General features: G+C 38.6%; 4 protein-coding genes, 1 non-coding gene and 1 pseudogene across 12 annotated transcripts in view; 4 read left to right on the top strand and 2 right to left on the bottom strand.

Moving 5' to 3' along the window:
• The first annotated feature begins 25,670 nt into the window (after nucleotides 1-25,670).
• USP8 (ubiquitin specific peptidase 8) lies at nucleotides 25,671-101,581 on the top strand. 2 transcript variants are annotated; one of them, XM_077764414.1, is made up of 20 exons: nucleotides 25,671-25,781; nucleotides 47,291-47,458; nucleotides 50,377-50,521; nucleotides 57,270-57,355; nucleotides 58,654-58,816; nucleotides 62,475-62,517; nucleotides 65,580-65,724; nucleotides 70,299-70,461; nucleotides 74,275-74,419; nucleotides 74,722-74,945; nucleotides 87,291-87,875; nucleotides 90,357-90,443; nucleotides 92,286-92,363; nucleotides 92,774-93,036; nucleotides 94,448-94,660; nucleotides 95,169-95,379; nucleotides 96,993-97,229; nucleotides 98,409-98,551; nucleotides 100,457-100,589; nucleotides 100,752-101,581. In XM_077764414.1, exons 2-20 carry the CDS (start codon nucleotides 47,355-47,357, stop codon nucleotides 100,935-100,937), a joined length of 3,354 nt encoding a protein of 1,117 aa, XP_077620540.1. In that variant the 5' UTR covers nucleotides 25,671-25,781; nucleotides 47,291-47,354; the 3' UTR covers nucleotides 100,938-101,581. The 2 variants fall into 2 exon arrangements, with proteins under 2 accessions (XP_077620540.1, XP_077620541.1); XM_077764415.1 differs by lacking the exon at nucleotides 90,357-90,443.
• LOC144232005 (U6 spliceosomal RNA) lies at nucleotides 94,789-94,883 on the top strand (annotated as a pseudogene).
• Nucleotides 101,582-102,440: 859 nt separating the features above from the next.
• USP50 (ubiquitin specific peptidase 50) lies at nucleotides 102,441-133,384 on the bottom strand. Of its 3 annotated transcripts, XR_013335208.1 has the most exons (8): nucleotides 133,169-133,384; nucleotides 131,448-131,642; nucleotides 131,006-131,201; nucleotides 129,215-129,421; nucleotides 127,943-128,085; nucleotides 116,523-116,655; nucleotides 107,848-108,013; nucleotides 102,678-102,734 (listed from the first exon to the last, which is right to left on the bottom strand). XR_013335208.1 is itself a non-coding variant. In XM_077764420.1 (7 exons), exons 1-7 carry the CDS (start codon nucleotides 133,219-133,221, stop codon nucleotides 102,549-102,551), a joined length of 1,113 nt encoding a protein of 370 aa, XP_077620546.1. In that variant the 5' UTR covers nucleotides 133,222-133,384; the 3' UTR covers nucleotides 102,441-102,548. The 3 variants fall into 3 exon arrangements, 2 of the variants coding, with proteins under 2 accessions (XP_077620546.1, XP_077620547.1); XM_077764420.1 differs by lacking the exon at nucleotides 107,848-108,013 and having other exon boundaries at nucleotides 102,441-102,734; XM_077764421.1 differs by lacking the exon at nucleotides 107,848-108,013 and having other exon boundaries at nucleotides 102,441-102,734; nucleotides 131,448-131,855; nucleotides 133,169-133,232.
• On the top strand, nucleotides 106,648-106,757 carry LOC144232007 (U6 spliceosomal RNA). Its single transcript, XR_013335285.1, has one exon. It is a non-coding gene; the product is annotated as a U6 spliceosomal RNA (small nuclear RNA).
• On the top strand, nucleotides 117,436-124,705 carry LOC144231844 (syncytin-1-like). Of its 4 annotated transcripts, none has more exons than XM_077764418.1 (3): nucleotides 117,436-117,541; nucleotides 119,315-119,503; nucleotides 122,192-124,705. In XM_077764418.1, the coding sequence occupies exon 3, from the start codon at nucleotides 122,647-122,649 to the stop codon at nucleotides 124,369-124,371; it is 1,725 nt and encodes a 574-aa protein (XP_077620544.1). In that variant the 5' UTR covers nucleotides 117,436-117,541; nucleotides 119,315-119,503; nucleotides 122,192-122,646; the 3' UTR covers nucleotides 124,372-124,705. The 4 variants fall into 4 exon arrangements, with proteins under 4 accessions (XP_077620544.1, XP_077620542.1, XP_077620543.1 ...); XM_077764417.1 differs by lacking the exon at nucleotides 117,436-117,541 and adding an exon at nucleotides 118,573-118,816; XM_077764416.1 differs by lacking the exon at nucleotides 119,315-119,503.
• A 7,797-nt stretch (nucleotides 133,385-141,181) lies between the features above and the next one.
• The window catches only part of TRPM7 (transient receptor potential cation channel subfamily M member 7), a 125,834-nt gene continuing 122,836 nt past the window's right edge, over nucleotides 141,182-144,179 (bottom strand). For both annotated transcript variants that reach the window (XM_077764410.1, XM_077764411.1), the window contains one exon: nucleotides 141,182-142,666. In XM_077764410.1, coding sequence (XP_077620536.1) covers nucleotides 142,536-142,666 — 131 coding nt within the window. In that variant the 3' untranslated portion in view covers nucleotides 141,182-142,535. The remainder of the gene's footprint in view (nucleotides 142,667-144,179) is intronic.

The raw sequence follows: 144,179 nt of genomic DNA, 5'->3' as shown, positions 1-144,179 counted from the left end.
GAATGAGCTGGAGGCCAAAGTAAAGCACACGTCACATTTTTTGGAGTTGTCGACAGTCAGCAAGAGTGAACTTCTTGGTCCTGCCGTCTGGACCCAAGCACTCCGTGGCATCCCCAATATTCATTCCCTCCCCCACCGAGCCAAAGATCACGTTTGCCATGCAACCACTTAATCTCAGCAGTGTACATGAAAATCTGGGCACTGTTTGTGTTGGGTCCAGTATTTGCCGTGGACAAGATGCCAGAACCCATATGCTTCAGGATGAAACTCATCAAATTTTTCCCAGGTGAACTTGCCACCAGGGCCACTATGGTGTATGAAGTCACCACCCTGGCACATAAGCCCCAGGGTAGTTCTGTAAAATCAGGAAACTTTATAACCAAATCCTTTGTCTTCAGTGCTCAGAGCATGAAAGTTTTATGCTGTCTTTGAAACTCTGTCTGCAAACAGCTCAATGGAGATCTGGCCCAAGTGCTCAGCATAGACAGCAATGTCAAAGAACACAGTGGAGTTGACTGTGTCTGGGCTGCACTGGCGTCTGCAAAGCCATACTTGAATTCTTCAGTCAAACTTGTTTGTCCTCCCTGGAAAGAAATCTCCTTTGTATTTATACATTTATCTCCACAGGCAAGGACTTCACCGTAAGTAAGACTTTGTCCCTTTTTTTTCCGATTACTGAGTCTTGCCGCCCTCTGAATATAACTTTTCCTTTCCGCTCCCAGATTATTCTGTCTCACTACCGCTGCGATTGTCCTCCAACACTGCTTTCGTCTTGATACTCTGAACATTACCCTACAGAGTATCTGGGTGGGCCTCTAGGCTCATCCTTGATCTGACCCCATCCAGCCCTAGGTTTAGGCAGCTCTGCAGTCAAGTATGATAGAATGTGAAAAATACCGCATTGTTCCTGACACGTAGCAGGCTTCTATTCCCTCCTCTTAACCAAGTTAGTCTCTTTACTGCCCCAAAAACTACCAATCATCGTATCTGCCTCGTATATTATTCTTCCTTTCTGTGTATTCACTCTAATTTTCTGCCTCTCCGAATCTAGCAAACATGAACAAATTCAAAGTCTGCCTTCAAATTTTAACACAATCTTCTAGGTCACAGTAGTAGTAACAAATAGAAACCATACTTGGTTCTTGGCTAAGAAATTCAACATCACAAGAGTATTGTTTCTGTATTTAACATGTCAAAATACGAATAAGGCTTTTTGAGGAGCAAAGGAAATGAGAGAAGGGGAGCCAGCCAAGCTGATTATAAAGCTCATATGGGAAAAATATACATGCAAAAATATCCAGAAAACCCTGGCAAAGAAGAGTGGTAAGGAGACTGACATCTGCTAGATATTAGAAGGTAAAGCCTCAATAAGGGCACTAATATGTCCTCATCACTTAAACACCTCTCAGAGGACCCTTCTCCAAATGCCTACAATTTGGGGATTAGGTTTCAATGTGAATTCTGGGGAAATACATTCAGTGTATAGTCCACCTACAGTGGGAAAAAAAGTACATTTTGTACATCTCCAGCTCAATACAAATTAATATATCATTAAGTTTAAAAAGGAAAGTGCAGGGGTGCTTGGGTGGCTCGGTCGGTTGAGTGTCTGACTTTGGCTCAGGTCATGATCTCACGGTTCATGGGTTCGAGCTCCGCGTTGGGCTCTGTGCTGACAGCTAGCTCAGAGCCTGGAGTCTGCTTCAAATTCTGTATCTCCCTCTCTCTCTGACCCTCCCTTGTTCACGCTGTCTCTCTGTCTCTCTGTCTCTCTGTCTCTCTCTCTCTCTCTCTCTCAAAAAAATTTTTTAGGGGCGCCTGGGTGGCTTAGTCGGTTAAGCGTCCGACTTTCGCTTAGGTCATGATCTCGCGGTTCGTGGGTTCTAGCCCCACGTCGGGCTCTGTGCTGACAGCTAGCTCAGAGCCTGGAGACTGCTTCAGAGTCTGTGTCTCCCTCTCTCTCTGACCCTTCCCTGCTCACACTGTCTCTCTCTCTCTCTCTCTCCTAGAAATAAATAAAAATATTTTTTAAAAAATTTTTAATAAATAAAAATAAAAAGGAAAGTGCTGACAGTGTGTATACCATGCTACCTTTTAATAGAGGGAGAAGATATAAGTAAGTATTTGTTTATATTTGTATTTTGAAAACCCTAAGGACCTCTGAGATTATAATAAAAGTGGTTACCCATAAAGGTTAGCCCATTGGACAGTGATGGGAGCAGAACTTTTCAGTGTACCGATTGATAATTGGTTTTTTTTTAACCACATGAATTAAATGTATTTCCTTTAAAAAGGAGGGGGATCCACATCTATAAATAGAAACATAAAAATTAACAGTTTGGAAGGCCTTCAGAGATCATGGAAAAGTTTCCTCATTGTAAAAGTGAGAAAACGAAGGAATACAAGGGAGAAATGTTCTATATAAAGTGACACAGCCAGTTTATGAGAGACCTAGAGTACAAGGCTTCTTAATGAACACTTTTCCTTCTCTCCCTCTCTCTCTCCATTTCTGTCTCTTCAATCTCTTGATAGGTGCTGTCTGCTCTAGCCTTTACTAATCTCCCTTTTTTCTAACTCACAGATGTCTTAGCTTGTTTGCTGATTATACATGAATATTTCTTCTCATAATTGTTTATATCTTCAAAGTGTATCTGTATTTTTTTCTACATTTTTATGTTTTATTTATTTCTGAGAGAGAGAGACAGCATGAGCAGGGGAGGGTCAGAGAGACCGGGAGACACAGACTCTGAAACAGGCTCCAGGCTCTGAGCTGGCAGTCAGCACAGAGCCCGACGCGGGGCTCGAACCCACGAACCGTGAGATCATGATCTGAGCCAAAGTCCGAGCCACTCAGGCACGCCAGTATATCTGTATTTTTGATAGCACTTCACACAGTGGCCCATAACTGCTTTGTTCATTTGTTCAACAATGTATTGAGCACTCACTAAGTGCCAGGCCCATCGCTAGGTTTCATGAATGCATAGCTGTCAATTGGAATACTGGAAGTGGAAGTAGAAGTTTTAATCCTTGTTCTAAGCATCAAACATAAAGGCAATAAGGCCTCTAATTCATTCACCTAAAGCCATATTTATATTTACTTTGTTAATTATTTTTCTTCGGGTAGGGCCTAAGCAGGGGGCAACATATATCCTGTGGCTCGTATATAGATGCTCGGTGGACCAGACTACTGATCATCAAGCCCATTTTTAGGTAAATTGAGAGAAACTTTGGCCTGCCAGCTCTTAATAACCCATAGATTACCCTTCTGGGCCACTTTTGGGGATGGAATCACTATGGGTTTTCAGAATCCTTCTAGAAAAGACGCTCCCCAGCACCCTGTGTCATATTTCTATCAACAGACTGCCCCATGCCAGAGTCTTGAAGGCAAGAACCATTTGTTCCATTGTATTCCTAGCACTTGTTACAGTACCCGGCACATTTAATGCAATTGAACTGAACCAAACATGTCTAGGGCCACGCACACACTATACTTAAGATCCAAATGTGTCCCCTCCAATGTGTTTCCCACTAAAGTGAGTTTCACCTGATTTCCAATCTTCTAATGTTTCCCGTTCCTAAGTATCAATCCTGTAGCCTCCATTTTCTTTTCCCACAACCATAACTACCATCTGGCCTCTGTCCCTTCTGGGAATGTTTCTGTTCCCTAATCCTAAACCTACTGGGAAGCAGGTATTTCTCTGGTTCTCCAGATAAAATTTGATAAGTTTATTTGTGTTGCTTAGGATTTCCTCAATACAAGGTTTCGTACAAGCCTGATCTTTGGTTCTGACAGACTGTACTCCCCCTTGGTTCAAGGGTTTCTCCAGTTGTTTCTCCGGAAGCCTGAGTACATGGCATGAGAAAGAGGAAAAGAGCTTACACTTGAGTGTCTCACATGCTGCTTTCAAATCCTAGTTCTGTCACTCACCAGCTCCATGATATTGAATTAAGTCGCTAAAACACTTTGAATCTTGTTTTCCTTATTTGTAAATTTAGAATAATAGTGCTCATCTCATAATGTCGCTATAGTGATTTGGAGATAAGTATGTGAAAATCCCTGGCATATAGTTACTGTTCTAGACACATCCCCCTTCTATTCCACGAAGTGGCTTACAAATTAATGAAAAAACAAACGAATGGTTCTCCCAAGCAGCAATACTTACTTATTTATAGAAACCTGCACTACCTGTTCCTGAAGACAGGGATGAATCCAGTCTCTTAGCCGCTTGCCTTGGCCTGTCTCTAACATTGTGCCCTTCAGGTGTGTCATAGTATGTCCTGATCAAAAGCTGAGTCTGGCTGTGCCAATGATGTAGGTATGTAATGGTTCCTCTTACTAGGCTCCATGAGGCCCTTGATATGACAAGGCAAAATCTCTGGCCTTTTGGTGATACCCATCTATCAGGGAATATAAGCTATCTATATAGATAATAATTACACATGGTAGAAAGTGATGATATGACATGAGATATATATATAAATGCTATGTCAGTTTAATAAGCAAAAATTACAGCTACAGATCAAAAATGGTTTCAGGGCTCCTGGGTGGCTCAGTCAGTTAAGCGTCTGACTCTTCATGTCAGCTCAGGTCATGATCTCGTGATTCATAGGTTCAAGCTTGAGATTCTCTCTCTGCCCCCCCCTCCTTTGCCCCTCCCCTGCTCGAGCACTCTCTCTCTCTCTCTCTCTCTCAACCAAAATAAAAAAAATAAACTTTTAAAAAGGTGTTTTCACTCATTCAGTCAATAGAGATTTATGATAGATGTCTCTGTGCAAGGTATTAGGCAGACACTGAAGATGCAGAGATAGATTATATTTGCTTTTGAGGAGCTCAATAGTTTAATGAGAAAATCATTGCAGTACTATGTGGTAGAGACTTTTGTTTTTATAATGGTATGTTCAATATGCTTTGGAAACAGAGATCAAGAGTGATTAACTCAATTATACAGATAGTATAAAGAAGAAATTACGTTTGAGTGGTGTCTTCAAGTATAAAGAAGAGTTTACCATATAGAGAAGATGGGAAAGGATATTCATTAAGGAGTTGGTTTTTTACCTTGAAAAAGGGAAGAATTTTGACATTTAGAAGTGAGAGGAATCCAGAACTACATCAACAAAAGTAACAAAATAGAAGACATGAAGTGCAATAGTTCTTACTGTAGTGTGGGAGAATAAGAATTAATGAATTTGAACCAGTTTGTGGTGGGATTTAATACAATGGAAAAAAAAGTTTTAAAGATCTTCAAACTAGGACATGACATGGTTAGAAACTTAGGAAGATTAATCCCAGTTTTGTACAAGATAGATTGGATAAGGGCACATTAGGAACAAAGGGCACAGTCAGACCATTAAAATAGCTAGGTAAGAGGAAAGGAGACCATGCAGAAGATGGCAAGAGGAATGGAAGGGAGAGGTCAAATGGGAGAAGAGTTGTAGACATGGGTGTAAGTTATTGGCAACCTGAGTGTCTGAGAGGATGGTGTACTATTAACAGAAATAAGAAACATAAAAGATAAGGCTTGGGGGAAGTGAAAAAAATCAGCTTGGACACACTAATTTTGAGAATCTTCAAGAGAGCAGTTTCCACCAGTTGGTAGAAACAATAGACAAAGTGATACAAATTGTTAAGGAGAAATGGGAAGTGAAAAAATAGGGGCAGAAAATGTGACTGCTTTTTTGTGAAGTTTGGCAATGAAGGAGAAGCCTGAATGAGGAGAGGGTTGCCAGTTTCCAGTGCCTGATGAACTAGGGAGACTGAGTTTGTAGAGTAAAAGGGAAAATAAGAGCAGACCAGAAACTGAAGGAGAAAGAGAAGGGGATAAGTGAGCGAGCAAGGTCATAGTATTAGAGGTATTTTTTTTTAACTTTTATTTATTTCTAGCGTGAGCAGGGGAGGGTCAGAGAGAGAGGGAGATACAGACTCTGAAATTGGCTCCAGGCTCTGAGCTGGCAGTCAGCACAGAGCCCGACACGGGGCCCAAACCCACGAACCGCGAGATCATGACCTAAGCGAAAGTCGGACGCATAGTATTAGAGGTATTAGTGAAGGGAAAGATATGAATACTTCTGTGACAAGAATTTCCAGGCATCAGAGATAATGAATCTCAGATTCTACTTCAGATGATCTCAAACGTTTTTTTTTTTTCCCATGTGGAAAATTCTCACCCTGTTTTTTTTCCCAGTCCCTTTGCAATTAAACTAATTTCTGACTAGCTTGCAGCATGGCCTAGTTAGTAAGAGACACTTTGCTGAAGTAGAGTGGGAGTTGTGTAATTGCTTTCCCAAGCATTCCTGCTGCAGAGAGCTGCTTGTTCAACTGCTTCAGATTTGATATCACAATACTCTGTGACTGGTTCTTCAAAAATAGCTCTTCAGTTTGGATAGATGTTGATTTAAACAACTTTCCCAACTCAGGCATTTTAAAAGTCAGGAGTTGAAGCACCTGAGTGGTTCAGTTAGTTAAGCATCTGACTCTTGATTTCAGCTCAGGTCATGATCTCATGGTTTGTGGGACTGAGCCCCGCATTGGGTTTCACACTGTGAGCACAGAGCCTGCTTGGGATTCTTTCTCTCCCACTCCCTCTGCCCCTCCTGCACTTACACTCATGCACTCTCTCTCTCAGAATAAAATAAACACCAAAAGGAATAAATAAATAAAAGTCAGGAGTAGAACAATAAAAAAATTTTCTAGAAGAAAATACAAGAGAATAACTTCTTGACCAAAGATTTCTTAAATAGGACATAAAAATACTAACCATAAAAAAAGACGATCTCTTTAACAAATGGTGCTGGGAGAACTGGACAGCAACATGCAGAAGAATGAAACTAGACCACTTTCTTACACCACACACAAAAATAAACTCAAAATGGATGAAAGACCCAAATGTGAGACAGGAAACCATCAAAACCCTAGAGGAGAAAGCAGGCAACAACCTCTTTGACCTCAGCCGCAGCAATTTCTTACTCGACACATCCCCAAAGGCAAGGGAATCAAAAGCAAAAATGAACTATTGGGACCTCATCAAGATTAAAAGCTTCTGCCCTGCAAAGGAAACAATCAATAATCCTAAAAGGCAACTGATTGAATGGGAAAAGATATTTGCAAATGATATATCGGATAAAGGACTAGTATCCAAAATCTATAAAGAACTTACCAAACTCCACACCTGAAAAACAAATAATCCAGTGAAGAAATAGACAGAACACATGAATAGACAGTTTTCCAAAGAAGGCATCCAGATGGCCAACAGACACATGAAGCACTGCTCAACATCACTCATCATCAGGGAAATACAAAAACACACTGAGATCNTTGGGACCTCATCAAGATTAAAAGCTTCTGCCCTGCAAAGGAAACAATCAATAATCCTAAAAGGCAACTGATTGAATGGGAAAAGATATTTGCAAATGATATATCGGATAAAGGACTAGTATCCAAAATCTATAAAGAACTTACCAAACTCCACACCTGAAAAACAAATAATCCAGTGAAGAAATAGACAGAACACATGAATAGACAGTTTTCCAAAGAAGGCATCCAGATGGCCAACAGACACATGAAGCACTGCTCAACATCACTCATCATCAGGGAAATACAAAAACACACTGAGATCACACCTCACGCTGGTCAGAGTGGCTAAAATGAACAAATCAGGAGACTATAGAAGCTGGAGAGGATATGGAGAAACAGATACTCTCTTGCACTGTTGATGGGAATGCAAACTGGTGCAGCCGCTCTGGAAAACAGTGTGGGGTTCCTCAAAAAATAGAACTTCCCTATGACCCAGCAATAGCACTGCTAGAAATTTACCTAGGGATTCAGGAGTGCTGATGCACAGGGACCCATGTACCCCATGTTTATAGCAGCACTTTTTTTTTTCTAATAGTTTATTGTCAAATTAGTTTCCACATAACACTCAGTGCTCATCCCCACAAGTGTCCTCCTCCATGCCCATCCCCCCCTCCCCCCACATCCATCAGTCCTCAGTTTTTGTCAGCATTCAAGAGTCTCTCATGGTTTGCTTCTCTCCCTTTCCCCCACCATTTCCGCCCTTCTTCTCCCCCTTGTTCCTCCGTCAAGTTCCTCCTAATCCTCCTATACGTGCAAACATATGGTATTTGTCCTTCTCTGCCTGACTTATTTCGCTCAGCATAACACCCTCAAGGTCCATCCATGTTGCTACACATGGCCAGATTTCATTGTTTCTCATTGCCATGTAGTATTCCATGGTATAGATAAACCACATCTTCTTGATCCATTCATCTGTTGATGGACACTTAGGCTCTTTCCATGTTTTAGCTATTGTTGAGAGTGCTGCTATGAACATTGGGGTACATGTTATAGCAGCACTTTCAATAATAGCCAAATTATGGAAAAAGCCTAAATGTCCATCAAGGGACAAATGGATAAAGAAGATGTGGTTTATATATACAATGGAATACTACTTGGCAGTGAGAAAGAATGAAATCTGCCCATCTGCAGCAATGTGGATGGAACTGGAGGGTGTTAATGCTAAATGAAATAGTCAGAGAAAGGCAGATACCATATGTTTTCACTCATATGTGGATCTTGAGAAACTTAACAGAAGACCATGGGGGAGGGGGGGAAGGGAAAAAAAAGTTACAAACAGGGAAGGATAGAGACAAACCATAAGAGACTCTTTAATACAGAGAACAAACTGAGGGTTGATGGGGGGTGGAGGAGAGAGGAAAGTGGGTGATGGGCATTGAGGAAGGCACTTGTTGGGATGAGCACTGGGTGTTGTATGGAAGCCAATTTGACAATAAATTATATTTTAAAAATACTAGTCATAAAGAGGGATGGGGACTGTGATAAATTGGGGCTATTAAACAATTATAAATTTTTCATCAAAAGACACCAATAAGACAAAAAAAAAGCTGAGACAGAGGGAAGAAAGAATATGTTTTCAATATGTAAATAAAAGACTCATAGCCAAATTACATAAGAATTCCTGCAATAAGGAAAAGATAGTTCCATCATAAAATGTGCAAAGAATTAAAATAGGCATTTCATAAAAGAGACTATACTATCCAAAGGACCAATAAACATCTTAAAAGGTACTCAACTTCTTTAGTCACCAAAGAAATGTTTATTAAAACCACAACAAGATATTTTAGCCATCAAAATGACTAAAATGGAAAGAGCAGAAAATATCAGGTGTTGGCAAGTATTTGGAGCAAATAAACTCTGATACATGGCTGGTGAAATTATAAACTGCTACAACCACCTTGGAAAATTGGTTGTATCTACTAAAGCTGAACAAATGCACTCTGTTACACAGCAATTCAATCCTAGGTATATACCCAGAAGAAACAATTAGATTCCATCCAGATGTCCTACAGTAGAATAAACAAACAATTGTAGTATATTATTATACTGTTATATTACTCTACAATGAGAATTAATGAACTACAACTACATACAACAGTATGGATGAATTACACAACATGATGAGCAAAAGAAGCTGGTGACAAAATAATTCTTACTGTAGAATCCATTTGTATGAGTTCAAAAATAAGCAAAGATGATCTACTCTGTTTAGAAAAGAGGATAGTGGTTTCCTGGGTATATGTATGAGGAGGGAGCAATGTAGTAACTAGACAGGGGAGCAAGAGAGTTATCGGGGGGTATAAGTAACATCATCTTTCTTGATCTGACAGTCATTACGCAGGTGCATCCAGTTTGTGAAAACTCATTGAGATATACATTCATGCACTTTTCTGTATGCATGTTATACTGCAAAAAAATTTTTTTTAAGTCAGAGGTCTAAAGTCTGTCAACCTTGTTTTCATAATAGGTTTAAATCAAGACAAGACCCAGATTGTAAGTTACCAGCTTCTCTCTGACTTATCTGTCTATAAAACTGTCCATGCTTCTCATTAGTTTCTACCTTCCAAATATCTCACTGCCCAGTTCTAAACATTTTGGAACTCTTTAATGATTTCCACACAAGAGAATATTATACCAGGTTCTATACTTTGTAGTCTTTGCTTCTGTGTCATAGAGCACAAGGTATCTCCCTTAAAATCCACAACACAAATGAAATTGCTCAAATAACTAGATAGATAATAACATCCATTTAGTTTGGAGTTCACAACTGTAAAGTCCAGCACTACTCTAATTATGGACATCTACATTTGGTCAGTACATTGCTGCATTATAGTCTTCCAGCATTCTTGAGGACATTTGGATAGTATCATCAAGTTCAAGAAGACGTAATGATAATGAAAGGAGGATTGAAGTTAAGAATTCCTTGCTCTGGGCAGCATCCTTATGAATAAATTATTCACCATTCAGGAGCAATAATTATACAAAAATACCTTCAATATGGGCATCTGAGTACTAGAGAAAACAAGATATAAGAAAAAAAATTAAATGAGAACTAAGTTTTTAAGAGTAAAAATTAGCTTAACATCTTGGAGTTTTTGTTTTTTTAGAAAGTACGTTGCTGGTTCGGAAGGTTTGCAAATTTTTATTGGTTTTGCATTTTACACAAAATGTGATTTGGAGAGAATTGACATTTTAAATAATGTTCCATTCTTTAATCCAGGAACATGATGTGTCTTTTCATTTATTCTCCTATTCTTTTGTGTAAAGTTTTAAACATTTCTCATTCAGACCCAGCCCATTTCTTATTAGGTTAATTAATTTCCAAGTAAATGTAAGTGAAGACTTTTAAATTCCTGAGGCTCTGTTCCCAAAGGAGCCCAGGTGGGCAGAGAGTGCATCTCCTAGTACAATTCAGGGAGGAACAAACTCTTCATATAACCTCAGATAAATCTGTATTTGTATTTCGATGGGGCAAAACAAGGAAGGAACAAGTGGTCATGTTTTACCATTTTTGTGGTTGGGGTGAAAATGCTAATACTAATACCTCTAATCTACTGATTTTCTCATTATTATTGCTACCATTAGGTCCAGGGAACAGGGGTCTTTGTTTGTCCTCCATCCTGCAGAGGGCTCCATATTATCATAACCACAAAAAATAAATTATTAAAGTGCCTCTGACACTCAGGATCAGATGAAACCCTCAACAGCCAGTCCCATAATTTATCGCATTTAGTTTGCAGGGAAGTATTTCTCATCTGTCTCTGAAACAAAGGCGCTTTGTTCAAATGCCACAAAGTAGACGTTCTCAAGACCCTTCACACTTTAAAATTGAGGGCCCTAAGGAGCTTTTGTTTATGTCGGGTTTATCTATTGACATTCACTGAAATCTAAATTCAAACGAAAAAGTAAGTCATTTAGAAATAATAAACCAATTACAAGCTAATATAAACTATATATTTTTATGAAAAATAATCACATTTTCCCAAACCAAAAAAATAATAATAATAATAATGAGTGACATCGTTTTACATTTGGTTGCAAATCTCCTCAATGTCTGGCTTAACAGAAGACAGATGGATTCTCATCTGCTTCTACATTCAATTTGTTAGAATTTCACACACTATGAAGCCTCTGGAAAACTCCACAATACATTTGTAAGAAAATGAAAGTGAAAGCACAATTGATGTCTTAGCACTATTGTGAAAGTAGTTTTGACCTTGTTGTCCCCCAAAACAGAATTGGGAAGTTCCTGGGATTCCAAACCACAATTGGAGAACCACTGCTATGTAGGGTTGGCAATTTCACATAGTTCAATCTAATATCCACTCTTCCCTCAAAATATTCATTGCCAGGGTGCCTGGGTCACTCAGCCGGTTGGGTGTCCCACTTCAGCTCAGGTCATGATCTCACAGTTGGGTTTGTGCGTTTGAGCCCATGTCTGGTTCTGTGCTGACAACTCAAAGCCTGGAGCCTGCTTCGGACTCCATGTCTCCCTCTCTCTCTGCCCCTTCCCTACCTCATGCTAGCTCTCTCTCTCAAAAATAAACAAACATGTAAAACAGATATTCATTGCCAATAAATCAAATAAATACATCTCTTTAAATATCGTATGATTGCATCTTAAAAATTGCCTTTTTATACTTTCACTAATGTCTGAGTAGCACGACACATATCTTCAACTTTTATCCAAAAAGATTTAGCAAGTCAGAAAAATATAGCAATATAGAGTGCTAAAGGATAAATGATACATGTGGGAAGTTCAGGAAGAATGACTAATATACATATAAAAACATTTTTCACTTTGCTACTCAAAGAAACCCAAATAAAGCAACATTGGGTACTATTTATCAATACTCAGCGTGATAAAGTGTTGGGGGTTTTCATTTAAAAACTATGAATTCATATCTTTCATTATCACATTTAATATTACCAAGTTTTTGGGAGAATGAACAAAAGTCTAATGGGGTATGAGCCAGTTCAATCTCACCAAAGGCAGTTTGGTAACAGATATGAAAAAAGCTTGGGATTTGCCATGCCATTTGTGGCAGGAATTTTGCTTCTGAAAATTTATTCCAAGAAGTTTAATCATGGATGTGTACTAATAGTTATATGACAAATACATAAGGGTATGTATAAGGGCTTTTCATAATATATAATATGCATAGGGCTGCATACAGCCAAAGAAAGGAGAACCTTCTTCTGAATTGTTCAAAAGCATCAATTAGACTACTGGGAGCCTTGTTGGAAGGGCTGAGATTGTGACCAGTATATATTTTCTTCTGCCTAATCTGTATTTTCTATATTTTCACCAATAAATATTACTTTTGCAAAAGAAAAAACAATCATTTTAAAAATACACCTTTTTAAGAGCAATTGATGGTAGTTGAAGCTAGATGATGGATATATGGGTACTGATTGTACTACTCTACTTTTTTGTGTTTGAGATTTTCTATAGTAAAAATATCTCTTCTGACACCTGTATGGACACAGTATTTTATATAGCTTGCTCTTTATTGAAATATGAATCCATATCTTTTTTCACATGTGTGCTTATTCAGCTTTATTGAGCTATCATTGACAAATGAAATTATAACATATTTAAAGTATATAAAGTGATTTGATATAGGCATACATGGTAAAAGGATTCCCACATTTGACTTGATTTTTTTCTTTTTTTAAAATATATTGTCAAATTAACTTCCATAAACACCCAGTGCTCATCCCAACAAGTACCCTCCTCAATGCCCATCACCATTTTCCCTCTCCATCACCCCCTGTCCACCCTGAGTGTGTTCTCTGTTATAAGACTCTCTTGTGGTTTGCCTCCCTCTCTGTAACTATTTTTTCCCCTTTCCTTCCCCCATGGTGTTCTGTTAAGTTCCTCAAGATCCACATATGAGCGAAAGCATATGATATCTGTCCTCTGACAGACTTATTTCACTCAGCATAATACTTCCAGTTCTATCCACATTGCTGCAAATGGCAGGATTTCATTCTTTGAATCCATATCTTTCATCATAATTGGAGCTTTGTTCTCAAAATCTCTAAAAGACTTAGTCCAATGCTGGAAGAGTCTCTGAAAGATTGACTTCAAAGTTATACAGTAAATACCAGCCTCTGCTAATTTGGCCTGGAATGTTTAATAAGCAAGATTAATAGAGACCTTTCAGACCCCAGAATCTTACCTCAAGTACCCACTTAAAATCTAAGGCTATGAGAGTTCTCAATTTGCAAAAGATTAGCAGTTCTTGGTTGATAAATTCTGACTTGCAGCAGAAAACTTGTTTCAAAACTAAACACAGAAACTCTCCATTTTGCTCTTTTTTCCTTTCTTCAAGTAAATAAAATATTCCTCAAACTGATCTGTTTATCTGACAATTATCAAAGGCTAACTTGCTGCTTTCTGAAATGCCTGCTTGAGATTCAGCCTTTCTAAGCTAACTACCCCTCCTGCTTCAATGAATATCCATGGGAAAGTTTTCCCCCTCTTCCCAAATGTATTTATTTGCTGATCACTGTTTGATCACTAACTAACTGAAGTTGTCTACTTTAACTTGAATGAGAACTTACTTTTCCACCTTGATTCTGTTCGTTTAAGAGAGACATCTGGCCATGTGTAGCAACATGGATGGACCTTGAGGGTGTTATGCTGAGTGAAATAAGTCAGGCAGAGAAGGACAGATATCATATGTTTGCACGTATAGGAGGATTAGGAGGAACTTGACGGAGGAACAAGGGGGAGAAGAAGGGCAGAAATGGTGGGGGTAAGGGAGAGAGGCAAACCATGAGAGACTCTTGAATGCTGACAAAAACTGAGGACTGATGGATGTGGGGGGAAGTGGGGGATGGGCATGGAGGAGGGCACTTGTGGGGATGAGCACTGAGTGTTATGCGGAAACTAATTTGACAATAAACTATTTGTAAAAATAAAATAAAATAAAATAAAAAATAAAAAAAAATAAGAGAGACCACGTCAAATTATATCTCTAAGCCCTGGACCCATATATTCAATTTCTCTAAATATCTAACTCCATTTGAAGGGCTGCTAGCCACTTCAAATCTGCATGTTCAGTAATGAGTCCTCCCCTTTTCTCCCCCTGAACCTGACCCTTTCCTAATGTCTCTATCTTAATGAACGGCTCCATCATCCACCCCATGGCACAAGATAGAGTCTTCAATACTGTGTCTTTCTTCTCCTTCTTGGCATCCCCACATTTCCCCTCACTTGCCTCCCAACTATTCTGTCTCATACCAGCAGGTTTTATCTTTATAAAAGCAAATTTAAAAATAAAATAAAAATAAATAAAAGCAAATAGGATTATGTCATTCCCTTGTTTAAAATCCCCAAGAGGCTTTTCATGCCTTTTAGAGTAAAAACTGTATCTTCAATCCAATATCTACCAGGCCCTGAATGATCTGGCACTGCCCATCTCTCTAGCCACTCTCTGCTCCTATTGGTTCCCCCAAATACCTAGCAACTCCTTTCTGCCTCAGAGATGGCACATACGATGCTTCCTCTATCCAGAAAGCTCTCCCCACACTCCACTCCACTGCACTCCTAATTAATTCCCATTAGTCACCTAGAATTAAGCAGCAGCCAACAGTAGCTAATATTTGGGGGGAGCAATTAAGTGTTAAGTACTTCTTTGTTAATGAATAATTTAATCCTCACAGCTACCCTCAGAAGTGGATACTATTATTATCATTTCCCTTTGACAGATGACAAAACTGAAGTGCAGAGAAGTGAAATAAGTTGGTCCAGGTCACATAACTACTAACTGGCAGAGCCAGGAGTCAAAAACAGGCATCTGGTTACAGAACCTGTGCTCTTAAATATTACCCTGTTCTGCTCTGCCTCTTGATCCTGGAAATCTTTGCTGTAGACCTCACAATATACTTGTTGAATCAATGGCAGGAAAAAGGGAGGGAGGAAAGAGGGAAAAAGAACGGGGGAGTGAAAGAGCTTCTCTGCCTATGCATGTCACGTTGCAGACTCTAGCTGATTTCTGTCTTCTAAGTTTGACATTTTCTCTTATGATTGGCCAAAGATTTAACTTCTTCAGTTTGACACCATTTGCACCTGAAAGAAATTTCCTGGAAGGCCTAAGAAAAGGGCATAAGAAGAAACATTGACTGCAGAAGATACCATTGTGACAAGAAGTAGTTGGCAGGGACAATATAATTTGAAGGCATTTTTAGTAAATGTTATGAAACTCTTGTAGACTATCCAGACCACTTTTGTGTCCCAGTGGGGGAACATGCACTTGTGGTAAAATGTGGACATTATAAACAGAAGAGTCTGATTCAAAGGCAATGTTTTCGAACCTTTTCAGAGGATCATTCATTTATAGTTTATAAAGGTCATTAGATCATCTGGCTGATAGGCTGGGGCACAGAGACTCACTTTAAGGGAGTATGGATTCTCAAAGGTCCAAGAAAAGAAGAGGCCTTGGGGATGGAAAGTAAAAAGGTAAGCTGGGTCAGCTGTGAATGACACTCAGGGTGGCAGCATGAATGCAGGAAATGCCTATGGGAGAAAGGAGCTGCCGGAGAGGTGTGTGGTCAGAAGGGACAAGGAACGATTTCAGTCCCTTCATTGCTCCCCCCATGTCAAATTTAAAACCAAAATCTTTCAAAGACATCCTGTGGTTTTTTAATCTTTCTATATATGTTTACTTAGATTACAGTAGAGAATTACTTCTGAAATGCTTACACTTGCCAAGCCTTGCTAGATGGCTGCAAGATAATCAACATTTTTGGAAAACAGCATTTGCTGAGTATTTTTCTTATTTTATTTTATCTTGTTTTGTTTTGTTTTACTTTATGTTTTTTTTTTTTTAGAGAGAGAGAGAGTGAGCTGGGGAGGGGCAGAGAGAGAGAGGAAGAGAGAGAATCTCAAGCAGGATCCACACCCAGCACAAAGCCCAACATAAGGCTCAATCTCACAAGGGTGAGATTATGATCTGAGCCAAAATCGAGTGTCTGATGCTTAAACCACCAAGCCACCCAGACATGCCCTACCTCCTTCACTCCACCCCCCCCGGTAAGTATTTCTTAAGGCAAATATCTCATCTTCAAAGAAATGGCCTACAAAGCAAGACTTCAGCAAACTATATAGTAAGGGAACTGTCTTCAGCAGAACCCTTCCATTTTGCTTTCTCTCTTCTATTCTTGGGACCTCCACACCCCTTAACTCAATTCAAATTCAACACAGAGGCAGCACTGGGGTTATATTAGTTCTCAAGAAGCTGCACAATAGAAGGGAGAGATAAACTGTGATTTATATTCTGTAGTTGATAGACAAAGAAGCAAGTCATACATTAAGTAGGATAAGTACACAGTGCTAAGGGCAACAGAGAAAAAAGTAAGGCAGGGATGAGATTAGAGTTCACAGGAGAGAGAAAACTTGAGATGAAGATTAAAAGGCCAATGGAAATTGCCAAATGGTGGGGGGGGGGAGTGTGTTTCCGGTGAACAGTGGGTACAGAAGTAAATGCAAGGAAGGTAAGCTTGTTGTAAGAACTGCAACTAGTTTCGGGCACCTGGGTGGCTCAGTCGGTTGAGAGTGCAACTTCGGCTCAGGTCATAATCTCATAGCTCATGAGTTCTATCTCTGCTGACAGCTCGGAGCCTGGAGCCTGCTTCGGATTCTGTGCCTTTGTCTCTCTCTTTCTCTGCCCCTCTGCTGCTTATGTGTTCTCTCTCTCTCTCTCTCTCTCTCTCTCTCTCTTTCCATCTCTCTCCAAAAAATAAATAAACATTTAAAAAATTTTTTTTTAAAAAATTGCCACTAGTTCAGCATGACTAGAAATTCAGGTGCTGTGGAGGCCTGCTAGGAGATGAGACTGGAGAGGGAAACAGGAGAACCCCGTATACCACATTGAGGAGATTTTTATCTTGAAAGTGATGGGCAGCTATTTACTATGTTAATAGTAAGCAGAGAGGCTTTACTTGTCAATTAATCAAATTTTTCTTGATTGCCAGTTGTCTACCATGCACCAGATAATATACTAGATGCTAGATGCTTGCTAAAAACAAGATTTTTCAAAGAAGGGTGAAAAAAAGATGTGTAAGGAATAATTCCATAAATATGATTCATGGTTAAAGGAAGCATGTGTGTGTAAGGTGCAATAATGTCATAGAAGAAGCTGTTTGTTCTCCCTGCCTCCTTCACAGAGCCTAGGGTGAAGCTTGAGCTGTGTTCTGAAGGATGAAAAATGTTATAGGTAATACATGTAATGCAAAGGCAAGGGTACAAAAGAGTAGCAAACTCTCTTGGAATGACCAAGGAGTCAGTATGAAAGGAAGGGAGGATAGACATATAAAAAAGGCAGGTGAGGCTAGATAAATTGATGACAGCCAGTTCATGAAGATCCTTGTGAGTGTGCTAAGGGGTCTGGACATGATGTGTAGATGACAGGTGTATTTGTCAGGGTCTTCCAGAAAAACAGAACCAATAAGAGATGGATAGATAGGTAGATAGATAGATAGATTTTAATGAACTGGGTCATGCAGTTGTGGGGGCTAGCAATCCAAAAGCCATAAGACAAGATGGCAGCCTGGAGATTCAGGCATGATTTGATATGATAGTATTGAGTCTGAAGGCTGGAAACTCCAGCAGAAGTTCTGTGCTACAGTCTGGAAGCAGAATTCCTTTGAGATTCTTTCGGAAGCCTCAATCCTTTGCATTTAAGGCCTTCAAATGATTGAATAAAGCCTACTCACATTATAGAGTATAATCTGTTTTACTTAAAGTCAACTTGTTGTAAATGTTAATCACATCTGGACAAATACTGCAGGATACCACTTTTATAAAGAATCCAAAATAGTCAAGCTCATAGAAGCAAAGAGCAGAATGAGGGTTGCCAGCGGCTTGGGAAGGGAGGAAGCAAAGGGGTACAGGATACTTTGTACTTCTTTAGTCAAAGGGTACAAGTCTCAGTTATGAAACATGAACAGGTCCTGGAGATCTACTGCACAGCATAGAACGTGTAGTTAACAATATTGTATCATATGCTTAAAGTGTTGCTATGAGAGTAAATCTTATTAATGTTATCACATACTCACAAAAAAATAATTAGTAAAGAGGGAAAGAAACTTTCTAATGTGATGAGCATGTTTATGGCATAGATTGTGGTGATAGCTTCATAGGCATATGCTTGTCTCCAAACTCATCAAGTTGTACACATTAAAGATGTATGGCTTTTTACATGCCAATCATACTTCAATAAAGTTCAAAAAATAAAAATAAAAAAGTATTTATTACATCTAAAAAACCCCCATAATTTAGGCAAGGTAATAAACAAAATGAAACATCACAATGGATAAAGAAGTGTGGTATATATGCACAATGGACTATTACTCAGCCATAGAAAAGAATGAAATCCAGCCATCCGCAACAACATGAGTGGACCTAGAGAGCATAATGCCAAGGGAAAGAGAAAGACAAATATCATATGATTTTCTCATATGAGGAATTTAAGGAAAAAAACATAAATGGCCAAAGAAAAACAGAGACCATGAAAACCAAGCTCATAAATATTGAGAACAAACAGGCGGTTACCAGAGGGGAGGCATCAGGAGGACCGGGGAAGTAGGTGAAGGGGATTAGGAATATACTTATCATGATGAGCACTGAGTAGTGTGTGCATTTGTTGAATCATTACATTGTACGCCTGAAACGAATATAACTGTATGTTATTATAATATTATATTATATTGAATTATATTTAAATATAATTAACATAAGACCTGGAAGTAGGAGTGAGCTGAATAACTTGAGAGCCAAGTGAATAAGTGGTCATTGAGGTTCTGAGATAAATGAAATACCCTCTAAAGAACAATAGTGTGAGACAGGGAGAGCGCTGGGGGTGGATGGTGTATGACATCAACATCTTTGGGATGGGGTGGATGAGGAAAGTGACCTCTTTGAAGGAGACCAAGAAGAAACTGCCCATGAAGCTGAAGAGGTACCAAGGGAGGAAAGAACTGCAACTGATGCTAGACAAAGACCAAGGGAGATAAGGACTGAAATGCCTCCACTGGGTCTTGCACTTAGGAGATCCCTGGCGTGCTCAGCAAGAAGAGCTACCCCTGAGAGAGAGGTGAGAAAAAAGAAAATGCCCAAATTTCGGCATTCTCTAAGAAATTCATTCTTCTAAGAAAGTTGGCTGTGAACAGAAGGAGGGTGAGACAGTGATGGTAAAGGGAGACATAGGATGGAAGAGTTTGGGTTTTGTGTTGTGTGTATGTATGTGGGTTGGGGGGACTTAAGGTAGAAGAACATGTTCATGTTTAGAGAGTAAAGGGAAGTAAGAGAGACAGAGATACAAGTTACAGTATGTGGCTCAGTCGGTTGGGCATCCAACTGCAGCCCAGGTTATGATCTCGCAGTGTGAGTTCGAGCCCCACGTCAAGCTCTGTGCTGACAGCTCAAAGCCTGAAGCCTCCTTTCAGTTGTGTGTCTCATTCTCTCTGCCCCTACCCAACTTGTGCTCCGTCTTTCAAAAATAAGTAAATGTAAAAAATTTTTTTTTAAAAAACAAGTTACAGTGGGAAAAGGGGAACTGACAAAGCAGAGCCCCTGAAAAGGCAGGACGGTTTGAGATCCAGAACACAAGTAGCCTAGGGGCGCCTCGTGGCTCAGTTGGTTAAGCATCTGACTTCAGCTCAGGTCATGATCTCACAGTTCGTGGGTCTGAGCCCCGCATTGGGTTCTGCACTGTTAGTGCACGGTTAGTGCAGAGCCCACCTGGGATTCTCTCTCCCTGTCTCTCTGCCCCTCGCACTCTCGCTCTCTCCCTCTCAAACATAAATAAATAAACTTAAAAAAAAAAGAACACAAGTATCCTAGGACTACAAGACAGAGATGTATTGATAAATAACAATTCTCAGAGCAGGTTAGAATAATAAGTAGTAGTATAATAAGTTGAAATGGACTTTAGAATGTCCTTAGTTTTAGTAAGGTAGTGCGTTCATGTCTCCACTTGATAAATAAGATGGCCATGGCCCAGGGAAATTCATAGTTTGCCGATTCATGGGACATTACCTTCAGAGCCATATTTTAAACCTTTGGTTAATAAGATTTCCATCTTATGCCTTCCAAAAAGAACATTACTACCTAACAGAAATCTGTGATAATAACAGGTTATGCCTTATTTTGCTATTTTTCTGATTCCCTGTGAGAGAACCCACTCTATAAGTACTGCTTATAGGTACTACTGACTCTTTGGTTATAATTAAAATAAAAGGCTAGTAAAGAGTTTTTCCTCTTTACTGGGTGTCATATGGAAGAGATAAATCACTGAGTTCCACTCCTGACTCCAAGACTACACGGTATGTTAACTAACTTGAGAATAAACAAACAAACAAATAAATAAATAGTTTTTACTCTTACATTAGACATGAATATGTTCACTTTTTGTTATTGTTATGATTACTTGCTAAAAATACTATCTTTTTAATATTTATTTTTGAGAGAGAAAGAGATAGAGAATGAGTAAGGGAGGAGCAGAGAGAGGAGACACACGCTCCAGGCTCCGAGCTGTCAGCATGGAGCCTGACTCAGGGCTCAAACCCACAAGCCGTTAGATCATGACCTGAGCTGAAGTCAGATGCTTAACTGACTGAGCCACCCAGATGCCCCTAAAAATGTTATTGTAATCATGTAATCAGAAATAATAAACCCTTTAAAACATTTTATAGAACCATGGCTATAACCAAACTTTCTATTTTGCCTAAAAGTTAAATGTCCTTAAGTCTATTCCTGACAGATAAATTCAGAAAGGTGACAAATGAAACTCAAGATGTCCTTCAAAATTAAAACTGTAATATTATGTGTGGACTTTCTATATCCTAACAAGCCTTTCTTCCCTTTAAAATGCTGTAAGTGGTGTGACTCCCCTTCCAATACAGCATTTTTATGGGGGTTAGAAAAGTTTTGAGCTAGACCATGACCATCTCATACTTATAAACAAATAGTTTTACCCAGCAAATTGCAGATTATCAGCTGTAAACCCTAACATGTCCCTAATGATTGTGTAAGCAACAATTATACAGCCTTTAAGCGAGACCATCTGTGAACTGATTATTATCCTGCCCAGCCTTCATGGACTATAGTTTTTTGGAGTTTGTTTCCAATTCTTACCCACATTCCACTTTCTAAATCTGTCTTCTAAATTATGCTTTCACTTAGGCATTGCCCAGGGGTGGATGACTTCACAGAGACTAGCCAACCAAAGACACATTCTTTCTTTGATGTCATAGACTTTTCTGCACAAGGTGCTGCTTTGGAAAAACTGTTGTCATCTGAGAGACTTTTGTTGTGTCCGAGAGACTTTGAACATCAGAGTATGTGGCTTAAGGATAGGAGTTCAGGTAGGAATAAAAACAAGCAAGGAGACACTGAGAAACACAGAGGTTCTATCTCTCTATGGTCCATTGCTCCTAGAATATTATACAATTCTTATTCACATGCTAGTATGTGACTTATAAAACAACAACAGCTGAGGTCCACCAGGCCATGGGCTCCGTTTCTTTAATATCTGTCTACCTAACGTCACTGAAATGATGTGATTTTGATGACACACCTTGCAGTATGTCCAGCTGTGAGAGGAAAGCAACTGTCTGTACTGGGACATTAGCTTACCCTTGTTGTAGGGTCTCTGGCCAGATCTGACTCTGGAACCTGGTGCTCTCTCCTTGGCCTCGATGCCCAGTCCCCATGTACCCCACTGGCTCCTGTATTAACCCAGGAATACTTCACGTGTATCTTTGCATTTAGCTGGAAACTTGCCCATGATAAACTGAATAAATTGGTTTTAAGCAAAAACAAACAAAACGCAAACAAACTGGAAGAGCTTTAGCACGGGTCCTTTCCCCCATGCACCTGTGCTGTCCTTTGGTAGGAAGGAGCTTATATATTCAAATCCCTTCATGCTGCCTCTCAGGGTTTTCTCAGGGATATTACATTTTCATATGAAGAAATGAATCTTTAATGATGGCATTTCAGATACCATGATAAGTCAAAGGAAGAGATTTGGAGATATAGGGATTAAAAATGACCCTCTCTGCCTCTCTGCCTGGTCTTGCTACTGAACAGAAGAACAAATTAATTGGAGGAAAACAAATAAATTACAGAAAGAAAGCAAGATTATTTCAAAGGCAACACATGCCAGTGAGTCAGAGAGCCAATGGCCATTCCATAGTTTGTGTATAGAAATGGCTCATTGCAGGGCACCTGGGTGGCTCAGTTGGTTAAGTGACCGACTTTGGCTCAGGTCATTATCTCATAGTTCGTGGGCTCAGGCCCCCGCATTGGATTCTGTGCTGACAGCTCGGAGACTGGACCCTGCTTCAGATTCTGTGTCTCCCTCTCTCTCTCTGCTCCTAACCCCACTTGCATTCTCTCTCTCTCACAAAAATGAATAAATATTAAAAAAAAAAAAAAAGAAATGGCTTGTTGGAATGCAGGCTTGTAGTTGCTTTCACACAGCACTTCACAAAAAATTGATTAAAATGCTAACTGACCCCATTAAAGAATGGGGAGGGGGAGGTTGCTGTTATTGGCAAGACTTGCCACCCCTTGTCTGGAGATGCAAACCCTAGAGATAAAATGTGTGATGGCCCATGCAACCAGCCAATGTGGTAATCATTCTGATTTTAGAACACAAAAACCAGAGGAATAGAAAAAAATAAGTGACTAGTAAAAGAACTACAGGATACTTTTGCTTTGGCTAAAAAAACTATTGTAGTGAATGTTTGTACATAATTTGTAAACTATATCACCCATATGAAAGCTAATTTTTCAAAGAACATTGCCATGTGACTCACTTCTTACATTACTGTGGGATAAACATGTTTGATAGACCTATAAATTCTATGCAGTCTGTGCATCATTCCCTCCGCACCCCTCTGTCCTCTTTGCTTTTCCTCCAACACACTCATCTTTTCCTGCCTCACTACCTTTACCTGTGCTTCTCCCATTGCCTAGGATGCTCTTTTTCTACACACACATATCCATGGTTTGCAACCTCTCCTCACCAAAGTTTCTGTGGAAATGTCACTTTCTCAGAGAGCTCTCCCCTGACTATCCTATCACAATTACCACTGTTTGCTGGCTCTTTACCTTGTTTTGTTTTGTTTTCTTAGCATTTAACAACACCTGACATAGTATACATGTATTTGTTTATTACATGTCTCCCCCAATAGAATGTAAGTCAGCTCTTTGGTAAGGAGGGACTTTCTATCCCAAGTCCAAAACAATTCCTGGCATAGAACATGCATTCAGTAAATACTTGTTGAATGGATGGAGGATGAACCAGGTTCAGTAAATTTTGGACTACTGCTTATTCTGGATAACAAAGGTATTAAAACTATGGCCAAATACAGGGCATGCCTCTTAGACACCTAGTGCCCCATTACTTAGATGCTGGGTACCATAGATACTGTTGCTTAGTTTGTTACAACACAAATTTGGAAAAGAGCTAGGGTTTATAATTCAATTCAATAAACATAGTTTCATTAAGGTAACCCTGCTCTTTAAGCATGCTTATTCCACTAATACTGAAAAATCACAGATGTCTGTGAATTTCCTAGGAATGTTCTGGGTTTTTCCTGCTTTCACCACCTTAGTTCAGTTTGGGAATCATCTCATCATCTTGTGCCTGGTTTCCCTTCTGCACCTGTTGACTCACATGCGGTTCTACTCCTTAGTTTAAAAAAAAAAAAAAAAAAAAAACAACTCAAGCAGATGACTTGTGTGTGAGCAAACTTGACTGACACTTTAAGGAAGTGGGGGAAATTCTAATTATGGGGGGAATTGGAATAGTTATATCAGAGCAACAGAAGTAAGTTTAGGTGAATGTTAAAGAGTCCTATTTACTAAAACCTTTTTGCCACCCCACCATAAGGGACTCTTTGCATTGGTTAATTCATTATCATTTCTCTTTTTCTCTATTACCTCACGTTTCTGGTATCCTCTCTCTGAGATGGTTTTCAGAGAATTTCTCATTCTTCTCCCTGTCTTTGGTTCCTACTCCCAACCCCAGTTCTGTTTTTTGTTTGTTTATTTTGCTGCTGCTGTTGTTGTTTTATTTATTTGTTTTGAGAGAGAGGGAGAACCTAAAGCAGGCTCTGCGCTTTCAGCACAGAGTCCTATGTGGGGCTCGAACCCATTAATCCCTATGAGATCATGACCTGACCCAAAATCAAGAGTCAAACCTTTAATCAATTGAGCCCCCCAGGCGACCCTGCTTTTGTTTTTTTCATACTGACATTCATTAAGGTGCTCAGCAAAAAAAAAAACAAAACACAAAAAAACAAACTCCAGCTACCAGCTTCCTAAGATTCATCTTCAAAACAGATGCAACTGTTTCCTTAGTTATGAAAAATTTGCTAAGGCTTCCTAGTTAGTAGTTCCAGGGCAGCACTGTATTTATATCATATCAGTCTTAAACCTTTTGGGAAAGCTGTATATAGCTTAAGTATAAAAGAGTTACCATATTTTTGCAAGGATTTTATTGTAACAAAGGAAATTAACATTTATTGAAAGACTATTTACTATATGTGAAGCACTATGTGTATTTAGTACAAATTTATTGAAAACCTTTCTGGCAGACACTTTCACTGAAGGCACTTACTAGACCTCTCCCTCCAGCTTTCCCACCCAGGAGACATCTGGATTATGCCTGGGGACTTAGTGACCACGGCCAGCAACTCCATCCACAAACTTGACCATCCAGGCAACTTTAGCTGGTAAGTGGAGCATCCAATCACCTTTCTCTATGAGAGTACAAAGAACCTCACAAGCAAGTTCAGACCTGTTACTTTGCTTTTGTTAACACTGGGCCTTTAACTTTTGTTAAGTGTGTATATGTAAGTGTTTTAGGATTATGTTCCTTCTTTGACGAGAGGCTTGGCTTCAGAGAATGTTAAACTTTCAGCCAGAGTTTGAGGGGATTCAAACTCCTTTTCTATTCGAAATCTCCAATCAGAAGAGTAAAATATGTAGGTAAGAGGCACAGCAGTCCTCTGCTTCCTCCGCGGCAAAGCCCACGATGCGTGTAACACCAGGTTGACTGAACTAGGCCCGAAAAACGCAAGGCACAGGGAACAGGCCTGCTAAGCTCACGGAAACTTAGTCTAGCCTGGGCCCTGCCCTTACTGCCTAACCCAAACTTCCCCCAGTAGGCCTCCCTCGGCCCTGGTAAGGGCAGGACTGCGGAAGAGGAAGCGGTCACGGGCGCGCGCGCGCACAGCCCCTCCCCTCCGTGACGTCCAAGACGCGACGCGTCGCAACGCGGTGCAAACTGGGAGAAGGGGATGAGCTGGGCTAGTTTCCGTCGGGCCAGCGAAGGCTAATTCTTCCTCGAGTTGGTGGAAGATGGGCCTTTGGCGAGGAGGCCGGCGTTAGTCAAGCGTCCCCGGCGCCACGGTGAGTGTGGGTCTGGGTCCTGGCCTTTGTTCCCCGGGAAGCTGTCTGCATTGAACAGCCTTTCCTTTCACCAGCTGCTGGTCACCTGGGGGACAGGTCCTGTCCGCGGAGAGGGGTGGAACAACCCGGAACATAGAATTGGCTTTTAGAGGAAGGGCCCAACCTCGAGTCTTTCCCGTCGCCTTCCTAGGGTTACCCAGGCAGTTTCGTGTAGTTTTCTTCAGGTTTTCCGATCTTAGAGGTGGCCTTGACCATTCCTTGTTCTTCTTCGACAGTTAGACCCGACTTTGACCTCCTTCCTCTGGCCTCCGTCTTCTGATTTTCTGCTGTCGAGCTACAATTATAGGCCTTTAATACAAGCTCTCAGAGTGTTTCCCAATTCCTCCTCTGTCCCAATCAAATTTGGTTTTACTGAAGTCCAAGTGTGAGTTTAAAGAACCTATAAGCTCATCAGAGTTAAAATATGACTTTTCCAAATAAAAGCTTTTCTTTGCTAAAATGTGGCCTCTCTCCTGGGGTTGTGGGACAAGTTAATTTCACCTCCACTCCACCTTGAAAATTTCAGAACCCTGAATCGCACTTACGTTCATTTATACATAAAGCTGCAGACCACACTTCTGGGGTTAATTCTTTTCTCCAGTTCGTTCTGTGACCTTGAAGCAAGTCATTTAATCACAAAAATATATTTACCTGAAGGAATTTAATATTCGTTAAGCACCTTGAGGGGTTTCAGATGAAAGGGATGGCCCCAACAGAAGATACACAGAACTAAGACTGCTTGCGATATTATTTAAGGAACGGTACCTGTTCTTGGCTTGCTCTGAGGCTTTGCTATGTAAGCAGATTTTTGCATTTCAACAGATTCTGTTTAAGGCTCATTGTCGAATGTCTTTCTTGATGGATTTAGGTAGTTTCTCGTGACTCCACAGTACTGGACCAGTTTGTCTGAAAAGGTGATGTAGGTTGTGCTTTGCCTTTATCATATTGCTCTGGCTTCCTTGAAATGTGTATCCTTTTTTTTTTTTTTTTTGTGGCACATTAGGTGCATCTTTAAAATTAGATAGTAAGATTCCTATAATAGTAAAACAACTTGTTATTAAAGACATAAATATGCATTAATTGCACGTAAGCATATAGGTATGTATTCTTTAAGAAAACAATGCATGCGAAAAACAATTAAAGATGTCTTTCTAGCATTTTACTGTATATATTACTTAACCTTTATTAATCATTAAGGTCATTGTTTAGTAATATGAACATGCTGGGAAAGATCCAAAATGGCTTTCGTAAAGTTTGAAAATCCAGCATATTAGATTTCCCCCCCTTAAAATATCTAGCATTGTATTTTCATTATGAACTTTTCTACATGAAGTTGCAATTATTTTTGTAGAGATTAAGGGGGAAATGTCCCCATTAAATATGACTTGTGAACCAAATTAAATATAATTAAGGAAGTATTTTTTAAAAAACTCTTGGTTAAAGTCCCAATTACCAATTGCTGTATAACAAACAAAGTAGCTACTCCAAACAAAGTAGCTTCGAACTACAGTGTTTTGTCTGTTATATTTCTTTGGGCTGCTGAGGTCAGCTGGTTGGTTCTCACTTAAGAGTTTCATGCATTTGTAGTCAGATAAGTAGCTAAGGTTGGAGTCAACTGAAAGCTTAACTGAGCCAGATATCCAAGATGGCTCATTTGTATGGATGGCAGTTGATGTTGGCTGGGAGTTCAGCTGGGTATGTTATCTGGTGTGCCTGAACATGGCCTCTTCATGTAGGTTGGACCTCTCACAGCATGGAGTTTGAGTTTCAAGAGCAAGTATTGAAGAGACAGAAGTGGAAGCTGTCTCTTAAAGCTTGGACCCAGAAATTGGCATAGCATTGCTTCCAACACTCTCTATTAGAGCAGTCAGAGCCGTCCTGCAACCAGATGATAGATCCCTACCTTTTTTTGGAGGAAAGAATATCAAAGAATTTGTGGACATCTTTAACCTACCATAAATTTATTGATAAAGTTGTATTAAACTAATGTTTGGAGTTAATAATAGATGCAGAATAAGGTACACTTCTGGTTTCTTTAACCATAATGCTTTGTATCCTCACAGTACGATATAATTTTCAAAGCATTTCTCTGTAGGGACCTTTTCATTTGATACCTATGAGAACTCTGTAGAAGCAGGTGAATCGTTCCCATTTTGTAGACAGTAAACTGAGGAGTGGCAGTGGTGGTGTTGGGATGATTTAAGGAATTTGCTCAAAGTCATGTGATAATAATTGGAAAATGTAATCAAGACCTGCAATGCTTCCATAACTTAAAACTTAATATAGTAAATGATGAAACATTATATTAAGCTTATTTAGAATTCCATATTTATTGCCATACTGATTCAAGTAAAACAGTACTCATGTGCAGTGAAAAAAGTCACTGTCCTGTAACACATTACAGTTTCGTTTTTCTTAATTTTGAATTCTCTGAAACATACCAGTAATGATAAGAACCTGCATGTCTTTCTAATAAATGAAATTGCTACATGTTATAATACCAATTTCAAAAAAAAATTAGTCCAGAAAAAGTTATGAGTATAGGAATCCTCAAGATTTTATTTTAATTATTCTCCTCTTAGTTACATAATTTTAAAAATGAAAATAATTTCTGAGGGCACCTGGGTGGGTCAGTCAGTTAAGCATCTGACGTCTACTCAGGTTGTGATCTCAACTGTTCGTGAGTTCGGGGCCCATGTTTGGCTCCGTGCTGACAGTGCAGAGCCTTCTTGAGATTCTCTCTCTCTCTCTCTCTCTCTCTCTGTTTCATAAATAACTTTAAAAAAAGAGAAAATGAAAATGATTTCTTGTAATTTTGATAGATTGAGACTCATATGGCTTAAAATGTTGATATCAACTAGAACCTAATTGTCAACTTCATACTGTTTCACTGCTTTCAGTAACATACTTATATCCATTTTTTATGTCCGTGGATCTGTCTTGACCACATGTTAGAATTTACCTGAGGAGCTTTTAAAAAATACCTGTGTGCAAGTCCCATACTCTAAGATTCTGATATTATCATTAGAAGTGGGTTCTGGGCATCAATATTTTTTTAAATTCTGTAGGTGATTCTAACAGCTAAGATTGAGAAGCATGTCTGCTTTTGCTGGTAGTGGTTTTTGGTACATACTATTATACATATTATCTGATTCCCTACTCATCTATTCTTGCATAAGCTAAAAAAATTAAGGAGATAAAGAGGGAGAAGATGTATGAAATGAATTAAGCTTATAAATGTAAGTAGACAGACACCTGTTACAGAAAACAGTTACCCTTCTGGTTTTTTCTAGGACTAGTCTTAATCAAAGTTACAGGTTTTGGCATGGTTTGTTAGTACCTGTGTGATGGTGTATTAACGTTGTGTACTTATCTTTCATCTTAAAAGCTAGAAGCTTTGTTTGGAGGTATAGACTATATATTTCTTATAACTCCTGACATGGCACCTTGAGTAGATGTAGGTACTCTAAATGTTTCCCAAATAGAAAACAATTTATACAGTCAGGCTTCAGAACTAAGACTAATTTTTTTACCTTTTTTTAAAAATTTTTTTAATATTTTTATTTATTTCTAGGAGAGAGAGAGACAGTGTGAGTAGGGGAGGGTCAGAGAGAGAGGGAGACACAGACTCTGAAACAGGCTCCAGGCTCTGAGCTGGCAGTCAGCACAGAGCCCGACGCGGGGCTCGAACCCACGAACCGCGAGATCATGACCTAAGCGAAAGTCAGACGCTTAACCGACTAAGCCACCCAGGCGCCCCACCTTTTTTTTTCTTCTTAAGCATTGTAAGAACTAAAAGTTCTTTTAAGTTTTTTTTTTCCTCTGGTTTGCATGATATTGCACTTACCTGGTTTTTCTTCAGGCTGTTTTCTTTCCTCTTTTAGGAATATTGCCTTTCATACCCCTCCCAAGCAGGTTCTCAGCCCTTCCAGTACATTGTCAGTTATAGAGAAATAAGATCTTTTTTCCATGTTTGATTCATTCTCCTAATTTGTTACTAGTATAAATGATGTCTGTGTTTTAAAAACTGTTTTAGAAGTTTTAAAGTATACATAAAAGTGAAGGAAATCAGATTATTTTATTTAAAAACATTTTTTAATGTTTATTTATTTGTGTATGTGTGAGAGAGAGAGAGTGTGAGCAGGGGAGGGGCAGAGAGAGACACACAGAATCAGAAACAGGCTCCAGGTTGTCAGCACAGAGCCTAACGCAGGGCTGGAACTCACAAACTGAGATCATGACCTGAGCTGAAGTTGGACACCTAACCAACTGAGCCACCCAGGCATCCCATAAAAATCAGATTATTTTAGAACATATCCTAGATAATGTATCATTTAAGTGTCAATACTTTGTTATTTCCCAAAACAATAGGGATTATCAAAATTAACATTAATGCCTTAATAGTTGATTTAATATTGTCTGGTCTCTCTGTGGACTGAATCTCTAATTACATATTTATATCTCTATCAAGGCTTCTTTAGATGTTGTTCCTTTTGCATACATGTTCAAAATTTCCTGTAAATCAGTAGTTCTCATTTGGGAGTAATTTTGCCCCCCAGAGGTCATTCAGCAGTATCTGGAGACATTTTTGGTTGTCACAACAGGATGGGGATGAATACTACTACTGGCATCTAGTGGGTAGAGGCCAGGAATGACCCTAAATATCCTACAATGCATAGAGCCGCCTCCCACAACAAACTTTTATCTGGTCCAAGATAGGAGTAGTGCCCAGGTTAAGAAATGTTGCGGTAAACTGATGTTAAGCCTACAGTATTCATTTTGTTGTTATTGTTAATAGCACTATCATTCTTTGCATTGTGTTGTGTATACACAAGAGACCATTTTCTGTTTCAGGTTGTTACAAAAGCATGTTTCTGCCTTTTTTGTGTTCTCTTTTGCAATGGCCTGCTAGTTATTCTCATCCAAAGTATTATTCTCTTGTTTTTTGCCCTTCAAATCCATCTTGTATATTCCCACTTTGACCCGCCCTGAGATAACATTTTTCCCTTCAAGAACTTGTTTAGGGTTGCCTGTGGGGGGGCTCACCTGGTTAAGAGTCCTGCTCTTGATTGTGGCTCAGGTCATGATCTCACAGTCATGAGATTGAGCCCCATACTGGGGCCTAAGATTCTCTCTCTCCCTCTCCCTCTCCCTCTGCCCCTCCTCTGCTTGCTCTTCCCTCTCCCATTCCCTCTCCCTCTTTCTCAAAAAAACAAAAATAAGAACAACAACAAAAAAAAACCTGGTTTATTGCCTGCTGAATAAAATATAAACAATTCTTGATGGCTTCAGAAGTTCTCCATAATATGACTCCATCTCCTTACCTAATATAATTTATTGTTAGCCAGCAGTTATTAAGTGTTGACTGTAAGGACTGAGGTAGGTGCTAGGTATCTAGCATGTCAGAGTAGTGACATGAAAAGAAGACATGTGCATGTAAATCCATTGATCTGATAATTTCCCAGTACTGATGGTCCCCAATTTACGATGGTTTGATTTAGGATTTTTCAACTTTTTGATGGTGCAGAGGTGATACACATTCATAGAAACCATACTGCAGATTTTGAATTTTGATCTTTTCCCAGGCAACAATATGTGGTATATTTTCTTGTGATGCTGGGCAGTGGCACCGAGCCCAAGCACCCATTCAGCCATGTGATGGTGAGGGTGAACAAGTGACACACTCCAGCTATTCTATTTTTCACTTTCAGTAGAGTATTCAATAAATTACATGAGATATTTAACACTTTATTATAAAATAGGTTTTGTAATAGATGGCTCTGACCAACTATTGGCTAATGTAAGTGATCTGAGCATATTTAAGGTAGGCTAGGCTAAGCTATGATGTTTGTTAGATTAGGTAGATTATGTGTATTTTTGACTTAATGATATTTTCAATTTATGATGAATTTATTGGGACATAACCCCATCATAAATTGAGAAGAATTTGTAATTCCTAGTATTTATTTTTTTCATTGCCTTCCCATACTAATTCCTCATTTTGTGTCTTTGTTCATGTTGTTTTTCTCTTCTGGGAATGCGCTCTTTTCTCTCTCTTTATAGCTAATCTTATCCATAGGGCCGGTTTCTGTCTCTGCTTCATCACATCATCATGAATACTGCATGTTTTTGAGGTATGAGGGTCTTAAAACCTAGTCATAACTGTCATTTGGCCCAAATACCGAGCTAAGGCAAAGACAGTGAATAGATTACACATACTGTAGAACTGAGATCAAGAAATGAACTACCAAGAACTGGGGCCATCAGGGATGGAAGAAGTAGAACTTAGGTTGGTCCTTGGAGGCAGAGGGACCAGCACAAAAGAGAAAAGAGTGTACTTTACACTGGAAGAAGCTACACTCCATTTTCTCCTTTTGACTTTCCAGTTACTGGAGTCACATATTAATGTACAGTGTAGCAATTAATTGTTGGCTTATCATTTAGTAAGTATTAGTTTGGTCTTGGTAACTAAACGAGATTTGGATCAGAAGCCCTCTGGTGACTCTATCCTCTCTAGAGCAGTGTTACTCAGAGGTAGCCATAATGTGTGATAGGCTTGAAGCTTGTACTAGAAGATGAATCAGTGGCTGCTTTCTTCACAGAGGAAGTTCAGTGTGCTTTTTTATATTATATAAATATTATATAAATTGTATTATATAAATATATTATAAAACTATTATAAAAAGTTCAGTGTGCTTAATTGATTCACATTCTTTCATAAAATTCTTATTCTATCACAGACAGGTAACAAACAATTCCCCAACCATGACTGGTCTGTGGGCCACACTTGGAGTAGCATTACTATGCAGAACTTGTATGCTTTTTCATTTGTAACCTATAGTGAGGAATGCTGTGTTTTACGTTTCAACCCAGTGTCCTGTATATGCTTACACACATAAACAAAATTGAAGTTTGATGAAACAATACATAACCTTACTGTATGTGACATGCTCTCATATTTTCTCTTTAATTTTCTTTTTTAAATGCTGATTGTGACTTTCTAAATTTCTAAAAAAACTTTTTTGATCATTTATTTTGAGAGAGAGAGAGAGACTGTATGTGCATGCAAGCAACGGGAGGAACAGAGGGTGAGGAAGAGATAGAATCCTAAGTAGGCTCCATGCTGTCAGCACAGAGCCCAACATGGGGCTTAATCCATGACGGTGAGACCACAACCTGAGCTGATAGTTGAGAGTCAGACCCTCAACGAACTGAGCCACCCAGGTGTAAATGGATTTGTAAAGCACTGCTCTCACACAGCACAGTGCTAGACACATAGTAGATACTTAGAAAATACTGTAAGTTTTAGTAGTATTTTCTGCTAAATCCTAGTTCTTGAAGGGGTTGAGCCTTTTAATACTTTAGGATTACTTTACCTTTTTTTAAGTTGTTTTTTTTTTTGAGAGAACGTGAGCAGGGAAGCAACAGAAAGAGAGAGGGAGATAGAGAACCCAAGCAGGCTCTACGCAGTCAGACAGCAGAGCTTGATTCGGGGCTCAGTCCTATGAACCATGAGATCATGACCTGAACTGAAATCAAGAGTTGAACACTTAAATGACTGAGCCACCGAGGTGTCCCAACTTTAGGAATACTTTAAAACATTTCATGAGGGGTGCCTGTGTGGCTCGGTTGGTTAAGCGTCCAACTTTAGCTCAGGTCATCATTTCACAGTTCGTGAGTTCAAGCCACACATCGAACTCTGTGCTGACAGCTTGGAGCGTGGAGCCTGCTTCAGATTCTGTGTCTCCCTGTCTCTCTCTGCCCCCCTCCCGCACCCCCAGCTCATGCTCTGACTCCATCTCTCTCTCAAAAATAAATAAACATTTAAAAAAATTTTAAACATTTCATGAATACTTACTTGTCTGTGGCATTTAAACTAGAATGAGTATAGAATGAATTATATGACATTGAAGGCAGTCAGAAGACCTAATGAGTGCTATTGCTGTCTGAAGGGCAGAAATGGGGTGAGATGTGGGATGCCTGACAGAGATAAACTTTGCTTTCCTTTCAGCATTGCCAAGAACCTAGTCAGTGGCTCATGTGAAGCCCTAGTTCAGATATCAAGACCTGTTTGAATGACCACAAACCTCAGTCTTCACTTTTTTACTTTTTAGTCTTCACTCTGTGCTTCGGGTCATCTCATTTCTATTCTCTCTCTTTGGAAGAATCAGAAGGATGTCATAAACAGACAGGTGGATAGGATATGTCTGCCTTCCCTTTGCTTCCCCCATTGTTAACTCTTGGAGCACTGTCTGGATTTCACTTTTGGAGATTGCTGTTTGACTAAAGCTGAAATAGTTCATCTTTTTTTGTTTTTAAGTTTATTTATTTATTTTGAGAGAGAGATGGTAAGCAGGGGAGAGGCAGAAAGAGAAGAGCGAGAATCCCAAGCGGGCTCTACCCTGTTAGTGCAGAGCTTTATGTGGGGCTCAAACTCACAAACTGACATCATGACCTGAGCTAAAATCAAGAGTCAGATGCTTAACTGACTGAGCCACCCAGGTGCCCCTGAAATATTTCATCTTTATCAGATTTATACATCTTAAGAAAATTAATTTTTTAGAACTTTATCCTTTTTTATTTATGTTTTTAACTTTACAATCCTTTCTGAACCATAAAACAGTTTTAAAGGGTAATGTGTTATATTTAGTTCTAGATCTAAACAAGTAGACTGAATAAATTATTTGAGTTCTATACATAATAAACATTCTTTTATAAGGATCAGTAGGATTGCTGTAACAACAAACTGCTGCTGCTTTTTTTCTTGTTTTTACTGTTACAGCCCAAGTAAATTGTGAATTCACCCAATCATACTGGCGTTAATTTATTTTATGCCAGTTTATTTTGGAATCTCTTGAAAGGCAAAATGTAGCAGAATGACTTATCAAGAATTTAACACATTAAATTTCACATAGATTTAAGTTCCACATGTATCCTTCTTTGCTGTCTTATTTGATTAGGGAAAGAAAATACCCTTTACCTTGTACTTTGACTTTTGCAGAAATGAGTGCTTGTAGAGATTGAAACAGCAATTAAGGTAATACTGTTAAGTATTTGTAGTACCAGGCATCTGATTTGACAGCATAATTTATATAATCTTGTGAATGAAAATGTAAACAACTGTGGTCCTTTGATGACATTAGAGAAAATTTTTTATTTCAGCTATTCTCGAAAATCAAATGCCAGGGGTGCCTGGCTGGCTCAGTCAGTAGAGCATGCTACTCTTGATCTCGGCGTTGTAAGTTTGAGCCTCACATTGGGTGTAGAGATTACTTAAAAATAAAATCTTTTTAAAAAATTGAATAAGAGCACAGAAGTTCACTTTAAAAAATAGTCTTTCTACCAGAAACCCTCAGAAAAAACTTTGTCACCATAATTTTTTAACTGTACTTTCCCTCCATGTATCTAATTGTTAGCCAATCCCTGTCATTCTATCGTTGCAGTGTCTATTATATATGCCTCCTCCATTCCATCTCTCTTGCCCTAGTTCTAACCTTCATCATCTTTCCTTACGATCATTATCATAGGTTACTAGTGTCGTCTTTATCTCCAGTCTTTTAAAACCTAACTTGTAGTGTTGTCAGTTTGGATCATGTAACTCTCTCAGAACCTTATGGTTCTCTATTACCTTTAGAAAACAAAGTAAATGCTTTAATGTGACATTCAAGGCCTTCCAAATTCTTTTCCCAGATTATTTTTTCAGGCTTTCCTGTCTAGCAGTAGGTCTTTGTTTGTTCCCTATATCAGCTAATTCCTAAAGATGTTCTTTACTTTCTTGATTTTTTTCCTCATATAGTACCTCTTTGTCAAAAGCCTTCTTGTACCAAGATTCACATAAATGTTGTCTCTTCCAAGATCCCTCTTCTCATGCTTAATCTTTTTAATTTTTCTTATTGTACATTGTTTATAATTCTTTATAGTTGGATATCTTACTGTGTTGTATTATTACTGCTTACAGCTTTCCTGTTCACATTTTTTATAAACTTGATGAGGAAAGGGATGACAGCTAATCTTTGAGTTCTTGTTGGCACGTCTTTTATACAGATACAGCAGGATACCTGTGAATGTTTGAATTGAATTTAAACTTGAGATAGCTAAGGTTTACTATTTTTTAAGTTATCTAGGTAGCATATGTAGTTTTTATATTCTTTGTCTTTCAAAGATCCAAACTTTAAAGGTAATCATAAAAAACAGATGCAACTGAGGATATTTTCTAGATCTTAATTTTAGAAAGTACAAATCAATACCCTTCTTTTCCCAGCCAAGAAACCTAATTGTCATGAATCAACAAAATAGACTTTATCTGACTTTTTGAACATATATTCTGTGTTTAGACCACCAGATAGAGGATAGATTGGAAAAACAGGTACTGTAAGACTGGTACTTGGTTACTCTGCCTAACTCTGGCTTTAGTCCCTGTCTTAGTACACTTACTAGTATCACCAACAAAAAATGATTGAGGTGGCTTGTATCAGCGGAGTAGATGTTTGTTTTCTGTGGGTTAAGTAAGCCTAAGATCTTAGCTGAGCTACTTGAGGGCAGAAAAGTCAGCAACAGCTCTTGTTACCATTATCTAACTGTCTTCTGGCCTCATTAATAGTCCCAGCTCCAGTGTCCCCTGCCCTCTGCCATAAGTTTCCTTCAACACCCTCCTGAAGAGTTAGTTTCTTGACCCAACTGAGTTTTCCTTTAGTCAAATGTATTTCTCCTCAACTGTTGCTTCTTATATTTCAGTAGAAATCATGTTCCTGGAGCATGGAACATAGAGTTCCGTCCCACTCTATCCCAACATTCTTTTTTTATTGTCAGTTTTTTATTTTTTAAGTTATCTACAGTGTGTTTCCATTTTTTTATTCCTTAGTGCTCATGCTTTTGCTTCTATTCACATCACTGAATGGAAGCTATACTCTAAAAGATTTATATATCGGGCTCTTCCAATATTCCAAATATATATTTTTTTAATCAATATTTTCAAACATACACATTTTGTGTTTGTTTCACCCATACTTCCTTTCACATGTGTCTAGGTGTTTTCATATTTGTATACAATTGCACATTTTAATTCATGTTTACATTGTTATACTCATAGTTAATTGTTTTCCGTAAAATTTTTTATGAAATATATATTAGGTACATTACTTACATTCTTTTATATGTTATAAAGCATGACAATAAAATGATTCAAATATGGCACCCAACCTGAGGAATAAAACCTTATTGATACCTTGTATGTGCCTCCTGATTACATCCTCTGTCAGCCTCCCCAGATATGGAATTTTATGTTTATCATTTCCTGTCTGTCTTTATAGGATTACCTCATTTGTATCCTTAAGCAGTACACTGTTAAATATAATTTGTTTTAAAACTTTATACACGTGCTGGCTTTGGCAGCACATATACTAAAACTTTGTACAAATGGTGTCATATGTATTCCTGCTTTTTCGCTCAGAGTTGGGGGGGGATAGGCAGGAGGTGAGTTAAACTGTTTATCCTGGGACAACAAAGACCATGTTTTATATACCTTTTATATCTTTAACATGCAACAGTGTTTTTTGCAAGTTAAGATACTCAGACAATGCCGTAATCTCTGTAATGGTAAGGAAATCCAAGGGATCCCTTTCATACTCTTTGCTCATAAGTGCTCTTAGCTGTTTTTGTGATGAATTGTTGATGAGTTAGATAACTAACTAGAAGGATATTTAACGATTTTTAATCCATTTGAGAGTGATGGTGTGGTCCAGAGATTTTTTTTTCCTCCCCTACCATTATAGCCTTAGAACACAGGGTGGAGAGAAAAGTGTAGAAAGTGCTTCCTATATGAGATTTGTTCCTAAATGTAGTGATCTGAAACTACTAAGTAAAGTGTTTGGTTAAATATGTGGGGGTTTGTATATATATAGAGCAAGTATAAGATGGTAAAACATGAACATGATAAAACTAACTTTTAGAAAAAAATAGCTAGGTTTGGTGACTAAGGCATAGGGTTAATTATACAGGGTTAGAAGGGGTACGTTTTTTTAAAAGTCACAAAATATTTAATATAAAACATGACTAGAATCAAAGCAAATCAGGGTGCCTTTGAAGTTTCACAAAAGTGAACAGATGCCTTTTTTCCCTAAGTTGTACCTTACTCAGCTTTTCAGGATTAGATGTTCATTGATGACCACTCATCTAATAAAAGTAAAATGATAAAAAAGAGCATTGAGATAGTGAAAGGAAAAGAAATAATAGGGGAAAAAAGTTACAGTCTCTGAAAAGCATTACTGTAGCTACAGGCATACCTTGGAGCCATTGCAAGTTCAGTTCCAGACTACTGCAATAAAGCAAATATTGTAATAATAAGAACCAAATGAATTTTTTTGTTTCCCAATACATATGAAAGTTATGTTTACACTGTACTATAGTCTATTTAGTGTGCAGTGGGACAGGTCTAAAAAACTACATTCCTTAATTTAAAAAGTACTTTATTGCTGGCTGGGAAGATGGTGGAGTAGGAGAATCCTAAGCTCACCTTGTCCCATGGATACTACTGTATAGCACTCACATCAGTGCAGACACCCAGAAAATGATTTGGAGACTGGCAGAACAAACTCCACAGCTAAAGGTAGAGAAGAGGCCCCATCAGAGAAGGTAGGGAGGGCAAAGATGCAGTTTGGAAGCAAAATGGACTGCAGCTGTCTGTGGTGGGGAGGGGACTGATGGTGAGAAAAAGGGCAAAAAACAGACTTCACCCCAGGGATCCCACACAGGGGACACAATTTCCTGTAGCATTTGCTTTGCAAGTGAGAGGAGCTTCATTTTGTGAGTTCTTAACAACCAGTGGGACTTAAAGCCGGGATTTTAAAAATCAGCAGGCTCGGGCCCTTAGAGAGCCAGGAGGGTGTTAGGACGTGGAGTCCCCAACCTTAAAGAGATAGCACAAGAAACAGCCCATGAAGATACAGCCAGGAAGCAGCAGTTTGAAAAACATTGGAGGCAGATGGGAAAGAGAGTGATTTACTCAGAGTGTGGCCTAGAGAGGCAGGGATCACAGAGAGACCCCAACAGGAACAAAGGAGCTGACACACACCTTTTCCCTCCCCTGCCACCCAGTATAAAGAGAGTGCCATCTACAGGAACCAGCATAGCGTCAACACTCACTACCTAACTTGCTTACACCGAACCTGATCCTTGTACTTTGGCAGACATGCCCTTCCCAGTCACATTTGGCTCAGTCTGGACACTGCAGGCCCCCTCCCCCACCGACACTTTGTCTCCTGACCCATTCATTTTGTGGTACCTCAGTTCCACGGGCAGCAGTGACACATCTCATTTTGCAAGCAGACCACCACACACCTTGTTAAAATGTGCCCCACCTAGTCTGGGGATCAAACACTGCCCATAACAGGATTGAAGGAAAAAGGCCAGGTTCTCAACAGCAGAGCACACGCAACACACATGGGAGACACCTGAAGCACCAGGCCCTGGGGAATAGAGGACCTCGAACACAGGACACTACAGGACCTCTTCTTCATAAGGCCATTAATGTGAAGAGCAAGAGATATAGCTTACCTTCTTATCAAAGAGAAACAGACAAAGACAAAAGGAAGAGACAGAAATATGTCCCAAATGAAACAACAAGACCATACCACAACAAATGACCTAAGTAAAATGGATATAATATGACTGCTATAGAATTTAAGGTAATGATCACTTAGAGAACTCACTGGACTTGAGAAAAGGGTAGATTACATCAGCAAATGAGACACTTAACAAAGAAAATGGCACCAGATATCAAGGGCACAATAAATGAGGGGTGCCTGGGTAGCTCAGTTGGTTAAGTGTCCGTCCCACTTTGACTAAGGTCATGATCTCGGGGTTCATAAGTTTGAGCCCCACATCAGGCTCTGTGCTGACAGCTCAAAGCCTGGAGCCTTCTTTGAATTCTGTGTCTCCCTCTTTCTCTGTCCCTCCCCTGCTCATGCTCTGTCTCTTTCAAAAATAAACATTAAAAAAAAAAAGAACCCAATAAATGAAATTAAAAATACACTTGATGGAATAAATAGCAGACTAGATGAAGCAGAGGAACAAATTAATGACCTGGAAGAGTAATGGAAAGTAACCAACCTGAGCAAAGGAGAGGAAAGAAAATTAGGTAAATTGAGAATAGTCCTAGGGAACTCTGACTCCATCAAATGTAATAACATCTGCATTATAGGGATCTCAGAAGAAGAAAAGAAAAGGCAGTAGAAAATTTATGTGAAGAAATAATAATAGCTGAAAACTTCCTTAACTAGGGAAGGACACAGATATCCAAGTCCAGGAGGCACAGAGCTCTTTCCAAAAAATCAGTGCAAGGAGGTCCATACCATGAAACATGGTTAAAAGGGTAAAAAGTACTAATAAAAACTTCTTAAAGCAGCAAGAGAAAAGACAGTTACATACAAGTGAAACCCCATAAGCCTGTCAGCAGACTTTGAGGCAGAAACTTTGCAGGCCAGAAGGGAGTGGCATAACATAAAGTGCTGAAAGGGAAAAATCTGCAACCAAGAATAGTCTCTACAGGACGAGAGAAAAAGTTTCTCAGACAAAACTAAAGCAGTTCATGAGCACTAAACCAGTCCTACAAGAAATATTAAGGGAACTCATTGAATGGAAAGGAAAGACCATGAGAGTATGAAAAGTAAAAAACACAAGAGCAGTAAAAATTAGTATTTCTATAAAAATTAGTTAAGGGATTCATAAAATAAAAGAATATAAAATATGACAACTGTATACCTAAAGCATGGGGCAGGAGAGGAGCACAGAGTGGATTCAAACTTAAGCAATCTTCAACTTAATATAGATTGTAGTATATATAAGATGTCGTATATAAACCTAATAGTAACCACAAATACAAAGCCAGTAATAGGTATGCAAAAATAAAGAGAAAGGAATCCCAGTATATCCTTATACCATGAAAGAGAGCAAGAGAAGAAGGAATCAGAGAAAATCTGTAGAATAACCACAAAACAAGTAACAAAATGGCAATTAATACATATCTATCAACAATTTCTTTGAATGGCAACTGAATGCTACAATCAGAAGACATAAGATGACAGAGTNGTGGCTCAGTGTGTTGGGCAGCCAAACTTTGCTCAGGTCATGATCTCACAGCTTGTGGGTTCGAGCCCTGCGTCAAGCTATGTGCTGACAGCTTGGAGCCTGGAGCCAGCTTCACAGTCTGCGTGTCCCTCTTTCTCTGTACCTCCCCTGCTCACACACTATTTCTCTCTCTCTCAAAAAATAAACACTAAAAAAAAAAACAAAAAAAAACAAGACTCATCAATATACTGCCTCCAAGAGACTTATTTCAGACCAGAAGACACCTGCAGATTAAAAGTGAGAGGATGGAGAAACATTTATTGTGTAAATGGATGGCAAAAGAAAGCCAGGGTAGCAATAGTTGGCAAGATAGACATTAAGACAAGGCTGTAACAGAGACAAACAAGGACACTATATAATCATAAAGGGGACAATCCAAAAGAAGATATAATAATTGTAAATATTTAGCGTACCCAGCAAGGAAGCTCCCAAATACATTAAACAGTTAATAGCGAGCATAAAGGAAATCATCAATAGTAATAACAGAAAAGGACTATTACCCCATTTACATCAATGGACAGATCATCCAAACAAAATCAACAAGAAAACAGTATCATCATTTTTTAATTATATGTTTATTTAAGTAATCTCTATACCCATCGTGGGGTTCTAACAACCCCTAGATCAAGAGTCACATACCCTTCCCACTGAACCAACCAAGCACACTGAAAACAGTAGCTTTAAATGACCATTGGGCCAGAGGGATTTACTGGATATATTCACAATATTCCATCATAAAACATCAGAATACACACTCTTTTCAAATACACATGGAACACTGTCCACAAAGATCACATATTAGGCCACAAAACAAGTCAACAAATTCAAGGAGATCAGTCATACCATACAATTTTTCTAACCACAACACTATGAAACTAGAAATCAGCCACAAGAAAATATCTGGAAGGAGCACAACTACATGGAGGTTAAATAACATGCTACTACACAATGAATGGGTCAGCCACGAAATCAAAGAAGAAATCATAAATTACGTGGAGACAAATGAAAACATAACAGTCTAAAATCTTCAAGATGCAGCAAAAGTGATTCTAAGAAGAAAGTGTATAGTAATACAGAGCTACTTTAAGAAGCAAGAAAAATTTCAAACAACCTAAACTTACACTAAAGTTTTTTCTAGCTAGAAAAAGAACAAACATACCTAAACCTAACAGACAGAAGGAAATAAGGAAATAATAAGATTGGAGCAGAAATAAATGGCATAGAAAGAACACCAAAAAAATTGAGCAGATCAATGAGATCAGGAGCTGGTTCTTTAAAAAGATCAACAGAATTAATAAACCTCAGGCCAGACTCCTCAAAAAAAAAAAATTGAGTAAACAATCACAAAACAGAAATAAGAACCAGCATCACAGAAATACAATTACAAGAGAATATTATGAAAAATTATATGCCAACAAATTGGACAACCTAGAAGAAATGGATAAATTCCTAGAAGTATGTAGTCTACCAAAACTAAAGCAGGAAGAAATAGAAATTTTGAACAGACTGATTACCAGCAAGGCAATTGAATGAGTCATCAGAAACTCCCAACAGAATTCTGTCAGGACCAGTCGGCTTCACAGGCAAATTCTACCAAACATTTAAAGAGTTAATACCCATTGTTCTCAAACTATTCCAAAAAATAGAAGAGGAAGAAAAATTTTCAGAATTCATTCTGTGAAGCTAGTATCACCCTGATACCAAAACATGATGAAGACTCTACAGAAAAAGAGAAATACAGGCCAATATATCCATACTAGCAAACTGATTCCAACAATATATTTAAAAAAAACAACAACCATACATCATGATCAAGTGGGTTTATTCCTGGTATGCCAGGGTGGTTCAGTATTCACAAATCAATCACTGTGATAGGTCACATCAGTAAGTAAAGGATGGAAACCATCTGATCATTTTAATAGATGCAGAAAAAGCAGTTGACAAATAACATCTATTCATGACAAAAACCCTCAACAAAATGGGTTTAGAGGAAACATATGTCAACATAATAAAGGCCATCTATGAAAATCCACAGTTATCATCATACTCAATGGTGAAAAACTGAAAGGCTTTTCCCTGAGATCAGGAACAAGACAAGGATATCCATTTTCACCACTTTTATTCAACACAGTATTGGAAGTCCTAGCCATGGCAGTCAGACAACAAATAGAAATGCATACAAATTGGTAAGGAAGAAGTAAAGCTTTCATTCTTTACAGATGACATGGTACTGTATATAGAATACCCTAAAGTCTAAAGCAAAAAAGTACTAGAACTGATAAAATAATTGGTAACATCGCAGGATACAAAATCAGTGTTGAGAAATCTTTTGCATTCCTGTACACTTATAATGAAGCAGCAGAAAGTGAAATTAAGAAAAGAATTCCATTTACATTTGTACCAAACACAATAAAATATCTAGGAATAAAATTAACCAAGGAAGTGAAAGGCCTGTATTCTGAAAACTATAAAACACTGATGAAAGAAATTGAGGATACAAAGCAATGGAAAGACTATGCACATAGGTTGAAAGAACAAATATTGTTAAAATATCTATACTACCCAAAGCAATCTACAGATTTAATGCAATCCCTGTCAAAATAGCAACTAGAATTAGAATAGTCCTAAAATTTGTATGGAATCACAAAAGATCCCAGGTAACCAAAACAGTCTTGAAAAAGAAAAAACAAAACTGGAGGTATCACAATTCCAGACTTCATTATACTACAAAGCTGTAGTAATCAAAACTGTATGATATTGGCATAAAAATAGACAATAGATTAGTGGAATAGAATAGAAAACCTAGAAACAAACCCACAATTATATAGTCAGTTAATCTTTAGCCAAGGAGGCAAGAATATACAATGGGAAAAAGACCGTCTCTTCACCAAATCGTATGCTACATGCAAAGGAATGAAACTGGACCACTTACTTTATACACAAAAATTAACTTGAAATGGATTAAAGACCTTCATGTGAGAACTGAAACCATAAAAATCCTAAGAGATTACAGGCAGAATTTCTTTAACATCAGCCCTAGCAACATTTTTCTATATAAATCTCATGAATCAAGAGGGGGAAAAAATTAAAAATAAGCTCATGGGGCTACATCAAAATAAAAAGCTTCTGCACAGTGAAGGAAACAAAGACAACCCACTGAATGGCAGAAGATATTTGCATATCACATATCCAATAAAAGGGTAGTATCCAAAATATATAAAGAACTTAACAACCCCATAACCCCAAAACAATAATCTAGTTTAAAAATGGGCAGAAGACACAAACAAACATTTCTTCAAAGGAGACCTAGAGGCGCCTGGGTGTCATAGTCAGTTAGGTCATAATCTTATGGTTTATGAGTTGGAGCCCTGCATCAGGCTCTGCACTGACAGCACAGAGCCTGCTTCAAATCCTCTGCCTCCCTCTTTCTGCCCCTTCCCTGCTCGTTCTCTTGCTTTCTCTCAAAAAATAAATAAACATTAAAAAAGACCTATAGAGGGCCAACAAACACATATAAAGATATTCAGTGTCACTCATCATCATCATGGAACTGCAAATCAAAAACTACAATGAGGTATCATCTTACTCCTGTCAGAATGGCTAAAATCAAAGACACAAGAAATAAGTATTTTCAAGGATGTGAAGACAACCCTTATGCACTGTTGGTGGGCATGCAAACTGGGCAGCCACTGTGGAAAACAGTGTGAAGTTTCCTTAAAAGTTAAAAATAGAACTACTCTATGAGGCAGTAATCACTACTGGGTATTTACCCCCAAAATAGGAAAACATTAATTCAAAGAGATACATGCACCCCTTTGTTTGTTTCAGCATTATTTATAATAGCCAAGGTATGGAAGCAAACAAAGTATTCTTTGGTAGATGAATGGATAAAAGAAGTGGTATATATTATGTATATACCATATATATATATGGCATATATATAAAACCTACTTTATATGTTACATATTTTTATATGGTGTATATAACATTTTATATACATAATAAAATATTTAGCCACATAAAAGGATGAAATCTTGCCATTTGCAACAACATGAATAGAGCTAGAGAATATTGGGGTGCCTGGGTGGCTCAGTTGGTTAAGCATCTGACTTCAGCTCAGGTATTGATCTCATGGTTCATGGGTTCGAGCCCCGGGTCGGGCTCTGTGCTGATGGCTAGCTCGGAACCTGGAGCCTGTTTTGGATTCTGTGTCTCCCTCTTTCTCTGACCCTCCCCTGCTCACGCTGTCTCTCTCAATCTCTCTCCCTCCCTTCCTCCCTCTCTCTCTCTCTCTCTCTCAGAAAAGAAAAAAGAAAAAATTTAAAAAAAAGAACTAGAGAATATAAGTGAAATTTTTAGAGAAAGAAAAATCCCATATTATTGACTCATGTGGAATTTAAGAAAACAAGCAAAGGGGGGTAAAAGGCAAACCAAGAAACAGGTTCTTAAAAAAATTTTTTTAATGTTTTTTTTAATGTTTTTTTAATGTTTTATTTATTTCTAGGAGAGAGAGAGAGAGACAGCGTGAGCAGGGGAGGGTCAGAGAGAGAGGGAGTCACAGACTCTGAAACAGGCTTCAGGCTCTGAGCTGGCAGTCAGCACAGAGCCCGACGCGGGGCTTGAACCCACGAACCGCGAGATCATGACCTAAGCGAAAGTCGGACGCTCAACCGACTAAGCCACCCAGGCGCCCCTATGTTTGTTTATTTTTGAGAAAGAGGCAGAGCATGAGCAGGGGAGGGGCACAGAGACAGAGGGAGACGGAATCTGAAGCAGGCTCCAGGCTCTGAGCTGTCAGCACAGAGCCCCATGCAGGGCTTAAACCCATGGACCACGAGATCATGACCTGAACTGAAGTTGGACACTTAACTGAGGCACCCAGATGCCCCCCAAGAAACGAACTCTTAATTATAACAAACAAGGGTGTCTGGGTGGCTCAGTTGGTTGTGTGTCCGACTTCAGTTCAAGTTGTGATCTCATGGTTCATGGGTTCGAGCCCCGGGTCGGGCTATGTGATAAAGGCTAGCTTGGAACCTGGAGCCTGATTCAGATTCTGTGTCTCCCTCTCTCTCTGACCCTCCCCTGCTCACGCTCTCTCTCTCTTTCTCTCTCTCAGAAATAAATAAAACATTTTTTAAAAACTTAAAAAACAAAACAAAACTGGTAGCTACCAGAGGGGGGGTTGGCAATGGGTCAGATATGTAATTTATCATGAAGAACACTGAGTAATGTGTAGAATTGTTGAATCACTATGTTATACACTTGAAGTTAATATAACACTATGTTAACTGTAATGGCAATCAAAGTGAAAAGCTTAATAAAAAATGGCTTATTGCTAAAAAATGCTAACCATGATCTGAGCTTTTTCAGCAAGTTGTAATCAGTAGTCACAGATCACTGTAAAAAATATAATAATGAAAAAGTTTGAAATATTGTGATCATTACCAAAGTGTGACACAGACATGAAGTAAGCAGATGTTGGAAAAATGACACCAGTAGGTTTGCTTGATGCACTGTCACCACAAACCTTCAGTTTGTAAAAAACACAGAAGCACAATAAAATGGAGTACGGTGAAACAAGGTATGCCTGTATTTATTTGAATTTTAATTCTTCTTCACAGCAGAAGACATTGTATAAATTTAATTGGATTTCTCTGAAGTTTTCATGTGGTGATACTTATGATCTTGCCGAGACTCCTCATTTGGCGTGCTCTCCTGATCTGCCCTACCTATGTGCATTCCTGCACACATACACACACAATTGATAACATACCCAGCTTTTCTTCCTCTTATCTTCATTTTGTTTACTACTGGCTCCATCTTCCTAATCAGAATTTAGCAGAGTGTATGGGGAACAAAGAATATAATGAAGCATCAAAGACCTTTTTAGAATAAACCAAAGTACTTGGATGTATTCTGTTCATATATCCCTAGCTCCACATAAAGTGACCCTGCCTACTCCCCACCCCTAACCTGTTTCCTTTTATAAACTGCTATTATCAGTGAGAGAGGGAACTATTTCTAAGTGAAACTTCTTTCTACTTGTCATCTATGCATTAATGCAGATTTAATGCTAGAAGAATATAGAAATTCTTTTTCTGTTAATTCCTTTGACAGGAAAGATTCTTAATAATTAAGGCAAAGTGATAAATAGTAATTCATTTAGTTAATGAATATTTGAAAAAAATTGTTTACTGATACCCTTTATATCTTGAATTCCCAAAATAGATACTCAAGATAATTTGAAATTAACTCTTTTAACAAAAGATATAGTTTAGGACTTTTATGTCTTTTAACTTTAACTTTTCACTTGTTAATTGGAATTATTTGCATTTGTGTTGTTTCAGAAAGAAATACTTTTAATGAAGTACACCATCCGTTGTGAAAGTGGGAAAATAAAGATAACTCATCATGCCTGCTGTGGCTTCAGTTCCTAAAGAACTCTACCTCAGTTCTTCACTAAAAGACCTCAATAAGAAGACAGAAGTTAAACCAGAGAAAATAAGCACGAAGAAGTATGTATTCTTTGTTAGTTTCACTGAATCATACATTAATTTTTAGTTCATTTCCATGTTATTAAATGAATTAGAGGAGTAGTCAGTTTGAAATTTATTTGAAAAATGGCACTATCACATGAATAAGACCTCTTTAGAGAAGTTCTTTATCTTGGCAGAATGTAGGTACATTCTGCTAAAATGCATATTTTCTATTCTCTAGACAGTATATCCGATTATAAGTTAAGAGGTAAAGACTACAAGGTTTCTATAAAACTCATTCAGTAACGGTTAATGTCTTTTCATAAAACAATGCAGAAGTAACTTCTTAATTAAAGATCATTTTTATCTTTGTGTATTTCACATGTAACATATGGTCCTAGCATAGTCTTTGATTAAAAGAGGAAAAGCATGTATTTTTTTTTGTCTGGTACTCAGCATAGTATTGATTTGTGCCAATTTGACATGACCTTTCAACCTAATGATTTATTTTATATATATTTTTTATTTTTGAAGACATGGAATCTATCTACCTGCTGAGGTAGAGGTTAGAGATGATACTTTACTGATAATGATTACAATATCCATCCTGAGATAAAATATTTTCATGAGGGAGAGGTCCAGGTATTTTGATATCAACTGGAAGTAATTTTGCTAAAAATAGGCTATCAGTAAAATTGTTAACTTCTTAAAGTTTTATCTCTGTTAAGAGACAAGAGGCAATAGCAAACTTTTCCTCTGAATTAATTTTGGCTGACAAAGGAGATTTGGAGATTAATGAAGTAACTACATTATTATAGAGTTAGAAATAAGAGTTTCAGAAAGAAAGATGGATTTAGCCAGCCAAATACTCCGGACTTGGAGCACGCAGACTTTAGAAATCAGGGAGAAAAGAGGTATTCTGTGGGTCCTCCATAAATGAGAGGCTCTAAAAAAAATGATATGTATGATCCCAAATGAACCTATGGAGACATCTAGAGAAACCTATGAATGCACAGCGACATCTTTATGAATCATTTTCTGAAGGAAATCGACAAAAAACGGGAAGAAAAGACATCAAGGATGAAGAGGAAAGAATAGTAGGAACTTTAAAGAAGGTCAAGAAAGAAAATCCCAGGGGTGCCTGGGTGGCTTAGTCGGTTGAGCATCCGACTTGCGCTTAGGTCATGATCTCGCGGTTCGTGGGTTCGAGCCCCGCGTCGGGCTCTGTGCTGACTGCCAGCTCAGAGCCTGGAGCCTGTTTCAGTCTGTGACTCCCTCTCTCTCTCTGACCCTCCCCTGCTCACGCTGTCTCTCTCTCTCTCTCCTAGAAATAAATAAAACATTAAAAAATTTAAAAAAAAAAAAAGAAAGAAAATCCCAAACGAACTGGTATTTCTAAGCATCATAATTACAGACAAAATGGGCTTTTTGAAAAGAGACCTTTTCAGGAGCTGGGAGAATAAGGGGGTTGCTCCACTTCTTGAGCTAAGTTGGTAATCTTGATGCAGTGACAGAGCATCAAGCACGATTTAACTTCTGTTGAATGAGTTTCACATAGGAAACAGTGGGAAATATAAAGCCACCTTGAAGCTTTCTCAGAGATCTTTACCTAATATTAAGACAGATCAATTTCATTCTGGCAGTGTCTGGGTTAGCTCTGGGACCACCCTGGTCCCGTAGGAAGCTGTGTGTCAGAAGGGCTCTGTAAATATATCGCCACAAACTCACATTCTTGCTATGTCACAGCACTGTTCTAAAGAATGCTAGAATTCTTTTAGGACTTTTGGTTGTGTCACTGGACTCAGAATGGCACTGTAGCCACCTCAGCTTGATCTGCTACATAAAAGCCGATGAAATGTACATGCATCAGAGTGAAAGTTTAAAGCAAACCCAAGGACTATTACACACACTCCTGAGCTCTTCTGGAAAATCTCGTTTCTAGCTTTGGTTTGATTTACCTCTGTCCTAGGACTGTGATGCCATGCTAGGCAGGGCATACACACTGACTAAAATGGTCCTTCCTTGTATAGAACGGTCTTTGGTTCTAAATATCACTTTGGCCCTGTTCCTTTGTGTGGTGTTTTTGGCCTGACCAATTTCATCATTAATCCATGTTTGCAGTCATGGAGTAGTTTGAAAAATATAGAAAACAAGAAGCACTGCTTTCTGTAAATAAATTACCAATAAAGGACACTGTATATAAACATTGGCACTATAATTTGGTTGCTAGAACTTTAGTCCTAAGTGATTGGATTTCTCTTGCAGAAATGCCTATTAATTTGCTTTCTAAAGACTGCTCACTAGACAAATGGGCTTAGAGTGAAGGCCACAGAATCCTCAAATATTTTACTGAAGTAGAATTTTAAGATGACTTATTTTTATACTTTAAATCTCTTTTCATTCCAGGACCAATGAATTAGAGTGCAAATTGGTCATTTTGTAGAAAACTAGCTAAAAAGATTGAATCACATCCCCTTCCCTGTCCCTTTTGTTTCTTAGATTTTTAGGTGGGGAGATTTTTTACAACATAGTTAGGGTGAGGAGAACTGAAAAGCTTTTTTTAACATTAAGATAATAAAGATTTTAACTTTCCTATTGCAGTAAAAATGGTACGGAGTTTTGTTCTTTAATCAGAGTATGACTATTATATGGCTGCCCAAGGAACACTTGCCTCAGGATTATCTATTATAGCAAATCTTTAAAAACTAGACTTAATGCATTTTGAATAGTTTGATGGTATATAAACAACTCTTAGGAAATGGAAGTATTTATTTGTAAGATAGGGGAATTTTCAGGTTGCATCCAGACATATATCTAATTTTGTACCAGTTATGAAGTAGTGCAATCTAAATTATAAAGTTCATGTTATCAAGATACTCAGTAGACCCTAAACATGACTTGCCCCGCCCTCTGCCAACGTGTCAATTGTTTTAATTATTTTTTTTCTCTAATTGAAGTTATGTACAGAGTGCCCTGAAGATCTTCAAGACAGCAGAAGAAAGCAGATTAGATCGTGATGAGGAAAGAGCCTACGTACTATATATGAAATATGTAACTGTTTATAATCTCATCAAAAAAAGGCCTGATTTCAAGCAACAGCAGGTACCTTTTATCTCTGCATTTTTATTTGCTGTTATTTTTGCACAGTAGAGCTATCGATTTCCTCTAAGAATTTTAACTAATACTGAAATTTAGATCACATTATGCAGCATCATGTTCAAACTCCTTTGCAAGTAGAAAAAGCAAACTAAAGATTTATTTTACTTATTTGCAAATTTATATGTGTATATATGTGGATATACTCACACTGTGTGCACGTACCTAATTTGCCTTGGATTAATGTAAGTTTTTTTTTAGTGTTTATTTTTGAGAGAGAGAGAGAATGAGCGGGAGAGGGTCACAGAGCTAGGGAGACAAAGAATGATACAGGCCCCAGGCTCTTAGCTGTTAGCTGTTAGCACAGAGCCCTATGCGAGGCTCAAACTGACCATGAGATCACACTCTGAGCTGAAGTCATATGCTTAACTGACTGAGCCACATAGGTGCCTGGATTAATACAAGTTTATAGCAACATACAGACACATAATCAGTTTTCTGTTCCACTAAGTGATCGTCAAGTCAAGTGGAAGGATTCAGTTTACTCATGCATTAAATAAGAAAAATGTGCGGCACCTGGGTGGCTCAGTTGGTTAAGAGTCCAGTTTTGGCTCAGGTCATGATTTGTAGCTCATGAGTTTGAGCCCTGTGTTACGCTTTGTGCTGACAGCTCAGAACCTGGAGCCTGCTTCAGATTCTGGGACTCTCTCTCTCTCTGCCACTCCCCACTCACACTGTATCTCTCTTTTCTCTCATTCTCTCTCCCTCTCAAAAATAAACATTTTTTAAAAATAAGAAAAATGTGATTGCAGCTATAGTTTCTCAGGGTTTGAGGTTTAGTCACTTATTTTTTGTGTGTGTTGTTGTTTTTTTTTACTTTTTTATTTGAGTGTAGTTGACCACACAGTGTCACATTAGTTTCAGTGTACAACATAGTAATTCAGCAACTTACTCACCACAAGTATAGCTGCCATCCCTCACCATACAAAACTATTGCAATATCATTGACTACATTCCCTATGCTGTGCCTTTTATTCCCATAACTTATCCACTTCATAACCGGAAGCCTGCCTCCCACTCCCCTTCACCCATTTTCCCTATCCTCCTATCCCCCTTCCCTCTGGCAACCATCACTTTGTTCTCTGTGTTTACAGGTATGATTCTACTTTTTGTTTGTTTATTCATTTGTGGTTTTTTAGATTGCACATTTGAGAGAAATAGTATGTATTTGTCTTTCTCAGTCTATTTCATTTAGCATAATACCCTTTAGGTCCATCCGTATTGTCACACATTACAGCCATCCTTTTTATGGCTGTATAGTACTCCAGTGTGTGTGTGTGTGTGTGTCTGTGTGTGTGTGTACACACGTATACACCACATCTTCCTATTTCATTCAGGAAGTGATTAGTCAGTTACTTGTTTTTATGTGATAGCATTTTATATATGAATGATGTAGTCATGTTAGAGTTCAGTTTATACTGATTGCTTCCATTTGTATGAGTTATTATCAATGTTGTTATTATTACTTTCCCTTCTAATCCTTTGAGCAGGTAACTTTCTTCCACTTTGCTGAAGCTATGGGGTGGAAGGGAAGGAGTAGAGGAGAGGTGTAAATGAGTAAAGAGAATTAATGACTAGGCAATCTTGGGCATAGCTATCTGCTGGTACAGTGGCCTGCCCAAATTCGAACATGTTTCTGCATGCTCTTTGATGGTTTTTATGGTATCTATTAAAGTGGAATTGCTTTATTTTTTAAAATGTTTTTTGAAGTTTATTTTGAGAGAGAGACAGAGCATGAGCAGGGCATGGGCTGAGAGCGAGAGGGAGACACAGAATCTGAAGCAGGCCCTAGGCTCTGAGCTGTCAGCACAGAGCCCAACGCAGGGCTTGAACTCATGAACTATGAAATCATTACCTGAGCCAAAGTCAGACACTCAACCGACTGAACCACCCAGGCACCCCAGAAGTGGAATTGATTTAAAAAGAAGTGTAGAAATGTTTATTAGTAAAGTAAATACTTTGAAAGAGGTGTAGTTTTGGACAACTTGGTAGTTTTGGTGCCTACCATTTTGTCTGTTGTAGTAGGGCCAGTTTTTGATGTTTACTTTTTGCTGTAATTTTCAAGTTAGTAGTTACTTTTTTCATTTGAGAAGATTGGGGGTGTTTTTGTTGCCACTACTTTTTAACTTGAGAAGGTTAGGAGTAAGTGCAGTTTAATCGATAAGAAATTTTTTCCATTTCCACAGAGTATCTGTTGCATTTCCAAAGGGAGTAGTTGAAAGTGGCAGTTGTTGTTCAGCTTAGGAAGTTCCCTGCAAAGGCTCAGGTAACCCTGGCTGTTATCTCATAAACTGCAGTTTTTCATTTGCTCTGTCCAGGGTACACACCTGTTTCTGCCTTAGAACTGTTTTTTCATTTTATTTAGCCCAGCATCTCCAGTGCTTATTTAGCCCAGCATCTCCAGTGCCTGTCAAGTATGTGAAATGTTAAATGTACTAATTACATGGGGCGCATGGGTGGCTCAGTCAGTTGAGTGTCTGACTTCGGCTCAGATCATGATCTCACAGTTCGTAAGTTCAAACCCTGCTTCTGGCTCTGTGCTGACAGCTCAGAGCCTGAAGCCTACTTCAGATTCTGTGTCTCCTTGTCTCTATGCCCCACCCCCACTTGTACTCTGACTGTCTCTCTCTCTCTCTCTCTCTCTCTTTCAGAAATAAATTAAAAAAAATTTTTTTTAATTTACTAACTAGATATTTTCTGTGTTTTACCCTTTAAATCAGGCAGTGGCCTGATGTCACGAGTCTTCTTCAGAAATTTGTATCTTTCACTCTTGTATATGAGGAAATATTTTAGATTTAGATAAGACATTAATTTAGCAAGGTCACTAGCAGATGACACATTATATTTGTTACTCATTGAAAACAGTTTATGAACAATTTTTTTCAGGGTTATCTGAAAAGAGTGGAAGGCAAATAATATTGAAAATATTAGTGTAGCAAAGTCTAGATAAAATTAGAATTATATTTTTAAATCTGCATGGCATTCTTCATGATTATTCCTAAATATTATTGGTAAACTTTTTTGTTTGGGAAATTGTGAGATTCGTTTTTTTGGGTTATTTTGGTTTGGTTTGGTTTTTGAGAGAGAGCACAAGGCAGGGGTTGGGGGAGAGAGGGAGAGAGAGAGAATATCTTAAGTAGTCTACACTCTCAGCACAGAGACTCATGTAGGGTTCGATCCCATGATCCTGGGATCATGACCTTAGCCAAAATCAAGAGTCAACTGATTGACGCTCAACTGATTGAGCCACGCTTAACTGATTGAGCCACCCAGGTACTCCAATTAGTTTGCATTTTAAAATTTTTTTAATTTTTTTAAAGTTTATTTATTTTTGAGAGAGAGAGAGACCGAGCACAGGTGGGGGAGGGACAGAGAGAGATGGAGACACAGAATCTGAAGCAGGCTCCAGGCTCTGAGCTGTCAGTACAGAGCCCAGTGTGGGGCTTGAATTCCCAAACTGTGAGATCATGACCTGAGCTGAAGTCAGATGCTTAACCAACTGAGCCACGCAGATGCCCCTCGAGTTGTTTGATTTTTTATGTTCAGGAGTAAGAAAGGTTTCTTTGGGTTAACTTGAGAAGCAGACAGTTTTAGTTGTGTAAGAATTGGATGTTATTTTTTTTTTGCCAATTGTCAGTACTCTTGAAAACTTGAAACTATTCATACTTTAACTGTACTCCTTTAAGAGCACAGAGAAAGAAAATTATTGACAAGAAACCTTACTAATATTAGGGGACGGTCGGGGCACCTGGGTGGCTTAGTCGGTTAAGTGTCCGATTTTCGCTTAGGTCATGATCTCGCAGTTCGTGGGTTCAAGCCCCGCGTCGGGCTCTGTGCTGACTGCCAGCTCAGAACCTGGAGCCTGTTTCAGAGTCTGTGACTCCCTCTCTCTCTGACCCTCCCCTGCTCACGCTGTCTCTCTCTCTCTCTCTCTCTCCTAGAAATAAATAAATCATTAAAAAAATTTTTTTTAATATTAGGGGAGGGTCTTCTGGAGGTTTGTAATGGGTATGCCTATACACAAACAATTTTTTCAGCATTAGGCTAGGCTTACTCTGGCTTTTTAATGAAAATATGTCAAAAACTTAATAAACAAGTCATGGGTTTTTTTGTCTTTTATTTTACTTTTATGAGAGAAACCTTACAGTAATAATTAAATTATGGTTTCTGTTAAGAGAATATTGCGTCAAAAGTCTGGACATTGTGGCACAAAAGTAATTACAGTTTCCACTGTAATTTTCAATAGATATAATATTGAAAAACCATAAACTTCTATTGAAATTAAAGTGAAGGATCCTTTTAATTTATCTAGTCTTTATTTAGAAGAATAAGCCTAACCAAAACATTACCTACTTTTACTTAAGTAATCTGTACACCCAACATGGGGCTCACATTCATGACCCTGACCTTGAGAAGAGTTTCATGCTCTATCGACTGAACCAGCCAGGTACCCCCAAACATGATCTGCTTTTAGGCTAGATAGATAGACATATGATAGCTATAGTTTTTAAGTTTGCCTATTTATTTTTGAGAGAGAGAAAGTGGGGGAGGGGCAGGGAGAGAGTATCCCAAGCAAGCTCTGCACTGTCAGCGCAGAGTCCGATGCAGGGCTTGACTCATGAACTAGATTGATGAGATGGTGACCTGAGCCGAAATCAAGAGTTGGAAGTTTAACCAAATGAGCCACCCAGTGCCCTGACATATGATAGCTATTATCAAAAGATTTACTCCACCAGCTCCTGGTGACTACCTCTCAAAGAGCCAAAGATGAATATCTCTGGTGTCTTGGTCTTCTTTTTTCTTTTTTCTTTTTTAAGTTAGTTAGAGAGCACACATGTGCGTGTTCAAGCCAGCAGGGGGCAGAGAGAGAGAGAGAAAGAGAGAATCCCAAGCGGGCTCCATGCTGTCAGAGCAGAGCCTGACGCAGGGTTCAACTCATGATGAGATCATGACCTGAGCCAAAATCAAGAGTCGGAACGCTTAATTGACTAAGCCACCCAGGCACCCCCTTGGATCTTTTTTATTTATTTATTTATTTTGTTTTTTTGGTTGTTTTGGTTTGGTTTTTGAGAGAGAGCGCAAAGCAGGGGGTAGGGGGAGGAGGAGAGGGAGAGAGAGAGAATATCTTAAGCAGTCTACACTCTCAGCACAGAGCCTCATGTAGGGCTCGATCGCACGACCCTGGGATCATGACCTTAGCCAAAATCAAGAGCCGGACACTCAACCATCTGAGCCACCTAGGTGCCCTGGATCTTTCTTTTTATAAATGTTTTTTACTATATCATTTGTGATGAACTGTGCTACTAGGCTCTATTTGCAGAGTCACACTGAGAGGGTGTCACCAGTTAGATCCAAAAATCAGTTAGCTGAGTCTCACTATGCTACTGTCATGTCAAACCAACCTTGATTTGAAAATATCTCTCACTGCAGGACCTAATGAGTGCTTTCTTAGAGAAGTGATTTTGTAGCAGGATTCTCACACAGAGAGTCGTGACACCGAGGCTTTTCATTTTAGGAAGCAACTTTATTCGGGCCGGCTCTGGCTCAGTTGGATTCATACCCAAAGAACTGAGCTCTGAACACCACATGATGTAGTTTTTTATATATTTTCTATTTCTTTGCCCCCATATATGGTAACACACAAACATGCAGTCTAATTAAGTGGTCTCATGTTACAGGATCATGAGGAATGTCACGTATGTTTATAGTCAGGTTGCCTTGAGGGGTTTTTGTCTTTACGTTCCTTAGGGAGGGGACTCTACCACAATTTTTCTTAACTTTATTTTGCTCGTTAGTAAGTTATGTGCTTACTAACTAGTGGTTGTTTTTTGGATTTTTTTTGTCTTTTGTTTTTTTCTTTTTTAAAGAAGAGTATATTGGGGTGCCTGGGTGGCTCAGTCAGTTAAGCGTCCGACTTCTGAGCCAGCTCAGGTCATGATCTCACAGTTCGTGGGTTCGAGCCCCACATCAGGCTCTGTGCTGACAGCTAGCTCAGAGCCTGGAGCCTGCTTCTGTTTTTGTGTCTCCCTGTCTCTCTGACCCTCCCTGTTCATGCTGTCTCTTTAAATAAAACATTTAAAAATTTTTAAAAAAGTAAGGAAGAGTGTATTATTAATGAGTTATTTTTACCATTTGATTTTCACTCAAGGTTTCCTCAGGTGTGAAACTTGTTTTATATCAACTGTTTGACTTCAGTTGAGAGGTGGGTCACTATTACAAAATAAAAGTGGAAGCACCAGAACATCTTAGTATAAAACAAGTAAAACAAATTAAATCCCATGCTGTGTAGGTCAATACACAATTTACTGCTTCTGAGACTAGAGGAAAAAAAACTAACATATTTACAAAAGGAAATATATATTTTGCTCCTGAAAAGCTTTGTTTTTTGACAGTTATTCATAAATAGTAAGAATAGTGGTTATACTTCTTAAAGGTGTCTCCCAAATAAAATTATTACCTAGTAGCTTTTTTTTTTTTTAGCATACTAGTGGTATGAAGAAATACTTTGAAACATTTAGAAAATAAGTTGTATGTTTATGTAGGTTAAAAGTTTAAAAAAATACTTCATTTAGTCATAACAATGTTTTTATCCAGTCTTTCTTTTATATAACACCATGATTTTAATGTTTTTAGCATTAGTGCCCTGTACAGTGGCCAGTACTAAAATTATGGAATGGTTTTCTTATAATTTTAGGACTATTTTCATTCAATTCTTGGACTTGCAAACATCAAAAAAGCTATTGAAGAAGCTGAAAGACTCTCTGAAAGCCTTAAACTCAGGTACAAACATTACTATAAAATCTTTAAAAGAATATATATTTAGAAGATAAAAATAATATTTAGAACTTGTCCATTTATATCTGACCATGCATATGAGTCCCAATTCCTAGCAATAAATCTTATGTTAACTGGAACAAAAAAATCAGAATCTTTTGCCATATTACCTTTATTATTTTCCAGTGTTACCTTTCATATTTTTTACTGAAAATCTAAAAATGTTTAGAATAATAGATTGTTAAGGTAAGCATTGGTAAAGTAGATCAGAGCTTAGGTCCAATTTTTTCTAACTTGCTGGCAGGATTCTTTAGAAAAATATAATTCCTCATATTCCCCGGGTGCTACTGGACACTGGTCTTATGAGAATGAAGTATTTGCTGTTAGTTTTGAACTGCGTAGTTTGCAAAAGTTATGTATGTTTAAAAACACATCTAATTCTAATATTTGCATGAGTGGCTTACCAGACTTATAAAGTAATTAGAAATTAAAAACAGTATGTTTGGATTTTTAGTTATTAATAATTCCTTATTTTTAAATTTTTATTTATTTTGGTTAGCCTTTGAATAATAAAATAAAAGGGGAACTATTTTTCTTAATGGTTTTTCACACTTGGGTCAATTAACTATTGTAGTAATATACATCATAGTCTACTTAGAAATTATCTTTTTGAATTAATGTATTCCCTTCATCCTTTCCAGAAATTAGTAATCTTGGGGCTGGAATATGCTAAGATGGTTGATAAAAGTTAGAATCACTCTTCTCTTCTTCCTTTAGCCAGTTAATCAACCAATTGACTGTTTCTCTTGGATTTACCAAGTCGTTCCCTATTTGTACTATTACCAACAGTAATATTTTTTATTCTTTTATCTTTTGGGCATTAAGGTCATTTTTTCACTTTTTTTGGTCTCTATTTTTTTTATATTTTGAACCACTTTATAAATAAATGAGTCTTTAGAGTTTATTTTAGGATTTTAAGTTCTTTGTAAAAGAAATTGCAGCAGATGTGAAATATGGAAAGGTTGAAATTAGTACAGGGAACAAAAAAACATTAAACAACTTTAACTTGAGAGCATAGTGTTTCTTTTCAGGAATTTTGGGCAATTTGAAATAATTCTACAGAGGGCAAATTTATGATTTGTGATTTGTAACAGAGCACTGGCAGAATCAAATTTCAGTTGAAGGGAGAAAATAATGCTGCCATAAAATACCGCAAGGTAGGGTACCAATTTTATGCAACTGGAATTCCTTTACATTTCATGATCATGCCAATAAAAGACATTTTGACTTCTTTTCTCAACTAGATATGAAGAAGCTGAAGTTCGGAAAAAACTTGAAGAAAAGGACAGACAAGAGGAGGAGCAGCTACAGAAACAGAAAAGGCAAGAAGCAGGAAGAGAGGATGGTGGCACATCAAATAAAAGTTCCTTGGAAAATGTAATGGATTCCAGAGACAAAACCCAAAAGGTGTTTCAGATTTATTCTATGATGTTACAAAAGACTGGTTCCTTTTTTTTCAGATGATTTGTTGCAGGGGAGTTGAAATACTGCAACAATGTACATTTACGCAACAAGGGTAAAATTGAATGTTTTTTATTAGAAATTGAATTAAATATTCTAGCTTCATTTGATCCCAGGTTTCTCTTGGAGCTTCTACAGAACTGTGTTCTGTGCATTAATTAGTTTTTGCAGTCACTGAAAACTTGATTAGAGCAGTAGAAAGAGCATTTGATCTGTGATTCAGTACATCTGAGTTCCCGTCCCATGTCAGGTCTTGCTTAACCATTCTGGGGACTTCATTTCCTCACTGCCAAGTGAAGATCTTGAAATAGATGATTTTTAAGGTCTCTTCTTTTTAATAAATGTAACTTACATTGAAAAGGAATTGGTATACTAAGTTGATGCCTAACCTTTTATCCATTTCTATAGTCTCATACTCTCCCCTTTGCTTTTTCTTCCTTTCTGCCCATTTCTCTTTCCCTTCTGTTTCATTTTATTCAGCAGCTACTTGAAATCNTTCTATAGTCTCATACTCTCCCCTTTGCTTTTTCTTCCTTTCTGCCCATTTCTCTTTCCTCTTCTGTTTCATTTTATTCAGCAGCTACTTGAAATCTGGCTACATCATTTGTTTGCCAAGAACTGTGAGTGACTCATTCTGTACCTACCAGCTACCACTGTCCTATCTCCTTCCCTTTCCCTTCACCTTCTCAGGAACAATTCTTCCTAAAATATAATTTTTCTTTCTTTTTTTTTTTTTTTTTTTTTGGACCCAACCAACATTTACTGAGAAGTTACTCTATTCCAGGCTCTTTCACATACATTATCTATAGTTAACTCTTGGAAAAAATTTTTTTCAACTATTTATTGTTTAATTTACATCCAAGTTAGCATATAGTGCACCAGTGATTTCAGGAATAAATTCTTTAATGCCCCTTACACATTTAGCCCTTCCCCCCTCCTACAACCCCTCCAGCAACCCTATGTTCTCTATATTTGAGAGTCTCTTATGTTTTGTGCCCCTCCCTGGTTTTATATTATTTTTGCTTCCCTTCCCTTATGTTCATCTGTTTAGTATCTTAAATTCCTCCTGTGAGTGAAGTCATATGATATTTGTCTTTCTCTGACTAATTTTGCTTAGCATAATACTCGGTAGTTCCATCCACGTAATTGCAAATGGCAAGATTTCATTCTTCTTGATTGCTGAGTAATACTCCATTGTATATATATACCAAATCTTCTTTATCCATTTGTCCATCGATGGATATTTGGGCTCTTTCCATACTTGGCTATTGTCGATAGCACTGCTGTAAACATTGGAGTACATGTGCTCCTTCAAAACAGTTCATCTGTATCTGTTAGATGAATACCTAGTAGTGCGATTACTGGGTCATAGGATAGTTGTATTTTTAATTTTTTGAGAAACCTCCACACTGTTTTCCAGAGTGGCTGCGTTAGTTTGCATCCCCACCAGCAGTGCAAAAGAGATCCTCTTTCTCCGCATCCTCACCAACGTTTGTTGTTGCCTGAGTTGTTAATGTTAACCATTCTGACAGGTATGAGATGGTATCTCACTGTGGTTTTGATTTGTATTTCCCTGATGATGAGTGATGTTGAGCATTTTTTCATGTGTCAGTTGGCCATCTGGATGTCTTCTTTGGAGAAGTGTCTATTCATGTCTTTTGCCCATTTCTTCACTGGATTATTTGTTTTTTGGATGTTAAGTTTGAAAAGTTCTTTATAGATTTTGGATACTAACCCTTTATCTGATATGTCATTTACAAATATCTTCTCCCCTAAAATATAATTTCTTAAGCTCTGTTGAAATTCAGGGAATGATTTCTGCTTTATTTTTTCTTAAGCATTTTGTAGCTTTCAGCTCTCATTTGTATGTGGATCATCATCGGTTTCATTAGAAGTATATGTTGAGGGCTCTTGGGTGGTTCAGTTGGTTAATTTTCTGACTCTTGATTTCGGCTCAGGTCATAATCTCTTGATTTGTGGGATTAAGCCCTGCATTGGGCTCATCCATGCTGACAGTGTGGAGCCTACTTGGGATTCTCTCTATCCCTCTCTCTCTCTCTGCCCCTCCCCTACTTGTACTCCATCTCTTTCAAAATAAATAATAATAGTTAAGTAATAATAGACATTAAAAACATTTTAAAAACATTAAAAATAGTTGTTGAATTACCTGTGACACTGTACTAGGCATTGTAAAAAGAAATGAATTATGGTTTGTTGATTTTAGGAACTCATTATGTAAACTAAGTAACACTGCCTTAGGGAGATATAGGTTAAATGGCTGATACAGATAAATACAGTACTTCAAAGAACTATATGAAATTATTTTTTTAATCTCTTCATTTTGTTGCCTTTCTAACAGAAGGGCCAACTACTTTTTTCTTACCTTTATTTTTGTTTAGCCTTTTTATTTTGAAAAAAGAACACAATTAAACACTGTTACCCAGCTTCAGTCGTCCACTAACATTTGTCATATTTTGTATCTGTACCTCTCCCATTTTCTTTTGCTGTATTGTTTCAAAGCAAGTTCCAGATAACATACCATTTTACCCCTAAGTATTTCAGTATGCATTGCAAAGAAAGAGATACTTTCTTAATAATGACAATGCTATTTTTCCACCTCACAAGATTAACATAATAATAATACCCATAATCTAATACCCAGTCTATATTCACATTTAATCACTGTCTCATAGTGATATTTTAGAGTTCATTTGTTTGACTTAGGATCCAAATGAGGCCTGCTTACAGTCTTTTTTGGTTATTATGTCTCTTAAATTAAGTCCCTGTAATACTCTCTGCTTGAGTCCCCCTTTAATGTTTTTTAAATTTCATGTATTTGACTTTTTAAGACTGGATCAGTTCTGTGAAACGAACCAACCACATTCTGGATTTATCTTATTTTTTCCTCCTTGTATCATTTAATTTGTACTTCTACCATATTTCATGTAGGCTAAAGTTCAGCCTAGAGGCTTAATAGGATTCAGGTTCAGTTTTTGTTTTTGGCAAGAATATTTGGTAGGTGATACTGTGTACTTCATAGTGTGTAATACTAGGAAACACATAACATACATTTCTTTTTTAATCTTAGTGATGCTAATATAGATCAATAGGCTCAAGTGGGTCATTGGTTTTTCCATTTATAAAATAAGTTAGTATCTGGCAGAATTGTCCTATGTTGTCTTGGTTAGAAAATACAAATTTGTAAAACTTTATATTAGTTCATCTTCCTTTAATTATATGGTAGAGAACTCTGAAAGGAATAGCCAGAATTTTTATTCATTGTAAGAAATACTCTCTCATTAAACTAAATATTAAATTTCTATATCAGTGTGTGCTTTTACATTATATTTAGTCATTAACTGAAGAAAATTTTCAAGAAAGTGTAAATGATTCTGATGTGCTGCTGGTTATTTTAGCTGTTATCTATTGCCACATAACCTGGTGAAGCCATTACTGTTCATCTGTATTTTGATAAAATACCAGTACTCCATATGCTTCATTTTCCAGGCTTTCAGTTTCAGTGATGTAATAGAGTTGAACTTTATTTTTCTATGAAAAGTTTTACTTCTATTAAAGTTGAAACTTTTTTTTTTCTACGAAATAGATAAATGGTGAAAAGAGTGACAAAAATGAGGCCACAGAGAGAGGTAAGTGTTACAGAAGGAGGGAGTCCTTTTAGGTTATTGTTGAAATCTTTTAATCAGAATAAGCTTCGGATTTACACAATGAAATCTTACCATTGTGTCTAATTTGTAAGTAAGCTTTATCATTTTTCTAGCCTTTGCAATTATATTGAAAATGTGTTTATATTCCGTATATATCATGGGGAATGTTTATGGTAATATGTAATTAAGAACATAGCCACAGTTTATACTTTTCATTTGTTTTTTTCAAGATGTAGTTTAGCGTAGGGGTTAAGAGCATGGACTCTCCGAAGTCACCGTCCTGGATTTTGCTGACCCCTCCTCTGAATTTCCATGTGATCTTCATCATGTTATTTAACCTCTCTGCTTTAATTTCCCCATCTGTAAAGTGAGGATAATAGTAGTACCTATTTTACAGATTTACTGTGAGGATTGAATGAGTTAATATATTTGAAATTCTTAGTAACTTTATGTAAGTAAACTTTATATGAGGATACATGTATTAGCTATTATGACTTATGATTCTAGTTTGTAGACTAGTTATTCAAAAGTCTTCACTCGCTCGGGGTGCCTGGGTGGCTCAGTCAGTTAAGCATCTGACTTTGGCTCAAGTCATGATCTCACAGTCTGTGGGTTCGAGCCCTGCTTCGGGCTCTGTGCTGACTGCTCAGAGCCTGGAGCCTGCTTCAGATTCTGTGTTTCCCTCTCTCTTTGCCCCTTCCCCACTTGCTCTCTGTCTCTGTCTCTCAAAATAAAATAAAAGGCATAAAATTTTTTAAAAAACAAGAAATAAAAGTCTTCACTCGCTCAAAAATATCTACACCAGGGGTGCCTGGGTGGCTCAGTCGGTTGAGCGTCTGACTTTGGCTCAGGTCATGATCTCACTGCTTGTGCGTTTGAGCCCCACATCGGGTACAGCTNTTCAGATTCTGTGTTTCCCTCTCTCTTTGCCCCTTCCCCACTTGCTCTCTGTCTCTGTCTCTCAAAATAAAATAAAAGGCATAAAATTTTTTAAAAAACAAGAAATAAAAGTCTTCACTCGCTCAAAAATATCTACACCAGGGGTGCCTGGGTGGCTCAGTCGGTTGAGCGTCTGACTTTGGCTCAGGTCATGATCTCACTGCTTGTGCATTTGAGCCCCACATCGGGTACAGCTCAGAGCCTGGAACCTGCTTTAGATTCTGTGTCTCCTCCTCTTTCTGCCCCTCCCATGCTCATGCTCTGTCTCTCTCTGTCTCTCAATAATAAATGTTAAAAAAAAATTTTTTTTATTAAAAAAAACCTATACCAGTAATTTGGATGTTACCCATAGGTGGTGTTGATGTTCCAATCACACATATGTGACCTAAACTAGACTCAGACAGTTACCTAAGTTTTCCTGTCTCAGAAAAGATTTAAATATTAATTATATGTAACACTAAAATAAAATCTCTATTTAAAGTATTACCATACAACAATTTAAGAAATAGTGTAATAAGATACCTTCCTGGAAGCTGTTCTTAATTCATTCCAGGATTTGTTTTTACCTATGTTTTTTGTATCTCATTCTGCTAGGTATTACTTTCCTTTTTTTTTTTTTTTTTTTAATGTTTTTTATTTATTTCTAGGGGAGAGAGAGAGAGAGAGACAGCGTGAGCAGGGGAGGGTCAGAGAGAGAGGGAGTCACAGACTCTGAAACAGGCTCCAGGCTCTGAGCTGGCAGTCAGCACAGAGCCTGACGCGGGGCTCGAACCCACGAACCGTGAGATCATGACCCAAGCAAAAGTCAGACGCTTAACCAACTAAGCCACCCAGGCGCCCCTAGGTATTACTTTCCTAAGTGGTTTGTTCTCAACTTGTTTAGATGATTTTGTTGTGAAAATGATCTTGATGGTTAGAGACGGAAGTAGGGTGGTTATTTTCAGTCGGGTGTTTTAGCTTAGGAGATCATGTGACTACATTCCTCTCACATCTCACTGCCAAAATAGTTCTTTACATTTTAAAGCTCCCTTATAGTAGTAGCCTTTTATCTTTTTAATATTTTATTTACTTATTTACTTTTAAAGTTTTTATTATTGAGGTCTAGTTGACCTTGTTTTGCTTTTTAATCTTTCATTTCAGGTGGTAGAAGCTGGAAGAGGAAAATAGCAACATAACAAATATTTATTTTGGTTAAATATTAAAGGGCTAGAAAGGAAACATTTCAGGCTTGGGAGGGGGGCCGCTGGGGTTCTTGCTGTCACAGCAGGAAAGCAGCAGCCATTGACAATATGTAAACACATTTGTATAGCTGTGTCTCAGTAAAAACAGGTGGCCATATTTTATCAACCCCTGATGCAGAACACAGAAAACAAGCTTTTGGCTTATAACTCAAGGAATACCTGAAAATCTAAATGTTTTTCAAATAGCCCTCATAAGATCTCATCAGAAGCTTTTTAAATTCTTTTTGTTTATTTCAGAGAAAGAGAGAAAGCATGAGCAGGGGAGGGTCAGATAGAGAGGGAGACACAGAATCTGAAACAGGCTCCAGGCTCTGAGCTAGCTGTCAGCACAGAGCCCAATGCAGGGCTCGAACCCACAAACCCTGAGATTATGACCTGAGCTGAAGTTGGACACTTAACCGACTGAGCCACCCAGGCGCCCCTCATCAGAAACGTTTTAAAAAGAATTTAGAACCTGTCAAGAATTTTTGAACTATAAATGTTTTTTCTGGTTCATATTTTTCAAATGGTTCAATTATTAAATAGAGAATATCTTCTTGAGATACATATATTAATTTCCTTTATTTTGTACCAGCAATAGAGTTAGCACCTCTATTGTACCTAATTGTAACCTCACAAGCAAGCTTTGGTATTTAAGCCTTCAGAAACAGAACATTGAACTAGTTTCTTGATGAATGTCAAAAACACAAATTATATTTAATGTTAGTTTAAAAAGTAATAAGTGGTATGATGGGATAGCAGGTATATGACACCTAGTATACTTCATTGTTCTAGAAGAAGCAATGATTGTCCTGTGTTTAGTGATAAGACAGCATATAGAACTAGGTGCTTCTTGTTGCTTATACTGTCTCTCTTGATTCCAAGGAGCAATAACAGCAAAGGAACTATACACTATGATGATGGATGAAAACATCAGCTTGATTATAATGGATGCTCGAAGAATGCAGGATTATCAGGATTCCCATATTTCAAATTCTCTCAGTGTTCCTGAAGAAGCCATCACTCCAGGGTGGGTCATTGTGTATTTAGGTAAAATGGTTAACTGTGGACAGTAGTAAATGTTACTACTTACTATCCAAGCTAAATATGATAAAGTAGGCTTTTCTTCTCCTGTTACTCCATAAAGGCACGCTTTACTCTTTCTCTGAAGGGGGTTTAAGGAACATTTTGGTTTGGGTGTTTTCTCCTATTTGTGACATCTGTAGTCTTACTGGAAGAGAAATGAAGCTGCCTTTGTGTGCCCTCTCTCCCGAGGTTTTTTTTGACTAATTTTTCCTATTATTTTTCATGGATGAGCTTGTGAAGTATATGCACCAAATTGACTAAAATCATAGACGGATTGAATTGGTTTTTTATTTAGAAATACCCCATACTGGGGCACCTGGGTGACTTAGTTGGTTAAGCATCCAGGTCTTCATTTTGGCTCAGGTCATGATCTCACAGTTTGTGGGATCGAGAGCCACATCAGGTTCTGCACTGTTAGCATGGAGCTTGCTTGGGATTCTCTCCCTCTCTGCCCCTCCCCAGCTTGTGCGCTCTCTCTCTCTCTCAAAAATAAATGAATAAACATTAAAAAAAATTTTAAAAACAAAGAAATACTCCTCCATGTTATGTGTGGTAAAAGTGTACACAAACACTTTTGGGTGTGAGGGGCAAGGCAGTATCACCAAGTGATTAAGTAAACAGACTCTAAAGTCAGACTGTATTTAGACTGAAACTGTCTCTTCTCATCTACATTACTTCTAGCCAGTGATCTAACCTCTCTATGCCCATGTTTCCATGTATAAAATAGGGATAGTAATATTACATATCTCAGGGGTTTTGAGAAGTTTAAGTGTGAAATTTTATACACGCACACTTATCACAGTGGCTGACACTAGTAAGGACTCACTAAAAAAATTTTTCCTTTTTGATACGGATATTAATCTATAAAATAATATAAAGTTACTTGCATCAATATATTATGTGTTAAAAACTATAATATTAGTGACAGATCTAAAACTCCATATCCAGGGCTATTTTTACTATTTCAGGTGGTAAATAAGTTATGTAACCTCTCTGGATCTTAGTTTTTGGAATTGGATTAATTAAAATCTATGACCCACATTAAGACTAACTTAAACAACATTGAAAAGACGTACTTTTTAAGTTAGGTAGTAAAAAAAAAAAGGTGCACCTGGGTGGCTTAGTCAGTTAAGTGTCCAACTTCAGCTCAGGTTGTGATCATGTGGTTCATGAATTTGAGCCCCACATCAGGCTCTGTGCTCACAGCTCAGAGTCTGGAGCCTGCTTCATATTCTGTATCTCCTTCTGTCTCTGCCCCTCTCCAGCTTGTTCTCTCTCTCTCTGAAAAAATAAATGAACATTAAAAAAATTTTTAATAAATCAGGAAATAAAATTTGGATAGCTTTTGGCACATTTTTTGATGCTTGATAAATGTTTGACCTGAAGAATAGGGTGCTTTGTAAATATGCTATTGAAAGGGAATACTAGAGCACTTAGTCTAATCAAGTGGGTATCACTATATACCTAGGATTTGAAAAAACAAAATTGTAATCTTTGTATGGTCTAATCTGTACTAACAAAAAGCTGGGGTTTTTATTGAGTTTAAGTGTCTCCCAAAATGTGAGAGATTTGACTACTATGAAATTCATGAGTTTAGATTGAAGATTAAAGAATAATGAACTGCATGCCAAAAAAATTACTCCCCTTTAATTTTTGCTTTGATCTTTCTGAAGTCATTAAAAGAAGTCTGTTTGGTGCTAGCACTCGTTTTTAATAGTTGGCTATCTTTCTTACCAGAGAGCAGGCCTTAGAGTTTTCTGGAGGCAGCAGTATCTACAACTAGCTGATGGTGATTACTATATTTTTTCATTGTCTTTTTTTTTTAACATTTTAGTACCGTGTAGTATACATACAAAAACACTCCTAACTATTTAGCTAAGTGAATTTTCAAAAACTGAATACACCTGTTTAGCATACCCATTTATCTGGACCTGAAATAGAATATTAACATCACTCCAGAATCCCTTCATATGCCCACTGTTAGTTACTACCCATATTGCCACCCACCAAAGCAAACCACCGACTTCTAACAGAATAGATTTATTTTTGTCTGTTTTTGTATTTTATGTAAAAGGAAATATGTATAATCTTTTATATCTGGCTACTTGTACTCCTTGTTTGTGAGAGTGGTTTATATTATTGGTGTAGTTGTGGTTCATTCTTATTGTAGTATGGTAATCTGTTATGTGAAGATAGCATAATTTTACTGATTATCCTTTATTCATTAGATATGATGCTATTGTTTCCATGTATATAGGAATATACATTTTCCTGTTAAATTTAAGTAATAGACAAGGTAGGGCAAAATCGCAGCAACCTGTAAAGATGTTACGTGAAAGACTGAAGTTTGGGAAATACTAGTGATAGAATTATTTCCTTAAGTGTTTTTTATGGAATACTGTCTTGAGTTTTTAGACTGAGAGGCAACTATATCCCTAGAGTCAGGGATAGCCCTTAATATCACATTTCAGGGGCGCCTGGGTGGCTCAGTTAGTTAAGCATCTGATCTTGATAGCAGCTCAGGTCATGATCTCATGGTTTGTGAGCTCAAGCCCTGATTTGGGCTCTGTGCTTACAGTGCAGAGCCTGTTGGGATTCTCTCTCGCTTTCTCTCTGCCCCTCCTCTGCATGCTCTCTCTCTCTCAAAAATATAAATAAGTAAACATTTAAAATAAAAAATCATATTTCAATTTTTTTTCATTCTTCGTTGTCCAAACATCTTTCTCATCACTATATGTCAGGTGAGAATACTATCAGACAATATTTTATATTTCTAATCTTTTTCTTCATTTCATACAAGATAGAGTAGCCAATATTATTATATAGGAAGAAGGTTTTTTTTTCTTTTTAAATAATCTAACCCGTTTTTGCTTTACTTATGAATAAAAGTGTACCAGTCCTGCCCAGCTTGCCAGTATTATCAATTAAGTATTAAAATGCTTTTAGGTGCTTTGCCCGGAATAGTACAGAGTTTTTTTACCTGATGGAACAAGTCTGTATTATTCATTCAGTCATTCAGCACAAGTATACTGAGCACTAGTTTTCTATGGACTGGATTCCCATGGTTCTAAGTACTGGGGCTTAGCTATTGGACAAAAATTTTGCTTCATGGAACTTACATTTTAACAAGGAGGTGGGATAGTGAAACAGACAATAAAGCTTAAAATGTATGTCTCCTATTTAATAAGTGCAATGGAGATGGGTGTGTCAAGTTTCTATATTGGGCTAGGTATTAAAATTTTAATCTAGGAAGGCTTCACGGAGATGTTATTACTGAGCAAATTTTGAGGGGATAAGGGAAATGAGTGATGCAGATATCTGGAAGGAAAATGATTCCAGATAGAAGGGCATTAGAAGCAGAGGCCTTTAGGCAGGAGTATACCTGGATTAACAGGAACTACAAGGAAGCTAGTGGCTGGCATGGAGTGGAATAAAGGGGCAAGTTTTTAGTGATGAAAAGTTGATATAATAGGATTTGGGGGGAGGGGCCATGCTGCAGGCCCATTCTAAGGACTTTATTTTTTTTTTTTCTTTTTTTTTTAATGTTTTATTTATTTCTAGGAGAGAGAGAGAGAGAGAGACAGCGTGAGCAGGGGAGGGTCAGAGAGAGAGGTAGTCACAGACTGAAACAGGCTCCAGGCTCTGAGCTGGCAGTCAGCACAGAGCCCGACGCGGGGCTCGAACCCACGAACCGTGAGATCATGACCCAAGTGAAAGTCGGACGCTTAACTGACTAAGCCACCCAGGCGCCCCCTAAGGACTTTAGATGAGTTTTAAATGAACTTTTATGTGAGCAAAAGACATGAATAGCATGCTTTAATATAGAGTTGATATTATTCACAGTTGATAATTTAAGAGGCAGCACAGCAGAACAGCTAAGAGCATGGACGTGAACCAGATTGCCTGAGTTTGAATTTTGGCTTCACTTGGTAGCTTTAACCTTGGTCAGTTAATATCTTTGTGCCTCAGTTTCTCCATTTATAAAATGGGAATAGTAATGCCTACTTCAGTAGGATTTGTTGTGAGGATTCAGTTGAGATTCTATGAAAATAAAGCATTTAGGATAGTACTTGACACATAGTAAATGCTCTGTGTGTTTGTTAAATAAACATTTTTGGTATTTGGCTAGCAATTATATAAGTATAAGAGAACTAAAATATAAATAATGCTACCCAAGTGATTCCCCGGTTATTTATATTTGAGAGATATATTTTATATCTGAGAGAATTGCTCACATGACTTCTCTGTTTTCAGTTTGGGCCCCCCTTTTTTGTGTATGGTTACAGTTGAGTCCATTTCTTTTTGTTTCTTATAATTACTAAAACATATTCCAATGTAATGCAGAGGTGAGGTTGTTAAACATTTTAGATTATTTAATATCTGGACATACAGTTTGACCTTAGAAATGTTTCTTAAAGTTTGCTGTGGTACAGACTAAAAGAAAATTCAGTGTCTTACATTAGTGTATTAGGACCTCTTGTCTACCTTTGCCTCAATACAAATGTTAATACATTTCAGAATCACTGCTGGTCGGATTGAAGCAAAACTCCCAGATGATTCTAAAGACACATGGAAGAAGAGGGGAAATGTGGAATATGTGGTACTTCTTGACTGGTTTAGTTCAACAAAAGATTTACAACTTGGAACAACTCTACGGAGTCTGAAAGATGCACTTTTCAAGGTTAGCAAGTTCCTTGTTAATTCACTGTAATTGTAAGCCGCCTTTGGTTGTTAGAAAGGTATACTGACTAGCTGTTTATCTTAAGGATAAGAAGATCCATCAGCTTTGGTTGGAGATTATTTTTAATTCAGATTTAAAAGACAAGTTTTGAATCATCAAATAACAATAAACTGATAATATAAAGTAGGATTAGAATTTCCAAGAACATAAATTGTCTGAAAAAAGCATTATTTTTTTGTTTTAAGAATTGGACCATGATTGGGAGGGGGGGGAGGCAAACCATAAGAGACTCTTAAATACAGAGAACAAACTAAGGGTGGATGGGATGAGGAGGAGAGGGGGAAATGGGTGATGGGCATTGAGGAGGGCACTTGTTGGGATAAGCACTGGATATTGTATGTAAGTAATGAACCATGGGAATCTACCCCAAACCAAAAGCACACTTTACACACTATATGTTAGCCAATTTGACAATAAATTATATTTTAAAAAAATAAGAAAGAAAGAATTAGACTTTGAAACATAGAAGCAAAGGAAGAAGTCACTAAGGAGAAAAAGCTTGATTTTTCTTATTAGATTTGACTTGACAAAAAAAATTTTTGTGAAAAAATACTATAAGATTTTTTTCTTATAGACAGAAGACAAATAGGAGAATACTTGCAACAAATAGGGCAGTACAGTTGGCCTTTGAACAACACAGGGTTTAGAGGTTCCAACAACCTGCCACAGTATTTGGCTTCTCCCAAATTTTACTAATACCTCTTGTTGACCAGAAGCCTTACTGATAACAAACAGTCGATTAGCAGAGTATTTTATATGTATGTATTTATTATATATATATATATATATATACACACACACACTGTATTCTTATAGTAAAGTAAGCTAGAGAAAAGAAAATATTATAAATTATAAAAAATTAAATAATCAGTGAAAAGAAAATGTTATTGAAATCATAATTGATATCGCAATTACTGTACTGTATGTATATTTATTGAAAAAAGCCCCATTTAGGTGGATGAACAACACCAGGATAAGGATGGTGGCCGCAGTGGGCCTAGCCCTGGAATGGCAGTGTTCCACAGCCTGGTAGCCTCTGCTGAGTGATGGCAGCCACTGGGTAGGCCTGTAGGTGGCGACAGCACCCTTGAATCACAGTTCAGCTGCCTAGAGGCATACCACCAGCCTGTGGTCATTGGCAGCTACACCCTCATGTGAGTGTTCTGGCTTCCAGGAGCCACCATGGGGAGCAGCAGTCTGCCCTTGACCAGGGGGGGTCCTAGGCCCAAGAAGGACCAGAGCAGGGAGGACGGAACGCAAAGAGGGCTGGGCTTCCTGGGTAGCACCAACCTGCACTCTGGGGTTGGGTCTCCACTTCAGCCTCACCTCCTGCCCACCAGTCCAGGGCTTTCAGCCTGACCACTCAGTTGGCACACAGGGACCCGTAGCTGTGCCCAATTTGGGGCTGCTGGGGGCTGCTGACAGCCTCCGTAGGTTGCCCAGGTACTCCTTGAGCAATAGGCACGACCTCTACACTAGTTGCTTTCAATTTGGTCCCATGGGTGGGCAGTTGTAAATGCCTATGGCTTTTGCCATCACCTCAGAAGGGGGAAAAAAAAGTGTGTAAGTGGACTTGGCACGGTTCAAACCCATGTTGTTCAACAGTCAACTATAGAACACCTAAAATATAAAGGAACTTTGCAAATAAAATTATTTAAGATAAAATAGTAAAATAAGTAGTGGACACAGACATGAACAGAAGAAGAAATACAAGAGACAAACAAAAACAATCATCTTTACTAATAAAAATGCAATTGAAAAAGTGAATGCCGTTTTCTGATTAAATTAACAAAGATAAATAATGTTCAATATAATTTGTTAAATTATTAAATTGATAATACTGAATGAATGCTGGTAAGAATCAAACTTAATCTACTTTTAGGAAGGTCAGTTGATGGAACATTACCCTTCACAAGGGCAGTCTTAAAGCCTTAAAATGATACATGCTTTAAAGTAGAGAACCTTGAGGTGCCTAGGTGTCTCAGTCGGTTGAGTGTCTGACTTTGGCTCAGGTCATGATCTCACGGTTTGTGAGTTCAAACCCTGCATTGGGCTCTGTGCTGACAGCTCAGAGCCTGGAGCCTGCTTTGGATCTGTGTCTCCCTCTCTCTCTCTGGCCCTCCCCTGCTTATGCTCTGTCTCTCTGTCTCAGAAGTAAATAAACATTAAAATAGGTGGGGGGAGAGCTACTATATAAATAATACATACATACATACATACATACATACATAAATATAAAATAGAGAATCTAGAAATATACCCAAGTGTAGATCGATACATAAAACTGCCAATATTCAACTAGTTTTGACCTACAATAGTGGCAGTTTCATAAAGTTCAGCCTAAGATATATGGAGGCTTATTTAGTGTATGTTAAAGATAATACAGCAAATCAATGTGGGAAAGATGTATAGAAAGGAATGGTTTGGGGACAGCTGGTTAGCCAGTAAGTAAAAGAATGGGGACTCCTACCTTACTTCTTAGATCGTACTGTATTCCAGATGGGTCAATGATATAAATGTTGATTGAAACAGTGAAGTAGTACTAGGAAGAAGCATTTGTGGGTGTTTTTATTATCTTTATCCTGTAAACCAAGACGCCATAAAGGAAGATCAATGTATTTGTGTTAAAAATCCCATTAGTAAAGTAAAAATCAATCAGGAAAAATAATTGTAACATTATGACAAAGAGCTAATTTTTTTTAGTATTCAAAGTACATTTACTATGTACTAAGAAAATAGTAAATTCTACTGAAAAATGAAGAAAGGATGAGATTAGTTAAGTCATAGAATATAAACATATTTAATATTAATAAACATTAGAAGATGTACAGCTTCACTGATAAAAGCTAATTAAAGCATGATTCCATTTTATGTCCACCAGTTTGGTAAAAATTATAAATATTTATGATAGGCTTTCTCATACACTGTCGGTAAGTATATAAATTGGTATCATCTATTTGAAGGGCAATTTGACAGCATCTACCAAACATTTAATCCAGCAGTTCTAGTACTAGTTAAACTATCCTACAGAAATATACAGACACATATTTTTAAAGATCATTTAATGATTAGGAATATATATTAAAAGCCTTAAAATGTTCATGTGCTTTGACTCAGCAACTCTACTTGTGGGGATTTTTCCCTAATGGAGTTGATTGGGTATGTGCATATATAAGGATCTTCAGTATTTATCTCAGCATTTTTATAATTAAATGGGAAAAGTAACCATAAGTGTTCTACTTGTTGTTTGAATTTTGGGAGGTATGTGTGTATAAAATAGAATATTATCTAGTCATTACAAGTTGTGGTGATATGACCTTTAATAAAAGATGTTCACGAAGAGAAAAGCAACAGCATAAAAGTTTCACTGTTTTGTAAAAATAAAATTTAAAGTATATATCTACATAGAAAATTCCAAAATAAATCCTACAGTGTCAAAGTTGTATGTCTGGTGGTCAAATGATGGATGATTTTTAAATATATGAACTTACTTTTATAAAATTTTCTTCTAAGATTATGAATTACTTGTGTGGTTTTAAAAACCTGATCTATCCATGTGTTTCATTTAATGCTGAATTTTGAATTCTGCTCTCATTGTCATTTAGATGAATCTTCAAGAGAGCCATTTTAAAATTCAATTTTTTGTTTTTTTTTTCCTGTGAAGAGACTGCTGCCATATTAAAAATACTATTGCCTGATCTTGAAAATATGCTAAGTGAAAGAAAAATAAAAATACTCTTTCCTATTTTATAGTGGGAAAGCAAAACTGTCCTGCGCAATGAGCCTTTGGTTTTAGAAGGAGGCTATGAAAACTGGCTCCTTTGTTATCCCCAGTATACAACAAATGCTAAAGTCACTCCACCTCCACGAGGCAAGAATGAAGAGGTGTCTATCTCATGTATGTATGTGAAAATTTTTGTTTAAAAATGCTTTGGTAAAATAAACTTTATTTATGCTCTTAGGGTAGTGTTCTTGGTTGTGAGTGTAGTTGTCCTACTGGATAGCAGTTTATTTTCAGGCATAAAAAATATAAGATGTCCACAGCCTGGAAGTTAATGTTTAATTCTTTAAGATTGTGTGGTTGTCACTTCATATACTTTATATTTGACTATCACATGTTACATGCATGAGATATGTAACTACTATTTATGGGGTTTGCTGTTCTTTCTTTCAAAAATATTATTCTTTTGGGAATTTCAGTGGATTTTACTTATCCTTCACTGGAAGAATCAGTTCCTTCTAAACCTGCTGCCCAGGTGCCACCTCCTTCTGTAGAAATAAATGAAAATATAGAATTTTTAAATGATCAAGATGAGAGAATGGCACCACTGAACATAGCAACTCCAGTTGAGCCAATTGCTGCTTCTAAATCTGATGTTTTACCCATAATTCAGCCAGTGCCTGTGGTGAAGAATGTTCCACAGGTATGTGTTTGATTTCTTTTAACCTTATTTCTCTTTTTTAATATTATATTAAATACATAGTATACAAATGAAGTTTTATTTATAAGCTTTTATATTTTAGGAAGAAAAATATCAGTGAGAAGAATTTATATGTTTTGGAGCCTTTCAGCTTTATAGATTTTTCATTATAATCCACAGCAATGATAGAGAGTAGATAATCCAGAATTTTTCAAAGCCATCTAGCAGTTTGTTTACTGTAGGAAGTACCAGTAAAAGATTGTATTATGACAGAAAACTTGAGCACTTTCAGAGTTTTCTTGTATTGTAATTTAGCCCATAGTATTTTTGCAAATAGTTTGGCTTAAAGATGATAGATACGTGATGTCAGTATTTTGGTTTCAAAACAATACTGTGGTTCCATTTCCTTAGAATTTGACATGTAAATAACATGCATATTTTTTGTTATTTATTTTGTTATTATTGAAGTATAGTTGCCATACAATATTCTATTAGTTTCAGATGTACAACACAGTGATTATTTATATACCTTATGAAATGATCGCCATAAGTCTAGATACCATCTGTGAACCATTCAAAGTTATTACAGAAAATATAGTCTGCTGTACTTTTCATCCCTGTGACTTATTTATTTCTTAACTGTAAGTTTGTGCCTCGTAATCCCTGTCACCTATTTCACCCATCCCTCCCAAGCCCCTCCCTTTTGGCAACCATTAGTTCTCTTTATTTGAGTTTTTCTGTTTTGGTTTCTTTGTCTTGCTTTTTAGATTATATATACAAGTGAAATCATACAGCATTTGTCTTTCTCTGACTTATTTCACTAAGCATAATACCCTCTCAGTCCATCCTTATTGTCACAAATGGCAAGATTTCATCCTTTTTCATGGCTGAGTATTGTATTGCTATATTAACACATGTTCTTCATCCATTCATCTATTGAAGAATACAAGTTGTTTCTGTATCTTAGCTTTGTAAATATGGTAATTAGCTAGGGTTCATAAATCTTTGTGAATTAGTGTTTTTATTTTCTTCACATGAATGGAATTTTCAAAAGTGGAATTGCTCTATCATATAGTAGTTCTATTTTTAATTTTTTGAGGAATTTCCATACTGTTTTCTCTGGTGGCTGCACCAATTTACATTCCCGCCAACAGTGGGCCAGTGTTCCTTTTCATCACGTCCTCGCCAGCATTTGCTATTTTTGTTCTTGAGTTTACCCATTCTGATAAAGTGATACCTCATTGTGGTTTTAATTTGCATTTCCCTGATAATTAGTAATGTTGAGCACCTTCTCATGTGTTTCTTGGCTGTCTGTATGTCTTCTGTGGAAAAATGTCTGTTCAGGTCCTCTGCCCATTTTTAAATCAGATTGTTTGTTTTGTTTAGTGTTGAGTTGCATGAGTTCATATGAGTGGGGAAGGGAGGAAGAGGGAGAGAGAATCCCACGCAGGTTTCACGCTCAGCATTGAACCTGATGCAGGTCTCAATCCCACAACTCTGGGATCACCATCTGAGCTGAAATCAAGAGTTGAACACTAAACCAACTGAGCCACCCAGACACCCCACATGAGTTCTTTGTATATTTTGGATATTAACCCATTATCAGATATGTCACTTGCAAATATATACTCTCATTCAGTAGGATGCCTTTTCATTTCGTTGATGGGTTTCTTTCACTGTGCAAAGCTTTTTAGTGTGATCAGTGAGTCCCATTTGTTTATTTTTGCTTTTGTTGCCCTTAACTGAGGAGACAGAGCCAAAAATATTGCTATGATCAGTGTCCAAGAATTTACTATCTATGTTTTCTTTTAGGAGTTTTATGGTTTCAGATCTTACATCTAGGTGTTTAATCCATTTTGAGTTATTTTCTTACCGACAATAAGTGTGGATTTATTTCTGAGTTCTCTGTACTGTTCCATTGATCTGTGCATCTGTTTTTTAATCCCAGTACCATACTGTTTTGATTAGTATAGCTCTGTAGTACATCTTGGAGTTTAGAATTGCAACACTTCCAGCTTTGTTCTTTGTCAACATTGCTTTGGCTTTGGGAGTCTTTTGTGGTTCCATACAAACTTCAGGATTTTTTTTGTTCTAATTCTGTGAAAATTGTATTGGTATTTTTACAGAGATTGGATTAAATCCGTAGGTTGCTTTGAGTAACATTGATATTTTAACAATATTAATTCTTCCAGTCCACGAGCACAGTACATCTTTCCATTTGTTTCCTCTTCAGTTTCTTTTATCAGTGTCTTAACATTATTAGGGTATAGGTTTTTCACTTTGGTTAAATTTATTCATACAAACGTTATTCTTTTTGATGCAGTTAGAAATCGGATAATTTTCTTAATTTCTCTTTGTGATGCTTCTTTATTAGTATGTAGAAACAACAAATTTCTGTATATTGATTTTGTATTCTACAACTTTATTGACTTCATTTATTATTTTTAATAGGTTTCCTACATAGATTGTCATGTGATCTATAGATAGTACCAATTTTACTTCTTCCTTACCAATTTGGGTGCCTTCTATTTCTTTTTCTCATCTGTGTGCTATGGCTAGGGCTTTAGTGCTGTGTTGAATCAAAGTAGCAAGGGTGAGTATCGTTCTCTTTCTTAGCTTAAAGCAAAATCTTTCAGCATTTCACCATTGAGTATGATGTTAGGTGTGGGTTTGTCATATACTTATATGTTGAGGGATTGTTATGATTTGTAGAATAAATGGATGATGAATTTTGTCAAATGCTTTTTCTACATCTACTGAGATGATCATAGGGTTTTTATCTTTCATTTTCTTAATTGATTTGCAGGTATTGAACTGTCCCTCTGTCCTTGGAATAAATCTCTCTTGGTTGTGGTACAGGATCCTTTTAATGTATTGTTGAATTCAGATTGCTGATATTTTGTTGAAGATTCTTGCAGCTCAGTTAATCAGGGATATTGGCTAGTAATTTTCTTTTTTGTAGTGGTTTTGTCTGCCGTTGGTATGAGGATAATGCTGGCCTTGCACAATGAATTTGGAAGCGTTCCTTCCTCTTCAATTTCTTGGGATAGTTTGAGAAAAATAGGTATTAACTCTTCTTTGGTAGAAATCACATGTGAAGCCATCTGTTCTTGGATTTTTGGTTGTTGGGGGATTTTGATTACTGATTATTTCATTACTAGTACGGGTGTACAGAGATACTGTTGGTTCAAATCCAGGCCACTGCAGTAAAGTGCATATCACAACAAAGCAAGTCTATGAATTTCTGGTTTTCCAGTGCATATAAAAGCTGTATTTACATTATACTGTAGTCTACTAAGTATACAGTAGCATTAGGACTGAAAAAACCGTGTACACATCTTAATTAAAAAAATATTTTACTGCTAAAAAAATGCTAACCGTCATTTGAGATTTCAGCAAGATATAATCTATTTGCTGGTGGAGGGTCTTGCCTCACTGTTGATGACTACTCACTATTGATAATGGGTGGTTGCTAAAGTTTGAGGTAGCCTTCACAATTTCTTAAAATAAGACAACTGTGAAACTTGCCATACTATTTAACTCTTTCTTTCACACATGATTCCTTTGTAGTCTGTGGTGCTGTTTGGTAGTATTTTCCCCCACAATAAAACTTCTTTCAAAATCGGTCTTAGTTTTCTCAAACCCTGCTGCTTACTGCTTTATCAACTAAGTTTATGTTATATTCTAAATTCTTTGTTGTCATTTCAGCAGTCTTCACAGCATCTTCACCAGTAGATTCCATTCCAAGAAACCACATTCTTTACTCATTCAAAAGAAGCAACTCTTCATCCATTCAAGTTTTTCAAAGTCATCCATGAGGGCTGGGATCAGCTTTTTCCAAATTCCTGTTAAATGTTGAAATTTTGACATCCTTCCATGAATCACTAATGTTCTTAATTTCATGTAGAATGGTGTATCCTTTCCAAGAAGTTTTCAAATGCCTTGCCTGGATTCATTGTAGGAATCTCTCTCCATGCAGCTCTAGCCTCACAAAATGAATTTCTTAAGTAGTAAGACTTGAAAGTTAACATGATTTCTTGACCAGTGGGCTGCAGAATGGAATGTTAACAGGCATGAAAACATTAATCTTTTTATACATCTCAGTCAGAACTCTTGGGTTACCAGGTACATTGTCAGTGAGCAGTAATATTTTAGGAGTCCTTTTTCTGAGCAGTAGTAGGTCTCTGTGTGTGCTTAAAATATTCAGTAAATCATGTTGTAAACAGATGTGCTATCACCCAGGCTTTGTTATACCATTGATAGAGCACTGGCAGATTAGATCTAGCATAATTCTTAAGGGTCTCAGGATTTTCAGAATGGTCAATGAGCATTGACTTTAACTGAAAGTCACCAGCTGCATTAGCCCTTAACAAGAGAATCAGCCTGTCTTCTGAAGCCTTGAAGCCAGGCAATGGCTTATCCTTTCCAGTTTTGAAAGTCCTAGATGGCATCTTGTCCAATAGAAGGCTGTTTCATCTATATTAATATCTTAGCTAGATTTTTTAGGTAACTTTCTGAAGCTTCTACATTAGCACCTGCTGCCTTTACCTTGAACTTTTATGTTATGGACAGCTTCTTTCCTTAAATCACATGACCCAACCTGTGCCAGTATCCTTTTTTTTTTTTTCCCCTGCAGCTTCCACACCTCTTGTAGCCTTCATAGAGTTGAAGAGAATTAGGGCCTTGCTCTCAATTAGGCTTTGCTTATAGGAGTGTTGTGGTTGATTTGGTCTTCTGCCCAGACCACTAAAACTTTTTCATGTTAGCAGTAAGACTGTTCCACTTACTATTTGTATATGTTCACTGGACCAACACTTTAAAATTTTGTGAAGATGTATAGGAGGAACTTAACTGAGGAACAAGGGGGAGAAGAAGGGGGGAAATGGTGGGGGAAAGGGAGAGAGCCAAACCATGAGAGACTCTTGAATGCTGACAAAAACTGAGGACTGATGGATGGGGCGGGGAGGGGGGATGGGCATGGAGGAGGACGCTTGTGGGGATGAGCACTGGGTGTTATGTGGAAACCAATTTGACAATAAACTATTTGTTAAAAAAGTAAATAAAATAAAATTTTGTGAAGAATTCCTTTGTATTTTCAACTTGGCTTTTTGACATAAAGCCTGGCTTTTGGCCTAACTCAGCTTTTGACATGCCTTCCTCATTAAGCTTCATTGTTTCTAGCTTTTGATTTAAAGTGATAGATACGCAACTCTTCCTTTCACTTAAACACAAGAGGCCATTGCAGGGTTATTTATTCATTGGTCTAATTTTAATATTGTGTCTTAGGGAATAGGAGAGCGAGAGAGATGGGGGAACAGCTGGTCCACGGAGCAGTCAGAACATATACAACATTTATTAAATTGTGTTGGTGTGGTTCCTGGCACCAGAAAACAAAACAGTAGCATCAAAGATCAGTGATCACAAATCACCATAACAAATATAGTAATAGTAAAAAGTTTGTGAAGTATTGTAAGAATTACCTAAATGTGACAGAGACACATGAAGTGAGCAGATGCTGTTGAAGAATGGCACTAATAGCCTTGCTTGACTCATGGTTGCCAAAAACCTTTAATGTTTAAAAAATAGTATCTGTGAAGTGAAATAAAGCAAAGTGCAGTAAAACAAGGAATGTCTGTAATCATTCTGTTTAGATTTTCTGTTCTTCCTGACTCAGTCTTGGAAGATTATATACTTCAAGGAATTTATCCTTTTTTTCTAGGTTGTCCCAATTTGTTGGCATATAAGTTTTCATAATCTTTTTTTGTTTGTTGTTTGTTTGAGAGAGAAAGAGAGAGAAAACAGCATGGGCAGGGAAGGGGCAGAGAAAGTGAGAGAGAGAATTCCAGGTAGGCTCCGTGCTGTCAACACATGGAGCCCGATGTGGGGCTTGATCTTATGAATTGCAAGATCATGACCTGAACTGAAATCAAGAGTTAGACGCTTAGCCAACTGAGCCACCCAGGCACTCCATAATTTTCCATAATCTTCTATAATCTTTTATATTTATGTGGTGTCAGTTGTTACTTCCTCTCCTTCATTTCTGATTTTGTTTATTTGAGTACACTCTTGTTTTCTTGATGAGTCTGGCTAAGGGTTTATCACTTTTATTCATATCTTCAAAGAACCTGCTCTTAATTTCATTGATATTTTTCTATTATTCTTTTATTATCTCATTTATTTCTGATCTAGTCTTTTTTATTTCCTTCCTACTGCTGGTTTTGGGCTTTGTTCTAACTTATTTAGGTGTAAGGTTAGACTTTTTTTTATTTGAGATTTTTCTTGTTTCTCGATATAGGCCTATATCACTCTAAACTTCCCTCTTAGAACTGTTTTTGCTGCATCCCAAAGATTCTGGATCTTTGTGTTTTCATGTTCATTTGTTTCCAGTTATTTTTTAATTTCCTCTGGGAAATTTCTGGTTGATCCATTTGTTTAGCTGCTCCATGTTTGTGTTCTTTACAGATTTTTTTTCTTGTAATTGATTTCTAGTTTCATATTGTTATGGTTGGAAAAGATGCTTGATATACTTTCAGTCTTCTTAAATGTATTAAGACTTGTTTTAGGGCACTTGGGTGGCTCAGTCAGTTAGGCGTCCGACTTCAGCTCAGATCATGATCTCACTGTTTGTGAGGTCAAGCCCTGTGTCGGGCTCTTTGCTGACAGCTCAGAATCTTGAGCCTGCTTCGGATTTTGTGTCTCCCTGTCTCTCTCTGTCTCTCAAAAATAAATAAGCATTTTTAAAAAAATTTAAAAAGAAAAAAAAGTCTTGTAGCCTGACATGTGATCTGTGCTGGAGNCTGTCTCTCTCTGTCTCTCAAAAATAAATAAGCATTTTTAAAAAAAATTTAAAAAGAAAAAAAAGTCTTGTCTTGTAGCCTGACATGTGATCTGTGCTGGAGAAGGTTTTGTGTACACTTGAAAAGAATATGTATTCTGTGGATTTGGAATGGAATGTACTATGTCTGTTAGATCATTGTGATCTAATGTGTCCTTCAAAGCTGCTATGTCTCTTGTTTATTTTCTGTCTGGATGATCTATCCACTGATGTAAGTATGGTGTTAAAGTCCCCTACTAGTATTGTATTATGATCAATTTCTTCCTTTATGTCTTGTTAATATTTGCTTTTTATATTCAGGATGGGTGAATAATATAAATATATATGATATAAGTAAAAAATAGGATGGGTGCAGAGATATTTATAATTGTTATATCCTCTTACTGGATTGATCCCTTTGTCACCATATAATACCCTCACGTCATTCATGAGTTCAGCCCTGCGTCGGGCTCCATGCTGACAGCTCTGAAACCTGCTTTGGATTCTGTGTCTCCCTCTCTCNCACACTCTGTCCCCCCCCCCCTCAAAAATAAGTAAACATTTTAAAAAAAGTTTTAAAGTCTGTTTTGTCTATTGCTATCTCAGCTTTTTTTTTTTGCTTCCATTACATGGACTGTCTTTTTCTATCCCTTCACTTTTGGTCTGTATTTGTCTTTATCTCTGACGTCTTCTGGAGGCAGCATATAGTTGAGTCTTTTTTTTTTTTTTTTTTTTAATTCATTCTGGCACCCTGTGTATTTAAATTGGAGCCCTTAGTCCATTTATATTCAGAGTAATTATTGATAGGTATGTACTTCTTGCCATTTTGTTTATGTTTTTCTAATGGTTTCTGTAACTCTTTTCTGTTCCTTTGCTCTTCCTTTGCTATCTTCCTTTGTTATTTGATGACCTTCTCTAACATTTTGTTTGGATTCCTTTCTCTTTATTTTTTGTGTATCTAGTACAGTTTTTTGGATTTTGTACAATTAGGTTCATTTATAACACCTTACGTATATAGCAGTCTATTTTAAGTTGATGGTCGCTTAACTTCAAACACATTCTAAAACCATTACATTTTTAGTCATCCCCTCCACATTTTATATTTCTGATACATTTTACATTTTTTATTTTTATATTTCTCCAACTATTATAAATATACTTGGTTTTACTACTTTCATGTAAACTTTTTTTTAATGTTTATTTTTTTTAGAGAGAGAAAGACAGAGTATGAATGGGGGTGGGGCACAGAGAGAGGGAGATGCAGAATCTGAAGCAGGCTTCAGGCTCTGAGCTGTCAGCACAGAGCCTGATGTGGGGCTTGAACTCATGAACCGTGAGATCATGACCTGAGCTGAAGTCTGACACTTAACCAACTGAGCCACCTAGGCGCCCCTCATTTCAATCTTCATAGTAGTTTTAGAATTGGTTGATCCCCTACCTTTACTATGTTTTTACCAGTAAGATTTTTTTCTTCTAAAATTTTACTTCTAATTACGGTCTTTTCTACTTAATGAAGTCCCTTTAACCTTTTATCTAAGACTGGTTTAGTGATAATGAATTCCTTTAACTTTTATCTGAGAAACTCTTTACCTCTCCTTTAATTCTGAATGATAACCTTACTGGGTACATTATTCTTGGTTGTAGGCTTTTCCTTTCAGTAATTTGAATATATCTTGACAATCCCTTCTGGCCTGCAAATTTTCTGCTGAAAGATCAGCTGATAGCCTTATAGGGTTTCCTTTATAGGTGACTTTTTGCTTCTTTAAAAACTCTCTTTACCTTTAACCTTTGACATGTTAATTATTATGTTTTGGTGCATACCTCTTTGTTTTCATCTTGTTTGGGGTTCTCTGCCTCCTGGACCTGGATTGTCTGTATTCTTCTGTAAGTTAAGAAAGTGTTCAGCTGTATTTTTTCAAATAAGTTTTTCTTCCCCTTTCTCTGTTTCCCTTTTTCCAGTATCCCCATAATGCAGATATTAGTACACTTGTTGTCCCAGTCATATCTTTAACTACCCTCTTTTGTTTAAAATGTATTATTGTTGTTCAACATGAATAATTTCTACTACTCTGTCTTCCAGATCACTCATCTGTTCTTTTGCATCTTTTAATCTGCTCTTGATTCCTTCTACTGTATTTTTCATTTCAGTTACTTTATTCTTCAGCTCTGAGTTCTTTTTTATATTTGCAACCTTTTTATTGAATATGTTCATCTATTCAGATGAACATCTCCCTCTCTCTTTGCCCCACCCCCATTCAGAACATCATATCTAATATGTTCATCCATTCTTCCAAGTTTGGTGAACATCATTATGACCATTACTTTGAACTCCTTATCAGAGAGATTGCTTATCTCTGGTTCTTTTTCTGAGGTTTTGTTTGTTGTTTTGAACATATACCTCTGGCTCTCATTCTCTTTGACTCTCTATGTTTCTGTGTATTAAGTAGGTCTGCTGCATCTCCCAGTTTTGAAGGAGTGGCCTTATATAGAAGCTGTCCTGTGGGGCCAAGATGTACAGTCTCCTCTAGGTCATCAGAAGCAGGCACTTCAGGGGTATCTCGTGTGTGTGCTGTGTGTGCCCTGGTGTGGATGGCTTAGAGGCCCAATCACAATTGTTTAGGGCATACTGTTGGAAAGAAATAACACTTTCCCTCCTCCCAGTAGAGCTTCTTTAGGGCCGCTGCTGTCTTGGCTTAGGCTGCCCACGAGGTATGGCTGAGCTTGAACTGCTTTGGATGGGTACCTGGCAGAGTATGCACATTAGGCAGGGCTGATCCATAGATTACCTGGTGGGGTGAACACAGGCACATGGAGAGTATCAGAAGTGGCACATACTAGCATTTCTATTCCTGGAGAAAGTCCCTATAGATCCCTGCCCCTCCTGCACATACCCTAAAACTAATAAATGTCCTTCACCTATGGTCCAGGTGCTTTTCAAACTGTTGCTTCTGTGTTGGGTCTGAAAACAAATGAGTTTGGGGTTTGCCCTTTAAGAGTGGAGTCTCTGTATCCTATAGCTCTCTGGCTCTCCTGGAGATAAGCCCAGTTGATTTTCACCAGACATTTCAGGGGCTTATCCTTCCTATACAGGTCCCTTGGGTAAGGGTGCCTAATGTGGGGCTTAAAGTCCTCCATCCTCAGAAAGGACCTCCACATTTGTGATTATTCCTGCCATTTGTATATTGCTGCACAAGGTATTGACTAGACTGTCACTGCCCCTCTTACCTGCCTGAATGTGGCTTTTTATTTATATTTTTAGATGTGAAATTTATATTTTTTTATTTATACTTTTAGTTTCACTAGTTTTCAGGCCATTCTCAGAGAATTTGTCTATATTTAGTTGTAATTTGGTGTGTCTCTGGAAGGAAGTGAGCTCAAGATCTTCCTACTCCACCATCTTGATCTCTCCAGCAGGCGTGTTTTAACAAAAGTTACTTAAATGATTTTAAATAACCAATGTATTCGAGTAAAAATGTGGCTTTTTTTCTGTACATTTTACTGAAAGGAAGGTAAACATTCTCCCCTATGGTTTTTCCAATAAGATTTTTTATAGCATTTATTTTTTATTTTTTCCAGATATATTTCAACAGTGTTTCACATTTGAAATGGATGTCATTTGATTTTTGCAGTAGACTATGAATAGAAAACGTAGTCATTTTTTTATATCAAATGAGATGGTTTATTTCTTCATTTTTTAAACGTGTTCTGCTTTTAATATTTTAGAGCAAATCTTAAGACTAAACAGTATGTGATTAAGCAACGTTTCTTAAAACATAAATTTAAGAAATTGAAAAAAGAGCTTATGTTATAGTACTTCCTTTAAACTTAATCAGCATATTTGAACCAGAATCCTTTTTTGACTTTCTGAGATATGTGTGATTTGTCTAACATATTCTGACATTATTCTAACATATTCTAACATTTTCTGTGTGAAAGACATCATAAAGGTTTACAGATATGATTAAGCTATAGATTCTGTGTGACGTTTAGAAGGAGAGAGTTGTACAAAATCAGACAAAGTATAAGGCAGAATGTCATCATTGCTCACCACTGCACAGAGGAAGGAGAGAAATTTTGATAGGGTAGCAGAGAGGTCTTCATGGAGAGGCAGTATTTTTATCTGGGCTACGAGTTCAGTAGGATTTGAGGATGCAAGAGGCAAGTAGAAGATTTTGTGGCCAAAGGAACAAAGCATGCTCTGGAAGCAGTGAGTAACTTTGATATGTTTGGATACAGGTCTCTGTTGGAGACAGGCAAGTGTGAGAGTAGGTAAGATTGGAAGGATGGGCAAGAGTCATCAAGAGATACTTGGATCAAATTGGAATTTTATCCTGTAGGCAAAGGAAGCTTAAAGAATTTTAAAGGTAAAAGTAACATGATCATAGTTATGGTTTTAAAATTAGGGAGAAAATGGATCAAGTTGTTAAAATATAGATGGAAACTTATTATGGTTCCTTTCCACGGAACTTGTATTATCCTTACCCATGTAGTGGTTCTTCACACTTCATTCCCAAATGTAGAAAAAAAGGCAATAGATTTTTAAAGTGAAGAGGCAAAAAGAGACGTGAGGAGCAAAGGAATGATTTCTTCTTCACTAAAATCTTCCTATGGTATTATTTTCTAGTTGCAAAACATACAATTCATTTTGTAAGAACACCATGCAGGTTATTACTGACAGATATTCTTATTAGTAGTTGTTATAATGTTTCAGTAAATTATATTCTCAAGAAAGGATGTTAGGGTCATTTCTAACAATTTTGTAGAGCTAGTATGCTATTAAATTGAGGTAATAGCACATTTGAACTCACTAATTCAGGAATTTAGATACTTTATTAAACTCAATTTGTATTTAGTAACTTATCTTTTATGAAAACTGTTATGAACTATTTTATTCATTCCCTCAACAACGTTATTTATTTACTATATGTCAAGCACAGTCTTTACCCTCTTGGAGTTTATATTTTAGGAGGGAAGAAAGATTTTAAACAGTTTCCACTAGTTGGAAACAATTTAGAGGGGATGTTGGCATGGACTTGGTTGGTGCTGATGGAGAGGGAAGACAGAAGAAGAAAATCAGCAGACTGCATAAGGGCAGGAGAGGACATATGAAACCCAGCTTTCTGGTTACATCCACAAGATAAGGACCATGTTAGGGGAAATAGCATGTATTCAGTTTGGGCCATATTAGGTTTGTGGTATATATGTGAGACACTGACATGAAGATACTGAATAAGCAATTGGATATGTGGAAATGGAATTTAGGTATGGCCAGGTCTCAGTTTTATGTTTTAGATTAACTCTTCCATTTCCATATACAGAACAAATCATGGTGTATTGAAAGTGTGGAAACAAGAGGAAATTTGTGCCAAGTACCTTAAGAGAAATGTTGACGTAGGGTAATTTACAAATAGGTGTTCTGGCAAATGTTGTCTCCACGAAGTGATGGTTCTTTTATAACAACTTGATTTTAAAAACTGAGGTTACATTCCTGGATTTTGACAAAAATATTCTTGGCTCTGTTTTGGTTGATATAGATTGATCGTACTAAAAAACCAGCAGTCAAATTGCCTGAAGATCATAGAATAAAAACTGAAAGTAAAGATCACGAGCAACAGTCTTCTCAGGATGGAAAAGTTGTTCCTGATCGTTCCACAAAGCCAGTATTTCCCCCTCCAACTGCCATGTTAACAGACGAAGAAAAAGCTCGTATTCACGCAGAAACTGTACTTCTACTGGAGAAAAACAAACAAGAAAAAGAACTTCGAGAAAGGCAGCAAGAAGAACAGAAAGAGAAACTGAGGAGAGAAGAACAAGAACAAAAAGTCAGAAAGAAACAAGAGGCTGAAGAAAATGAAATCACTGAGAAACAACAAAAAGCAAAGGAAGAAATGGAAAAGAGAGAAAGTGAACAGGCCAAGAAAGAAGATAAGGAAACCTCAGCAAAAAGGGGCAGAGAAATAACAGGAGTAAAAAGACAAAGTAAAAGCGAACATGAAACTACCGATGCCAAGAAATCTGCAGAAGACAGGGGCAAAAGATGTCCCACCCCGGAATTGCAGAAAAAGTCAGTGGGGGATGGTCCTCATGCCTCTCTGGCAGGAGATTCAAATTCAGGCAAGGTAAGCAGAAACAAACAGTACAGATTGCCAAGTAAGGGAAATAAAATGTTGCATGTAAAAAGATGACTCCACTAGCACTCTTTAGAGAAAGGCAGACTTTTTTAGTAATTGTCTAGTGGATGATAGATTTATACTGGTCTATCTACATTTTGCTCACCTACTCTCCTTTGGTTGACTGGGAATGGAATTGCTTTTTTTGTCTATGAAATGCAATATTTTTTAGCATTTATCTTTATGTATAGTGATTTTTTTGGTTACATCTATGTCATTTTGTTTCTTGCTTCATCTAATCAATAATATTGGCAGTAATCTCATTAATGTTGCTTTTTTCTGCCCTTGGCTATTTCCCAAAATTGATTCCCATAATTTTGGGGAAAATTTTTTATTGTTATTCTCCTTTAACCTAATAACATACATGCTTTTTTTTTTTATTTTTTTTATTTTTTTTATTATTTTTTATTTTTTTACTTTATTTTTTTTAATAACATACATGCTTTTTATTTTTTTCCCTCTATTATACAATTAACCATGCCTTTCCCTTTTGAATGATAAATAAGTTTTTATAATAGCAGGAACGGCTATAGCCCTTTTTACATACATATAAATGGAAATACATTTTTGGTTAGTGTGAAAATGACTTTGGATGGAACACAAATACTGTATCTTTACAGAATGTCAACCTTTATAAGTTTTGAAGCAGCAATTCAGGCATATACCAAAATTAACATTTATATTAATGGCACACTTATCCAAGGAACACTTATCTAGTAACCTTAACTACCAAAAATACAACCCTCATATACGAACCTTCTAAACACCTAAAGTTAGAGAAATGAAGCTCATGTACTAAAACGTTCTCACTTTATTCATAGGACTCATGAGGGACTCAGAATTGTTGAGGTCTTCCAATTTAAATATTATTCATTAAATAATTCTCAATAGTAGTTACTATACGCCAACTATCTTTCTTATATTTATCTTATCCTTCTAATGATAAGCCCATGAGGTATTAAATTTACAAATAAAATTGAAGCTTGTAGGTTAAATAATTTGCCTGAGGGCCCATATTCAATGAGATTCCAAAGCCCCACTTCCTTTTTGTTTTGCTTCACCTAGGCGCAGTCATTCATAAAGAACTAAAAGCATTCATATTTCTGGGGTCATTTAGTAAGTAGATGCCAAATAGCACTACAAATCAAAGTAGCCCCAAGATTATCATAGTAGTTTTTGATGTTTCCTGTGATACATAACAGAATGAAAACAAGATTATATTTATTGTATTCTCCTTTTAAAAGTAGGCAACATAATGAGAGACTCTTGAATGCTGACAAAAACTGAGGACTGATGGTTGTGGGGGGGGGCACTTGTGGGGATGAGCACTGGGTGTTATATGGAAACCAACTTGACAATAAACTATTTGTAAAAAAAAAAAAAATGAAGCAAAAGCATTTTTAAGACCAAAAAATAAATAAATGAAAGTAGGCAATATATGTAACTTATTCTGGAATAAATTTTATTAAATTATCACAAAGTTTTAGAAGTTTTTACTGTAGTTAATTTTTAAATAAACTATAAAATTAAAGTGAATTTTTTAAAATTTATTTTTAAGAGAGAGAGAGCAGAGGAGGGGCAGGAGAGAGAGGAAGAGAGAGGATCCCAAGCAGGCTCCACACTGTCAGTACAGAACCCAACATGGGGCTCAAACTCAGTGAACTGTGAGATCAAGTCCTGAGCTGAAATCAAGAGTCAAATACTTAATCGACTGAGCCACCCAGGTGTACCAAAGTGAATTTTTAAGGAACCCATGATAGGTTCCAAGAGGATATAAAAATAGATTTTGTACTTTTACATATTTTTCTGTATGAAACTCCTGTTATCTCCTCATTCTCTTCAAGATGTTTATTTTGGGAGGACGTGACTACTTCAAAGGTAACCAAATCATGTGAGATTAAAATAAAAGGATAGTGTTCAAAATAGCCCATGGGGACTATACACTGATGACTAACATCATGTATTAGGAATCAGTGTTTGCTTCCCAATCCACTGTGATCTACAGCCCACCCCCAACCCCACTCGATTGATTCATGAGTTTCTTTTCTTCTTTATCTTTAGTGTCAGGAAATTCCACATGGACTCTATCACCTTTCATTAAAAATATCTAGACTTTGACAATAAAGTTGAAAAAACTTTGGGCACCTGGGTGCCTGAGTCAGTTAAGATCAAGTTGATTCTTGATCTCAGCTCAGGTCTTGATCTCACAGTTATGAGTTCAAGCCTCACGTTGGGCTCTGTGTTGGGTGTGGATTCTGTTGTAAAAAAAAAATTCTTTTTCAAATAAACTTTCAGAGGTCTCTTTTTTTTTCCTCCTTTTATATTTTCAGTTGGATGGATTTACTTGTATTAGCTAGTGATTGATGAGTATGTTTTTATTGGGAGGAAAGTTAAAGTTTTCCTTCACTTCTGAAATTACAATTTTTACAGCCTGTTAAGATTAAAGGACAACCAGAAAGTGGAATTCTAAAGACTGGAACTTTCAGAGAGAATACAGAAGACACTGAAAGAAATAAAGTAAGTAGTAGTTCATTGGGTGGAGGGAAAACATGGATTATAACCACCTGGTTGTCTTTACCATACCGTCATCCTCCATCTTGAGATCTACTTTCTGAGGAAATCTTTGCAATCTTTCATAGCTATTTTTTGTTCATTTTTATATATTGATCCATTTATATGCTAAAGGGAATAACGTTTGTCTTCCTAGTTAAAGTACAATAGTATAGGGGTGCCTATGTGGCCCAGTGGTTAAGCGTCCAGCTTCGGCTCAGGTCACGATCTAGCCGTTCATGGGTTCAAGCCCCGTGTTGGGCTCTGTGCCAACAGCTCAGAGGCTGGAGCCTGCTTCAGATCCTGTGTCTCCCTCTCTCTCTGTTCCTCTCCTACTCATGCTCTGTCTCTCAAAAATAAATAAACGTAAAAAAATTTTTTTAATACAGTAGTATATTCTTCTCACTTTATGAAATTAGAAAATACCTAGGGCTTACAACATGATCCAGCAATTCTACTTCTAGGTATATACCCAAAAGAATTGAAAGCAGGACCTGGAAGAGAGATTTACACACCTCTGTTCATAGCAGTATTATTCAAGTGGCCAACTAGCCAAAAGATGGAAGCAACCCAAATATCCATTGACAGATGAATGTATAAACAAGTGTGATATATACATACAGTGGTGTATTATTCAACCTTTTTAAAAAGGAAGGAAATTCTGACACAGGCTACAACATGGGTGAATCTCCAGGACATTTTTGCAAGTGAAATAAGTCAGTTACAAAGAGACAAATACTGTATAATTCCATTTTTATAGGGTAGTTGCCAGGTGGATGGTAGTTGCCAGGTAGATGGAAATGTGTGCAGATGGAGTTTTGCAAGATGAAGAAAGTTCTTGAAATTGGTTCCACAACACTCAGAATATGCTTAATGCCACTAAACTATACATTTAAAAATGGTTAAAATGACAACAAATTTTATTTTGTGTGTACTTCATCACAATTTTTGAAATATTTAGGTCTTATGTAAGACACCATTGCCTTTGTTTTTATTTAAGAGCTTTATTAAAGTATAATTTGCATACCATAAAATTCACCATTTTGAGTGTACAGCTCAGTGATTTCAGTTCAAAGCTGTGAAACAAGTATTTACTCAATCTAGTTTTAGAACATTTCATCATACCAAAAAGATCTCAGTGCCTGATAGTAGACACTCCCTATCCTTACCCTAAAGCCATAAGCAGCTGTGACCTACTCTATCTTCATAGTTAAGTCTCTTTTGGTCATATCAAGTAAATGGAATCGTGTTTGTGTTTGTGTCTGTGTACACATACATAGGTCTTTTGCATTGGTCTTTTAAGTAGTGTAATTTTTTGAGATTCATCCATGTTGTAACATGTATCAGTAGTTTATTCCTTTGTATTTCCTGAATAGTATTCCCTTACGTGGATATGCGACATTTTCTTCACTCACCAGTTAATGAATATTTTTGGATTGCTTCTGCTTCTTTTGGGATACTATGAATTATGCTGCTGTGAACATTTGTATACAAGTCTGTGTGTGCAAATGTTTCATTTCTTTTGGGTCAATACCTAGCAGTGGAAATGTCTGTGTGTGTGTTTTTGCTTCTGTTTTTTTAAAGAAACTTTAAAAAAGTCATCATTATAGTCTTGTGCGTATACACATTCCTCTTCCCGTTGCTGTGGCAGTATTTGGATTTGAGACAACGTGTATAGAGTTATTCGTTTTTAAACTTGATTTTAAAAGTATTCAGGGTAGCCAATACAGGCTTTTTTGTGTTTTGGTACAAGTAGCTTAAGCTTGTGTATGGCAAAATTTAATTGATTTTTTTTTTTTTTTTAACTAGGCTCGAGAACCTTTGACAAGAGCACGAAGTGAAGAAATGGGGAGGATTGTACCAGGACTGCCTTCAGGCTGGGCCAAGGTAAAACTCAAAATTAGCACATCAATAAATAACATGGTCATGTGTTCTTTTTCAAAAGGCTTTTTTTGTTTATTCTGTGTCTTCTCTAATGCAGTCAATTCAATTTCTTCATGGTGGAGGACATAGCCTCTTTCCCTAATTACAGCAGGGTTGGATTTCTCAGTATATCCAATCTGAGATGCTGGCTACTGTATATGAACATTTCTGGCATTTGTCATTTAGAAACAGTGTATTATTCTAATACCTAAAGTTCTTTGGAAGTTTAATCATACAAGTGATTATTAGTATCATATTCAAATTATTGTAATCCAAAAGTAAACTTAGCAGAATACTTTTGAGTGATTTTCTTTTGTTTGTAATGGTCATTGTTTTTTGACCTGTTTTGTTTTTGTTTTTGTTTTTCATCTAAGTTTCTTGACCCAATCACTGGAACTTTTCGTTATTATCATTCACCCACCAACACTGTTCATATGTATCCACCGGAAATGGCTCCTTCATCTGCACCTCCTTCCACCCCTCCAACTCATAAAGCCAAGCCACAGATTCCTGCTGAGCGGGATAGGGAACCGTCCAAACTGAAGCGCTCCTACTCCTCCCCAGATATAACCCAGGCCATTCAAGAGGAAGAGAAGAGGAGGCCAACAGTAACTCCGACAGTTAATCGGGAAAATAAGTAAGTTTGTCCTAATTCTTAGAACTAGAATAATCTGCTCTATTTGAAAACTTCTACTTTGAAAACATATCAGCCTATTAAGATCAGGAAATCAGAAATTTCTGAGGCTGGCTATTCCAGCCATCGTTATGTAGCACAGAGGAAAAAAATGAATGGATTAAATTCCTTGGTTTTTATCCCAAATGCTAACTTAAATTTATCAGGAAGGTTATCATAATCTGTATTAATGTAGGTATAAAAGAATATGCATAATTATATTTTAGGGCAGCATGGTTTAGACTACTTGGAAGTTTTTCATAAATCCCTATGGTCCCTAAATTCGCTCTTCGAGAACCATAATCTGTAGGATTGTTGAGTTTGTTTTATTGCAGCTCTCAAATTCTAATTTTTCTTTTTAACTCAGCCTAATACTGTGGGAGTAAACTTAGTGTTAAAATAATAAGTATTGTGTTACCAGTTCCTAATCCTTATTGTGTTCCCTTTTGCTTCATTGCATTTCTGCTATTCTCTTTAGATGTAGTTATCAGTAGGTTCAATTGTTTCCCAAACCAGTATCTCATTTAGATGTATTCCTGGCTTATGATTGATAGGATTATGAGGAAATAATTGTCACGTCTACTTACTCTACTCTTTAGTTTTTGGGGCAGGGGTATAGATGGAAATATAAATAAATGGGTTTATGTTAGGGCTAACTATTAAAACTGGTATTTATTTATTTTGAGAGAGAGAGAGCACAAGTATATGCACACAAGTAGGGGTAGGACAGAGAGAGAATCCCAAGCAAGCTTCTCACTGTCAGCACAGAGCCTGATGTAAGGCTCTAACCCACAAACTGAGATCATGCAAGAGTCGGAGCTTAATCAGAGCTAACCGACTGAGCCACCTAGGCACCCCTCATTTTAAATTTAAATAGCCTCCTAGGGCTACTGGCTATCACATTTGTCAGCATATCTCTGCACTTCAGGTAATAGTACCCAAATAATCCATGCCTCTTTTGACATCTCTTCTACTGTTAATACATTCTTTATTCTTTGTTTGGTATACTGGTTGAGTTCAACATTTGGTAATGCTGAACTTCCTAGGATTACTTAAAGGAATTTGAAAGAGTCTTCCCTACTAGAAGACTCTACCTGTTGATGAGAACCCAGGGACTCTGTCTCAGGGTGTGTAATAACCATAGACCCCCATTAGAGGTTAAGTGTACTGTTTCATGGGAGGGTCACAAAATAGAACCCGTGTTACCTAGATAGTAAGTGTCCTGTAAGACCCAGTACCTTTTGACTTATTAACTCTTTCCAAGATTACTGTGTACTGTGGTACCAGTGGAGGAGCTTACTGCCACTTTTAAGTATGAACCTTAATTATAGATCCTGTGCATTTTAAGGCATCGTGTACACTTTTTCTTCCTCAGGCCAACATGCTACCCTAAAGCTGAGATCACAAGGCTTTCTGCTTCTCAAATTCGGAACCTCAATCCTGTTTTTGGAGGATCTGGACCAGCTCTTACTGGACTTCGTAATTTAGGAAATACTTGTTATATGAACTCAATACTGCAGTGCCTCTGTAATGCTCCACATTTGGCCGATTATTTCAACCGAAACTGTTACCAGGATGATATTAACAGGTAAAGAAATTTCATACTTTTTGCAATATAATATTAAAAGGATGATCTAACTACACTTCCTTACCGCCCAGCTCCAGAGAGAAGTCAAATTAGGAAAGGGGGAAAATATCTTTAAGAAAAATGTGAGAGTGCTCGTTTTGGCAGTACATATGGTAAAATTGGAATGATACAGAGAAGCATGGCCCCTGCGGAAAGAAAAATGTGTGAAAAGCCCCCTCTAATTGGTAAAGGCAGATAGGAGAGGAGCAGTGGAAGAAGGCAGAACCTCATATAAACTGAGCCTGTTGAGGAGGAGGAGACAACAGGATTTAGAGCCCAAAAGAAGCAAGTTGGTGGGGTGTAATCAAAGTAAGATTCAGAGGAGTATTTGGTAATAAACTTGTGACCAAATAAATATTTTACTGTTGGATTACAGTACATGAAGAGTTTAATGTTGACCTCAAGAACCCGCTGAACCTTGACCTTTTAAAACTTCCTTTACTACTGTTTTCTAACTTTATTTGCAAAGGTCAAATTTGTTGGGGCATAAAGGTGAAGTGGCTGAAGAGTTTGGCATAATTATGAAAGCCCTGTGGACAGGACAGTACAGGTATATCAGTCCAAAAGACTTTAAAATCACCATTGGGAAGATCAATGACCAGTTTGCAGGATATAGCCAGCAAGATTCACAAGAACTACTTCTGTTCCTAATGGATGGTCTCCATGAAGATCTAAATAAAGTAAGAAATTTGATTTTTCTAAGTTGTAAAGGCTCTTTAGGGTTGCTCATCACTGTAATTTTTATAGGAATTTATAGTTGGTGGGGTGCCTGGGTGGCTCAGTCAGTTGAGCATCTGACGCTTGGTTTTGGCTCAGATCATAATCTCATAGTCAGGAGTTCAAGCCCCACACGTTGGGCTGTGCGCTGACCGTGAAGAGCCTGCTTGGGATTCTCTCTCTCCCTACCCTGCTCTCTGTCTCTCAAATTAAAAAAAATTAAAAATAGGTTTATCTTATGATCCAGTAATTCCAATCTGCATCTGTACCCAAAGAAAATGAAGACACTAATCCAAAACAATATATACATCTCTATGTTTATTGCAGCATTATTTACAGTAGCCAAGATACGGAGGCAACCCAAGTGTCCATCCATGGGTGAATGAATTTTTTAAAATGCAGTATATGCACACACACAGTAGAATGTCACTCAGCCGAGATGCCTGAGTGGCCCAGTTAAGGGTTGACTCTTGGTTTCAGCTTAGGTCAGGAGACCAAACACTGTGTCAGGCTCTGCACTGCTTAAAATTTTCTTTCTCCTTCTTTCCCACTCCCTGCCTTGAGTTAAGCATGTGCTCTCCCTCTCAATAATTAAATAAGCAAAATGTTTAAAAAAAAATAAAATAGTTGGTGATTGTTCAGTGCTATTTTATTCAAATCTAGTGACTTTGTACTAAGGTAAGGAACTATGAAACAAATATATCGGATATGTCTAATATTTGAAAAGTATATACAATTTTTTAATATTTATATTTGCTTACTGAAATGGTAGGTTGTATTGGGAGAAAGTGTAAATGTTGAAATAGTTGTCAGAGATACTCTGTGACCACATGTATGTGAAAGTTTATCAGAGAGAGTACGTACACATGCATGAGTGGGAGAAGGGCAGAGAAATATTTTGTATGTTTTATCAGTTTTATACTTTTTTCTAAAATAAAAATTACCTTATGGAACAAGGATTCATGTGAAAAGTTGAGACATGTATATCTTGGATACCTTTGGGATCCCGGTTACCAGTGAGCATACATTTCTAAACAAGGATATACACGTGCATGTATGTGTGAAAATATATATAGTATATGTGTATATCCATCCATGAACCTAGGACAGCAAACAGCTTGAGGCTGTGTATGGGATGTCTTCACTTTTCAAAGCCAGAATTACAACTTTAAAAACGTTAAAAGTATATTTTATTAAGTTTTTATTCAAATTGCAGTTAACATTCAGTGCAATCTTAGTTTCAGGTGTACAGTAAAGTGATTCAACATTTCCATACATCACCCATACAGCATGTGGTGACAAGTCCACTCCTCAATCCCCATCAACTAAAAAGTATTTTATTAATTTCTTAATTATGACTTATAAATAAGTCATACCCTTCTGATAAAGTGGGGTTTGGGGGGAGGATTTTGGGCTGGAATTTTTTTTGCTCTGAATGAGATTAGAACTTCTTCATGAAAGGAACCAGAAATCTTTCTAAATCTGCAAAGTGTATTCAATATATAGTCTTTCGATTTTCTATATAGTGATGATTTTGAGATATTAATATACATTTTAATATTAACCTTATTTCCAGGCTGATAATCGGAAGAGACATAAAGAAGAAAATAATGATCACCTTGATGACTTTAAAGCTGCAGAACATGCTTGGCAGAAACATAAGCAGCTCAATGAATCTATTATTGTTGCGCTTTTTCAGGGTCAATTCAAATCCACAGTACAGTGCCTCACCTGTCACAAAAAATCTAGGACATTTGAGGCCTTCATGTATTTATCTTTACCATTAGCTTCTACAAGTAAATGTACGTTACAGGTAAGTTTGAAAGAAAATGTTTGCTGAATAAATGGTGTTTATATGCATACAAAGATATACTTTATTCAGCAGAGTCTGTACTTTACCCCTATAAATGTTGTCAGTAAAACTCTTACATAAATTTTGTTTTAATTGTTTATATATTAGAAATTTTTTTTTAATTTTTAAAGAAATTTTCCTATTAAACGTATAGTAGAGAATTGAAATTTTTTAAAGAACTTTTTCTATGAAATACTTTTTCAAAATTAGGTCACCTGGCTGCCTCAGTTGGTTAAACATCCAGCTCTAACTCTCGATTTCGACTCAGGTCATGATCTCACGGTTCATGATTTTGAGCCCCACATTGGGCTCTGTGCCAACAGCATGGAGTCTGCTTGGGATGCTCGCTCTCCCTCTTTCTGTGCCCCTCCCCCACTTGCTCACTCTCTTTCCAGATTAACTTACAGAATTTTTAAAAATATTTTAAATACTTTCTCAGAATCGATAAATGTTTTTAAAGTTTATATTTTGGAGAAATAAAACTTTTTAATTTTACGTTTTAATGTTTTATTTATTTCTAGGAGAGAGAGAGAGACAGCATGAGCAGGGGAGGGTCAGAGAGAGAGAGGGAGATACAGACTCTGAAACAGGCTCCAGGCTCTGAGCTGGCAGTCAGCACAGAGCCCGACGCAGGGCTCGAACCCATGAACCGCGAGATCATGACCTAAGCAAAAGTCGGATGCTTAACCGACTAAGCCACCCAGGCGCCCCAAACTTTTGTATTTTAAAAGTTAATAAGAAAATTGCATATTGACTTTAGGTTCACTTTTTATTATAAGAACTTGCTCTACATGGGGATCACATAAATAGCCTGTTTTCCACCCAGAAATAGTGTGATTTAGCCAGCTTGTTGATACCGTTAGTGTTCGCTCCCTTGAGAATGTTGTTTCTTCCAGCAAGACTTCCCGAGGCATAAGGTGGAGGTGGCTCCTGTGTGTATTCAGGATGCGCAGTGCTGCTTCCCTCTGTCATGGGCAGCGCCCACCGCTCCCTGCACCGGTTACTGTCAGCTCCCCACTAGGTCGTAAACTTTATGATGAAACTGTTCTGCTAGTTCCCTGCCGTGTCTTTCTTCCTGCTCAGTGATACGGTGTTGAAGAAATGAATTAGTAAGTAACTACAACTTGTTTTTGCCTCCAGGACTGCCTTAGATTATTTTCCAAAGAAGAAAAGCTCACAGACAACAACAGGTTTTACTGCAGCCATTGCAGAACTCGACGGGACTCTCTAAAAAAGATAGAGATCTGGAAGTTGCCACCTGTGCTTTTAGTGCATCTGAAACGGTAAAAGGAACACATTTTTCTACAATTTAGATGAAAGAGTCTTAAGTCCTTCATTTTAAGTCATTTTGTTGTACTGTCTGCTAAGGATGTATTACGTAGGAAGATTGGTTAGAGAAACAAGGCAGAAATGGGGAGACTCTAGTTCCTCACGTTAGTGTTTGCAAGAATGGCAAAATGACAACATGATGCTTTCAGGTCATTTCAGCTTAAAAAAAAAAATCACTGAAATTTACTACATTTCAAATATATAATTTTACATCATAAAACATCCAAGTGAAAATGTATAAAATCACACAGTGTAACTCAAATGATAAGATTTAATCCTGTTCTGAAAATGAGAATGCAGTCTTAAAGAGAAGATGTTAAGGATGTCATTGTTGGGTGCAGACATTTTTGTCCAGATTTTTCCAGCCTGTGAAAAAGGTCCGGCCCTATAATCGAAAGGATAATGGCAAGAGAGTTGTAAAATATTTCCCATGGCTTGTGTTTTGATTCTTTTGTCTTTATGTAATGCATTCATGGAGTAATAACTATGAATCATTATTTTGAAAAACTTTTTAAAAGGAGGTGTACTCTTTTTAGTGAGAGCTGTAATTTTTGTTTCAAACAAAGCCTTTCTATTTTAATTATTTGCTTCATTTTGTATTACTGGAAATTCCTAGGCAGTTACTTTTATTAGTTTCAACACTGACGTGTTCAAATTCTTCCAAGTAAATTTTCTACCAGAAGCTTGTTCCATCAGTTTTTCTCTTCTTGAGGATTGTGGGGTACAGATAAACATTCTATAAATGATTACACATATGTTATGTTAAAATTTTTAATGCATGTTAATTCTTTGGAGAGTACAAGTGTCTAAAAATATAAATGGTTCAGAATTCAGTTTTTGAAAATTAATTCTTAAATAATCTTTTCACACCAACCAAACTACCAGTATTTTGGTGTTTAAAGGAGCAGAGTATGTCAGGATAATAGAATGCCATTACGGTTTTCCCCCACTATCCAAAAGTACAGTGTTCCTGCGAAATCTTTCATAAGCCAGAATGGTGTAGAACAAAGAAGCTGTTACCATTAATTTATATGGAAAATCTTTCAGTATTCCCAGACCCCAAAAATAACCTTCTCTTAGGCTTTTCTAATACCTTAGGACACATCTTGCTTAACAGATGCAGAGAGCAAATCAAGATAAAACACAGACACTAGCAGATGAGTCAAAGCTGTGGCAGCTTGACGCTGAGTATTCTGGGAAGGAGCTTGGTGGTGCCACTCTCGCTGCTCAGCAGGGCACCCGCTGCCTCCAGCAGCTTACTGCAAACTGACTGCTGCCAATGCTGTTTTCCTTTTTCACCTTTTTTCTTAAAAGCAGAAACCCTCTTTGGATTTCTTTTAGGTAGCTGAAACCGGTACTGGTGGAAGTCTTTTATAAAAATGAAATGGTGGAACACCAGCTTTTGAAAAGCAGGGGATACCTGTATAGTCTGTGTGCTCACAATTTCCAGCTTCAGTTTCCCCAAAAGTACAATCTTAACAGCTAGAGCAGCTCTCCTCAGTCTTTCCTCTGTACTCCTACGGTGGTTAGCAGTATAAACCTGGGTCTTCATAACGTTTTACCTTCGTAGAAGACTCATCAAATGGTTGTCGCCGGCTTAGGGGTCAAGCCGGGGTCTCTGTGTCCTTAGGAAATGACTTGTCCTACATCAAACAGCTATCTGCATGTACCTTCATTTTCTTATTTGTAAAGTGGAAATGAAGCCAAACGTCTTTCCAGGTCCCTCCCCTCCTGAAATTCTGAGTGTGTTTGAAGTGGATTTTCTGGTCCCAGCTACAAATCTATAATGTTAATGAATGAATTCAAGTCATTCCATTTGTGATCTGTCAGGATAATCACTGTCACGTTTCGCTCTGCAGTTTTTCCTACGATGGCAGATGGAAGCAAAAACTACAGACCTCTGTGGATTTCCCGTTAGAGAATCTTGACTTGTCACAGTATGTTATTGGTCCAAAGAACAATTTGAAGAAATATAATTTGTTTTCTGTTTCAGTAAGTATGCTGTTGGAACTAAATACTTGCTCTCTTTCTAAGCAAACTAAGAGTTTCATGTGGTTCCTTACCTCACAGGAAACTAAGAACATAAAGCTTCAAATTATTTAAAATATGTCAATAATTTCAGTTTGAACTGATTTTCTATCTTGTTTGGCACAGAATCACTACGGCGGGCTGGATGGAGGCCACTACACTGCCTATTGTAAAAATGCAGCAAGACAGCGGTGGTTTAAATTTGATGATCATGAAGTTTCTGATATCTCCGTTTCTTCTGTGAAGTCTTCGGCAGCTTATATCCTCTTTTATACTTCATTGGGACCACGAGCAACAGATGTAGCCACGTAAGGAGAAGTAGGTTCTAAGCTAGTTATCTTTTAAGAAGCTGAGCAACACAACTCTTGACATGGTTATAAAGATACTGGACAATTACAGGTGGCCATTTAGAGGAATTCTAAGGCAGTGTGAGCTGTGTACCTATCACCATATACTTTAGGTCAGTGCTATTATTGAAAAACTGACTAATAACATTTAACGAGTATTGCAGTTAAGCACTCCTTACAGGTACCGTTTATTTCAAAAATCTTTATAGTTTGCTCCAAAGTTAAAATAATTAACTAGCTAAGCATTATTCTTCTCCTGGTCTAAAAACCATTATATCCTTTCTTTTCCTTTTCACTGTTATGGCCTTTTCACATTTCTAAATCCCAGCTCGATCTATGAATATTCTAGAATGATGTAAAGCAGATAGGAATGTATGTGTATATATTTATTGCACACTTGCACATCAAATCAATGTACATAGTATAATATGTGGTCCTTTTGTGAAGCCTAGAACTCAGAGGACTCTTTCTTTTTTCTTTTGGCCTATTCTGAGTAACTGCAGTGCTTTCTTAGGGAAATGACAGGGCAAAGCTATTTTTTTGTTGGCTTTGGGCTGTATTTGTGCACTAAATCTTTATTCTAAAAAATAAATGGAAACTTTTCTTTAATTTTTTAAAACGAGAATTTTCATTTACACTTACATTAAAATATTAATGAGAAAAATAATTTAAAACCTTGTCTTTAATTTTTTATCAAACCATTTTATATACACACACATTTTATCCTACTACTTGACATAAATTTAGTTCACTTACCCTGTTGCATTAGGACTTGATTTTACTCTTCCTTCAACTTGACCCAGAACTGCATAAAGCACTTAATTAGGATACTCAGAGTTGGGAGTCAGGATTAAAATAAAGAGAGTTAGGGGTCAGGCATGACTGCAAGGTAAACCACATTAAGAACCACATCTTTACAAAGTGATGTATTACAAGAGAGGAGCTGAAAATCTATTATTTATTTACTTCACAGACTCAGTTGCTATAGATGAAGTCAGTAAAAACTCTCCATATAAAAACTATGATTTTAAAGGATGCTTCTGAAAGATGCCACCATGAGTAAAGGTTAGTCTTGATTTGTGAACCTGGCAACTTTCACATTCTGCAGTTGGTCTAAGAATCAGAGTTTTTGGCTAAATTATCAATCAAATAAAATATTTTCGAATCATATTCTTAAGGTCACAGAGCCACTTGAACAAAACATACATTGGTTTAGCTCCCTGAACTATCTTTGGGAAAATACTTTGTTGCATATATATAATTGAGCTATTTTATATTTTTTAAAAATCCACCCTAATAACCACTGAATTTTGAAACCCAAAATTAATATGTACTTGCAGTGCTTTGCAGGTCCCCATCCATTAGCATTTTATCCTGCTGCCTTTTTCAGTAGGCCAGGACCTCTTGTCTTTGCTAGAGTCTTATATAAAAAGAGGGCATAATATAGCAGAAAGAAAATAACTGGAAATTATGTTGGATGTAAGTAAATTGCAAGAATTTAATGACAAAGCAAAGCTTAAGTGCCAATTTCTGATTGCTTGTTTTGCAGTTTTCAGGAAACACCATTTTCCTAGCTCTAGCATTTTTTTATAGGTATAGAAAAGGGCTGGCAGCTATAGAACAGAAGATAGGCTGTAGCGGTTTGAACTGAAGTATCTGGAATCTCACTGACTCGTGTGTCATCAAAGCTGTACCAGGCCTGGGTCACTGAGTTCTTGCAGAAAGCAGTGTAGTGGCCACCGTCCAGATCACCAAAGTGGTTCTAAGGGAAGAACGAATGTCAGACTTAGTATTCACATGCAGGTAACTGTACTGGAACAAAAAAAGGTGGAGCCAAGTAGTATTTTTCACAGCTGAGCCTTACACTAAATTAAAAGGATGGTAATGTTAAATGATACATATGGCCTGAATGCCAGTTCATCGACTGAACTGCTTATACGTTGTGCCCATTGACTAAAGAAAGAATCTATGAATGAAATAGTTTAGTATTGGCAGCATCTAGTATTTACGATCGAATACTGAGCACCTACTATACATAGACTATTAAACATTAAAGGAGATGGGGTGTCTGGGTGGCTTGGTTGGTTAAGCATCCAACTTGAGCCTCAGGTCATGATCTCACGGTTCCTGAGTTCAGGTTCTGCATTGGGATCCATGCTGTCCAATCAGAGCCTGTGATTCTGTGTCTCCCTCTCTCTCTGCCCCTCCTCCACTTGCTCTCGCGTGTGCACACTCAAAAATAAATATTAAAATTTTAATAAAAATGTTTTTAAAAAGGGGATTTTAAGGTAAGAAGATAGTCCTCTCCTATCTTCAAAATTAAGCTGTAGGCTCAAGATAGACATGAAAAAAAAAAAAAAGACATTGAAACTGGGACAAGACAGTTAAACAACTGCATATTGGTCATACACAATTTGAGGGATTAGTTATGCGACAAAACCGCCTCAGTCATATAGCGTCCAAAAAAGAACCTGTTCCATTGTCTTTCCTAACCCTATAAGGGAACATTTGAAACCGGCACTGGAGAACCTCACTTCTCAGAAGGTGATATGGTATAGAGCAGTGGTCAACAACCCATTTGTCCCTGGGCCTGATTTGGTGTGGCCTGAGTTAATGCATTTATTTTTGTATGGCTGAGAAAAATAATACTTTGTGACATGAAAATTATGTGAAACTCCAAAGTTTTATGGGAACACAGCCATGCTTACTGGGTTTATATCTTTTAGTGGCTGCCTTCATACAATAATAGTAAAGCTGAATAGTTACAGTAGAGACCAGCTGGCCCACAAAGCCTAAAATATTTACTCTCTGGCCGTTTACAGAATAAGTTTGCTGACCCCTGGTATAGAGGGCAGAAGATGGACTTTTATAGTCACTTCTGACTGAAGTCAGTTCTAACACTACATGATGATTTTAGGAAATTAATTAACCATTCTGAGCTTTAATTTCCCCCATCTATTAAGAGGGGGTAAGGATGGGTCACCTGGGTGGCTTAGTTAAGTGTCCAATTTTGGCTCAGGTCATGATCTTGCGGTTTGTGGATTCAAGCCCCGCATCGGGTTCTGTGCTGACGGCTCAGAGCCTGCTTCGGAATCTGTGTCTCCCTCTCCCTCTGCCCCTCCCCCACTCATGCTCTGTCTATGTCTCAAAAATAAACAACATTAAAAAAATGGGGGAGGGGTGCCTGGGTAGCTCAGTCAGTTAAGTGTCTAACTTCTGCTCAGGTCATGATCTCCCGGTTCGTGAGTTAGAGCCCCACACTGGGCTCTCTGCTGACAGCTCAGAGTCTGGAACCTGCTTTGGATTCTGTGTCTCCCTCCCTCTCTGCCCCTCCTCTGCTTACACGGTCTCTCAAAAATTATTTGAGGGGTGCTCGGCAAAAGCAAAGAGAACTATGTTCTGTTTCTGGGTAGATGCTTTCATTCAGGCTGTACAGGACACCCACATATAAAACCCCAGTGATAAAATATGATAGTATATACATAAAATGTGTAGGAGGGAGCAAAAAGTTTGTTAGAATGTTCTTGAACTTAAATGAGCAGCAACTTAATATACACTGCTATAAGCTTAAGATGTTATATATGCACCTTACGGTAACCAGAAGCTCAAAACATCTAATAGATGCACAAAAATTAAAGACGAAGTGAAACCTAACACTACAGAAATCCTCAATCGTGATAAAAGAAAGCAAGAGAATAAAGGATCAGAAAAGGACTACAAAAACAACCAGAAAACAACAAAATGGCAGTAAGTATACCTATCAGTAATTAAATGGAAATGGCCTAAATGCTCCCATCAAAACACATGGGGGGAGGAGTTGGTGTGTGTGCTTTTTAAAATCATCTATAAGATGCTGCCTACAAGACATACTCACCTCACACCTAAAGACATCTACAAAGTGGAAAAAAACAGCATGCAAATGGATGTGAAAAATATTGCAAAGTTTCTATCAGATAAAAAAAAAATTTAATGTTTATTTTTGAGAGAAAAAGAGCGTGTGAACAGGAGAGGGGTAGAGAGAGAAGGAGACACAGTCTGAAGCAGGCTGTCAGCACAAAGCCTTAAGTGGGGCTTGAACCCATGAATGCTAAGATCGTGACCTGAGCCAGAGTTGGACACTTAACCAACTGAGCCACCCAGGTGCAAGATAAAATCAGTTTTAAAACAAAATCTGTAAGAAGAGACAGGGGCATTACATAACAATGAAGCAATCAATCCAACAAGAGGATCTAAAAATTGTAAATATGTACGCGCCCAACATTGGATTACCTAAATATATAAAGCAAATATTAACAGATGTAAAGAGATAAATAATATCTATTATTTATTAAAATAGATAATAGGAAATGTGAAAACCCCACTTACATCAGGGACCCTGGGTGGCTCAGTCAGTTCAGGATCCAACTCTTGATTTCAGGTCAGGTCACAACCCCGGGGTTATGGGATCAAGCACCACACTGGGCTTTGTGCTGAGTGTGGAACCTGCTTAAGATTCTCTCTCCCCCTTTCCTCCCTTGCTCTCTAATAAAAAATTAAAAATATTTTTTAAAATTAAAAAAAAAAAAGCCTCACTCCCATTTACATCAATAGATAGATCATCCAGGAAGAAAAATCAATAGGGAAACTGTTTTTGAATGCAACATTAGACCAGATGGACGTAAAAGATAAATACAAACAATCCATACAAAAATAGGAGAATATTCTATATGTTCAAGTACGTATAGAATATTCTCCAGAATAGATCCCATGTTAGGCAAAGTGGTGGTAAATTTAAGAAGACTGAAACCGTATCATGCATCTTTTCTGACCACAGCAGTATGAAAATAGAAATCAATCACAAGAAAAAAAACAACGGAAAAACACCATCATGTGGAGGCTAAAAAACATGATACAAACAACCAAAGGTCAGCGAAGTACTCCAAAAACTTATAAAAAGACATGAAAACAAAGGAAAAAGAAAACACAGTGATCCAAATGTTTGGGATTCAGCAAAAGCAGTTCTAAAAGGGAATTTTATTTTTTTCTTAGTTTATTGTCAAGTTGGTTTCCATATAACACCCAGTGCTCATCCCCACAAGTGCCCTCCTCAGCCCCCTTCACCTCTCCCCCACCCCCATCAGCCCTCAGTTTGTTCTCAGCATTCTAGAGTCTCTCATGGTTTGCCTCCCTTCTTCCCAACTATTTTTCCTCTTCTTCTCCCTCGTGGTCCTCCGTTAACTTCCTCCTAATCCACCTATATGTGCAAACATACGGTATGTGCCTAAAAGGGAATTTTATAGCAATACAAGCCTATCTCAACAAACAAGAAAAATCTCAAACAACCTAACCTTGTACCTAAAGGAACTAGAAAGACAACAGCAAAACCCCAAGATTAGTAGATGGGAGAAAATAATAAAGAACAGAAATAAAGGTATAAAGTCCAGAACCAGATGACTTCACAGGTGAATTATACCATTTAAAGAAGACTTAATACCTATTCTCCTCAAATTATTCCAAAGAATAGAAGAGGAAGGAAAGCTTCTAAATTTATTCTTAAGCCAGCATCACCCTGACCCCTAAAGACACCACAAAAATAGAAAACTATAGGCACATATCCCTGATGAACATAGATACAAAAAATCCTCCACAAATTATTAACAAACTGCATTCATCTATATGTTAAAGGATCATTCACCATGCTCACCTCAACAGCACATCTGCTAACACTGGGATGATGCAGAGATTAGCATGGCCCATGGGCAAGAATGACATTCAAATTTGTGATGTTGCATATTAAAAAATTCATCACAATCAAGTCGGATTTATTCTGGGGCTGCAAGGATGGTTCAATATTCCCAAATCAATAAATATGATACACTACATCAATAAAAGCATAAAAAAACAATGATTATTTCAGTAGATATAGAAAAAGCATTTGACAATGTACAACTCATTTTAAAAACTCTCAACAGGGGCACCTGGGTGGCTCAGTCAGGTAAGTGCCTGACTCTTGATTTCAGCTCAGTTCATGATCTCAGTTTGTGGGATTGAGCCCCATGTCAGGCTCTGTGCTGACAGTAGGCAGCCTGCTTGGGATTCTCTCTCCTCTCTCTCTGCCCCTCCCCCTGCTCATGTGCCCACTCTCCCTCTTTCTCTCAAAATAAACATTTAAAAAAGCCCTCAATGGTGGGTTTAAAAGGAACATACCTCAACATAAAGGCATATATGACAAATCCATAGCTAACATCACATTTAGTGATGAAAAATGATGTGGAGGGCAAAGGCAAAAGAAATAAAGGGAAAAAAATGTAAAAAATGTTTAACAAATACTTAAGAGAGAGTGACCTTTTCTCAAGGAGCTTAGCCGCCTCGATGTTAATACTTTGCTAGAGGAGAAAGCCAACCTTAGCTTGACATTAGCTGGACCTCCAGGATCCTGTAAAAATCCCCTTGGAAACTTTGTTTATCTCTACTCTCTCAAGATATATGTTAGCAATCATTCTCCAAATAGATAGCCCACTGATATACATCTGAAGAGTCTCATGACTAGGAGTTTACTAGACAGTGGTAGATGACCTTTCCTAACAACAGCTAGCTCCTCAAGGTCCAAATTCCTTAGAGACTTATCCTTTTCCTAACCCCCTCCCAACCTGAAGGTATTCCACTCCTCATGACCTCAGAGCAGCTACAACCACCCTTTTTGCACCAAAGATGTCTCAAGAATTATTTGTTCACTCCCGAACCCCAATGTTACACATCAAAAACCAGAACTTTTGCTCTAAAGCCAGGAATAAGGATGCACACTCTCACTTTTATTCAACATAGTATCAGAAGTCCTAGCTATAGCAGCAGACAAAAATTAAAAAGAGGCATCCAGGGGCGCCTGGGTGGCTTACTTGGTTAAGCGTCCGACTTTCGCTTAGGTCATGATCTCGCGGTTGGTGGGTTCAAGCCCCGCATCGGGCTCTGTGCTGACTGCCAGCTCAGAGCCGGGAGCCTGTTTCAGTCTGTGACTCCCTCTCTCTGTGACCCTCCCCTGCTCATGCTGTCTCTCTCTCTCTCCTGGAAATAAATAAAACATTAAAAAAAATTTTTTTTTAATAAAATAAAAATAAAAAGAGGCATCCATATTGGTAAAGAGTTAAACTGTCACTATTTGCAGATGACATGATACTATACATAGAGTCCTAAAGATCCACCAAAACACTACTAGAATTAATAAATGAATTCAGTAAAGTTGTAAGATACAAAATTAATACCCAGAGGGCTGGAAAGATGTTGGAGTTGGAGGACACTAACTTTGCCGTGTCTCACAGATCCAACTAGATAACACCCATATTTGCATAAATGACCCAGAAAACAACCCAGGGACTGCCAGAACAAACTTCACAACTGAAGACAGGGAAGAGGCTACACTGAAGAAGGTAGGAGTGGCTAAGATGTGGTCTGGAAGCAATAGACCATGGCTGTATGTGGTGGAGAGGCAGCCAATGACACAGAGAAGGGTGGAAAACGGTTTCACGCTAGGGATATTTGCCTTTGAATGTGAGAGGGGCTGAATTTCCTAAGGTCTTAAAACCAATGGGGCTTAACCTGGAATTTAAAAATCATGAGGCTTGGCTCTGGGAGAGACTGGAGGGTGCTAAGAAACAGAGTTCCCTCCCCTAAAGAGACAGCATGACAAACAGCCTGTACCATTCTGTGCAGAACAGCAGTTTGAAAAACACTGGGGAGTAGATGGGAGGAAGAGTGATTTGCTCATCTTGGAGTGTGGCCTAGAGAGACAGGAAGCACAGGGAGACCCTTCCAGGAAAAAGGGAGCTGGCAGAAGCCATTTCCAACCCCCAGCCCCAGCATAAACAATGGCCACAAGTAGGAAAGAGTGAAGCACAGATAATCTTTACCTAAACTGCTTGCACCAAGCCCCAACCCCTCATGCTTTGGTGAGTCTGCCCTTTCCAGTCATGCTCCCTCCTCAGTCCTGGTGCTGCAGGCCCCCTCCCCCTGAAGACCAGTGCACACCTTGTTAACTCATCTCCTGAACCACATGTTTTGCAAGACATCACTTCCAGCAGCGTGGGAGGCAGGTCTCGCTTTACAAACAAACCACTTCATGGTCCACAACAGCCAGCCTCGGTAGACAACTGGACTGAAGGAAAAAGAGGCCAGTGCTCAACAGCAGAGCACATGCAACACACAGAGGAGCCTTTTTTTTTTTTTTTTTGAAGCGCCAGGTCACAGGGGACACTACCCTTCAGGGCACTGTAGGAATTCTTCTTTATAAGGCTATTATCATTAAGAGCAAGAGAAGTAATTGACTTTCCTAACAGAGAAAGAGACATAGAGGTAAACAAAATGAGGAGACAGAGAAACATCTCCCAAATTAAAGATCAGGCCCAAACCACAGAGAGAGACCAAAGTGAAATGAATATAAGAGAATTTAAAGTAATGATCACAAAGATACTCAGTGAACTTAAGAGTGGAGGACATCAGGGGCGCCTGGGTGGCTCAGTTAGTTAAGCCTCTGACTTTGGCTCAGGTCACAATCTCCCGGTTCATGGGTTTGAGCCCCACATCAGGCTCTGTGCAGACAGCCAGCTCAGAGCCTGGAGCCTGTTTCAGATTCTGTCTCTCTCTCTCTCTCTCTCTCTCTTTCTCTCTGTCTCTCTCAGAAATAAATAAAAAACATTTGAAAATTAAAAAAAAAAGAGTGGAGGACATCAGACCCTTAACAAAGAGAAAAAAAAAACAATCAGATATCAAGAACACAATAAATGAAATTAAAAATAACACTAGATGGAATAAATAGCAGGCTAGATGAAGTAGAAGAATGAGTTAATGACCTGGAAGACAGAGTAATAGAAAGTAACCAAGCTTAGCAAAAGTGAGGAAAGAAAATTACATAAAATGAGAGTAGTCATAGGGAATTCTGACTCCATCAAGTGTAATAGCATCCACAGTATAGGGACCCCAGAAAAAGAAGAAACAAGTGAAGCAGAAAATGTATTTGAAGCAATAATAGCTGAAAACTTCCTTAATCTAGGGAAGGACACAGATATCCAGATCCAGGAGGCACAAAGATTCCCCCCAAAAATTCAATGCAAGGAGGTCTACCCAAGACACATGGTAATTAAAATGGCAAAAAGCTGCTGCCGGGTGCNAAGCTGTGATAAAATAAATTTTTGAATCAGCAAGAGAAAAGAAACTGCTACATACAAGTGAAACCCCATAAGGCTATAAGCAGAGTTTTCAGCAGAAACATCGAATGTCTCATACCACTCTCTTCCAGACTTGCAAAGTGCTGAAAGGGAAAAATCTAAGGCCAAGACTAATCTTCTAGCAAGGCTTATCATTCGTAAGAGAAGGAGAGATAAAGAGTTTTTCCACCCAAAAACTGAACGAGTTTATGACCACTAAACCTGCCCTGCAAGAAATATTAAAGGGGAAACTCTGAGTGGAAAAAAAGACCATAAGTGAGAATATGAAAAGTAAAAAACACAAAAGCATTAAAAGTAAGTATTTCTGTAAATCAGTCAAATGATTCATAAAATAGAAGGATGCAAAATAGGACAACTTATACCTAAAGCGTAGCAGGGGAGAGGAGTAAAGAATGGGATTAAATTTAAGTGACTATCAATTTAATATAGACTGCTGTACGCAGAAGACATTATATACAAACCTAATGGTAAACATGAATAAAAAACCAGTAATATGTATGGGAAAAAAAAAAGAAAGAAAGAAAAGAATCCAGGTATATCATTGAGGAAAGCCAACAAACATGAAAGAGACCGAGAAAGGATTAGAGCACATCTATAGAAACTACCACAAACCAAGTAATAAAATGGCAATAAATATGTATCTATCAATAACTACTTTGAATGTAAACTGAATGCTCCAGTTAAAAAAATAAAAATACAAAAAAACAAAAAGAAGATCCATCCATATGCTGCCTACGAGAGACCTATTTCAGATAAAAGAGACCTGCAGATTGGAAGTGAAGGGATAGGGAAACATTTATTATGTAAATGGATGCCAAAAGGTAACAATACTTATTGGACATATTAGACCTAAAGACTGTAACAAGAGACAAAGTATACTATATAATAATAAAGGGGACAATCCATCAAGAAGATATAATAATTATACACAGTTATGCACCAAACACAGAAACACCCAAATACATAAAATGGTTAGTAATAAACATAAAGGAACTAATTGATAATTGATAATATAATAGTAGGGGATTTTAGTAACCCACTTACATCAATGAGCAGATCTAAACAGAAAATTAACAGGAAAACAATGGCTTTGAATGATACAGTGAACCAGATGGATTTATCAGATACATGAGAACATTCCGTCCTCAAAGAGCAGAATGCACACTCTTTTCAAGTGCACATCGAACATTCTCCACAATAGATCACATATGAGGCCACAAAACAAGCCTCAACAAATTCAAGAAGACTGAAGTCATACCATACATCTTTTCTTTTTTTTTTTTTTATAAATAGTTTATTGTCAAGTTGGTTTCCAACAGCACACAGTGCTCATCCCAACAAGGGCCCTCCTCCATGCCCACCATACATCTTTTCTGACCACAATGCTATGACCACAAGAAAAAACTCTGTAAAAACCACAAATAACATGGATGTTATTTAACATGTTACTAAATAATGAGGGGGTCAAGCATGAAATTAAAAAACAAAACACTACGTGGAAACAAATGAAATTGAAAACACAATAGTCCCAAATCTTTGGGATGCAACAAATGTGTTTTTAATTTTTTTTAATGTTTTATTTACTTCTGAGACAGAGGGACCGAGCATAAGCAGGGGAGGGCCAGAGAGAAAGAGAGAGACACAGATCCAAATCAGGCTCCAGGCCCTGAAGTGTCAACAGAGAGCCCGATGTGTAGCTTGAACTCACGAACCGTGAGATCATGACCTGAGCCGAAGTCAGATGCTCAACCGACTGAGCCATCCAGGCGCCCCACAAAAGTGGTTTTAAGAAGCGAGTTTATAGCAATATAGGTCTGCCTCAAGAAGCAGGAAAAATGTAATGATCTAAGCTTAACACTTAATGGAGCTAAAAACCGAACAAACAAAACCCCAAACCAGCAGAAGGAAGAAATAATAAAGATTAGAGCAGAAATAAAATGATATAGAAACTGAAAAATTAATAGAACAGATCAATGAAACCAGGAGCTGATTCTTTGAAAAGATGAATAAGACTGATAAACCTCTAGCAAGACTCATTCTAAAAAAAAACAAAAAAACCCACCACCAATCCAAATAAAGAAACTAATGCAAGAGGAGAAATGACATCATAGAAATACAAACAATTGTAACAATGTTATGAAAAGCTGTATGTCAACAAACTAGACAGCTTAGAAGAAATGGATAAATATCTAGAAACAAATAACCTACCAAAACTAAAGCAAGAAGAAATAGAAAATTAACACACCAATCACCAGCAATGAAATTCAAACAGTAATCAAAACCTCCCCCAAAACAAAAGTTCAGGACCTGATGGCTTCACAGATTAATTCTACCAAACATATATAAACAAGAGTTAATACCATTCTTCTCTAACTATTCCTAAAAAATTCAAGAGGAAGGAAAATTTCCAAATTTATTCTGAGATCAGTATCATCTTGATACCAAAACCAGATAAAGATACCACAAAAAAAGAGAACTACAGCCCAGTATATCTCACAAATACAGATGCAAAATCCTCAAAAAATATTTTGAAACCAAATCCAACAGTATACTTAAAAAAATCATATATCACAATCGAGTGGTATTTAATAGTGAGATGCAAGGGTGGTTCAATATTGGCAAATCAATGTTATACATATCAATAAAAGAAATGGTTAAAACCACATGATCATTTCAATAGGTGTAGAAAAAGCATTTGACAAAATACAACATTCATTCATGATAAAAACTCTCTGCAGAGTAGGTCTAGAGGGAACACATCTCAAAATAATAATGACCATTATATGAAAACCTACAGCCAACATCATAACTCAATGAGGAAAATCTGAGAGCTTTTTCCCCTAAGGTCAGGACAAGACAAGGATGTCCATTCTTACCATTTTTATTCAACATAGTACTGCAAGCTCTAGCCCCAGCAATTAGACAACATAAATAAATAAAAGGCATCCAAACTTGCAAGGAAGAAGTAGATGACATGATACTATATGTAGACTCCACAAAAGAAACTACTACAACTGATAAAAAATTCAGTGAAATCGCAGAATATGAAAATCAAGATACAGAAGTCTGTTGTATTCGTATACACTAATAATGAGGCAGCAGAAAGTGAAATTAAGAAAAAAATTCAATTTACAATTGCACCAAAACAATAAAATATCTAGGAACAAACAATTAAAGAGGTAAAAGACCTGTACTCTGAACACTATAAAACACTAATGAAAGAAAATGAAGATGACACATAGAAATGTAAAGACATTGTATGTTCATGGATTGGAAAAACAAATATTGTTAAAATGAATATACAATTGAAAGCAATCTACAGATTTAATGCAATCCCTATCAAAACAGCATTTTTCACAGAACCAGAACAAACAATCCTACAATTTGTAGAGAACCCAAAAGATCTCAAATATCCAAAGCAATCTTGAAAAAGAAAGAAACCTGGAAATATCAAGTCATATTACAAGAATTCCAGATTTCAAGTTATGTTACAAAGCAGTAGGATTCAAAACAGTATGGTACAGTCATAAAAATAGACAATTGATCAATGGAATAGCACAGAAAACCCCAAAATCAACCCACAGTTATATGATCAATTAATTGACAAGGAAGGAAGGAATGTTCAGTAGGAAACAGTCTCTTCAACAGCTGGGAAAACTGGACAGCCACATGCAAAAGAATGAAACTTGACCATTTTCTTTCACTATACACAAAAATAAACTCAAAATGGATTAAAGACCGAAATGTGAGACCTGAAACCATAAAAATCCTTGAAGAGAGCATAGGCAGTAATGTTGCTGACATCGGCTGTCACAACAAAGTTTCTGCACAGGAAGGAAACTATCAACAAAACTAGCATGCAGTGTACTGAATGGGAGAAGGGAGTTGCAAATATCATTTCTGATAAAGGGTTGGTATACAAAATACATTAGTAACATATACAACTTAATAGCATAAAACAAATAATCCAATTAAAAAATGGGCAGAAGACATGAAGAGACATTTGTTCCAGACAAGACACACAGATGGCCAACAGACACATTAAAAGATGCTCAACATCACTAATCATCAGGGAAATACAAATCAAAACTACAATGAGGTATTACCTCACACCTGGCAGAATGACTAAAATAAAAACCTAAGAAATAAGTGTTAATGAGGACGTAAGGAAAAGGAAGCCTGCTGCACTGCTGGTAGGAATGCAAACTGGTGTAGCACTGTGGAAAACAGTACCAAGGTTCCCCAAAAACAAAAAAATAGAACTACTGTATGATCTAGAATTCCACTACTGGTTATTTATCCAAAGAAAATGAAAACACTAATTCAAAAAGGTATCTGCACCCCTATGTTTAAAGTAGCATTATTTATAACAGCCAAGATATGGAAACAGCTCAAGCATCGATCCATAGATCATTGGATAAAGAAGATGTGGTATGGATATGATATATATATGATATATATATTATATATAAAATATATATAAATTCACACACCCACACACACAGCCATAAAAAAGAACGAAATGTTGCCATTTGGAGTAACATGGATGAATCTGGAGTGTTTAATTCTAAGTGAACTAAATCAGTCAGAGAAAGACAAATATCACCTGATTTCACTCCTGTGGAATGTAAGAAAAAAACAAAAAATAAGGAAAACAAAACACACGGCTCTTAATTGTAGAAAACAACCTGATGGCTGCCAGCAGGGAGAATGGTGGGGGTTGGGTAAAATAGGTGATGGGGATTAAGAATATACTTATCATGATGAGCACTGAGAAATGCATAGAATTGTTGAATCCCTATATTGTATACCTAAAATTAATGTAACACTATGTTAATTATACTTGAATAAAAAATGGTAAAAAAAAAAANGACTTTGATATAATTAATTCCTCCAGGACTTTTTTCTTATAATAAATTAATAATAAAAATATTTTCTATACTATAACATTATTATAATTTTTTAATTAAGAAACATAGTGGACACTTGCAGTGGAAGCAAGGAAAGGGGGGTTCTGTACCATGCAATAAATATTTGCTCATAGAATTCAAAATTATTATATTGCAATATTAATATTAGATTAGTCTACCTTGTAAGCACTGTAATCAAGTTAATATTAGTGGAGAAAAATTAATAATGTATACTTGAGGGGTGCCTGGGTGGCTCAGTCAGTTAAGCATCTGACTTTGGGTCAGGTCATGATCTCGCGGTTTGTGAGTTCAAGCCCCGCTTTGGGCTCTGTGCCGACAGCTCGGAGCCTGGAGCCTACTTCGGATTCTGTGTCTCCCTCTCTCTCTGCCCCTTCCCCCCGGCCTCAGAAAATAAATAAATATTGAAAATTTTTAAGAAAAGAAGGATCATTTTTTTTTAAAGTTCGTAGGTTTGGTTCTGAGATGTTAAACAGGTTAAAAAGTGAGACTGACATTTTATAATGTATTAATGCAACAAGCTAAATAGGCAAATTAGACGTCTGTGTATCAAAGGAACCTGGGGAAGCATAATGGGCTCTGCTGGGAGCTCTTTCATGTGCTCTGGACCCAGAGGCTGGAGCCTGCTCCAGGTTCAAGGTAAAATCAGAGTGTATACTAAAACCTGTTAACACCGTGATCCAGATGAGAAACCCAGACAATGGCTTGGTGCGTGGGGATGGCTGACGTTGTGGGAAGCTCTGGATGATTTGGTCTGAATTATACTCCATGCTTCTCTTCCCGCAGGGAATCCTCAGTGACAGCTGACTTAGAGCCAAAGGGAACCCCTAGAGTTTCCCCGAGGACCAGATGGCACAGGCAGTGACTATGTGACTATCCTGTACCAATTGTCTGGGAGCTTTGGCTATACAGCGGCTCATGAATATCCAACACAAAGCTACTGAAACTAACTTCTGCTGCTCCCACAGCCCAAGCTGAGAATGCCCCCAGATTTGAAATAGCCCATGAGTGAAGGGAAAGCAAGCAGGCAGTGGACAGGACATTTTATTCTTTAGTTATTCTACTGTTCTAAGTCCAGGCTCTATACTTTGATTTAGAAAGAAGAATATTAGAAGTGAGGGAAAGATAAGAGGAGGCATTCAAGGGGTACCTGGGTGGCTCAGTCGGTTAAGCCATCATCTCACCATTTGGGAGTTCGAGTCCCACGTCAGGCTCTGTGCTGACAGCTCAGAGCCTGGAGCCTACTTCGGATTCTGCGTCTCCCTCTCTCTCTGCCCATCCCCCCCACCCCCACTCACTCTTTCACTCTCTCTCTCTCAATAACAAATGTTTAAAAAAATGAAAAAGAGTAGGCATTTAAGTGGATAATTCTACAGTTTTGTTTAAAAGTATGTTATTTTTAAATAATTTCAGCATTTTACTCACCACTACCGCACAGAGGTTATATTTAGGGTGTTTCCGAAAAACTGGACAAATATAAGGAGTGAGGTCCAAGTTTGTGAGCGGGTAATGAATATCTGTTCTCAGTTTCCTTTTCATTGTACCCAGAATGTCAAATCTGGAAAGAGAATAATATAGAGTAAGTTTGTAAACCAGTCATTAGTGAAGCCTACATATCTTGGTAAATTCCAATTAAACATAATTTCTTGGAAAGATAATTGGGCACAGACCTGTACACAATTTTTTTCCTCATCTGTGTGTATTTATAATCTCCACATTTCTAAGTGTCACCAGAACTGAGACTGGTTGGGCCAGGGGGTGAGACATTACAGAATCAATCAGTGAGAGGAGACAGGGACAAAGCCATGTTTAACATCAGGGAGTAAAATCACATTGAATGACTCAGCTCTTCCTTATCTTGATTTTATTTAGCACATGTTGTCTTGGCAGTTTCCTTTTTCCAGCTCTGAGGGTTTTTTAATGGTTATTTATTTTTTAGAAAGAGAGGCTGTGAGCTGGGGGAGGGGTGGCAGAAACAGAGAGAGAGAGGCCCAGAATCCTGTTGGGCCGGCTGAGAGGTGGGGCAGAGACGCCACAGAATGGCAGACCTTCTTAAGATGGCTGACCTTCCCACCACTACATCGGTGACTGTTACTACACTGGCGGGAAACAGAAATTTAAACCTTCCAATCTTGGGACTTTCCAGTCAAAAGACTGCCCCTGTTATCTGAAGCCCCACTAACAGTCCATAAAACCCCACCACCACCCAGCCAGGGCGCAACTTTCCTGACTCCCTTTCTTGAGTCACGGAACCTCGCCCGAGGGTGCATACAATAAAACTCCTTCTGCGGAGCCTTTTGCCTTGGAGTCTTTTTTCACTCAAAAACCTTACATTTGGTGCCGAAACCCGGGAGGAGACTGAGCTCCCACTTCGGTGAGGAAGCTCTCTCCTCTCCATATCCGGACCGGGGACTGCCTCTCCAAGCGCTATTCTCAAGACTGCGGTGAGTGTCCCTAGCCCCCAGCCCTCTCCGTCCGGGGTGCCCTGTCCTAACCGCGGCCGCGTCAGGGCAACCTCCCTCCGGCTACCAGGTAGCCTCCGAAGCTCCAAAGAATCGGGAGACGTCCTTTCTGCGGCAGCTACCCGTCTCTTCTCTGATCTGCAGTCCAGCACACGGATGAGAGGACGCTTTCTTCCGTGATCTGAACTGGTGGGTGGGGCGGCTATGGGAACTTCCCAGTCCCAAATTGATCCAAAAACGCCCTTGGGTCGTCTTCTGGCCAATCTCAAAACCTTAGAGTTGGACCAGGACCTGCGCAGGCGGCGCCTTCTACATTACTGTACTGTTGCCTGGCCTCAGTATCAATTGGACAACCAGTCACAATGGCCTCCTGGAGGCACTTTTGACTACCAAATTCTCACGGACCTTGATAATCTCTGTAGACGCCAAGGCAAATGGTCTGAGGTTCCTTACGTCCAAGCCTTTTGGACCCTGCGCTCTCGTCCTTCACTCTGCTCCCGCTGCTCTACGTCTCAGGTTCTTCTGGCTCGCACCCCCGCCCCCCTCCGGCCCTCTCACCTACACTCCCTAAAGGTCCAGAACCCTCTATACTCTTCCCCCTTTCCGAACCTCCCAAAAACTTGTCTGGCCCTCCTGTGAGGGCCCCTCTTTTGCTCCCGCCTCCGCCATACCGCGCTCCCATCCCCCAGCCTCCCGTACCTCTCGCTCAACAACCCTCTGACCCGACTCCAACCTCCGCCCTACCTACCCCCATGGCTCCTGGAGCTCATCAGCCGCAGATCGCGGTAGAACCTGCCCCCCAGGGGGTCCCCCACTCATCCCCTCCTATCTCCGCCCGCACCCGGTCCCACGACCCCTCTCCAGACCTGGTCTGCCCGCTGCGAGAGGTCGCGGGGGCCGAGGGTGTTGTTCGGGTCCACGTGCCCTTCTCCCTCCAAGACCTTTCCCAAATAGAGAAGCGCCTGGGTTCCTTTTCCGCCAACCCAGATAACTTCATCAGAGAGTTTCCATACCTGGCCCGGGTCTATGACCTAACCTGGCACGACCTCCACGTCGTCCAGACCACCACTCCCACTGCTGAGGAGAGGGAACGCATTCAGGCTGCTGCCCGAGAACACGCTGACCAGGTCCGTCTCACCGACGCCACCCTGCCTGTTGGCGCGCAGGCGGCCCCAGCCATAGAACCCGGACGGGACTACCAGAACGGGCAAGATGGCCGCCGGCGCCGCGGCCGCGTGGCTGAATGCCTCATTGCCGGTATGCGCGCAGCCTCTAACAAGGCAGTCAATTATGATAAAATCAGAGAAATCATGCAGGCTCCTGACGAAAACCCGGCTGTTTCTCAACCGATTAATCGAGGCTCTAGCTCTATATACTCGCCTCAATCCGGCCTCGCTGGCCGGGGCGACTGTCCTGGCTACCCACTTTATCTCCCAGTCGGCGCCAGACATTCGAAAAAAACTAAAAAAAGCGGAGGAGGGACCACAGACACCCATCTCCGACCTAGTGAAAATGGCCTTTAAAGTTTTTAACTTCCGGGAGGAGGCAGCTGAGCTGAAACGACAGGCCAGACTCCAGCAAAAGGTCCAGCTATAAACTGCTCTGGTGGCAGCCCTGCGGCCGGCCGGCTCCTGGAGCCAACATAAAAGGGGAACCAACCACACCCCTCCGGGGGCCTGTTTCAAATGCGGAGCCGAGGGACACTGGGCCCGTCAATGTCCCAATCCAAAAGAGCCCACCCGACCCTGTCCCCAGTGCCGACTGATGGACACTGGAAATCCGCCTTCCCAAGCCTCGGGGGATCCTCAGCGCCTCCACGTGGGGGAAACACCGAGACAGTAAGTCCTGCTCTCCAGCTACTTGGATTAGAGGAGGGCTGACGGGGCCCAGACTCGGACACCCCTCTCACCCAGGCCGAGCCCAGGGTCATGCTCCAGGTAGCGGGTAAGTCCATCTCCTTTCTGCTGGACACGGGGGCTACCTATTCAGTTTTGCCTTCCTACTCAGGACTAACCCAATCCTCACCGGTCACCGTTATGGGACTCGATGGGACCTCCTCCTCACCTAGGGTGGCCCCTCCCCTCCCCTGCAGCCTGGATGGGTTTCCCTTCTCACACTCCTTCTTAGTGATCCCCTCTTGTCCGGTGCCCCTACTGGGAAGGGACATCCTCCACAAACTACAGGCTACCATCCGGCTTTCACCCTCTCCCTCAATTTCGGAATGTCTCATCCTACCCCTACTCTCCACCCCATCCCTCCCGTCCCCAAAATGCCTCCCTGCAGTGGACCCAAGAGTGTGGGACACCTCTAAACCGGTCGTTGTGTCTCACCGTTCTCCTGTAAAGATACAGTTAAGGGACAGACCACAGTTCCTCTCCCGGGCACATTTTCCTATTTCCTTAACCCATTGGAGGGGCCTTAAGCCTATCATAGACCGCCTAAAACAGCAGGGACTCCTCATCCCCATTAGCTCCCCCTACAACACGCCTATCTTGCCTGTCCGCAAGCCGTCAGGGGCCTACCGATTAGTCCAGGACCTGCAGCTCATTAACGAAGCCGTAGTCCCACTCCACCCCGCCGTCCCTAACCCTTATACCCTACTATCCCACGTCCCACCCAGAACCTCCCACTTCACGGTGCTGGATTTAAAGGATGCCTTTTTTACCATCCCTTTACATCCCGGCTCCTACTACCTCTTTGCCTTCACCTGGGAGGACCCCGATACCAATGTCTCAGGACAACTGACATGGACCGTCCTTCCTCAGGGGTTCCGGGATAGCCCCCAAATCTTTGGCCAGGCCCTGGCTACCGACTTACAGCAGTGCGTCCTTAAGGCCAGCACCATCCTCCAATATGTAGATGATCTCCTCCTCTGTAGCCCGTCCCTTTCTCTATCTCAAGAGGACACAACCACCTTACTCAACTTTTTAGGAGCCAAAGGGTATCGAGTTACACCCTCCAAAGCACAACTGTGTACCCCCTCAGTCACCTATTTAGGAATTTCCTTGACCCCTACATCCAAATCCCTCACTGGGGACCGCATCCGCCTCCTCCAGGAACTTCAGTCCCCTCAGAACACAGAGGAAATTCTCTCCTTCTTGGGATTAGTGGGCTTCTTCAGACACTGGATCCCCAATTTTGCCATTCTGGCCCGGTCCCTATATCGGGCGGCAAAGGAGACACCCCAAGGACCCTTAACCGACCCCACCTCCGTCCGACATCTGTTCTCTAAACTACGGGACTGCCTCACCACTGGACCAGTTCTGGCATTGCTGGACCCCTCTAAACCCTTTCACCTCTTTACTGATGAACGCTCTGGTTCAGCTACTGGCCTCCTAACCCAATCGGTGGGGCCCACCCATAGAGCAGTAGCCTACCTATCCAAACAACTAGACACCGCTGCCCAAGGCTGGCAGCCTTGCCTCAGGGCACTGGCAGCGGCCGCCACTCTTACCAAGGAGTCCCTTAAACTCATCTTAGGAAACTCTCTCACAGTCTACTCTCCCCATCAGCTCGCAGATCTGGTCAGTGACCGATCTCTGGCTCAACTCACCCCTTCGTGTCTCCAACTATACCATCTGCTGTTCATCGAGAATCCCCTGGTCTCCCTCTCTACCTCTCCTCGCCTAAACCCCGCCACTCTACTGCCTGTGCCCTCGTCCAACCCTGAGCCCTCCCATTCCTGCCTGCAGCTTCTGGAGGAACTAACCCCCTCCCTCCCAGGACTCTCTGACCAGCCATTATCCAACCCTGACCAAATCCTCTTTGTAGATGGGAGCTCCCTCCTAACCCCAGACGGCCAAAGGTGCGCCGCTTACGCCGTGGTCACTTCAGACTCAGTAACAGAGGCGGCCCCTCTCCCTATTGGAACCACTTCTCAAAAGGCCGAACTAATAGCCCTTACCCGAGCCCTCCACTTATCAAAGGGGCAACGGGTTACAATATACACAGACTCTACGTACGCCTATCTCATCACTCACACCCACTCCATCCTTTGGCAGGAACGGGGATTCCTAACCACTAAAGGAACTCCCATAATCAACGGGCCACTTATCGCCAAACTACTCGAGGCCCTCAAACTCCCTGCTGAGGTAGCAATAGTCCACTGCCACAGACATCAGACCTCCAAAGATCCTGTCTCTTTGGGAAACAACAAGGCCGACTCAATGGCCAGACAAATGGCCTTAAACACTTGCCTGGCCCCGATTCTTTTCCTCAATACCCCTCACAGCCCCTCATAGTCTAAACAAGAAGTACAAACCCTCCAAAGCTTGGGAGGAAAAACAGGAGACAAAGGATGGATCTATGTTCAGGACAAAATCGCCCTTCTGGGCAATCTGGCCTGCACACTAATAGCTGAAATTCACCAGTCCCTCCACATTGGCCCAAAGGCTCTCTTCCAGTTCCTTCAACCCCTCTTTCATCACCCCTCTCTCTCTAAGGTTATAGAGACAGTACACAGATCCTGCAAAACCTGTGCAACTGTCAACACACAGGGTGAGATACGTAGGCCAGGACCCAACCACCAACTCCGTGGACACCAACCCGGGGAGGATTGGCAGCTAGACTTTACCCACGTGCCCCGCCACAAATCCTTTCAGTACCTACTAACTATGGTAGACACATTTACAGGCTGGATTGAAGCATTTCCCACTGCCTGGGAGACAGCAGATGTAGTGGCCACTCTCCTCATCGAACACATCATTCCACGATTTGGACTGCTCCGAACTCTGTAGTCAGACAACAGACCTTCCTTCATTTCCAACATCACTCACCAGGTGGCAGAAACCCTTAACATCACCTGGAAACTCCACATCCCTTACCATCGCCAGTCATTGGGTAAGGTAGAAAAGGCAAACGGGCTGCTGAGGGCCCAACTCACTAAACTTTAGAAACTCGCCTCTCGTGGCCCAATTTACTACCCCTTGCCCTCAATCGACTCAGGGCGAGTCCCCGTGGGCCCTCGGGATTAAGTCCTTTCGAACTTCTATATGGGTAGCCATTTCTCCTAACTCACAACCTCCCGGCCTCCCCTCCACCCCTCCTTTCATACCTGCCCTACCTGACCCTCCTCCAGGCCCTTTTACATGCTGACGCGGTCATACCAGCCCCAGACACCCATGGTGAAGGGGAGGCCACCACCCAAACCTTACTCCCTGGAGACCAGGTCCTCCTTAGGGACTTACAACCAGGTTCTCTCCAGCCACGGTGGTCTGGATCCCACACCGTCATCCTCACCACCTCAACTGCAGCAAAATTGCTGGGGCATCAGCCCTGGGTACACATCAATAACCTTAAGCGGGCGCCAAAATCAGATGATTGGACCTCCCAGATGGTGGGCCCAACCCAACTTCGGCTGGTACGTACTCCTAATCCTGGTTCTTCTACACCCCCTGGTCTGGGCAACTGAATGTAACCGGTGTATGCATGGCAGTGGACAAAGAAGGTATTTCCAATCCTATACCTATATGCCCAAAATATGCTACGAAGGAAAAACCCCAATCACTTGTACCTCCACTCATGCCCCAGGAAAAACCTTTTGGGCCTCTGAACTTAATGCCCAGAGGACAACAAAATCTCCCTGCAACCAATACCCCAAGACAGGAACCGTCTGCTGGACTTACCTAGCCCAAATAGGACTCTCTGACGGGGGAGGAGTCCAAGACCAAGCTAAACACCATCAGACCAAACAAATGCTCCAAAACCTACATACCCAACGACAGGCCCAGACCACCCCTACTTACAGGGGACTCAACCTCGATACCCTACAAAATTTTCTCCCCACTGACCAACTGACCAATACTCTAATAAACTCCAGTTACAACCTCTGGCAGAACCTGACTGGCGACCGCGACTGTTGGGTCTGTTTCCCTTTCTCTACCATTACCAATATCATCGGAATCCCCATCCCAACAACGTGGCGCCTACCCAATATCACTACTACTAACCAAACGGTCCACACGGGGGCCCTGGGAAAACCAATACCTATCTATAACCTCTCCTCAACCCAGGACATTCTCACCTTCAACGCCTCATCTGCCAGCTCCTCCCTCCCCTACTGTACCCCTCCTGGAATATTTCTCTCATGTCCCGAGGGGATCTACCGCTGCCTAACTGCCAGTGATTCCCTAAACTGCATCTTTATTCTCCTATCCCCTTCAACCAACATCTATTCCCATACTCAGCTCCTGTCTCTCTTATTCCCAACACACCGAGCCAAACGAGCGGTTTTCGTTCCCCTTCTCATTGGGGCAGGCCTAGCCACTGGCATCGCCACCGGGGTGGCAGGCCTCGGAACTTCCATAAATTTTTATTACAAACTCTCCCAGGCCCTCAATGAGGACATGGAACGAATCGCCGATTCCCTCACTGCTCTACAGACCCAGATTACTAGTCTTGCAGCCATAGCCCTACAAAACAGACGGGCTTTAGACCTCCTGACGGCTGAAAAAGGGGGAACCTGCCTCTATCTGAAGGAGGAGTGTTGCTACTACGTTAACCAATCAGGCATAGTCACATCCAAAGTTCGTGAACTCAGGGACCGAATCCAGGCGAGGCGCCAGGACTCCCACATATGGGGTCTAGACCCCCATGCCTGGGTAACCTGGCTCCTGCCCCTGGCGGGACCCCTATGCTTAATCCTGCTATCAATCTCGGTTGCCCCCTGTCTTATTAGGTATCTGTGGGAGCGACTCCAGGAAATGTCCCGAGTCTCAGTAAATCAACTCCTCCTGCAGCCCTACTCTCGCCTGCCCACCTCCGACTACCCCTATAACGACGCCCACCCGTCAGCAGGAAGTAGCCGGAACTGAATCGACGCCCCTTCCATCTGTATTTAAAACAAAAGGTCGGAATGTTGGGCTGGCTGAGAGGTGGGGCAGAGATGCCACAGAATGGCAGACCTTCTTAAGATGGCTGACCTTCCCACCACTACATCGGTGACTGTTACTACACTGGCGGGAAACAGAAATTTAAACCTTCCAATCCTGGACTTTGCAGTCAAGAGACTGCCCCTGTTATCTGAACCCCCACTAACAGTCTATAAAACCCCACCACCACCCAACCAGGGCGCAACTTCCCTGACTCCCTTTCTTGAGTCACGGAACCTCGCCCAAGGGTGCATACAGTAAAACTCCTTCTGTGGAACCTTTTGCCTTGGAGTCTTTTTTCACTCAAAAACCTTACAAATCCGAAGCCGGCTCCATGCTCCAAGTTGTCAGCACACAGCCCAACCTGGGGCTTGAACCCATGACCATGAGATCATGACTTGAGCTGAAGTCAGACACTTAAATGACGGAGTGTCCCAGGTACCCCTCCAGCTCTGAGGGTGGTGGTTTTCTTTTTTTTAATGTTTTAGAGAGAGACAGGATGTGAGCAGGAGAGGGGCAGAGAGAGAGACACACACACAGAATCAGAAGCGGGCTCCAGGCTCTGAGCTGTCAGCACAGAGCCCCACGCAAGGCTTGAACTCACAAGCAGTGAGATCATGACCTGAGCTGATGTTGGACACTTAACCAAGTGAGCCACCCAGGCGCCCCTCTGAGGCTTTAATATATCCTTAATAAGATAAAATTTTCTGAAAATCTTGTCACATTCTCTATTTGTTATATAGATCAGCAGTTCCCAAATCTGAACTATCAGAATCACTCTGGAGTGTTTTCAAAAATTATGTTTATTTTGGAAAAATGGCCGATTTAAGTCTGGGGCAGGACAATTCCTGCATGACCCGGAGATATTCTCGTGCCAAAAAGCAAGAAACCTTGTTTGTAAAATCTAAGGGGATACCATCTGACCCAGCAGTCCCATGCTTACCATACCAAAAGAAATGAAGATTTATACATATAAAAACCTATATGCTAATGTTTACAGCAGCTACATTCATATCTGCCACAAACTGGTATCAACACAAATGTTCATTGACTAATGAATGGATAAACAATTGTGGTACATTCATGACAGGGAGTACTACACAGTAATACAAAGGAACCACTAACTCATGCCATGCCATGAATTAATCTCAGAAACATTACGCTAAGTCAAAGAAGCCAAACTCAAAAACAAAAACACCACACATGGTATAACATAGGACATTCTGAAAAAGGCCAAACTATAAAGATGGAAATCTGATCAGACAATTCCAGGGGCTGAGGGTGGGAGAAGGGGTGGATTATGAGAAAATATTTTGGGGTGATAGATGTAGTCTATATGTTGGCTGTCATGGTTAGTGACTGTGTGCATTTGTCAAGATTCATAGAACTGTACACCTAAGAAGGATACATTTTATACTTGCAATTATACTTTAATAAGCCTAAATGGGCTCAGAGCAACAGGCTTGAAGGGGCTCCCAATGGCTAATTTTGAACTTAAACACCAAGAAGAATGATGATAGTAATGATATTAAGCACATGGAGTTTAAAGATACCCATGAGTCCAGAGGTATGCTAATTACAGAGGGAAACTATACCTTTAAATGGTAGGATCTTACAGTCACTACCTTATCTACAGATCAAACAACATCTCACCAATAGTGGGGCAAACTTTCACCATGTGCCTCCTGATATAATGTGGTAACAAGTAGAGAACATCACCTGGGCTGGACTTGCTTAAAAAAAAAAAGTTTAGCTTGACTCTCACTTCAATCAGCTGGAGGGAGAAAGCACCAGATTCTTCTCTGAAACCTCCCAGAAGGGAATGCAGCCCTACAGACACTCTGATTTTAGCCTTGTCAGACCCAAGTTAGCCTTCTAACTACAAAACTGTAACGTGATCACTACATTCATTAAAATGACAAGACTGCTAGGAAAATAGCGGAAAGGGAGGATCCAAAGCTCACTTTGTTTCCTGGACACACCTAGATAACAGCCATATCGGAGCAACTAACTCACAAAATGACCCAAAGCCTGGCCTTATAGACTTTTCACAGTTAATCCTAGAGAAGAGGCCACATGTAAAAGGGGAATAGAGGCAGAGTCCCAGTGAGGAACCAAACTTTTCAGGAAACTAACCACACAGGGGAGGGACACCACATGAAGGCAGAGGAGCTGACCCCACAGCAGGCACCCTGGACACAGACCTGCACTGGAAAGAAGAGTCCCATAATATTTGGCTTTGGAAACAAAACGAAAAGCCAGCCTACTGAATGGGAGAAGATATTTGTAAATGATATGTCCAATAAGTGCTCAGTATCCAAAATATATAAAGAACTTACAACTTAACACCAAAAAACAAATAACCTCGGGGCCCTGACTGGCTAAGTCAGTAGAACATGTGACTCTTGATCTCAGCGTCATGAGCTCAAGCCCCATACTAGGGGTAGAATTTACTTAAAGACAAAACAAACAAACACAAATAATCCAATTTTTAAAATGGGCAGAGGACCTAAATAGACATCTCTCCAAAGAAGTTATACAGATGGCCAACGGACACCTGAAAAGATACTCATTATCACTTGTCATCAGGGAAATGCAAAATCAAAACCACAAGGAGATATCACCTCACACCTGTCAGAATGACTGAAATCAAAAAGATAAGAAAGGTAGGGATTTTTTTTGCCAATAAGTGTTGGCAAAGATGTGAATAAGAAGGAACCTTCGTGCAGTGTTGGTCAGAAGGCAAACTGGCACAGCCACTATGGAAAACAGTATGGAGGTTCCTCAGAAAAATCAGTAATAGAATTACCATTTGGTCAGTAATTCCACTCCCGGGTATTTACCCAAAGAATACAAAAACACTCATTTGAAAAAGACATACATCCCTACGTTTATTGCAGCATTACCTGTAATAGCTAAGATATGGAAGCAATCCAATTACCCATCAACAGATGAATGGATAAAGAAGTTGTATGTATCTACAAGGATTATTACTCAACCATAAAAAGGAAGAAAATCTTGCCGTTTGCAACAACATGAATGGCTCTAGAGGGTATAATGTTAAGTGAAATAAGTCAGAGAAAGACAAATACCATATGGTTTCTTCCCGTGTAGAATTTAACAAAGCCAACAAAGAAAAAATAAGAGACAAAAACCAGACTCAAATACAGAGAACAAACTGTTACCCGAGGGGAAGTTAGTGGGATGGGTGTGATGGGGGAAGGGCATCAGGAATACACTTATTGTGATGAGCACAGACCAACATAAAAGAATTGCTGAATCACTATATGGTACATCTAAAACTAATGTAATGCTATTATGTTAGAGGTCAATAAAAAAGGTTAAAATGGCAGGTTTTATGTTACACTTATTTTATCACAAATTTTTAAAAATTAATGTAATACACTGAATAGCACCGAATTGTATACTTTAAATGGGTGTATTGCATGGTATGTGAATTGTCTCGATAAAGCCATTCAGAAAAAAAAATCTCACAAAATGTCAAAATCCCTACCTTTTTAAGTGAAAGATAATTATTTTTGGTGCTTTGGAAATAATGGCCCTTACAGCTGTTTCTTGCTTGGTTTCGCAGAAGGAACAGTGGATTTGGTTATTCCAGGTCAGTGTGTCTTGTTGAAAAAAACACTGGAGACAGTCCTGTTGAGGAAAAAAATCATGGGGTAACCAAACTGGATGGGCCACAGCCTGGGCTCTCTATTTAAAACAGGACTTTGCAAGAGTTGTGGAAATGTAACCCTCATTGCTCTGCTCAAAGTCAACATATCCGTGAGGTACTAGTGTCTCCAGCTGCTGCCTGGAAAGGTGCGAAATCTACCCAAAAAGGACATGCTTCTTTCTCACTTAGTTACTGAAATGGATCCAAGTGCCCATCTCACTTCTCATCTCTGGATCCGCATTTTAACCTTTCTAATTTCTATCAGAATAATATTTACTATGCAATTTCCACTAAGCAAGTCGGGCAGCTGTTTTATGGGATTCATCTCATCACAAAAGTGATATGGAGACTGAAAATTTACCATGTCCAGTGTTGTGGATAATATAGACCACAGAACACTCAGTATTAGATCCCATGCCCACCGGGGCCATCCTCAATGGAGCCAGCACCCTGGCCCTGCAAACCATTAGGCTAAAGACGCCTAAAGAATGTGTTTGAGGTTAAGCGGCCATAATTTTGGTAGAAAAAATGTAAATATGTATTATTCTGCAAGGGAATTTATTCCTCCTTGCCTTCTAGCTGTCCCCTGCCTTCTACCATCATCCCTCCCCAACCCCCCCCAACCCCCGACCATTTACAGATTAATTAGTGTTTGGTATTAAGGTGAAGAAAATTCAAGAGGTAAACTAAGGCACTAGATTCCATTCTAAATTTCCAACATATTCCACACAGCTTCCATCTAAACACAAGAACTCAAAACTAAAAGTCAGAATCTTCTATATCTAGTTACCAATCTGCATCTGCAGACCTTGGGGGTGAGGAAGGGTCATAAAAGTTTTGCAAAAAAGTATGAATTCCCTACATGCACCAAGCCATTTTAGCAGGCTGAATAAGCCCCACCTGTCATTTCAATTTTACAATGAGGCTGTTTTATGGAGTACATTTGGAAATACAGTGAATTCACAGTAACTTTTGGCTGTACATCTCTTTCCTATCAAATGTTGTTATCATGGGCTTCCAATTTGGTTTAAGTTACAAAGCAACCCCCATCATAACAGAAAATGTAGGTAAAAGCCCTGAGAAGTGGGATCCAGGAGGAACCACCCCTACCTGAAGAGAGCACTCATACTCGGATGGAATGGGGAGGGAGAGGGCGGTGAAGACTTCATTCTTGTAGGTGCAGTTCTCACACTTCAAACACATGATGCTATAGTTGAGCTGCCCTTCAAACAGCCGGGTGATGATGGAGGACTCATTGGCAATCATCTTCCTACAGCACCTTGGGATAGATCCTTTCTCAAATGATCTTCGATGGCACTGAATCAAGAAACAAATTAGCCCTGAATCAACTATTGGTTATTTTTTAAAAGTTTTTAATACAATCACTTCATTTTTTTCTATCAGAATGACACATTGCTACCAGAAACCACTTAGTTTTGGATTCCGACAATAGAGCTCTTCTTAAGAGTATCTAGTAGGTGTGATTTCTGATAACTCAGTTATTTTCTTCCTAAAGTGACACCTAGCAATGACGACTCCCTGGTAAGGCATATGTGTGTGCCCCATGAGCTGACAGCCTACGAAGGTGTGAGACAGGGTCTGGGGGACAGTTCTTCTTGGGAAGAAAGTGAAGAAGCTTTGGAACTAGCTTTCAGTCATGCAAACTGATGTAAAGGTAAAATAAAGAAATTGACCTCTTCTCGAGCCCCTTCAGATTATGGCAGCCCGATTTAACTAGACTTAACAGCTTGATTTGAATCTAACTCATACTCAGGAATAGCATTTCTGGGAGCACAGCCTGACTTTTTAGTGGTTTTAGGGCCTCAGTAGAATATACCTTTGGAAGACGCATTGTCTCCACGGCCAGCTTTACTTCGGAGCTATGCACGCTCCTCCTCTTGGCTTTCCTCTTTTTATCATGCCCTGCTGGCAAGCTCTTCCACCTGATGGTAATTTAATGTCCTTAATTTCAACTTTGGTCTTGGGAAGGAGAATCTATTTCTTTCAGACTGGCTGCAGATGAGGACCTAAGTGATTTTACTGACCACCACCCTCCCCTCTGGCTAAAAGCAAACAAACAAACAAACAAGTGCTGCCGTGAATATCTTATTAGTAAAACTGAAAAATGGAACTAGGGATTGCGGATGAGAGGGATTAATGGCCATAGTTTGTGATCTCTGACATTATGAAGTAATCTAACATTAGCACAAGGACACTGCCTAAAAACAAGGACCTATCTTTGTGGAGTATGCATCTCAGATCAAGGCTGAAGGCAGTGTCTCACAGATAAAGGCAAAACCCTTCATAACTGGCGATCTCATGTTTTATTAAAAGTATGTCCTGATCCAGTAAAGAACTCCAGTCCGAAATGCTTGGCATGAAGATGAAACTTTGCAGTATTTAGGTCTGTCCTTTAATACCGAGCTTAATATTTTCTTGGGTTTGTAGTTACCAAGAACATATACCTTAAGTTGTAAAGCTCTTATGTTATATCTCATGAGGAATATACTTGCATAAAAATACGATTTTCACTTCAGAAAACTAGTCGGTGCAGATGTTATTTGCAAAGGGAACCAATTAGTGTTTCCCGCACCTGCCAATCACTGGAAACACCAAATGAGCTTTTCCAAATAACAGCCCGAGATGTTCTCATTCAATGACGCTGGAGTAAGGGTCTTAGAATCTGTGTCCTAAAGCTTTTCCCAGGTGATTCTGATGATTTGCTAAGTTTGGTGAATACCGACCAATTCAAATACAAATTGAATGGCTCCCTACTAATCCCCAGCACCTGTGCTCGGCACAGAGTGGGCAATATTGGCAGAAGAAATGAAAGAATAAAAAATGAAAGTTGCCGATAGAGCTGAAGGTCTGTCTTATTTCAAGGCCATTACTGCTATTTACCTTTTTCAGAGATTCATGAAGTTCATTCAGGACATAAATCAAGAATTCCTGAGCATCTTGTTGTGTTTTTTTCATGAATTCTGGGTAGAGTTTGCCAAAAGCTGACCGAAATATTTCTGGTGAGATGCATTCTGAGTCTCCGAGCCACATGTCTGTCATCACGTAGGCAAACGCAGTGGCAACCTCACTGCAATCCCTTGGAAGAAGGATGGAGAATGTTTCTGGCTGATTTAATGAAAAGAAAGCTCCTAAAAACTCAAGCATGCGTGGCATCAGACAGAACGTAAAGCTCCGTTCTTGGTTGAACTTCCGGTCTCTGGGGCTCTGTAGCCTCTACTGACTTGTTTAGCCCTCAGTAGGGATTCAGAGGGCTTCCTCCCTTGCCTCACCTTGGGGGAGGAGGTGGTGGGGGCTGGGCTGCAGGGAAGGCAAATGGTCTTACTTTTGAAGAGAAGTAATGTACTTTCCCGAGACAAAGTATTCCACTAGCGGTGAAATGCTGCAGAGACACTGAAGGATGGCGTTCATGTAACACGTGTTGCCCAAGTTCCGCAGGCCTGTCACTCCCTGGAAATGGGGCTGGTTCTCATCCACCTCGTTGACTGGAGAGCTATCATAGCGATCTGTGCACTCTGCACTGTGTTGGGGCCGTGTGGAGAAAGGAGAGCAGTTTGAGGGTACAAAATATGTGCAAGTGACAGTCACAAAGAAGAGTCCTCAATGAGTCTTCTGTCAGATACATTCCCTACCCAGGACAGAAGTGTTCAAACTCAAGGTCTAAAACTGCATTAATTATTCTGGAACTCTGAACAGTGCCTGTGGCCAAATAGGCTGAGGTAGAAGATTCTTCCTGAAACCAGAGCAAGAGGACAGAAAATATTGGCCTTTCAGAGACCTAGATTTGCTTGGCTAAAAATGCAAACTTTCCCGCAGAATACCAAAGTATTTCTTTCTTTTTTTTTTTTTTCTTTTCTGGGCAAATAATTTAGCTATTATTAGTAGTAACAATAATGGCAATAGATAGGAGTTAATAAAAATAATAGCTATCATGTATTGAGACTGGTCAGTGGTTAATATGCATTTTCCCATTTAATCCTTTCAACAGTTCTATAGGGTAGGTATAACTATTTTTAAATCCTGTTTTACAGAGGAGATACCAAATTTAAATGGTTTAGTCATTTGCCTATAAGTATGTGCAGTGATATGTAGAGAGTATCTACCTAACTACTGAGTTATTTGGATTTATATATCACTTAATATGAGAGTGTGTATGTGTACACATACATATGTATGGCATATGTACATAATGAGAGCATATATACATATAAACATGTATTAAGAGCTTATCTAAGCATATAAACATATATTAAGAGCACATCTATGTGTGTATAATATATACGTATATATTTGTATATGTTCCTGTAAACACACAGGTACAGAGAGAACATAGACTTTGTAAAGAACAGATCTTAGTTTAAGTCCTGACTCTGCCACTTTCTAGTTACTCGATCTGGGACACCTACATCTGTCTCTCATCTACAATGCTACCTTGTAGGGTTGTTGGGAGGATTAGATTACATGATGTGAGGCACATGGCACGGATTGCATAGTTAATAAATGGCAACCTAAAAATATTTTTGAATAAGTGACTGATGTAGCATGTTCCTAACAGTAAGTGTATAGAATTCAAGAATTCATGTGCATAGACAGCCCAACATGGAGGAGACAACAGCCTCCCTGGGAGTCCTCCTCTCTCCACACACAGCTTCCTTTTGTGATGTGGCTGTTGCTCCTGGCAGCCCAGCATCTTGGTCCTTTCTGATTTTCCTTCCCATGTACAGTATCTAAAATTGGGTCTCCATGAGACTGTTACCTCACTACCTCTATTTATAATTCTGCCGGTTTGAAAGGTGTTCACTCTTACATGATGCTCATTTTCATGTTTATTGACTGGGGTCACCGGAGGCCCTGGACTGCCCCTCTTTAGAAGCATCTATTGCCTAGATATTAAATAACACCTTCTCTTCCTTTGGGGAATCCTCCACTGGGTCACACCTGGGGGATCCCTCCCAAAGGTGGCACATATCCCCGACTCCTTTGACATGGCCTCCCCTGACCCCCTAACTGAACTTATCAAGAAAGCTATAGTACATAGTGGCTTACAGGACATAGTAGATACTGAAGTCATCTGCAGGGCAGGGCCGCTGTGAAGCCATTTTAGTGCATCTACGATGGACTTTCACTTCTATTCAGGAGCTACATCTAATCCTTTTAACTTCATTTCTCCGAGCCTGTTACTTTGGCTCTTTTTGTTTGTAATAAGCAATTTGTATGTTTCCCTCCCTTTTCAGTAGCTGTAAACTGATTTTCATTTGTGCTTCAAGTCCATTCCAATTTAGATTTTCCATACATCATAATCATTTCCATTCCCCCTCAGGATTCTAGCATGTTGCCACGAGATACTGTTACTCAGCTACTTAAAAATTTAAAGAAATTAAATTTCAGAGACATGTTCAGAGAATGAACATGTAACCTCTCTTCCCCCATCACTCAGTTTCTCTTGTGTACATATGTATGTAATATATACATACATATATATTACATGTTACATGCATACACAGAAGATTTACCTTCATATAGTCCATTATGGCAGCTCTGCCTCCTGTGGGCACCCATACATGGGAAGGGAGGCAGTTGGATTTTGCTGCTTCTAAAATGGATAGCATTGGGATAGACTGGAGTCTTTCTCTTCGTGGTCACCAATTACAGTCCAAAGAGGATATAGACACACACACACACACACACACACACACACACACACACACACACCACTAGGGCCACCCAGGGCAAATATAAGTGTTCATCATAGAAGGATTTATAAGCTGAGAGGTAGCAACGCTCACATGGTCTCTTGAGCTCTCATCCCATTGTCTTCATGGAGAACTGTTCTTAAGAAAGCCTTCAGCAAAGAAGCCCCTCCACCCCTCACCCCAACGATGCTCTATCTAGATGAAAAGAGGTCAGAGAGTAGGTGTAACTATGTAGCAATGAAAGCAACCTGGTTAGGGAAATGGTCTTGTTAGAAAGGGGAGCCTCTGGAGCTCCAAAGCTGGTACCAGCTTGTTCTTTCTGTGAATAAAGGTCAAGAAAGGGCCTTTAGGGCCAATCCAATTGTCGTTTCTCAATTCTGCATTAAGTAAAATGAATGAAGTATAAAAGAAAAATTCCTCAAAAATGTAAATATCAGGAAAGATAAAGAAGGCTGAGAACCATATCAGATTGAAAATAAACTAGAGGGGCTCCTGGGTGGATCAGTCAAGTGTTCAACTCTTGGTTTTGGCTCAGATCATGATCTCATGATTTATGGGTTCAAGCCCCAAATTGGGCTCTGTGCTGACAGCATGGAGCCTGCTTGGGATTCTCCTCTCTCTCTCTCTCTCTCTCTCTCTCAAAATAAATAAATAAACTTCAGGAAAAAAATAAAAAGTAAAATAAACGGGAGAAACAAGACAAATATAATCCTGGATAGGGGACTGGATCAGGGAGGAAAATGCTATAAAAGGACATCATTATGACAATTGTTAAATCTGAATAGGATTACATATGAATAGTTTTGTATCAGTGTTGAATCTTCTGAATTTTATAAGGATTGTACCCTGATTATGGATGAGAATCTCCTTGTTCTTAGGAAATACACAGTGAAAGGTTTAGGGATAAAGGGGCCTGATATACATAAACTGCTCTGAAATGGTCAGGGAAACACACAAAGACACAGGCACCCAGGAGGAAAAGAGGGAGGGGATAAAGTGATAAAGCAAATCTGAAGCAAATGCAGCCAAATGTCAGAAATGAGTAAATCTGGGTGTAGGTTAACTGGAGCTTTTTGTACATTTCTTGCAGTTCTTCTCTAAGTTCGAAACTATCTCAAACTGAAAAGTTCAAAAAGCAAACAAACTAAAAAAACACAAAAAAAAAACAAAAAAAACAAGGGGCACCTGGGTGGCTGACTCAGTCGGTTAAGGGACTCAGGTCATGATCTCATGGTTCGTGGGTTCAAGTGCTGCATCAGGCTCTGTACGGACAGCTCAGAGCCTGGAACCTGCTTCAGATAGTGTCTCCCTCTCTGCCCCTTCTCTGCTTGCTCTCTGTCTCTCTCAAAAGTAAATAAAAACATTAAAAAAAACCCAAATATGTAGTAAACACAATTTTAACATGGATTTGTCTCCAGGAAGTATTATTGGTAAGTTAAAAAAGCAAAGTTCTGAAGAGTCTGTCTACAGTAGAAACCCCATTTATCTCCAAGTGCATATATGCTCAGGCTACACAAAAACATTAAGAATGATTGTTCATCCGGGTGCCTGGGGGGCTCAGTTGGTTAAGTGTCAGACCCTTGATTTCGCTCAGGTCATGATCTCATGGTTCATGGAATCAAGCCCCACGTCGGGCTCTGTGCTGATAGCACGAACCCTACTTGGGATTCATTCTCTCTCTCTCTCTCTGACCCTCCCTGACTCATGCTCTCTGTTCTCTCTCAAATTAAATAAACACTAAAAAAAAAAAAAATTATTATTCAATGCCTGACAATGGGAGGTGTTAAGTCTTAGGACTATTTTATATTTGTGGTCTATTTACAAAGGGGTTCATGAAGCTACCTGAGTGGTAATTCTGCAGGACTTGAATCCTGTTCATCTGCTCTTTTGGTCAGTGTACTTCTCCCAAATACTTCCGTTTCTCCTCATCAGTGGAGTCTTGTTAAAATTTCATTTTATGATTGATGCTTGTAGGTAAAAACACAACACATATTCATATGTTGATATTATATCCAAGGACCTTTCTAAACTCAAAGTCTAATTTTTATAAAGGTTCTTTGGATTTTCTTTCTTTCTTTCTTTCTTTCTTTCTTTCTTTCTTTCTTTCTTTCTTTCTTTCTTTCTTTCTTCTTTCCTTCCTTCCTTCCTTCTTTCTTTCTTTTACAAATAGTTTATTGTCAAGCTGGTTTCCACATAACACCCAGTGCTCATCCCCACAAGCGCCCTCCTCCATGCCCATCTGCCCCCTCCCCCCACCCATGAGTCCTCAGTTTGTTCTCAGCATTCAAGAGTCTCTCATGGTTTACCTCTCTCGTTTTCCCCCACCATTTCCCCCCTTCTCCTCCCCCATGGTCCTCCGTTAAGTTCCTCCTAATCCTCCTATATGTGCAAACATATGATATTTGTCCTTTTCTGCTACATTCAAGCCAACTGCCAAAAATCAGTCTTATTTTTTCCTTCCCAATCCTAATACTTTTTATTTCTTACCTTGTGAACTAGCTAGCACCTCCAGTAAAATGCTGAATAGATGTGGGGACAGTAGCATCCTTAGCTCATTCCTGAACTAAGCTCTGAATAATTCACCATTAAGTATGATGTCTGCTAAAGGCATAGCTATTTTTGAGAGTTGTCATCATGACAGATCAGGTTTTTCTGTATCTTTTGAGGCAATCATGAAAGCATTCTTCTTTTAGTCTGCTATTGTGGTTAATAACTGATGATGATGGTCACATATTAAACCAATCTTTCTCAGATAAACTTATCTGTTAGTGATTTTCATGAATTGCTGGATTCTTTTTTTTTTTTTAATGTTTTATTTATTTCTAGGAGAGAGAGAGAGAGACAGCGTGAGCAAGGGAGGGTCAGAGAGAGAGGGAGTCACAGACTCTGAAACAGGCTCCAGGCTCCGAGCTGGCAGTCAGCACAGAGCCCGACGTGGGGCTCGAACCCACAAACGCGAGATCAGGACCTAAGCGAAAGTCGGACGCTTAACCGACTAAGCCACCCAGGCGCCCCATGAATTGCTGGATTCTATTTGTTAATCTTTTGTTCAAGACTTTTGTATCTATGCTCATGAGTAAAATGACTTTTACATGAGTGCTCTGTGCTGTCTAACAAGTTATCACAAACCTAGTGGTTTAAAACAACACACATTTTATTATCTCATAGTTTCTGGAAGTTGAGTCTAGACATGGTTTAGTTGGAATCGCATGTTGCATTTTGTTGCATGTCTCTTTAGGGTCCTTCAATAGTTCTTATGCATCTCCCGGACTTTCAAGAACTTGACACTTTTCAAAATTACTGGCTAATTATTTTGAAGAATATCCTTCAGTTGGGATCTTTCCTAAGAATCATATTATGCATTTCTAGTAAGAATATCACAAAAGTAATTCTTGTTTTTTACTGCATTGTACTAGGTGCTACGCAATTTTGACTTGTACCAACACTAGTGATATTAGCTGTAATCACTCAAAAAAAGTGCGGTCTGCCAAGTTTTACTGTGGTTACTTTCCCCTTTTGTAATCAGTATGTTGTAGAGAGAACTCTGGGACAATGTAAATGACCCATTCCTCATCAAACCTTCACATGCTAGTTTTAACATTAATTGATGTTGCTTGGTTAGATTAATTATAACTATGGTAGTTGCCAAATGGTGGCTTTCTAGTACCATTATTCCAACTGCAGTCATCAGTTGGTATCCTGCTCTAAAGAAAAGTTTTTTCTTTTCCCTGTTCATTCTTTTAATCAGTGTGGACTCATGAATTCCTACTTTATTCGATGGATTATCATCTTAGCATTATTTATTTTTGATATACAAAGTAACTCAAGATTAGCCCGCAAAGGGCTCTTCAAGATGCTTTCTGCACATGTTTGACCCGTCCCTGTCAGTCTTTGAACACTGCCTTACTTTTGGCACAGTGAGATCTTCCAGACTTTACCTGCCTCAGTCCTGAAGTTAGTCATTTCTCACAGAGATCTGGTTCCTTTTAAAGAATAGTATTTAGAAGCCAAGATGTAGAAGCTTGATGTACTCATGCTATTGCAGTGTCACAGCCCCATCATCTTCAGTGCTTCCTTAGGTCATCAACCCCTCCACATGCAGCATCTGTTACTGCTGCCCTCCGACCACACACACCACCGCACACACCTCAGCCACACCCTGCTTCTCTGACACCTCACACCAGGCCTACCTAAATTGATCTCAACTAATGGCTTCTAAATTGTGAATGGATAAAGGAAGAAAAGAAAGGAATCTGGCTGTTAATGCTTGCTCTCTTTGATGGATTACTTTTTTAAAACCTCCCCTCAGACTTTTTTTTTTCTAATTGTGTAGACATTGTACATTGTTTTTAGATTCTTGGGTTGTTTCCTTTAAACATTTCAACAAAAATTCAAGTAGCCCTTGTTATCTTAATCTATCTGGGTCTGAAGTTTGAATAGCGAGGGATACCATTGTTATCCCAACATATTTTTTAAAATTTTCATTTACTGGGGCGCCTGGGTGGCTTAGTCGGTTAAGCGTCCGACTTTCGCTTAGGTCATGATCTCGAGGTTCGTGGGTTCGAGCCCCGCGTCGGGCTCTGTGCTGCCAGCTCAGAGCCTGGAGCCTGTTTCAGTCTGTGACTCCCTCTCTCTCTGACCCTCCCTTGCTCACGCTGTCTCTCTCTCTCTCTCCTAGAAATAATTAAAAAAAATTTTTTTTAAGTTTACTTATGGGGGGGGGGTTGGGACAGAGACCAGGAGGGAGACAGAGAGAGAGCCTAAGCAGGCTCTGCGTTGTCAGCTCAGAGCCCAGCGTGAGGCTTGAACTCACAAACTGAAATCATGACTTGAGCAGAAATCAGGAGTCAGACACCTAACCAACTGAGACACCCCGGCACCCCTAAACTCTTTGGTTTTTAAGATCTGGATGGCTAGTCATGACTTTGTGTTAAAATTTGGCTCCTTGAGATCACACAGTGAGTCAGGACAGCAAGGGTTACTCATACTTAAAATTATGTTTTGATAAATTAATATCTGTAACTTTACCCAACTGGATGAGATCTTTAGTGTGCTTAACTACCATATTCCTCTGAATCTTCTTTTAATATTTAAAAATGTTTTATTCTAGTTTACTTTAAAATTTTATGTATAGATATTTGCCAGCATTTGAATTTATATATTTTATGAACATTTGCTTTTCTCTGTATCTTTTCTATCATGTCTTCCTATTTAGATTCCTTCTTTTTGCTTGAGTATATCTGTGAACATTTTCCAAGAAAGTGGTGAACTTTCTGAGAATGCCATCATGTGGCTGGGCTCAAAGTCCTCCCTTTCTCCTAAAAAAATTGCTTTACTGCCTCCTGGATACTATATGAGACGAAAATTCTTTTGTTAATGTGATTTTCCTTCATAAACATTATTATTTGCTATTTATTTTCAGAGATACCAAACTGTGGCATGAAGTAGGTACTTCTATTTTTTCCTTTCTAGGTCTTGCATTCTGGAACTCCTATTAAATAGTTGTTGTAGCTAATTCATTAATCCAGAAAATACCTACTGTGCATCAGCTTCATGTCAGTCACTGTGCTCGATGTTTAGTAGTGCATAAAATACAATTCTCTATCTTCATATAGCTTACAATATATTGATCATTTGGATTTATCTGGGCTTTCAACTCTTTCCACGTATCTTCCATTGTTTTAACTTTCTTACACGTTATGATTGAGCACTTGCAAAAGTTACTTTGCTTTTTTTTTTTTTTAATGTTTTATTTATTTCTAGGAGAGAGAGAGAGAGAGAGCAAGCAAGCGTGAGCAGGGGAGAGTCAGAAAGAGAGGGAGTCACAGACTCTGAAACAGGCTCCAGGCTCTGAGCTGGCTGTCAGCACAGAGCCCGACGCGGGGCTTGAACCCACGAACCGCGAGATCATGACCTAAGTGAAAGTCGGACGCTTAACCGACTAAGCCACCCAGGCGCCCCAAAAGTTACTTTATTTGAATTATCTTGATGTTTAGGCTTTACATTTGTGCTCACAGCTACTTTTTATATCCGTTGTTCTAACTTCATTCTTAAAGTGAATCCTAAAAGTGCCTTCAAAAGAGATGAAAATGGAGCATACTTACGCACTTCAATGCAAATTATACACATCTACATATATCATAAATATGTGCTCATATTTTAACTAACAAGAAGCAGCAAGAGAAGTTCTTTGTAAAGAGAAATCACTCTCAGAATTTTCTCTATTCTCTGCCATGTCCTCTTTTCTTCATTGGAATTCCCAAGGAATTAAGGCTGGGAAACAAGGGTAATTTTTATATTTTTCTTTACATTTAAAAATATTTACCTTATGTTCCAACACAACCAACATGTATTACTTTCAAAGAAGGCAAATGATCAGAGAACATCTGCAGAAGAGGTTTTAAGAAGTAATTTGGGGGATACCTGGGTGGCTCAGTTGGTTAAAGTGTCTGACTTTTGATTTTGGTTTAGGTCATGATCTCAGGGTCCTGAAATCCAGCCTCACGTTGGGCTCTACTCCCTCTCCCTGTACCCCTCCCCTGCTCATCTGCCTGCTCTCTCTCTCAAAAGAAATTTGGTAAAGAGATGGAGCTCTGTTCTCAGCAGGATGACACTGAGAAGAAAATGCTAAAGAGATTATGCAAATGATACTTTCAGACCAGAGTAATAATGATGAAATTTAGTAATCTAAGGAAAGATTATACTTCTTTGGAATGAGAAATGTGGTCTTCAGGTAAATTGTTACCTTCCAGAGTCAACCAAAAAAAAAAAAAAAAAAAGGCAACTGGGGTAGATTTATTTCAGAAAAGCAACCAGGAACTGTAAAGAAACCAATCATCATTATGCTTGAAAGTCAACATAACATGGGGCTCTAGAGCACACACAAAAGCCAGTTTCCTGGGTCTGAATCCTAGTGCTGCTACATTCTAAGAATCTTACGAAAGTTATTTTATCTAATGCTTTTATTTTCTAGTTGGCAACACAAGATAATAACATCTATTTCATAATATTTTTCAAGGATTAAATGGATCTTAATTTATATGTAAAGCAGTTAGAGTGATGCCTGGCACATATTAAGTGCTATATAAATGCTGGTTACAGTTAACGTGTTATGAAAATAATCAACCTAAAACTAAACATCAATAGATAACCCATATCTCCATTTTCTGACATAACAAGAAACAGACTTAAAAAAGAGAGAAGGAGAGAGAAGAGGAAACCAAGACCACATTAAATAATACACAGGACAGAAGGTGAAAGGCTTAGGTGTACAAAATGGTTCATTTAAAAAAAGCTGATACTCTGAAATTAATAAAATGCTCTGAAAACATGGATAATTTTTCAGAATGATTAAACCCACTAAACATCTGTAAACAAGAATAAATTTATTTAATTTCTTTTAAAGATTTAATGATATACAAAATGTATATAGTAATAATATCTTTAATACAGGTTTTCTTTCTCCCCCCCCCATTAATATTAAACACTATTTAAACAGCTCATCTCTTCTTGCCTTGTCTGTATCTATGAGATACACTACTGAATACAAGTAAGATTTACACTGCTCCTTCCTAAATAAAAATTAAAATTAGTACCTAGGAAACAAAAAGAAAAAAATCAAATAGTAAAACTTTAGTCAGATGAAAGCTTTTCTTGTTGTTGAGTATTCAACAGTATCTGGGGCAGTTAAAGTACATTTTATTGGCATAAAGTTACATTGCAATCTCCCGACATCACATAATGATAATCCAACTCAATTTCTTAAATAAGTACCACAAACAATATTCGTGTTCAGGTGTTCCTACACAATTTTAACTATATGCAAGAATTTATGTTTACATTCTGATCTAATACACTGTCAATAAGATCTTTGGAGAAGTGTGTAGCTTCCAGGCTGTCACTAGTTATGGGAAAAAAGCACTTTAACTGTTTTTTCAAGGTAACTTTTCTTCAACAGCGAGTTAAGTTTCTCCTCTGATATATTTAGGTTATAGCAGTCTACCATGGCTTTCTTCTACTTAACAATGACTTGATAAAACAACGTTAAAAAAAAAAAACACTAATACTTTTGCACAATTTGGGCTCTGTTTAACAAAAAAAAAAATTGGCTCCATCTTTAAATATGGAGCCTACTCCTGATTCATAAAGTCCCTCTTTGAAAATAGTTTTCAGCTCAGGCTTCTTGTATCCCTATGGATCTACTATCACAAGTCATCTCCTTTCCCGTGACCAACAAGCATCTAGCTGGGGATGAGTGACATCATCACTAAACACACTAAAACATACTGAGGAAGACGTCTGCCATTTAACCAAAAGGCTGGGCGATTTCTTCATTTCACTAGCTGAATGGCAGTAAACCAGCTGCCAATAAAATCTGCATGGACACTTAACTTTGGTTAATGGTATTGCACCACATGAGAGAGGGTATCACCCTCATCAGAACAAAGTCAAATGAAATCTTCTGCTAAAAGAGCCCTTTAAAAAGTTATAAATACTAATTTTCCTTTACCTTTAAAATTTAACAGCTGCCAGCTGTATCCTATAGGGAGCTCCTGACTGACTAGTTTAATCAGGTCAAAAGAATATCGACCTTTTAACAGTGCCAGAATCAGCATATTCATTTGTACACGCTTTTCTCTATTACCAATTTCCTCCTGAAGGAAAAATGACAAGGTAACATTTTTGTGAGATGTAGGCAAAAAAACAATGATTCAGTAATATTATAACATCAGACGAATAGAATTAGTTGATTCTGATTCTTTGGTGGAATTTCCAGGCTGAAGAGTCAAATCTGAAGGTTCATCCTGAGGAAATATAATTTTATCAGGTGTATAGTCATTCCTCTTCAGATCTATATTCACACCCCAAACAAAAAAAGAAAAAAAAGTCAGTATTTCTTAGAAATAAAAAAGTTAGGAACATTTTCTAAATCAATTTTCCTCTAAATGTGCTAGATCTATTTTCTAGGAAGTAGTTTTAAATTCAAAAGTCACAAAATATATACATACAAAAATGAAATCATTCATTCATTCATTGAGCAAATTAAGTATTCTGCTCTGACCATGAGTCAATAACTCATGTAAGAATGGAAACATAGGTAGCAAAAGGGGTCAAGCAACAGTTAATGGCCAAGGGTTGTCAAATTATAGTCAGTGAGGCAAATCTCACTTGCTGCCTGTTTTTGTAAACAGTTTTATGGGAATGCAGCTATGCTCATTTGTTTGAAGATGTTCTGTGGCTATTTCTGCACTACCATCATACAGCCATGTAGCTGAGATATAGGCCATATGGGTCACAAAGCCTAAAATATTTACTACCTTGCCTTTTACAGCAAAGTTTGTTGACCTCTGATTTATGGGCCGCAAACTATGGTAAGGGGTACAAGATTACAATGAAAATTTGTTAGAAGGTATTAAGCAACATTAAGGAAAGAACATAATCAAATTTAAGTGACTATTCTGATTGCCATGTGAAGTCTTGTTATGGGCATTTTGCAAGAACACATGAAAGAAATGGTGACAATGAAAATTAAGAGAAATAGATAAATTCTAGGAAGATTTCAGAATCAGAGTAGACAGTGTTCAAAAGGTTGACTATGAAAGGTGAGAGAAAAAAAACAATTAACTTTTAGGTTTGGAGTCTAAGCAACTGAGTAAACATTGGTTTACTCAGGGTAAACCTGAGTTGGAAATGAGGGGTGGGAAATGAAAGTCAAGAGTTTTGGAATGGACATATTACTTATAAAGATACTTTAGGGTAACCCAGTAGAGATGTAGGAAACTGAATATAGAAACAGGAACTCAGGAAAGACAGTAAGTTTTCATTCAGTTAAAGATGGTACTATCAGTACGTAGATTACACTTATAACTATGGGACAGGATGAAAATCACTTTGGGAGCTATAGACAATAGTTGCAGAAGTGGAAAACAATGCAGTAATATCAACTTTAACTTAACTTAAAACTGACCGTAGTCATGCATACATCCTTATACTTTTATCTCCATATAAAAGAGAGCTAACACTCAGAATATTAACTGTTCATTTTGAGTAGCAGCCTATATTCAATGATCCAAATATATATTTGCTACTATATGAGTACGTTTTGAAAAATTTAAGACTGTGCTAGTGTGGCCTTAGGGAGTGCAAATTAATTTCTGGTTGTACTGTACACCAAGAACAATGGAGAGAAACCCAATTATAATTCAAGTCCTGAAAATGTTAACTTATGGTGTAACCATGGACAAATCATCTGACTTCTAATATGTTCTAGAAAATGACAGATTTGGATCTGTCTCTTCCAAGCTATGAAATCTTGACTGTATTAGTAATTTAAAAATTAATTTAAAAAAATAGACATGCTATTT

This window comes from Crocuta crocuta, unplaced genomic scaffold, assembly GCF_008692635.1.
Source record: "Crocuta crocuta isolate KB4526 unplaced genomic scaffold, BGI_CrCroc_1.0 scaffold102, whole genome shotgun sequence".
In the NCBI taxonomy this organism is placed as follows: domain Eukaryota; kingdom Metazoa; phylum Chordata; class Mammalia; order Carnivora; family Hyaenidae; genus Crocuta; species Crocuta crocuta.
The sequence above is the reverse complement of the archived record's forward strand: the minus strand, read 5'-3'. Positions and strand labels throughout refer to the sequence as shown.

Excerpts from the sequence above, each read along its gene's own strand:
- USP8 (XM_077764414.1), top strand. The coding sequence starts at position 47,355 with ATGCCTGCTGTGGCTTCAGTTCCTAAAGAACTCTACCTCAGTTCTTCA. Across the intron at positions 65,725-70,298 it reads GAAGAAGCCATCACTCCAGG|AATCACTGCTGGTCGGATTG; the intron begins GTGGGTCATTGT and ends AATACATTTCAG. Across the intron at positions 92,364-92,773 it reads TGCCTTCAGGCTGGGCCAAG|TTTCTTGACCCAATCACTGG; the intron begins GTAAAACTCAAA and ends TTTTCATCTAAG.
- USP50 (XM_077764420.1), bottom strand. The coding sequence starts at position 133,221 with ATGGCTTCACAGCGGCCCTGCCCTGCAGATGACTTCAGTATCTACTAT. Across the intron at positions 131,643-133,168 it reads TTCAGTATCTACTATGTCCT|TGCAGAGTGCACAGATCGCT; the intron begins GTAAGCCACTAT and ends GCCCCAACACAG. Across the intron at positions 116,656-127,942 it reads ATTATCTTTCACTTAAAAAG|ATTTGACATTCTGGGTACAA; the intron begins GTAGGGATTTTG and ends TTCTCTTTCCAG.
- LOC144231844 (XM_077764416.1), top strand. The coding sequence starts at position 122,647 with ATGCTGACGCGGTCATACCAGCCCCAGACACCCATGGTGAAGGGGAGG.